The 144179-nt window shown below is 42.9% G+C and overlaps 1 protein-coding gene across 1 annotated transcript; it reads left to right on the top strand.

Annotated features, from left to right (window-relative positions):
• The first annotated feature begins 58525 nt into the window (after positions 1–58525).
• Positions 58526–139349, top strand: cdh7a (cadherin 7a). The gene is made up of 12 exons (XM_010895530.4): positions 58526–58981; positions 70758–71239; positions 86614–86908; positions 89077–89196; positions 95424–95591; positions 96992–97179; positions 98426–98679; positions 99079–99215; positions 109430–109551; positions 119826–119943; positions 120404–120655; positions 135026–139349. The coding sequence occupies exons 2-12, from the start codon at positions 71000–71002 to the stop codon at positions 135559–135561; spliced, it is 2430 nt and encodes an 809-aa protein (XP_010893832.3). The 5' UTR covers positions 58526–58981; positions 70758–70999; the 3' UTR covers positions 135562–139349.
• The last annotated feature ends 4830 nt before the right edge of the window (positions 139350–144179 follow it).

The following is a 144179-nucleotide window of genomic DNA, read 5'->3' as shown; positions in this document are numbered from 1 at the left end:
AAATCGAGACTCATCAGACCAGGCAACATTCTTCCAGTCTTCAACTGTCCAATTTTGGTGAGCTTGTGCAAACTGTAGCCTCTTTTTCCTATTTGTAGTGGAGATGAGTGGTACCTGGTGGGGTCTTCTGCTGTTGTAGCCCATCCGCCTCAAGGTTATGCGTGTTCACAAATGCTTTGCTGCATACCTCGGTTGTAACAAGTGGTTATTTCAGTCAAAGTTGCTCTTCTATCAGCTTGAATCAGTCGGCCCATTCTCCTCTGACCTCTAGCATCAACAAGGCATTTTCGCCCACAGGACTGCCGCATACTGGACCATTCTTTTTAAACCCTAGAAATGGTTGTGCGTGAAAATCCCAGTAACTGGGCAGATTGTGAAATACTCAGACTGGCCAGTCTGGCACCAACAACCATGCCACGCTCAAAATTGCTTAAATCACCTCTCTTTCCCATTCTGACATTCAGTTTGGAGTTCAGGAGATAATTGCATTAATGAGAAGTTGAACAGGTGTTCCTAATAATCCTTTAGGTGAGTGTATATATATACAGTGGATATAAAAAGTCCAAAATGCCATCATCATCAAATGGAGAAAATATGGCACAACAGAGACATTACCAAGAACTGGACGTCGCTCCAAAATTGATGAAAAGACGAGAAGAAAAGTGGTCAGGGAGGCTTCCAACTCCCTATGGGGTAGGGTGGCAAGACGGAAGCCTTTTCTGTCAAAGAAAAACATCCAAGCCCGGCTGAAGTTTGCAAAAACAAACATCAAGTCCCCCAAAAGCATGTGGGAAAATGTGTTATGGTCTGATGAAACCAAGGTTGAAATTTTTGGCCATAATTCCAAAAGGTATGTTAGGCGCAAAAACAACACTGCACAACACCCAAAGAACACCATACCCACAGTCAAGCATGGGGGTGGCAGCATTATGCTTTTGGGCTGTTTTTCTTCAGCTGGAACCGGGGCCTTAGTCAGGCGGGAGGGAATTATGAAAACAGTTCCAAATAACAGGCAATTTTGGCACAAAACTTTCAGCCGTCCGTTAGAAAGCTGAAGATGAAGTTTACCTTTCAGCTCAACAATGACCCAAAGCACACATCCAAATCCACAAAAGCATGAAAAAGATTACATTTTGGAATGGCCCAGCCAGAGCCCAGACCTGAATCCAATTGAACATCTGTGGGGTGATCTGAAGAGGGCTGTGCACAGGAGATGTCCTCGCAATCTGACAGATTTGGAGCGCTTTTGCAAAGAAGAGTGGACAAATATTGTCACGTTAAGATGTGCCAAGCTAACAGACTCCTACCCAAAAAGACTGAGTGCTGTAATGAAACCAAAAGGTGCTTCCACAAAGTATTAGTTTAAGGGTGTGCACACTTATGCAACCAGGTTACTGAGTTTTAATAAAAAAATTAAAAATTCTCAAAAGATTTCAGTTTGTTTTTCAATATAATATTTTTTTTCAAGTTATAGGTCACATTAAAGGTGGACCGGGGTGTGTAGACCTTTTATATCCACTGTATATAAAAAGCAGACACTCCTTTTATATCCACACATCATTTAGCAGACACTCTTACTTAAGGTAATTAATATTATTGAATTAATGCATTTGAGGAGCAGAGTATGTGGAACTTTGAAATTGTGGGTTACCAAAGGAGATAATTCCTTCGATAGGATTGTGATTCGTCATTCTCTGCGTAACTTATTTTTGTTAAAGTTAATTCCACAAAACAAAGATTCGGTCCTCTTCTTTACCCCGTAACCAGTTTACATTTGACTGACAATAACCCTATTCCATCAAAAGCGCCTCAAACGCTTCACTTCCAAACCAGATTTTCTTTTGATAAGTAATTTTTGATTATTATTAGACACCTATAAATGTGTCTCTTGTCACTGCAGATGCTTTTGCAGTCGCTGACACAACCCCCTCCCCACCCCTCTGGCGAGCTGACGAGGTGAGAGTGTGCTGCTCTCTTCCAGTCAGGCGGACGTGTTCCAATACTCAGGAGGACTGGCTGGCTGGCTGGCTGGCTGGCTGACTGAACGGCTGTCAGCACATCTATTCTCAGCCGGTTGGATTAATACAGCGAGAGAAGTCAGCCGAGGCGGAATTCGTACTGTTTTTTCTGGAGCCCGGTGGGTTAGCGCGCAGGCTTTTTATTACCTACGTGACCTAGATGTGCGACCTAAGACCCCGTTCGCTGCTAGAGAATTGATGACGTAGGATAATTTAGCGTTATTCCGAGTTGTTGGGTCGGAGAACGCGGAGAGACGACGCCGTGACACTCCACGTAGAAGCCAGGCTGACAGACCAGGCTCGTCTGTTGGATTCTGGCTTCAGTTCACGTCACCTTGAAGAAGTTCACATTTCCATGTTAAACAATGAAAAACTGTACTTCGGCCCCCACACAGGTAATATGGATTTCTGATGTTTCCTGTGTAGGGGCTCATGGAGGCCGATGTGGAAGTCACGTTACTGCGGATGACATGTACATTTATTCAACGATACATATTAACGAGAAAAACAAAAAACGAGAAAAGGACATCTGGAATTGTATTTAAAAAGATACTTCCTACCTGTGCGACGAGAAAGGCTAGGAGCTGTCTTACGTAATGTTGCATGAGACTGGCATTATTCCAGCGGCAGGTCGATGTTTTTTGCGTAGCTTTTCCTTGGTGGGATTGCATCTTTGATGTGCCGAACCCCTCTGGCACAGGTAGGCTGCCAGGTGGATGCCAGGTGGACCTTTCGATTGCAAAGGTTTCCAGGCTCGGGGGATTAATGTTCCGGTTCTTGCTGCGGTCTTTAAAAATATATGTTCTGACCTCCACAGGCTGTCGGGCCTGTTGGAAGATGTCATTATTCCTTTTCCTTCTTGTGTTCTGGAGGGTGTGGCTATCCCTGCCGAGCAAAACAACCGGTTTCTCCCTCAGTCTTCATTCCATACACTGTCAGAGTTATTTTGCATTATTTATTACCAGAAAACGAACCAAATACATTTCTGGTCAACATACAAAACATTTTTAAGAATCTACAATAATTGTAGAATTATTTGACGCTATATCACTTAAGTGATATAGCGTCAAATAATTCTACAATTATGTAATTTTATATATATATAAAATTACATAAATATGCATTAATTACCACTAGAAAAAGTAAATTGTTAGCTGACTTGATGGTCCCAAATGCACACAAGGCACTTGTTGTCCTTACAAAAGGAAAAGCCCCTGGTGATGACGACAGCGCTTAAATTGAGCTTTCAGGTCTGCTGAGAGATTTGACTGTGTTACTTTTGTGTGCCGGATGGTTTGGCTGTGGAAGATTCTCCATGTCATCTCCAGGCCGGGAATGATACGGCATCTTAGCCCCATTTGCACACTTTGAGAGGCAGACCTGTATTCTACTGAAAGCCCCAGGTGAAGACTGTACTTCCCTCACAGCTCTGTCAAGGGGGATTACCTGTGTTCACCTGTCTTCAGGTTATGCAGTGTCTCCCAGTTCCAACCAACAGTCTTAAGTTCACTGATGTCACGGTTTGCTGTTGTGCCGCCGATGGAACAAATATTGAGAGGATTTGACGGCACATTCCCTAACTCAAAGATCAAGAATTGGAATTGCTCCACCTGCATTTTTAAACATACCCTCAATGCCAGACGATCACCCAGCGTTGCAAACGACAAGTTCTCTGCGTGGGCTTTCGCCTCTGATTCCGGCAGGCATGTATCTGAGCAGGACCATATGCCTTCAGGAGGACAAAACAATCACATCTGATGGAGGGAAGGCACCTCTGAGCCTGTGCTACCAGGCCAATGGTTTGGCTCTCTGGAAATGGCGTCATCTCCATTGAGTTCTGCGTAATCTCTGGTTTTACCTGACAGGCTCCTCCGCAAAATTCACATGAAACAAGTACATATTACGACTCCATGTCACTTTCCGATCTCCTGCGCTGAGTCTCAGTTACTGCTAACGCTTGAACTCCAAATTATTATTTTTTTAATTAGACTTGTTTTAAAGATGTTATATTCTTAATCATTGGAAGAGCGTTCAGCCTTTAAAGTCATCTGAGGGATTTGTAACTTTTGCACACATAAAGTGGTAAAATAAAACTTTTGTCTGGTAACTTTGGGCGCACTAGATACAGTGGGGAGAACAAGTATTTGATACACTGACGATTTTGCAGGTTTTCCCACATACAAAGCATGTAGAAGTCTGTCATTTTTATCATAGGTACTCTTCAACTGTGAGTGATGGAAAATCACAAAAATCCAGAAAATCACATTGTTAGTAATTAATTTGCATTTTATTACATGACATAAGTATTTGATACATCAGAAAAGCAGAACTTAATATTTGGTACAGAAACATTTGTTTGCAATTACAGAGATCATACATTTCCTGTAGTTCTTGACCAGGTTTGCACACACTGCAGCAGGGATTTTGGTCCACACTTCCATGCAGACCTTCTCCAGATCCTTCAGGTTTCAGGGCTGTCACTGGGCAATACAGACTTTCAGCTCCCTCCAAAGATTTTCTATTGGGTTCAGGTCTGGAGACTGGCTAGGCCAATCCAGGACCTTGAGATGCTTCTTATGGAGCCACTCCTTAGTTGCCCTGGATTTGTGTTTCGGGTCCTTGTCATGCTGGAAGACCCAGCCACGACCCATCTTCAATGCTTTTACTGAGGGAAGGAGGTTGTTGGCCAAGATCTCGCGATACATGGCCCCATCCATCCTCCCCTCAATACGGTGCAGTCGTCCTGTCCCCTTTGCAGAAAAGCATCCCCAAAGAATGATGTTTCCACCTCCATGCTTCACAGTTGAGATGTTGTTCTTGGGGTTGTACTCATCCTTCTTCTTCCTCCAAACACGGCAAGTGGAGTTTAGACCAAAAAGCTCTATTTTTGTCTAATCAGACCACAAGACCTTCTCCCATTCCTCCTCTGGATCATCCAGAACTTTTCAATTTTCTAATAATTGCGACAACAGTTGTTTCCTTCTCACCAAGCTACTTGCCTATTATCCTGTAGCCCATCCCAGCCTTGTGCAGGTCTACAATTTTATCCCTGATGTCCTTACACAGCTCTCTGGTCTTGGCCATTGTGGAGAGGTTGGAGTCTGTTTGATTGAGTGGACAGGTGTCTTTTATACAGGTAACGAGTTCAAACAGCTGCAGTTAATACAGGTAATGAGTGGAGAACAGGAGGGCTTCTTAAAGAAAAACTAACAGGTCCGTGAGAGCCAGAATTCTTACTGGTTGGTAGGTGATCAAATACTTATGTCATGCAATAAAATGCAAATTAATTATTTAAAAATCATACAATGTGATTTTCTGTTTTTTTTTATTCTGTCTCTCACAGTTGAAGTGTACCTATGATAAAAATTACAGACCTCTACATACTTTGTAAGTAGAAAAACCGGCAAAATCGGCAGTGTATCAAATGTTTTTATATATTGTAGTGGAACAAAGATTGTTGTAATTACACATAATTGTTCAGCTCCAAATGCCCAAGCTAAATTGACTGACAAGAATTCACGCCCAGACATAACGTTGTACGTTTTGGTCTCTTCAGCTTTGTTTTTCAGATACGTGGGCCTTGGGATAGGCGGTCTCTCTCATTACCAAGTTGCTTTTATTAAGAAATATCAACCCAATTTGCCAACCAATGGCAAATTAACTGGATCATCTTCAGATTACTGTTAACGTGAACAGGCGTGCCATGTTTTTTGCTAAACAAAATGTGCCCCTTGGCAACAGACATTTTGAAAAATTCTCCCCAAACTTGGAAACCAAGAGAATAAAAAGATACAGATCAAAAGTGCAAGGCCCCCCCAACCAAATTCCACCCGGGGCCCCAAACAGCTACGGTCGACCATGATTCAGGCTTTGTTGTGAACCCTGCTTTGTCACCTGATACTGTTATATAAGCGGGCCTTGGTTTAAGCACTGCCTTTGCCCAATCCCGATACCACCAGATAAACAGGGACGAAAACAGAAAGGCACAGAACTAACGTTGCTTATCCTCTCATACATTCCACTCACTCTGGGTAGATTCCCCACAGGAGAAGACTACACCCAATTTGTTACTTAAGAGAATAAACAAAAAAATTTCTTAAAATTGATGCAATCAACATTATATCTGCCCCTTTTTAATTGAGTTTTTAATTGAGTTAGGACTCAAAGGCATAGAGTTCTACTGACAGTGGACCCACAAGTGGTCTTTCCTCCCTACAGATGGATTAAGAGCTCAGACCAGGGTGCGGAGTATTTGTTGAAAAGTTTATTTATATTCACTGCTAAGTTATTTCCCATTTTTAGTTTAACAATTGGTCTACAATGGGGGAGTTACTGTGTGCTAAATGAACACCACTTACAGTGTGAGATCTCAAACTGCACATCAGTTAAAAACATGCTTTTTATTAATGACTTAAACAGGCAATGATTTAAACACTTACATACTTTTGCATGCATTTAATTATATACAGGGATTCAAGCTGACCAAATATTCTCCTTTTGCAGCTGAGCTCTGCATTAAGGCAATAACGAAAAAGACCTACAAAATATGTGCATGAAACACACATTAAGAAAAGCATTAAATGTGTACGGATAACTCTGGACATTTACACAATCTTATCGTCACCAGGGCTTTTAAAGTGTTCACTCTGTAAGACCTTCCATTAGAATGGGGATTGGTTGAAAGCAGCTTTATATTTTATTATAAGTCTGAATAAATCCACTGTATCCACAGGACTAGTCAGTCTCCTGACACATCAACCAATGTGTGGCCCCTCTGGTACTACCAGTTAAAGCCATGCTAGAATATGCCTATCTACCTGATCTGTGGATTTAAAATAGGAAGGTGGAAGCTAGGTGCTGGAAATATCTTTATTCGATTCTTAGTAGTCACTCGAACATATAATGCACGTAATAAAATACATCTCACTGGCTCAGTTGGGCAAACTGTTTTTCAACTACCTAGCTATAGTGTGTTTTGCAAAAATGCATGAAATATGGCCAGTTTCACACAAACCGCGTTTCCCTTAAACGCATTGAAATCACCCAAAATACGGAGTGGGCCTATCACATATGGAATCAAGACCCAGGTCCAAGGCTTAAGGCATTGGCATCCTGTTGTCACTCTCTATTAATTTAGTCCAATGCATGAACTCGACCTGAAGTGTTTCTGGCCGTCCTTGGTGTTGGCGACGATTCATGTGCTATTAGAAGCAGACAAAGAGGTTTTTGGCTTGAATCAGTAAACACCATCCAACACCCACAAGGCTTTACATCTTGACATCATACGTATCTTTACATGTTCATGCACTGTTCACTTTACACGGGAAACTATCGGTGTGATCCACAGACGCTCAGCAGAGGCAGCGATACATAATGACGCAGCACGCAGCAAGGCGCCAACAAGCCCACCCGCATCCCCTCAACAGAAACCTGGTTCAACGCACTCTGGCCACTGCCGGCGCCATCATCACAGCTGAGGGGCTCACAAGCCGAGAGGGGGATTACACTCCCCCTTTCTTCTAGATGCATCTCGTCCTCCCGGCGGGGAATTGCCGGTCCTCTAACGGCACTGGGGACTCCTTCGACTCCCGTTGGGGCGTTCCATGTTATGTTCTCCGAACCTCAAATCCGTCCGGGGCTACGTGAAGTGATTTTGAAACCTGTGTGTCAGTGGTGTCCAAGTCATTTTGCTCGGTGGCCGTGTACAGTGTTTACCAAGGACTAGAAGATTCATGAAACCGGGTAATATTTCCTTGCTGGTAAACTTTTTTTATTTTTATTTAGGCCCGAAGTTTGGCTTTTAGGACAAATGTGTATCATAGATTTTTTTTTTTTTACTCTGCTCTTATCCCACTCATCACACTGCTCGCCCAACCAGCACATATTTGCCAGCACCCAGTAGTAAGAAGAGAACAAGTTACCCAGATGACCAGGGGAACCCTGGTCTGGCCTGCCCCCTGGGAACATATGCTCGACTGGAAATGGACGTTGTGTTTAACCACACTTAGCTAAACCCTTTTAACATAATTCCACTAGAGAAAAAAAGATTAAGAGACTTGAACCTTGGCTTGTGTGGGTGAAATGGGATAACACATGGTTTTGTTCAGAGCTCTGCTAGATTCAGGTGCGATTCACAACACCAGCCTGAGGATCAGATTCGGCAGGTAAGACGAGTGCTGCAAGCTGTTGTGCTCATCATCTTCTGTGGTTGCAGCTGTTTGATCTGTCTGATCAAGCCTGTCGCTCAGATTCAACCGCTACACGGGCTGTAAGGCAGTTCTGGCCTTGGTTTATGTCTCCGTAAGGCACACACAAAATTGATTTCTCATGTCTGTTAGCACTACAGCATGAGTCCGAAGTTTTTACACAAGATGTCGAAAGTTTTTTTTGCAATATCTTTAGGTTTGTTTCCGAGAGAAGATATTTCCGCGCCGGTTTAATTAGCGGCGTTCATGTATAGACCAGCCAAAGCTTTTCCAGGGAAAATAGCTGCAACTCCACGTTGGACACAGTGTAGCAGTCAAGACTCAAGCATAAAACTGATTTAATATGTTAACCCAACAAGCAGCAATACATAAAGTGTCTGACTGCATACAGCAGATGTCTAAAAGGCACGAACATCATAAGATCTGTATGAGAGCGTGTGCTTACTGGTTAAATGTAAATGTACTTTTGTACTTTTCAAAGTCTTTGCTCAGGTAACGCCCTCGATATGAAGAAACTCTGAGATCTGAGGCACTGCGGCAGAGTGGGAATACCATGTAGTCTCCTCTGTGGATCATCCAGAAACTCTCCCCACGCTCTTGTCATTCACTAGGTATTGTTTTCATTGGGCACTGTTTCCTTTGCTCACAATAAACATGCATCATTAACTCGAGAGATCCATTTCAGTTGCACATGTTGCCGCTCGTTACTCATTTTTACTTAAGGGAGCACCAACATACACCACACATAGGGTACGGAGGTACAGTGGGGAGAACAAGTATTCGATACACTGCCGATTTTGCAGGTGTTCCTACTTACAAAGGATGTAGAGTCAAAACTCCACTCGCCGTGTTTGGAGGAAGAAGAAGGATGAGTACAACCCCAAGAACAACATCTCAACCGTGAAGCATGGAGGTGGAAACATCATTTTTTGGGGATGCTTTTCTGCAAAGGGGACAGGACGACTGCACCGTATTGAGGGGAGGGTGGATGGGGCCATGTATCGCGAGATCTTGGCCAACAACCTTCTTACCTCAGTAAGAGCATTGAAGATGGGTCGTGGCTGGGTCTTCCAGCATGACAACGACCCGAAACACACAGCCAGGGCAACAAAGGAGTGGCTCCGTAAGAAGCATCTCAAGGTCCTGGAGTGGCCTAGCCAGTCTCCAGACCTGAACCCAATAGAAAATATTTGGAAGGAGCTGAAAGTCTGTATTGCCAAGCGATAGCCCTGAAACCTGAAGGATCTGTAGAAGGTCTGTATGGAGGAGTGGGCCAAAATCCCTGCTGCAGTGTGTGCAAACCTGGTGAAGAACTACAGGAAACGTATGATCTCTGTAATTGCAAACAAAGGTTTCTGTACCAAATAATAAGTTCTGCTTTTCTGATGTATCAAATACTTATGTCATGCAATAAAATGCAAATTAATTACTTACAAATCAGTGATTTTCTGGATTTTTGTTTTAGATTCCGTCACTCACAGTTGAAGAGCACCTATGATAAAGATTACAGACCTCTACATGCTTTGTAAGTGGGAAAACCTACAAAATCGGCAGTGTATCAAATACTTGTTCTCCCCACTCTATCTAGTGCGCCCAAAGTTACTAGACAAAGGTTTTCTTTTAGGTTTTCCAGAATGGTAGTCTTGGGTGGCTGGATGTTTTTCTTGACAGAACAATGGAACGTTATATAGAACCAGGTGCCTTCACCTGCTTTTGTTGTGAACACAGGGAGTTTAATGTAATATTTATTTCACTAATCGGGAGTCAAATGTTTATACAAAGAAAACCACATGGCCTTGAATCACTAAAATACTGGCACTCACCAGGTACATCATACATTTATACAAAATGGATTCTCGTGCAGCCAGTTTATTACGCACACTTATTTGAATAAATTATTGTTGTAAGAGAAAACAGTTCAAAAGAATCAAAGCAAGTCAAAACCATTGGGGTAACAGAAAAAATCTAGTAGAAAAAGTTATCTTCTAATTGGATATTGACATCTTTGAAAATACAATGACGTGGCTGTGTATTGACTTCTGTATGTATGTGCCGGATGTGACCAAAGAAAAGTGGCTTTTTGTTGATTTTCTTTTCTTTTATTTAATCCAAGTAACTTTGTTCCTGTATTTGTGTTTTCCTTTTAATATATAAAATCAATACATTTTGTATTGCTGTGATACAGGGCTCAACTGTACAATATATACTGGTCTCATTTTAAATTGTGAATTGCCCTGGCATCTCTGAGAGACTTTATATTGCTTTTCCAGTGACATTTAAAGTACTATTTAAAACATATAATGTTCTGTGTGTTAACAAATCAGTTTTGTATGAAACAAAATAAAAGGTATAGTATAAAGAGTAGCAGATTGTGACAGATTTCATAAGCATATTGATCGGCAGAAGCACTTACCACTGAATCAAAGGAGCAGGCATTTAATAAACAATGTTTTCTTCCCCTCAGTGAACGTTGAGTTCAGTGAAAGCAATGAACTAAAATGACATTGAGTAAGTGATGCAAGCTTGTGTAAAGCTCCCTCCTTTAGAAAATCATCTTAGTGAACTGAGGAAGTGTCTCTCGCTCCTGGAGTTGAAAAGTCGTCATCTGCAGTAGAGCTTTGGGTTGTTTGGGGATTACACTTTACAAAAAATGTCCCAAGTGAAGAAAAAAAAGCTTAGACAACTTGATACCTCATTAAGTTACAAAGAAGATAATTTCAAATGTGTCTGGACTGACACGGAAAACCTCACAAACCTATTTCACACGACGCTCTCTGGGTCTTTGCAACGGGTTCAATAACGTGAGAACCTCAAACAAACTCTCAAAGGGGATTCATCAAACATGCATGCACTTCAATCAGTTGTCTTAAAAATGTCTTAAAACGTTTGACGTATCTCAAATATTTTTCAAATTCCTAAACATACCAATTCCAAGGACTTCTAAAAAGAGTAAGAAGTGTCTTTATGTCAGATTACTTTCAGAGTTCTACAGGTATGTGCTGAGGTGCTAATGCAAGCTGAGCTTCACACTGGCCTGGTTCAGCAGTACTTCCACAAACCTACGGCACGTAAACGCCATTTGACATATGCATTTCCCCAAAGCAACCTAAGGTCTACAAACCTTCAACCAAAGATCTGTTGATCAACTGCTTGCTATTGTAAGGATTAGGTTTAAAATGATGAAGGCATAAGATTAGGGTTAGTAGGTAGTCATTTAAAATGTTACTGATGGTCAGTAGATAATTTGTAAACCATCTGCAGAAACACTTTTACATTTTTTATAATTGTTGAAGACATATAAAACTCTGTTTCCCAAAAAAGTTGTGACGCTCCGTAAAATGAAAATAAAAACAAAATGCAAATGATTTATTCCTATATTTAAATTAAAATTGTACAAAGATAACATCAAATATTGAAACAGAGAAATGTTACTGCTTTTGGGAAAATACATTTTGCATTTGATGCCAGCAACACATTTCAAAAACGTTGGGACAGGGGCATGTTTTGCATCACCTCCTCTTTTAACAAGACACTGTAAGCATTTGGTAACTGAGGAGACCTATTGCTGTAGTTTTGAAAGTAAAATGTACTCCCGTTCTTGCTTGACATAGGATTTCAGCTGCTCCACTGTTCGGGGTCTCCTGTGTCGTATTTTTCATTTCATAAGGCGCCAAATATTTTCAATGGGTGACAGGTCTGGATTGCATGCAGGCCAATTTAGCACCTTTTACTATAGAGCCATGCTATTCTAATACGTGCAGAATGTGGTTTGGCATTGCAAATAAGCGAGGCCTTCCATGACAAATACATTGAATGGATGGCAGCATAAGTTGCCCCAAAACATGTATGTATTGTTCAGCATATACCATTGCCTTGTGCAGTAATGCAGCCCCAAGCGCTGTTAAGTTTGGAGGATGCGGTGTCCATGATTCCTGAAAATAATTTCACATTTTGATTTGTCAGACCGCAGGACAGTTTTCCAAATTGCCTTGGTCCATCTTAAATAAGCTTGGCGGCGGTGGTTTTGGATCTTGTTTATACAGTGGGGAGAACAAGTATTTGATACACTGCCGATTTTGCAGGTTTTCCTACTTACAAAGCATGTAGAGGTCTGTAATTTCTATTGTATGATTTTGAAATAATTAATTTGCATTTTATTGCATGACATATGTATTTGATCACCTACCAACCAGTAAGAATTCCGGCTCTCACAGACCTGTTAGTTTTTCTTTAAGAAGCCCTCCTGTTCTCCACTCATTACCTGTATTAACTGCACCTGTTTGAACTTGTTACCTGTATAAAAGACACCTGTCCACACACTCAATCAAAAAGACTCCAACCTCTCCACAATGGCCACTTCTACATGCTTTGTAAGTGGGAAAATCAGCAAAATCGTCAGTGTATCAAATACAGGTGCTGGTCATAACATTTTTATATCATCAAATAGTTGATTTATTTCAGTAATTCCATTCAAAAAGTGAAACTTGTATAATGTATACATTCATTCCACACAGACTGATATATTTCAAGTGTTTATTTCTTTTAAATTTGATGATTATAACTGACAACTAATGAAAATCCCTAATTCAGTATCTCAGAAAGTTAGACTATTACTTAAGGCCAATACAATTTTTTTTTTTTAGAAATGTTGGCCAACTGAAAAGTATGAACATGAAGAGTATGAGCATGTACAGCACTCAATACTTAGTTGGGGCTCCTTTTGCCTGAATTACTGCAGCAATGCGGCGTGGCATGGCACTGCTCTGGTGTTATGAGAGCCCAGGGTGCTCTGATAGTGGCCTTCAGCTCTTCTGCATTGTTGGGTTTGGCGTATCGCATCTTCCTCTTCACAATACCCCATAGATTTTCTACAGGGATAAGGTCAGGCGAGTTTGCTGGCCAATTAGGAACAGGGATACCATGGTCCTTAAACCAGGTACTGGTAGCTTTGGCACTGTGTATATATACACACACATATATATATATATATATATATATATATATATATATATTATATATATATATATATATATATATATATATATATATATATATATATATATATATATATATATCAGTCTGTGTGGAATGTATGTATACATTATACAAGTTTCACTTTTTGAATGGAATTACTGAAATAAATAAACTTTTTGATGATATTCTAATTTTATGACCAGCACCTCTATATGGTTTCTTCTTTGCATGGTTGAGATTTAACTTGCATTTGTGGATGCAGTGACTTACTGTTTTCACAAACAATGGTTTTCGGATGTGTTCCTGAGCCCATGCCGTGATTTCTACTACAGAATCATGTCTGTTTTTAATGCAGTGCCGCCTGAGGGCCTGATAATCACATCCGTCCAATATTGGTTTTCAGCCTATTCCCTTGCATACAGAGATTTCCCCGGATTATCTGAATCTTTTAATGATATTATGTACCATAGATGATGAGGTCACTAAACTCTTTGCAGTTTTACGTTGAGAAACGTTATTCTTATATTATTGCGCTACTTGACCATGCAGTCTTCCACAGATTGATGAACGCCTCCCCATCCTCACTTCTGACAGGCCCATCCTCTCTGGAATTATCTTTTAATATCCAATAATTTTACAGACCTGTTGCCAATGGACCTAATTAGTTGTGTGATAGGCTGTCTTGGTACTATTTTCTGTTGAACATTTAAGTGATTTGCACATCATTGCATTCTGTTTTTATTTGCATTTTACGCAGCATCCCAACATTTCTGGAAACAGGGTTGTAATAAATAATGGAGTTATCATGAAAATAATAGTTATTTATTGCGTAAAATGACGGTGACCATCTTATCAGTTTGCATCAGTGTCTGAGTCATTAAGCAGATGCTCTCATCCAGAGCGACTTACTGTAAGTGCATCCATCTTAAGATCGCCAAGTGGGACAGCCAAACAAACCCAGTAATGGTGAGAGCATTTTGCTCAGTGGAGCCGTGAACAGCAAAGTCAATGCTAGAAGCAAGAAACAGCTAAATGTCAATCTTCAATTCTCAGGATTCCTTTGGTGGCTGATCAGACCAGTGCTGGAGTTAGATTTGTGTCTTCGCACGGGGCATGCCAAGGCTTGGTTAGAGGGGACAGGTATAGCTCTGCATCTCACCTTGTTGCATTCTTTTTTTCAACCAGAATGATCAGCATTTGTCCCCCGTGAACCCAACATCGGTTGCTTCGTGGGAGCATCGGGGGGACGTTTCCCTTAAAGCCATGCTCACTATATGAGGTGATGCATGCGAGAAGGTGAATTAGCAGGTACAATGACTGAACGTAACGAGGGCCAAAGAACGTTTTTACTTTCGGAATGACCAGTGTGAGGTATCTCCTAGAATGCATCTTTCTATCAAGAAGGAATATTTTGAAGAGCAAACTAAGTTAAATGCGGATTTGCCTAGGGCTGACTTAAAAATAAACTGGTACCAGGGAGTTTATGTCTCATTTATTGAGGTAACTTTTTGGGTCAACTATATCAATTGTTTTGCCAAAGTCCAAGTCTGTTAAAAAGAACATTATTACAAGCGTATATCTTGCAGCATTGGTGAAATAAGTTGTACTGCGAAATTGGAAACCGATTTTAAATTAGATTTTTGACAGAAGGTGGTTAATGTTGATGTGGACAGAGTTACTTATCAAGTAGGTTGAGATGTTCTACATTGGATCCATACTGTAGAAGGTCATACAGTTTGTGAGGGAGGCGCGCCGTGGTAACTTCCATTTGAAAAGCGTGCATTTTGTTTTACAAATATGAAGGAGTAGTTTGAGCTCAAGGAAGGCACGTCGCATGTCATTAAAGGTATGTTGAAGTGTTGTCAGCACAGAGTTTTGTTGAGATGCCAGGTGTGCGGCTGACAGAGTAGTCTGCTTAAAGGTGGATACGAGTCAACGGCAGCAAGCGCAACCTAACTTCTGTAAGTGGAGGACCGGGTCGGCCCCCTGAGGAACTCCCATTGAAACAGGCAGTGGGTTAGATAGCAAGCACTCAGATTTTAATCACTGCACCCTGTCATTTCTTTCTGACTAGGCTAGGCAGCTCACTGAGAAGCTGTGGCTGCCAAGTCTGTTCAATTGGGATGAGATGACTGATGGAGTCAAAAGCTTTGGGGCAGGTCAGTATGAACAGCAGCACTGTACTTCTAGCTGTCCACAGCAGATGTGATGCCATTGAGGAGCTACAGTCCTGACTGCGACAGCTCCATGCTGAGCTGCAACGTAACAATGTGGTGAATCACACGCCTTTTGAATACTTTAAATTCACTAAACAATTAACATTCTCAATGGATTGGTACTTTCCAGAAGGCTCTGTGGTCGCAGATGACCATTTCTCTGTAGCTTTTCCCTGCAACGAGAGAGCCCATAGCCACTGGCAAGGATCAGTACCCAGCTAGCCTCTTACATAGGCCTGTGGGCCTGTGTCCGTTGCCGTGACACCAAAACATCTTCACTGCAAGTGCTGATAGATAAGGCAGGCATTTGTGACACAAGGGGCTTGTCTTTCAGAACATTTTTAAGAACATCTGCTCCTTGCAGTGGTCAAATGAGTAGCCCGATTCCAAATGGAGCCCCTGTCTCTCTACATCCAGTTTGTAATTAATCGTCCTCCCAAAGCCCAGGAGGCATTGTAAGCTTATAAACTACCGTTCGCTCCGGCTGGCACACTTTATTTGGAAAATCAAAATGATCATCTATAGATGTTCAACAGATATTCATACTATTAACAAATGAAAACAAAACAAAAATATAGAGTAAATGCTTGCTAATGCTGAGAGTAAGGTTTGGTTCAGAATACCTTTCTGTATATGAATTAGGAAATAGATTAATATGAGATTTAAGAGTAAGGTTAATGTTACTAGAGAAATGTTGTATATTCTCTGTAGTACGTAATCCGTAAAGCATCCACATATTGACTATTGACTAAAAACATATAGTTGTTATCATTATCAGTGAACTAATTCACATTTACAAACTGAAGTAAAAATCTTAGTTGTTCCCTAGATATGAAACAGTGAATAATTTTTTTTTTGTAATATCAACTAGATTCTCTAATTTCCATCAATCAGGAATTGGACATCAGAGGGGGTTGTAGAGTATGATGTCAGCTCTGTTAATGCTGTGTGGTTTATACATTTATTAGTATTTTTAAGCTATCTACTCTCTTCAGTATCTCTGCTAACGCAGCTGTGCCATTGTAATGGAGTGCTGCAATACTCTTCTCAGCTAAAAATGGTCACTGAATGTAGTACCAAAAGCTCAGCAAAACTTTTTTTCATTAACAGGATCATCTAAAATAGCTGAATTGCAGATTGTGTAGTCTACATCCTAAGAAACGGGCACACAAAGAAGTCGAAGCAATGCATTTTCAGGGCTCAACATCAACATCAGTTTTACTGAGTTTACTAATTGGAGAATTGAGGCACTGACATTATGCCTTAGGTCTAAAAACTCTGCTAATAGATAATCGATTTCTTTCCACAGTGACCCGAGACTGAGTACATTTTGGCAACATTGATATGGGTGGGCTATATGTATTTCTTCATTGTTTATTTCTCAAGTGGCAAGTCAGCAGAATGTTGAGAGAACAGGATTCAAGGTGCCACAGATAAACAACCATTAAACTGCATTTAGGTCACACATTTAGGTCACACACAAAACCAGTAAACTGTGATTGGTCAGTTTTCTTACACAAACAAGATGTAAAAGCTTAAAGTCTAGAAGACAAAGGTACTTTCAGGTGGGAGGTCTGTTAAGTTAAATGAAAATCAAGCAAAGAAAGCAGAAATCATGTGACTGACGCGACTGGCCAAGTGATCAAAGTGTTAATCAGGATGTGCATGTTGCAACCTGGTCTCAGGACACTACGTAGACTATTTTACGTAAATCCATGGCACCCGATCTCGTATGATATGTGACGTTACGTTAGGTTACATTACAATGCGCCACCAAAACGTATGATATATAACGAAATTATTAAAACGTAACATATCTTACAAACGGTATTACAACGTATCAAATGTTACGAGCGCTATTAAAACGTAAAATAACATACGAATGCCAGACAAACGTTTGATATTTACGAACGCTATGAAAACGTATAAATAATAAAAAAAATGTAGGTTAGATATCACAGCACTTGTTTTAAGGTTAGGGTTAAGGTTTGGGCTACGGTTTGAAAACAAAAAAGGTTAGGTTAAGGTTTGGTTAGGGTTTGGTCTCACAGCTCTGGGGTTCAGGTAAGGGTTTGGGTTAAGGTTAGGCATCACAGCACTGGGGTTAAGGTTAGGGTTATGGTTTGGGTTAGGGTTACAAAGAAAATCACTTCAAACATATTTATGTTGTGACACCACCACTCGCATTTCAAGTTACAGGTTCCTCGCTGGAGCAGTGGATAGTGTACCTATCTGGGATGCGTAAGGTCGCTGGTTCGAAATGCAGCTTTCAGTTTTTTTTCCTCCATTCCAGCTTTTACTGAACGTAATATATCTTATGAAATCCCCTGGCTAAAATGTACGTAAAATAGTCTGCATAATCCTTCTGAGACCAGGTTGGTATATTCATAAGTTGACTTGACCGTAGACACAGAATACACAAAGTCAACACTACGGATATATACAGCTATGTGTACTCGTACGGTGAGAGTACATAACACTCATGGATTTACAGGGGAAGCACACATTTACCTAATCAGCGTTTAATCTATCTAAAAGCAGGGAAACCAATGGAGGTCTACTGAAGAGGAATCTGGAACCCACACTGATATGCTTCCTCGGATCCCAGTCTTGTAAGTGCAGCACAGTATTTCAGATGGCAGCAGAAACCAGATGCACTGCCTCACATAACTGCCGTTATTCAGCCATGAACTGCCATTCTGTTGAGTAGAGGAGGATAGTTGTATTAAGTTAGACCTACTAGATGGTCTGAGATGTCTTGTCAGTGGAGATCTTCACTGTTTTTAAAACTGGCATGAAAACCGTTAGCCTTCATATGCTCACATTTCATGACGAACCACATAGAAAATAAACTGCTTAAGTGTTAGCAAGAAATTAATAAGTTGCTGCTGAAATTGACTTATTTCCGCACAGCTGTCACAATAAGGGCTTCCGGAAAAAAAACAGAGCAGTCCTCTTTGCACTGATAGTAAATTAGATTTGACGGAAAACATTTCAGTTCGTCACGCTTATGAAAAAAATAAGATATGTTCATAAGATCCATATTGGATCGTAAGGTCCATAAACATATCTGCTCCCATTAAAAATGGACCAAGTGTGTACCGTACACATACTCGATCCAGTCAGGCATTTCATGTTTAAACTTACAAATCCCCTGGAAGTTATATAGATGTTTCAGTTAAAATGTCTTAACTTATCGCTGTATTTCTTACCAAAAACCAGTAATGTACTTCACCAACATGGTTCAAACCACTTGCCGATATCGTCCACCGTCAAGTTTCTTATGGTCCTGTTCATTAATGTGGGAGGGGGGTCAGCCCAGAGTCATGCCCATGGGGGGTGAATCACCGCAGAATCAGTACCCCTGATACACAAATGAACTCGGAGGACTTATTTTTAGGGAGCAAGTTTTCTTCGGCACTAATTGACACCTGGTAAATGCAACAGCTTGCCATGAATGTGACAGCAGGCACCACACCGGAAGAAAGCAACCATCAGGAGCAATTTAAAAGAAAATGTCATTGGAAAACTGTATTGCACTTCATCAGAGTTTGCACGCAAATGAAGTACATTTATCAGGAGCGCGTGCTGGGCTACTGCGTGGATAACTTTCAAGGTCAGTGTAGACCTTATTATTGAACAGAGTAACCTATATTTTATTATCCAGCAGATGGCCACATTAAATACAGATTTGGGCTGCTTACATAGTTTAGAATTAAAATAAATATTGAGAAAATTCAAAGACTGACATGCACAGAAGAACCTATTATCAATGCAGTGAAAATGGATATGGAAAATATACACCGATCAGCCATAACATTATGACCCCTGACAGGTGAAGTGAATAACACTGATACACCCATCAGCCATAACATTATGACCACTGACAGATGAAGTGAATAACACTGATACAACCATCAGCCATAACATTATGACCACTGACAGATGAAGTGAATAACACTGATACACCCATCAGCCATAACATTATGACCACTGACAGATGAAGTGAATAACACTGATACACCCATCAGCCATAACATTATGACCACTGACAGGTGAAGTGAATAACACTCATAATCTCATTATCTTGGCACCTGTCAGTGGTTGGGATAAATTAGGTAGGTGGTCATAATGTTATGGCTGATCGGTATATATATATATATTTAAATATATATGTATATGCGACACGTGGTAATACCAAATGTACTTTGTAGCTTACCAACTTAGCTTTGCCCTTAGAAACATGCAACAAGGATACTTCGTGAATCTCTTGCTTTTGAAATCCTTTGAAAAATTCAGAAATATACAAGGCATATTAGCATTTTTTTTAAAAATATTTTCACACATTCAAATTATGTCACATATGAAATCATATTTTTAGATAGGACTTTCACATGACTGTCTTAACCATTCTTTGGTTGTTGCTTCCTGCTTTTAAAACAAGAAGTGAAATCAGAGATGCTGGCTCAGTGTCTCAAATGAAACCTTAATCACCATGTATTGCACTCCTTTCTACCAGGGCTCTCATTTGGGACATGCTATCCTACATTTGTTTGCCGGGTTTTGCTGAACTGATTTCCGGCCAGGTTATCGGATGCTGAAGGAGAGAAACACTCTTACTCTGTAATATACAGTACGGACGCAACAATGCATTTCAAAACATTCAGTGAGCAAAGGGCTCCAACGAAACTGGACATTGAGAAAAGCCAAATTGTTATTTTGTTATAGCTGTGGGGAAATCTCACACAGAGGGTAAATGATCAAGACTGCCAGCAAGGCCCTCACTCACAGTTCTGCTGTCTGGTTATACAGATAGATGCACATCTCTTCCCCCAATACAACACTCAGCACTCACACAAGCACGCACACCAGTTATCTCTTGATTTGTGATATGAAGCTCCCGTCGAAATCATCCATGGGTGAAGTTCCGGACACGTCAAACTTGTTACAAAATTCCCTCTGCCGTTAGTTTTATTTTCTTTTTTTGAAGCTCAGGGAAGAGCCATTAGACACGGATTTAATTAATCTTTTGAGCTCCAGTCATGAAGCAAAACATAAAATGAATTGGTTCACGCAGCAACCTAATGTTAATGACTGGAATTCCATTGCTGCAGATGTTGTGGGTTTCCCCCACGCAGCTTTTGATTGGCACACCAGCCACTCTCGGATGGAGAAAGTTGACATTTTAATTATTTTGTCCACTGTATTTAGTAATTTCTTTGATAACTAAAGCCTAATCCCAGCCTTCCAAAGCCCTGCGCTTCTCCTACAGGATGAGTCAGCCACGGCTAAATTACCTTTAACTTGGCTGACACCGCATTGTTACTTCAGTAGAGAAAAAAAGAAATGAGTTTTGGCACTCTGTTTAGTGTGACACACTGAGGGAGGCGTGTGTCAATAATGAACCGTCTAGCTACCTCATTATAATGCTTGTTTTTCTGTGCCGAAGTACTGTATGTCCAAGATACCAGAGTTATGAATACGGATGTTTTTATATTGGCCCCCCCTCAGCAAAAAAACTCTGGATTGCGTCCAGCCTCATCCAGGACGAGCACTTTGGGCGGGCCTTAGGGGGACGAGCAACGCCACGGCCCTCTTTCTCAGTGTGTGTCACTGATGTATGCGATGATGTCCGGCCCAGAACGTCACGCCATACTCTTCTTTTGGCCAGACGGCGTCGGATGAGTGAGTTACAAATGCTCACACGGTTGAGAGAGCATATGCCACCGGCTAATTGAAGAACGGCTTGGATTTGTCTTTAAACTGAAGTGCAAAGGTACAATCCTTTTTTTGGGGTAATTAATTTGACAGTCAGATGTATGGTAGCGCTCACTTATCACATTAAAAGGCTAGGGTCTAGGGTGGTCTTGCCATCTAAGCTGCTGCCTCTGGTGCACGTGAACCACTGCAGCATGGGTTCAAATACTACCCGCTGCACACAAAAAAACTCAGAAAATACTCTTATGGTATGAAACAGGTCTGCAGTTCTTCACCAATGACACCCATGAGCAAATGTAATGTACGTGCAAATGCGTCCACAAATAGCAGGTCCTGTGACGGAAAACCAGCTCCTCTGTGGAAATCGAGGGCCTGTCTCACTGATTGGTTCCGGCGTCGGCCCTGGCCTCATTCGCTCGGTTTGCCATTTTTTACGTTGACCTTTTTTTTTCTCTTTTCGCATTGGCATTAGCACATTAGATGTGATCCCAATCCCAGCTCCGAGACGGTCGGATGTACGAACAAGTAGGTTGTGCTGATTTATTGGCACACTGCGCCTCGTCAAGTGAGAAAACTCTGCGGCTGGTTGCTGGAGCGATGACGTCACCCTCAAGATTTCTTCATCTTTATGCACCTTTGCCAGTGGCTCCAACGGCCTAGTGAGTGCACAGTATTTCCAGGAGATATTACGAAGAATGAATCATTTAACATGCAGGCTTGGACAATGTGGCATCGCCTCTGGGTCTTATTACTCCGAATGGACTGCAGAGAAAAAAGACAAGAGGACGGAGAGTAAACCCGGTTGATAGTCTGGCATTTCTGTCTCCCTTTCCGGCTCTAACCGCCATGTGTTGAAGCCTTATTGTAGGAAGGCAGCTGAAAATGGCTTTTGCCATATTGGCATTTGCCAGGACAGCTGGCTGGTGGTTTATTTAATTGGGCAACTTAGCGGAAATCTTTCTGTGACTGATGTTTTCCCCAGAGAGCCTGTCTGGATTACAGCAGCATTCAACCAAACCTGCGATGCAGTCCGGAGAAACACATCAAACATGTTCCCTGACTGCAAACGTATATATTTTAAATCGAAAAAAAAGTTGAGTTCCCGATCAATATTCAAGTATACAAAGTTAGTTTGTGTTGATCTGTTCTGGTTAAAGCATCATTGATTGTTTTTGGCCACAAGCAACAAAGCGTTTGAAGACTACACATATAAGCTTTTAAACTTGTGTTTGTAGATTTTACAGCTGTTTGTCCTAGAGCGGGGAAAATAAATAGAGAATTGTCAACACCCACTGATGTGACTCAGTCTGGATGCGCCCCTTCCCCCGCAACGTAAGAAAAGACAGAAACAACGGAGGGAAAGGTGGAGGGGGGAGGCAGGGAGGTGCTGTCTCATTCCAACCTGTGCAACTGAAACGGTCCGGACATCGTTTTAACAATGTCCTCATTGCCTCACATTTTACCCACCTCTTTCACATCATTCCAAAAACCAGTCCCTCCTGGACATGGTTGGAGTTGCCAGCTAAGGGATACTAGGGGATACTATCTCGCTACCTATACAGGAAAGATGCTTTTACCATGAAGCTGTAGCACCACATTTGCTTATTCTCAAGCTAATTAAACATAAACTAATGTATTCCAGATCCCACCTCCATTTCTTTCCCATTTTTGAGCAGTCTTGCAGACGTCTTCTGTCATCGATTCACACGGTAATTCTGACACAGGAACCATCGTAAATCCATGGCACAAGATTTTATATACGTTACGTTACAATGCACTACCAAAACGTATAATACATTATTATAAAAAACGTAACATATCTTACAAACGCTATTACAACATATAATATGATATGTATGTTAGGTATCACAGCACTGGGGTTAAGGTTAGGGTTAGATATCACAGCACTGGGGTTAAGGTTAGGGTAAGGTTTGGGGTAAGATAAGAAAACGAAAAAGGTAAGCTTATGGATTATTGATTATTTCTGGAATATTACACTAACGTTACTTTACCTAACGTAATATTTCTCATGAATGTGGCTGTCAAAGATTTACGTAAAAGAGTCTGCATAGTCCCCTGAGACCAGGTTGCCTAGTCAGGTGTACGTCCTTGTCCAAAGTTATATGGTGTAGTTTGGGATTTTCCACAAATTCCTTGCACATGTTTTTTTTCAGCTCCCTACATTGTGGGGAAATCGACAGGGAATCAATGCCCCCCCCCCACTAAGGAGAGGAGAAGGGAGAGAAATCAACAGCCACGAGCCCGTGGGAGGAACCTCAGGAGGCATGATTGATGGATTCCGTGTTCCCCGCCTCCGTTAATTTATGTCCCATTGCTTCATGGATCCGTAATTATCTTGTATTGAATGGCTGCAGTTTCCCTGGGACTCGCTGGCCTCTCACAAGTCCTCTGTGAGGTCACCCAAGTCTGACGGTTTCCCAAGACACCAGGGCGGAGCCAGTCGGTGAAGGGGACTGGGGGGGGATAAGAACAGCAAAGCAGCTCTGAAACCACTGTGTGCCTACGTGGTGTGTTGTGGTGTAGGGCATGCAGCGTTTCTCACTGCCGGCCACTCTGTGTGAATACAGGAATATTCACAGGAGTATTTACAGTATTTACAGTAGTATTTACAGCAGTAGTTACAGTTATTTACAGTAAATCAAAAGTTTGGACACACTTGGTACTGGCTGTAACACGTTTGCATGGCACTGGGATTTTCCCCTAAATCGAGAGTCCCTCTCCACTCCCTCCCCCCACCCCCCCACACCCCCGTGCCTCTATCATCTTCCTCCTTTGCCCCGAGGAAGAGGCACCTTAATTATAAGCTATCGCAGATAATGGTTTGGGTGGGGGAGGACTGGAGACTTGGGTGCAGTGGCCCCAGTCCCACAGAGCGTGTTCTCTGGTCTCCACTGCTCCCCCCACACTAAACTCCCCGCTAAATCCATCGCTCATTAAAAAATAATTTGCCTCATTTGCATTTTTATCTTGTTATCTTTCGCGCCACTCGATAAGGTAGAGTGTGTGTGAGGACAATCTCTTTTTTTTTATTTTGTTTTGTGCGATGGGGCACAAAATGAAGTTTGGAGAGTGAAAGTCGTGACGAAATGAAATAAAACTGACTTTTTGTTATGGTTATGCTTTTCTAAAGTTTTATGGTATCATAGGTATATATCTTATCTTAGGCTTATGAACCCCTCTTGTCTACCCCCACACTCCCACACCTTGGAAAACGTTATCTTCATTGCATTGTTCTTATTATTTGCAGTAATACATATCCTTTTTTAATCATCTTTCAATGACATGGTTGTTCATACTTCATTTTCCGTTACCCTGGGCGCCTGGTTTGATGTTGATGTCTCCATGCTCTAATAGAGAGCACTCAAAAGTGCTCTTAAAAATGACTCCATAGACATGCAAGTAACAGTAACTCTCAGTAAGGTCAATTAATGTGAAAACTACATAGGTATTATTATACACAACACTATATATTAAAGACTAAAACATTTTTAGAAACGCCTATCCGCTTCTACTGTTCATGATGTGATTATTCAGGATTATGGCCTTTCTTAATGCAACCCCTCCACAGCATATCAGGGAGAACCGAAGACCGAGACTTGTTCTCCATTCCACACCTGGCCAAGCTATCACATCACAAAACAAGCTCAGCCAGGAAGTATTTGCAATAGGATTTTCAACCCGGTCCAACATCCACCCCATCCAGACTGTGCTACCAAGCCCATTTGCACCACTCTCTACAGAACCGGGATCCAAACCTCCGGCCGCTATGGCGCAGCTGTTTTGAGAGGCAGTGTCTTAGACCATCTCAGGGGCGCGGGCGAAGGACGAAAGTTTAAAATGAAGAAAAAAATTAAAATCACTCGCTCAGAATCAACAAATAAACCAAGGCTTACACCTGAAAAAGCTATGTCTCTTCCACTCCGGATAGATAAAGCCCTTCACATTATCATGACAATGCCTCAGAACCTAAATCAACCAACAATAAAATATTTATGAACCAACGCCTGTCAGGCGCGTTTCGCAATTTGAGGAAGATTCTAAACAACAGCTGTGAGAGGGTGGGAAAAAACAAGCTTCAAAGCTCATCCAAACCTCACTGACAGAGGCACATTACCCGTTCTATTGATGTGTTGCAGTAATCCAAATAACAAATTAAACATGTCAAGGATATGGCTTTGTTAAGGCATTATCCCGTCTTGACGAGCCTGTCGAACTGTGCTTCGCAGTCGGAAACGGAGTCTTGTAAGTACGCTGGCTGTAATCAAAACAATTCCTCTCACTGGGGTAGCTGGTGATTTTGAAGGGCCATAGGAATGACGTTGAGTTATTCTATTTGAACGCGGTGAAGATTACTGCGTAACTGCGTTGCCTTTCACATCTGGATCACATCCTTAACAGAGAAGTCTGAAACCTGTCTGTATAAACGATGACACATTCAGCTCGAATACATTAATTAAATTGTAGAAAGGCCAAACGTGATATTCTAATCCGAGCACAACTGGTTGTTTAGTCAGCCGTGCATGACACTTCAGATTAGAAAAAAATAAGTTATTTTAAATTCCCAGCGCCATAATTTTGTATTTAATTTGTGGATTCTTTACTCTCTCTCCCTTTATTTACATGTACAATTTGTCCTTTCCCCTTTTTACAGCAGTGCCACACTGCCTTTGAAATAGCATTTTTCACCAAATGATATCTGGAGAAAAACGTAACGCTTGGCAGAGTGGTCACGCTACATTTCCCCCTCAGGGAACCCCACTCGCCAACACCACCTCAAAGCAGGCGCTCCTGTTGCGTACAGTCGGAAGGGTGTGTTTGTTTTAACGTCTGACAAACATGTCAGACCACCCCCAATGATGTCTGATAGCCTTTATTAACCTTCTTCGTATTAATCCAGCGTGGTTGTGTTTCTGAGCTCCGCCGGTGCCCAGGGGGGATTTAACCAGCGCTGCATCCGAACGTCCGCTCGCGATATGAGTTGGTTTTAAGCCTCATTGATATTCTGAGCGGCAGCGAGGCGGGGAGGGGAAGACGGGAGTGATGGGGAGGATGCCATTTGTTACGCGTGTCATTTTCCCCCGGCCCGGACCTGATGTGCATTATAACCTTGTCCCGTGGGATACCATCCAGCTCCAAGCAGACACACACACACACACACACACACACACACAGTACTCTCCCCTTCACATGCAACCTCGCTAGCCTTGGGGCGGCGCGCCCCTTCAGTGAAATGAGATTGGGAAAGGGACGGGGCAAGACAATTGAATGATGTCGTTTCCTACACTAAGGGATTACGCCTGTAATCCCCCGGAATTGTAACTGTATAACAGGTGAGGGGGTTCAACACATCACATTAGGTTTGAATTAAGGTATACTGGGAGACGGTCATTATTCATTTCCACAAGACCGGGATTTCCGACCGGAGAGTGTTAAAGAACATGATGTGACCTTTGGGGCGCTCCCCAACTGATTCATGCTATCCTTCTAATCAATGAGGATTACAACAGCTCAGGGAGTTATGCAGAACGGGGAGACGATATCACTAAGGGGTTGCGGGGTTGAATCCAGGGTGTTAGGGAATGATTGGTGCATGAGTCTGTTGAAGTAAGCCCATAAGACATTCACGACCTGTACAATATTCTTGGAAAAATCAATGGGTAATTTAAAAATGATTGAAGAGTACCTTTTTAATATTAAGTCCGTACTTATCCCCTTTAATTACTACAGTAAACAGCTGCGCATAAAACCTGGCTGATGTGTGCCAAAAGCTGTTATCTGTACGCCGTGAGGCAGCTTGACGTGGAAGTTCAACCATGATGCTAGTCTATCTCTGGGCCTCAGACACAATCTGTGGCCTGTGGTGAGCGTATCCTCCCTGAGATTGTACATTCTGAAGTTCGATCACCGGCTGAGTTGTAACAAAAGTCAAAGAAAATGGGAGCCGGCGCGTCTCCGCTTGGCAGCTGATAAGAAGACCGGGGGGGGGGGGGGTGACCGACCAGGCTAGCCGTTCCAGTCGCCAGCGTGTACTGGGAGATCTTGGCCGAAACGAGGTCAAATGCCTGGTGCCGTCTGGCTCATTCACACCCGACTCCGAAGACGCTTCTGTTTTTCGCGTTCACACCAGGACCGGATATCTGCCCCCCCCCCCCCCCGGATCCACTGGTGGAACAGGGCGCAACAAGGGGTTGTCGGCGCGTGACTTTGCTGTTGATTGTAATGCCAGGTGTGGGTGTTAATGGAGACGCGTGGCTCGTTGGAACAGAGCACACGCCGCCAGGGGTAGATGGGAGCCGCACACCTCTAATGATTACGCCGAACCCATACCCACCACCTCGGGACGCACCGAGCGGAACCGGATGCCTGTTGGGAAGGCGGTGTGATTACTGGAAAGCAGTAAGTGATTAAAGTAAGTGATTAAAAGTTTTCGAGTTCAGTCTCGCTCAGTAACAACGGGTGTTTGCTTTTTTTTTTTTTTATGCACAATCAACTAATCCTCTGTTTGTTTTTCAGCCTATCAGTTTAGTTACCACCAGCTTTCAGTGCAACTTGGTTCAGCATGAAGCGGACAGACGGAGCGGCGGAACAACTCTAAATATTCTACTCTTACCTTGTGTACTGGTCATATGATAACAGTGTTTTTTCTCTACTCCCCTAGTTCCTTTCCTCAGCCAAATTCTGAAGCTTTAGTGAGTCTTGGTGAGACCTGTTCCCGTCGTCTCTCGGGGGATGAAACCAGGTGCCGTGTCAGGTCAATGCGGTCGGCGTCACTAGCCTGGCCATGTTCAACCTGCAGATGGATTCCTTTTAGAGGGCTCCGAGTGATTGGTTACAAATAAAATAAACATTTGGCGTGAAGCCAGCTTTCGGGGCAGCGTTCGCCAGAACAGCCGTGAGAGGATGAGGACATGAGAGCCAGTGGAGCCGCCTGAAGATCTTTTTCGCTGGCAACGTCCTCAAACAACGCTTTAATGTAGTGACGCTCTCCAGGACGGGAAATGTAGGGACACAGGTATTTGGCCGGGGAAAGAAAACCCAGCTTTACCAGAGTCCCAACTGTTGATGTGATTGATTGTTTGATGGTTATTGTCTGTGTGAAGAAAAACAAGAATCTGTTCCAAAAGAGGTTTGGTTCATCAAGTGAAAAAATGGGAATCCTCCTGTAGTCCAACGAGAACAGTACAAACAGAACGACTAGAGCGGACACATCCTCTGGGACAGTAGTCTCTTGTGCTGCTCATGTTTGCTGTAAAGACATTTGTCTGGTTTACTTACTGGTAAGCCAGATAAATGGAGATTTCCTGGGGGAGGGGCACATCCCAGGGCCAAGGCTCAATAAGAAAGAGCCTTTGGCTGAGTTTACACTGAAGTACCCCAGTCAAGGTCTCTGTGTTCACTTAATCTGTATTTTGACCAATCAGATTATCCGTAGACTAGTCTCGCGAGACCACACCTCCAATCTTGTCTGACCTCCATGGTGGTCTGGAAACTTGCCTGTTAAAAAAAAGTTGACGTTGATACTCAGCGGGCAACATTTCTATTGGATGTAGGTTTCAAATAAAACCTCCATTCATAGGCTTCTTGAAGGTGGGCTTAGCGTGGTTTCACTATTTCTTTGAACTGGATAGAACACATTTCCTGAAAGTTTTTGTTCCTACCTAGGTTGCAGCATATCAGAAAAGAAGCAAACATTTTGGAAAAACTTCTGTTTTGAAAGAACTGTGCTATATTCATCAATAAAGCCATTACAACTTCTCTGCTAGATTGCTGTTCTGAAAAAAATTGATGTTTTAGCGTCCTTTCCTTCAGGCTATGGTAAAAGTTTAATTTATCAAGCATGGCTGACTGTCTGCGATTTACTGAAACAGAAAATGGACAGGTCAGTGATACTAGTGGTTACTCCTCTGATTTCTATAATCAGGGATCAAGTTTGTGTTCGGAATGCAAAAGGAATCGCCGCAGCATAAGCAGGTCAAAACGAGACGTAAGACGAGAATATTTGCTAGGCGTAAATCTTTAGGCACATCTGGGGTCGAGACTTTTTGTTCTATTTAGAATTAGCCCTTTCCCCTCACAAGAATGGTAATTATTTCTACCTCATCCACACTTCTTTTGTGTTATAGGAGAAGATTGCGACCGGAGCCACATACCGCTTTAGAAAACCCATCATTCAATGTTACCGGTCCTATTATATCTTCTAACGCGAGTATGGAGTCCGGTCGCAATAACGACAATTAACCTAGGAAAAAGGTACGTTTATTTCTCAAAGACTGATATGGTTCACCACAGGTTGCGACTGGGTTTTATTTGGCGATTTATTTTGCGATTTCACTTAGCTAGCTACTGTTGCACTGAAGGCGTTATTCTCGTGAGCACCTGTATAAGCAGTGTTGCCAGCATAAGCAAAAAGCATGACTGTTCAAAACCAGCCCAAAATGCCTGAAAACTAGCCCAACTTTTGTTGGTCCTGATATGAGCCAATTTGGAATTGGTCCTGAAATGAGCTGCCTGAGTAGAAAAAGCCTGATATTCTTGAAAAGAAAGACAAGTAAGGCAGACCTGAAGGCATGAAGAAATCATGGTGGCCACAGCACGGACCGATGCTGTGGTGAACAGGGTGGCCATGAATCACTATTAGAGTGATAATGTCCTTGGCCTTTGCTTGAAGTCATTCCCAGGACACAACAATGCAAACATATGAGGCTGCGCATCCGGTGACACGCTATTCCCATCACAGAGCACTACTTTCAACCGGGCCCCTATGGGCTCTAGGGCACTAGCAAGGTAACAGTGTGCCATTTGGAACGTGGTCCGACCGAGGACTTCCCCTGCGTGCGATAAGAGAGCGGGTAGTGTGATTACCGAGAGCAGTCTGTTTCTCCACTATCTACTGGGACCACTGGGGTTTTACATTTAAGAGTTCAATGTTTGAACAGCGTCAATGAGGGGTGCTCTCGAAATGACGCCGCATTGAGGTTGTCGCAGTGCAGCTGTGTCATCGCGACCAGGGGGTTCAAATCCCGGAATGCTGGCTTACAGACTATTCACGGGAGACCCCGCATGGAGTGGTCAAGGCAGAGGTTCCCAAACTAGGGGTCGCGACCCCATGTGGGGTCACCTGATATGAAAATGGGGTAGGGGGAGAATGTTTTACTATTGACTATCATAGCCTCAAATAAAAAAAAGTACGATTATACATTTCTTCTTCACATGGTTGGGGATCGCGCGGATATTTGGATATTGAAATGGGGTCTTCAGCCAAAAAGGTTTGGGATCCCCTGGGTTAAGGGCTTGTTTACATTGTGAGAGAACATAGCGACAGATAGACTTGCATATCTTGGCTTGCATTATCATTTCCAGAGCTTTTACATTCACACCGACATATTGGTGACGTGTCAAGCAGGATTTTGTCCGTCAGTCGTGGGAAAACTGAACGATGTGCGTGAGCACTGCACAGATACTTTATACTCTTCTGACCTCATTGCCTACATACTTGCAAAACTCCAGATCAAAAATGTGCTACACATGCTACTTCAGAAGGTGAGGTATTGTGCTTTTGATATCTGCAATTTTACACAACAAAATCATCTTGAGTCTTCTCTCGATTTGTCTCTGAAAATGTAACGTAATGTTAACATGCCCTCCCAGGGGCTTGGTAGGCAACTCCTCACAGGTTATTGCAACTTCGCCCATTACCAAGCATCAGCCAATCAAATAAAATAAAAAATAGAATGTGCAAGTCCGGTCCAGGAAGACGATCCCTAACCCTAGAATAGACAGCAAATAAGCAGCTAGCTATGCAGTCAGCTAATTTGATTGAATGGATAGAAAGTAACTTTAAAAGCTATTAGCCAACTACTCCAGAAACCAAGTCTGAATGGAGCTTAATAACGGTCTCTCTTTTTGTTTATTTTCCTGTAAGGTTAGCTAAAATGTCCGTCTCTCTCTCACTCACCATCCTCCCTCCCTTGATCCCTCCCATTGTGGGGTGTCTTGGGGCTAAGGTCTTTTTAGGCATGCCCCCCCCCCCATGTCTAGAGAATTAATGCTTTGTTATTTAAGTAATGTAATTTAAGAATAGGCCTTGTATAATGTTATAATCACTTTTACAATGTTAATTAAATATTTAATTGACGGACAACTGTCGTCAATTAATTGATGAATATGGTTGCATATCTGCAGTTCCTTATTTAATCCCTGGAGTCAGGTTACTTTTTAATGGACTTAGTTCATTAATTTACATAGTCTAACACAGATCACATACTGTAGTTTTACATTTAAATGAAGAACTACTGCACTGCAGCAGTTGAATTTAAAACTACCAATGCAATCAGAAATACTAAAATCAAGTAAACAGGATGGAACAAGACCAGTGTTTGGACTGGACGTTCAAAGTTAAACATGTAGTATGGGGAAAATAATAATAATTGAATGTGTAATAGGTTGTCTGAATGCATGTACACCATCTTAATTATCCCACTATAGCAAGCAAAAGGAAACCTTTTGTGTGCAACGACCCATCCTTTTTCCAAGTCACTAAAGGCGTTTTCTAAACCAGCTCTGGCTCTGTAACAATGACGGGATATAAGAATTAAAATACTCCCATTGTGTCATGTTTCAACTCACCATGTGATTTACACACTCTGGTGATAATCACACACACATGCACATTCCCTTCATAACCTTATCTCTATGGCAGCAGATTACTGTGAAAGTAGACCAAAAAAAGAGCATGTAAACATATTTGCCATTTATCGAACCCACTGTCCTGGCACTTGTGTTGTCCTTGGGATTCCAAATAGCCCCTGTTATATACAAAGCCATGTGTCTAAAACAAAATGTTCATTGCTCTCACAACCTTTTCTCATCGCAGCAACACCAAACAAGCTCAGGAGAGTTGAGGGTCATGGCATGGCATATCTTACACAACCTGCCAGACATTCTGCATCATACTACTGTCACTCACTTTGCTTGCTAAACCAGGAAGTAAGTTTAGCCAACATGTCGAAGGAGGAACTCGCCTGAGGATGTCATGTATATTCTCAAGTGCAATGAGTTAATTAAAGCCCTAGGGACATTGGCCTCCCAACCCGAGGCAATGCTGTCTACCATCCATTTCCCCATAAAACTCTCAGTCACAACCTAGCAAATGGCAAAGTCTTGAACCCCAAATGTGGTGCCCTTGCTAAACATGCTGTCCTTTAAGCAAGGCTCATAGTCCAGAGACACAGAGACACAACACTGCTGTCCCATTGTGGCATTCCCACGCAACTCTCAACCAACTATCTGTGGGCGGACACAGTCGGAATGGGTTCTGGTGTTCCCTGAAACCAGGGATGTTGGACAGGGTTGTTGCTCCTGCAAGCTCAGGTGTAGTTGTTAGCCAGAGAATGTGCTTTCTTCTTAATACGTAGTGTAATGGGTGGGGGGGGTAATGTGTTTACGGACCTGATGGTTGTTTCACTAAAGAAAAGGATACTGGAAGGGAAGGAGTCAAGGGAGTAACCAAAAACCGAAAAACGAATTGCTGTGACCCCGGGAATCATCAACGCCCCAATGGCTGCCCCCCCCCTCCCCCACTGCCCTCCGTTAACGACGCTTCCTCTCCCGCTGCTCCGCGTGATGCGGCGGGCAGGAGCGTGTTCGTACTGCAGCAGGTACTGGCAAGTACTCCATGGACGTGCAAGCAGTGTGAAAAAAACAGGAAGGCTTGGGTAAGATGTGCATCAGAGAACGTATCTGGATTCAGATGTGCATCAGAGAACGTATCTGGATTCAGGTGTGCATCAGAGAACGTATCTGGATTTAGATGTGCATCAGAGAACGTATCTGGATTCAGATGTGCATCAGAGAACGTATCTGGATTTAGATGTGCATCAGAGAACGTATCTGGATTTAGATGTGCATCAGAGATCGTATCTGGATTCAGATGTGCATCAGAGAACGTATCTGGATTTAGATGTGCATCAGAGAACGTATCTGGATTCAGATGTGCATCAGAGACCGTATCTGGATTCAGATGTGCATCAGAGAACGTATCTGGATTCAGATGTGCATCAGAGATCGTATCTGGATTCAGATGTGCATCAGAGAACGTATCTGGATTTAGATGTGCATCAGAGAACGTATCTGGATTTACAACTTTGGATCGTGAATTTAACATCACGAAAGTGGGAGGGGAGTTAGCTTTTCTCGTATTGATTTTCAGGCAATGTATTTGATGCACAGCATGGGGGCTTGCATCCTGCTGGTCGTTAGCCTCTGAAGCTAGGTCTGGTGGGGCCCAGTGGTCCCTGGATGGGAGACCAGATGGTGCTGGGGGCCCATAAAAATCCCAAAGCCCCAGGAAACCGAAGGGGGACATTGCCGTGCGTTTGGTGCTGTCTGTCTGGGCGGGACTGAACCGATAGTGACAGTAGGTAACTCTTTGCCATGGTCACATTTCCAATCTGGCCGGCAAACTAACATGGCGACCTTATTAACTTCCTGTTGAGTCATTCAATAGGTCATTCTTAGCATCACCAGTTTCTCATTACTGTAAAAAAAAGAATGTGTTCTCAGTCAACCTACATTGAAAAGGAGATTGAGAAACATTTAAAAAATCCCAATAAGAAACTAATATGAGTTGTGTTTTTTACTGAATCAGTAGGAGTCCCTAAATGTGGCAGTATTTTCTCTCTCTCTTTGTTTGGTAATAAACATCACCCTATTGACCTTACAGACCATAACTTGTGTAAGTCTGAGTAAGGCTTACATGTATAATGGGTTAATCAAGGCATTACTTCAATTAAAGACATTACTGATCACAGACAGACATTATTACGCTTACATGGTAAATAACCTTATTGTTTTTCCTCTGGAACATTTTAACCTATGTTCCTCTGTTGTCCTATGTGGGACATGAATTGTATACATATATCCATGTCTCCCCATGTTCCTCAGCACCAACAACAGACATTGTGCTGTGATGATTCAAATTTAAATCAGGGAACATTGGATTCATTTTGTGAGGAGTGAAACAGTAAACATTTCCTTTTCACATATAAATTATTGTATCCTCATCAGTGGTAATATTTCCCTGAGTTTTCAAACCAAATACAAATGTCTTAACTTTTCCTCACACTTTTCTTTCACGCCAGGCAGCCGATTGTGGTTTGAACGAGATTAGTATTCTGAACATTATCCTTCAATAAACGCTGTTGTGGCACCTCTGTGTTTTCACAATATGCCACAATAAGTCAAGGCATGTTCAATAAGAAACACTTTATTGTTTAATTTTGTGAGAATTTGTCTTCCGCTCCTCTCAACTCCCAAAATACTCACACATATTACTGTGACACGTTTTTACTGTGCTCCAGCACGGGAGCCGACGTATGTGCGCGCGCGGCTGGGTTACGGCTGTGAGCAGTGGTGTCTCGCACGAGGTAGATTTTATGACCCTGTCAGAGCGAAGGGTGTCAAGGGCATTGTTTTCTGTCACCTTGAGCCGTGTTCTCTGTCCATCTCCCTCGGTCCCACGGGAACATTAAATGTCAGTCTAATGACTTGTGCCACGCATTGCGTCGTAGTCATTAACACATAAACACATACGGAGATGGAGGCGATTTTTTTCTAAAGCTTTTCAAACACTCTGCCTTTTACACACCATTCATAGGAAGAGAAAATCCAGGGGGAAATGTTGGCTCCCCGGGTGTTTGAATTAACGGTGATGCTTCAATGTGCCTGTTCAAAGGGCTATGCTTTGCAGTTGCATTTTATTATTTTATTTTAAATTATTATACCGATGAATATTTTATGATCCGTTCAGTTTACTTTGCCACTCTTTGTAAGATTGTGAAGTCTGAGTTTCAACAATGTAATATTGTCAAGGAGCGTCCTTCAGCATTTTACCTGTAAACAACATGACTTGTAAGGGAACAACGTCAACAAACCAACATATCCAACAAAAAAAGATAGCTCAAATACCTGTGAACTACCTCCACCCACGCAATACCACACACAATGAACAAGGTTGCCTTTTCGTGACAGTGGAAAAAGCCAGGTGTCGTTCAGAGTTACTCAGCACTTGTACGCGTTCTTTCATGTTCCTCGTGACCATAATCTCTCAGCGCGAGAACCTATAATATAATACATATGATAGAAATTGTTGTGCAGTGAATTTTTTACAACATGCTGCATGATAATTCTCATCTCTGTGCCTTCCATTTCGGTGGACAAAATAATGGAAACACCGTATGGAAAAGGACTGCAGATGTGATGAAACTAAACCACATTTAAAAATGCAGCTGCACTGGTCACATTAGGTTGATTGCCTATTAGCAGTAAATACGTGTCAACTATAAAAGAGGTCTGACAATTAGCACATTGATATTTTAAGTTTTCAAAGCAGCATGAGGTAACGCAGAGCTCCAAAGAGAGCAAGTAGTTTGTGGCCAAATTGCAGGTGCGTGACGCAAAGTTATTCAACGTTTCAAGGGGAACTGTCTAAATATTCATGACAGAATTTGCCCAACATGGAAAATTGGCTTCGGCAAAGAGGAACAGTGAGTCTGCATATCCACGCGAAACCCCGCCTGTGAAGCTCCAGCGCAGCACGGCAATATGCAATGACAGAACTTCGTTGCCTGACGCCCAGCCGTCCGCGATTGATGCAGGGTTTGTCAGTCAAAAGCTCACGAAACGAGTGGCAAGGAACCTCTTACGTTTCTCCGGTGAGTCTGACAGCCCCCGAGGCGCTCCTAATTCCATCCCGCCGAGTTGGAACCACTTCGTGATTCAGTTCAATCACACGTCGTTAGATCAAGTTCACTCCCACCATGCCTTGTTGTCACAAGCCTGGACATGAACCCCATTGATCATCTGTGGGGAGGCGTGGAGATCACAGTTTGCAAACGCTCCCTGTACCATCTTACAGAGCTTGAGATCATCTGCAAGAAAGAAGTTTGAGAAACTCTAAAGGATCTGGAGACATATTGAATGAAAAGTCTTCAACAAACATAATAATAGACTAGATAGATGGAATAATAATAGACTAGAAGTGATAGTAACTCTAGATAGAATAATAATAGGCTTGGTGAGATAGATGGAATAATACTAGACTCAGTGCCGTTATCGTGGTGAGGGAAGGATGCATAAAGCATTATTTGCATGGGTGCTAATAACTAAAGCATGTCATTTGGGGCAAAATTACTTTTCAATAAAAATTCTGAAAGTTATTTGAACAATTTATTGAATTTAAGGTCAGAAGTTATTTTCGGTAACTGACTCACTACTCAATGAAAATCAAATGTGTGCGCTTTTGCCTTTTTTGCTCATCTTTTCACTCATTATAGGTATATATTGTCAAGCTGTCCTTCATTCAAGTATCATGTGGCTTGAATACTACAGCTTGGTGCCAAAACCAGTGCCAAAAAAAGCAAGCCGTCAAGCGTACCGCGTGTGCCTCAATGAAATGCACAGCTTACCGTGGCTGTTCACCGTGGCTGTTCACCGTGGCTGTTCACCGTGGCTGTTCACCGTGGCTGTTCACCGTGGCTGTTCACCGTGGCTGTTCACCGTGGCTGTTCACCGTGGCTGTTCACCGTGGCTGTTCACCGTGGCTGTTTACCGTGGCTGTCGGAGGTGTCCAACTCCATTCCCGTGTGAAGGGGGGCCTCTTCCGTTTCCAGCACACGCACGCAGCGCTTCAACACCTTACGGCAGTGACCACACTGTCAGACAAATACCCTGAGCGATGGGTCGACCTTAAGGCTACAGTGGATATTGACGATGACCAGCGGTGGTGTCACGGCGCGTGTTCCCACTCAACCGGCCAGAGTTGCGCCAGCACCGCAAACAAACAGCTCACCGGATCCACACCTCTGAAGCACATACAATAGATAATTAAGTGTCTTGAGGTTAAAGGAGTCAAACGGGAGGATCGACGGAAGGGACTCTGTACGGCGGTTGAGAGCTACTGTAAAGGGGGAGGGGGGGGGGCGGCAGAGCTGGGGGGACGGCAGTAGAGGGGGGAGGGAGTGTTGCTATGACATGCAGTCAAGGTGTATTGAAAGGAGGCTGCTTTGATCTGGAAGGTCATTGTAGCGCCACTCATTAATTTGGCTTTTTATTTGCCTCGGAGGCCCAAACCTCTGCAACGACATTAGCATGTTCATGTGTGTGTGTGTGTGTGTGTGTGTGTGTGTTAGAGTGTGTGTGTGTGTGTGTCTGGGCGTGCATGGCTTATACAGGGGTACATTTTCTTAGATGAAATCACCAGTGAAGACATGACATTTTGTAAGATTGCGCTGTTACCTAGCATTCAAATTTCGATTTTATCATCAATCATACTCTGGTGCTGGAGTATGAATCAAACTTCGTGCTGCGATGTGTGCCTTTATAAATACAGTATTTCTATAGACCTGTGAGCCAAAGCAATGTGCCTATTTTAGGGTGCCCTAGAAATACTTCACAAACATTGAGGTCTAATTTTTCACTGAACATTGGGAGCTGGAAAAATAGTGTTTATGACACAAACACAAACAAGTTTCCTCTCATGTTGTTTCTTATATTATAGTGGCTGTGGGGGATCCTAAATGAATCGGTCCTTTTGACGACTGTTGGAACATCTGATGCTTTTCTCTATAAATAAATGGCCATTAAAAACCAACTACTCTCTCTGTTTGTTTCAACTTCCTGGAGGTGCTATACTCCTTAGTCGGTGCTCCTCGGAAAGATGAGCACTCACTAAGCGTTATGTCTAAGCAAAGTGGAGGTGTACTGTTTGTTCTTCTCAAATAAATTATAATGGCTTTGTTTAAAATAAACATTACCTCTTTCAATTATTAATGAAAGAGTTTATGTCATGCCTGTAACTAATCTAATAAAGCCCAATGAAATATACATTTCTTGTTCTTGTTTTGCTTTTGAGTTGTCCCTTTGGGCCCTTTATTTTTATAAAAAATAAGATTAATATTAATATTTGTCATTTTCTTTTCCCTTAATTTTCTCAGTTGAAGAGAGATACCTCAAGTATACATTTTATAAAGAACAACAACTAAACTGTGTACACATACAAAAAAAGACTGGAACAGTGTATTTTTGACACGTCCGCAAAACATTGAGGACAAGTGTGATGGGAATTAGTGATGTCATCTGCCTTCCATTTGCTTTAAGAGTTATTGTGCAGAGCTGTCGTGCTCAGGTACTCCTGTGGGTTTTCTGACGGGACACAGATTTTAGGCTCTCGGCAGGTTTTACCGTGTTGGCTGGATCTCGAGGGGGGGGGGGATCTTAAGAGGAACACATGGGGACACGGATCCAGGATGGCGGAAGCGTGAGAAGCAGCTGCTTATAGGCATGGGTGACATGAATGGATGCTTAGGGCCTCCAACCGCTAGGAAGACCCTGGTCGCTGGGGGAGAGGGGGCCCCAAATAAAATGTTGCTTATGGCAAATTCCAGGATAGAGAGAATGCGATATACCACAAACTCAAACGGAACTCGCAGGGCAGAAGTAAGGTTGGCAACCGAAATAAAACACTGAGAGGGATCAGCCCGGAGTGAATTCAACCTAAAGCCATGAAAATGAACACTTGAATGTGAAGGGGGGGCGAGAGGGGGGGGGTTGAGTGGGGGTGGATGTAGCTGAGAGGAGCTGAGCCAAATCCAGACCAAGGCCGGAAAAACATGTTTACAATCCAAGAAAATAACCCTTATTATATCAATTTGAACCATAATAGGAGCTTAAAATGTCCAGCCATAGACTTGCAGGCACATCTGGGTTAAGTGCCTTTCTCAAGGTCACAGGTATTTGAACCAGCAACCTTCAGGTTATCCACCTTAACACTCTGTCTGCGTCCTCCTTCCGTTTGTGCCGCAAGATCAGTTGTGACGTTCTGTGAGAGACATTTCACTGCTGCCATAACCAGACCACACACCGGAGACACGAGTCTTGCATCTCCTCGTGAAAGTCCGCCTGCGCAGCCCCCAGCGCAGCACGGTAACATGCAACCACTGAACGTTGTCGCTTGACGCCCAGCCGTCTGCTATTGATGCGAGGCTTGTACGTCAAAAAGGACACGAAACGAGCGGCAAGGAGCCTCGTACGTTTCGCCGGTGAGTCTGACAGCCCCCGAGGCGCTCCTCTCCCCTCGCACTCATTCTGTCCCGCCGAGTGGCCCTAACCCCACTCCGTGATTCATTTGTGTCCCGTTCAATCACACGTCGTTAGGTCACGATCACTCCCGTCGCACCTCGTTACCGCGAGAGACAAGTGCTGCCGAACAAATGCTGCCCTGTCCCCTTCTCAGTACACTACTTTTGAAGTGTCCCTGTGGATGGGTAGAGGAACGGATGCTCCTGTTATGTTGCAGTGTCATCTGGGAGAATTTGCTAGTGAGCGGGATCAAATGATTGCAGGACTCTTTCCAGGTCAGTGGATTGGAAGGACTGGGTTCAAATGGTATGAGGGTTTCATGACATGATGAATGACAGGTAGGACACACACTCTACAGTATTGGATATTCATTACAGCATTACATTGGAAATGTTTCATTAAAAAACAAAACGGGAAGGTTTTCTCTCTTAGTGTGTGTTCCAATAATTTTCAGTTTATTTAGGCCTTTAAAATCACCTCAATGCAACCCCTGAAAGAAGTGTATAAAATAATATGCCTTTCAGTGCCGAAAGACCAGGAATAAATCGACAATACCCATCCATACCATGCTGTAATGCTGCCTGTCAATATAGTCTATTATGCCTGGATAAAAATTGATTGGCAAATGAATGTCACACACTAAGAAAGTTTATAAAAGCGATATAAGTAGGAAAGGGAACATTTTGATTATTTTCTTTCCCAACTAAATTCATTTTATTGATATTGATTTTACACACACATTGATGTTTTTTTCGAGAAAGCACTTGTAGGTATCCCACCGCTGCCACAAACGTCTTAAATGTCATCAAAATACATGTGAAACACAGAATTACAATTCCAACATTTTATATCTGAAAGGTAAGATGTTCCCCTGCCATCGACAGAACCCGCTGTTGTAATGTGCCTCGTTGGCTATAGAAACAGTTACTACTGAACAGCCACTTCTGCAACATCTTCCCCAAAGCTTCCAAAGAGATGAGGTGGCCCCACCTTCACCTCATCCCGACTGGTCTGTGTTTATCCACAGAGGTTGGACCAAGAGGAGAGCATTGGTCAAGGCTTGTTGTTTCTGTAGATCCCGTGTTCTTTTGCCGTCGTCACACGTTTTTCCTTCTGTGTGTCGTCTCAGCACGGCCTGTTGCACACACTCTCTCCTTCACACTCCTTTGTCAATGGGGAAGGCCTTGCCTTTGACCTGCCTTAATCAGGCACGTCTCAGTAACCTCTGTAGGACCCTTCAGTACCATGCTGAGGTCACTTCAGAGCACCGCATCGTCTCACACATTAGGGTCCCCCCCCCCGTCTCTAGTTTTTTTTGTCTCCCCCCACCTTACAAGAGGCACACACACACACACAGACACACACACACAGACACACACACACACAGACACACACACAAGGGCACGTTTCTAATCCCGTGGCGCTTTGTGTTGGCGGAGGCCGTGGAGTACGAAAACCTCCCCCTTCTGTTCCCCGTCTCCCTGGAGATGAAGGCCGCAGAGTCACGTGTCGCCTTTCCTTCTTTAATCCCTGATCGTCAGTTAATCTCTGTCGGGGCGCGGCCCCCCCGCCGCGCAGACATCCAAGGTAGGGGCAGACAAGGAGCCCAGGAAGGAAGGTGAGGGAGACGGGATGAAAAGAGGTGGGAGGTTCCCGGGGAAAGGGTTTGTTCATAGCTGGGCGAACATGATGACCATACCGGTGGACACCCACCTCCTCCTCCACCTCCTCATACACCTCCTCTAACCACCGTGTGAACAGGCGGTGGCAGTATTGGGGGGGGGGGGGGGCTTCGCCGTCATTCAGTGGGTTCGCTGAGGCGTGTGAGCAAACATACCCACAGGCGATGAAACTGCTGTGATTTAAAAGCGACCCGTTCTTCTTCCTCCAAACGCGCCCGTTCATCCCTCTGACTCGTCCTCTCTTTTCTTTCTCTCTCTCCCTCTTCACTCTCTCTCTTGTCCTGTCTTCCCTCGCGGAGAGATCAATAGGTAGCACAGCTATGAGGGCCTAATGCAAGAGGGGACAGGGGTGATGGGATGTGGTGTGAGCCACAGGGGGGGAGGAGGAGGAGGACTCAAAGTCCACAAGCTTGACGGACTCAGTTTCATCAACATCTGCCGCCTATCAACTGGGATGTTGATTGATTGAGGCCCGCAGTCACTCCTCCACAGAAGAGAGATGGAAAAAGAGACACCAAAAGGAGAGGCGAGAGAGCATGGCCTAAAGGAGAGTGAAAAAAGAGGAGTTAGAGCCCTCCGTCAGGCGACAATATGGGTGTTATTTTGCAGACTCCTCTGAGGCAATAGTCTGGGTTCATGGTTTGGCTTGTGTTGTGCCACGGTTGTCAATCAAAACTCCTCTCAGAGGCTTGTGAAAACTGCATCATCCCACACACACATGCAGGCACACACACAAACACACACACACACACACACACAACCCTCCCAGCCTGAGCAAATGAAGGAGAAAGAAATCATCTAATTATGAAGCTTAATAAACTCACTCCGAGGGGGAATGCTTATTTTTTGTGTCCTTTGGGCAAACATTCTTTCCACATGACAGGCTCACAAAGAATCACATCTTTTAAATATTTTCACACTTACTACTTTGTGTCACCTTGGGTGTTTGGTTGCTTTGTGAAGCGCCGCTTGGGTTTTTTTTATTCTTTTCCAGTAAGTTCTTTGCTATGTCTCATTTTGCCTCTAATTATGTTACACGTTTTCTCGCATATTTCACGTTTCCATAAAGGTGAGACTAAACTGAGGAACGCAGCCAAATGAAAATATTAGACGTTTATATTTTGATTTGTGTCAGCAGTGGTTCAGGTTTGAGTGTTTGCTGAACAGATTAGGACAGAATGCTAATACTAACCGGTTAGGAACTCACCATGTTACATGTACACAGTATGGGTTGTCACTAGAATCCACTGTTCATCTACATTTTTTGTATTCTTTGAGCAGACCCTCTTTTCCAGAGCGACTTACAGGACAAAAATATCTAATTGTCTTGCTCAAGGGCACAACAACAGATGTTTCATTTTGTTGGCTGTGGGATTTCCCAGCCAACACTCTAACCACTGGGCTATCTGCAATCCCACAAATACTACACACAGTTCTCTGAAAAAAAAAAAAAACTAAATGAAAGGAGGTTTCTCTTTCTTATTAAGCCTTTCATGAATGGGGACTGTTTTAAACCTCCCCGTTGGCTTGAAGAAGAAATTCACACCTGGAGGTGATGCAAGAGCAGAAGAGGAGCGTCGTCTCCCTTCAGCAATCTGCTGCCGCCCAATCCCAGGGAGACATGTGTGTGTGTGTGTCTGTGAGTGTGTGTGTGTCTGTGTGTGTGTGTGTGTCTGTGTGTCTGTGTGTGTCTGTGTGTGTCTGTGTGTGTGTCTTTGTGTGTGTGTGTGTGTCTGTGTGTGTCTGTGTGTGTGTGTGTCTGTGTCTGTGTGTGTGTGTGTGTCTGTGTGTGTGTGCGTGTGTGTGTGTCTGTGTGTGTGTGTGTGTGTGTGGATCAATGCGTCTATCTGTCACCTCTGCTGGCTGATGGGTAACTTGCACCGGGTGTTCACATCCTACAGTCACAATCCAAAATGGCACCCAACCACATGTTCTGTATCACTTTATTTGGATAGTCAATACATAGCCGCTTTACAGACTATTCCCAGAATATTAATAACTATCTACTAACCTTAACCTCAGAACTCATCCTACTGTATCTCTAACCTTGATCCTTTACAAAACCCTCATGCTACCACATATTCTGAACCTTACCCTGATCTTACCCTCATGAATTATTTACTTTGTTGTTGTCAGTTTGCAAACAGATTGAACATCCGAAAGTGTGGTTAACAGATGGCAATTCTGACTCCCCAAAACAAATTGTCACCACGTATTTTGGTGCACTTTCGGGAAAACTGCGTTGGCGCTCACATTTTGGGGGCACAAAGCCTTCAGTGTCCTGGGGGGTCACACGTTTCCGGAGTGATACGCTGTCGTTCGGCGTGCCGGTCCCAGGGCAACGTGTCCACACTCTACAACCGGGGCCAGCGGGTGACAAGTGACCATTGGGGTATTATTTCGGATGAGACCGGCGCCCGTGGAGGCAGCCGTCAGACTGCATGGGGCTTGCTTAAGAGGCTTCGGGGGGGGGGGGGGGGGGGTCCAACCTCTGAGGTACTCCTCACGCCAGCCTAGGCGGCAGCTTTTAGCTTCCTGTTCGCCGTTCAAAACGACGGCTGCGCTTTAAATTCACGTCGGGCCCATTATTGATTTCCGGAAGCACACTGCCAGAGACATTTTGGATTGCTCAACTGTTATTAACATGACGATTGGCATTTGTTTTCCAGGCTGCTTGCTATTTAAATTTTTTAACTTTTTCTCTGCTGCTGATGTTTTCATGAATGTTTACATCAAGAAAACAGATAAAATCTTTATTGGTGTTAATCTCTGTCCACCTGTCCGTCTTTATGTCTGTGGTCTGTGCCTATAAATACAACCCAGCAGGCTTTCTGCTTTCCTCTTGGCCATCCAACCCCGCAAAATACATGATTAATTGTATATATTAAAGTGTGACATGTGCTGAATGTAAATGTGGCCCTTGCAAGGTTCATTGATTTGATAGCTTCCAAGGAAAATACCAAGGGGATAAGGTGACTGAATTCTCTTTGCGTCTAATGACCATCTTCTTCTTGTGGAGAATTAGGATGCCAAAGGCAGTGATTCACCTGAATTTGTGCCACGGTCACTAACAGTCATCACATTCATTTGTTTGACCATTCATTTATATACTTATCAGCTCATCATCCTTCCTCTCATTCAGAAATGTTTCCATATACCTGTTAGATCACCTATTCATCCGGTTGTGAGCATCATTCGTGCCTGAGCAAGGTCCTCTGTACTTGAATGTCCACTGTACCTGAATGTCCTCTGTATCTGAATGTCCTCTGTACCTGAATGTCCTCTGTATCTGAATGTCCTCTGTACCTGAATGTCCTCTGTATCTGAATGTCCTCTGTACCTGAATGTCCTCTGTACCTGAATGTCCTCTGTTTCTGAATGTCCTCTGTACCTGAATGTCCTCTGTACCTGAATGTCCTCTGTATCTGAATGTCCTCAGTTTCTGAATGTCCTCTGTATCTGAATGTCCTCTGTACCTGAATGTCCTCTGTACCTGAATGTCCTCTGTATCTGAATGTCCTCAGTTTCTGAATGTCCTCTGTATCTGAATGTCCTTGGTACCTGAATGTCCTCTGTATCTGAATGTTCTCTGTACCTGAATGTCCTCTGTACCTGTATGTCCTCTGTACCTGAATGTCCTCTCTACCTGAATGTCCTCTGTACCTGTATGTCCTCTGTTTCTGAATGTCCTCTGTATCTGAATGTCCTCTGTTTCTGAATGTCCTCTGTATCTGAATGTCCTCTGTACCTGAATGTCCTCTGTATCTGAATGTTCTCTGTACCTGAATGTCCTCTGTACCTGAATGTCCTCTGTATCTGAATGTCCTCTGTTTCTGAATGTCCTCTGTATCTGAATGTCCTCTGTACCTGAATGTCCTCTGTATCTGAATGTTCTCTGTATCTGAATGTCCTCTGATTGTCAGTCTGCCCACTCTGGGGTAACACAGGGTGATACCTGATTGTCGGTCTGCCCCCTCTGGGGTAACACAGGGTGATACCTGATTGTCAGTCTGCCCCCTCTGGGGTAACACAGGGTGATTGAGCAGCGAGTGACATGGCAGATCAGGGATGTTTACCCATTCTGTAAAAGTTCACCCCAGATCCTTCCTACAGTATAAATAGGAGTGCATTTTTGTTTATATCCAGTCTCCTCGCCTCGTCGTCTCCATTCTTTCTTTACAATTGAACATTTATCTAACGAGAACACAACAGCCCACTGACAGACGCAGTCTCTATAGTTCTCCTGGCCGAGAAGACAGCAGCAGCCTGTGCGATGTTATTACATACACAATAGTCGACACTTCACGCGCTGAAGTTCTTCAGAAGTAGGCCAGCAAGAACAGAGGACAGAGGAGGTGGGGAGGGGTGGCCACGGAGGCAGAAAGTGCAGAGTGAGCAGGTGAGGAGGTGAAGAGGGAGGTGGTGAGGAGGTGAAGAGGGAGGTGGTGAGGTGGAGGAAATGATGAGAAAAAGACAGCCGGGCCAAGAGGTGAGGAGGGAGGAGCTGTGGAAATGTGTTCCTGTTGAACGCCAAGATGGCGTTCGTTTGATTTTGGCGGATGGTTGGATGAGATGGGATTGAAGTGAAGACTACCCTGCTATTAATTGTTTGTTCTTCGTGTGTGTGTTTAAAGGGCCATATTATCAGTGCTCACCCCGTTCAGCTTTCAGTTCACGTGTGGCTTCTCACAATGTGATTTGTGCTTATTGCTGTGAGTCAGCATAACCTAGACTTGGGCTACTCAACGCCAGTTCCGGACGGCTGAAACACTTCTGGTTGTTGTTCTTACCTGGTGGTTGATTTCGGAGATCTGGTGTCTTTCGGGCCAGAGAAGCAGGAGAGTAGAAAATCAACATGATTGGAGATTAATTGTTCAGACCTAACCTGACTGCTGTGGCTGTTATATTTTCCATAACTATACATTGAAACATGCACGCCTCACCATATAACTTAAAGGGATAGCTTTGTTTTTACAATTCAATTTGTTCTCACAATGCGCTGATGTACTTCCTGTGTTTATCGGTCAGTTTTGATTACAAACGGTATCAATCCCCAAGAGTTTGCCATCTTGTATTCTCAGGTGGATAAAACAACACTTAAATTCTAACAGCACAAAGGCATCTGGTTACATGTTTCAATTAACGAAGAACAGCCTTATCACCTCAAACTCTACAATTCTAAACTCCACTGCTGAAAAAAGCCTACTGACCGCCATGTCTGGCTCTGTGTAGCTGTTAGTTTTATTATGACATCACTGAGCAGGGGATTCTGTGGACAGGGGAAATGGTGCTGGGGTTAGATCGTGGTGCCTCTTTGCCATCATTATGTTGGTGATTCCATTTCCTGTGTTTCCAAGGTGTTCTACCAGTTGTAATACTTGACTCTGCCCTGCGGTCTGGAAGCGTTAAGCATCTGTACACGACATTCTGTAGCTGTATGTATGTGACAACGTTCTGTGGAAAATCTGATTGAACACTTAAAACTGCAGTGTTTCATTTGATTAATTTCCCTCATTGTAATTGAGTGAGGTTGAAAATAATATATTGTTGGGGTACTTCATTGTATGATCAATACTGTAATGGGTCAAATCATTTCTGAAAACCTGCTTGTTGTGCCGTCCATCTCAGTTACATTTACAATATACCAAAACGATTCCTTCCCTTGGAAACAAGGAAAGTTTGACAATGGCAAGTTTTTTCAATAACTCTTAAGAGAAAATGACTCCGTCAAAAACAGACTACAGCCAAGCTTTTAAAATAATATGGATGTTTTTTTGTATGCTTTATGTTTTTTTATATAATCTTTTAAACCAAGGATATCACATCTCTTTTTTGAGAAAAACATCACACAAGGAAAGACGGACACTCAGACAAGCAGACAAACAGGCCGACTGGCAGACACAAGAAATATGTGCTTTATACAGTAGAAATGTTTGAGGCAATGTGCTAACATGAGCATGTAGCAAAAGACAACTCCAAAAACATTACATTTGTTTATGTGCTACTGTCTGGCTAAACAGAAAAATTAGGCAAGTTGTGGGACATTTTCTAGGAGACAGTGTGTTCCTGTGGGATCAGTGTCTCTGAGAGGGGACTAGGGATCAGTGTCTCATAGAGGGGACTAGGGATCAGTGTCTCAGAGAGGTGACTAGGGATCAGTGTCTCTGAGATGGGACTAGGGATCAGTGTCTCTGAGTGGGGACTAGGGATCAGTGTCTCAGAGAGGTGACTAGGGATCAGTGTCTCTGAGAGGGGACTAGGGATCAGTGTCTCAGAGATGGGACTAGGGATCAGTGTCTCTGAGAGGGGACTAGGGATCAGTGTCTCTGAGATGGGACTAGGGATCAGTGTCTCTGAGGGGGGACTAGGGATCAGTGTCTCTGAGATGGGACTAGGGATCAGTGTCTCAGAGAGGGGACTAGGGATCAGTGTCTCAGAGAGGTGACTAGGGATCAGTGTCTTTGAGAGGGGACTAGGGATCAGTGTCTCAGAGAGGTGACTAGGGATCAGTGTCTCTGAGAGGGGACTAGGGATCAGTGTCTCTGAGAGGGGACTAGGGATCAGTGTCTCTGAGAGGGGACTAGGGATCAGTGTCTCTGAGGGGGGACTAGGGATCAGTGTCTCTGAGATGGGACTAGGGATCAGTGTCTCTGAGATGGGACTAGGGATCAGTGTCTCTGAGAGGGGACTAGGGATCAGTGTCTCAGAGAGGTGACTAGGGATCAGTGTCTCTGAGATGGGACTAGGGATCAGTGTCTCTGAGTGGGGACTAGGGATCAGTGTCTCAGAGAGGTGACTAGGGATCAGTGTCTCTGAGAGGGGACTAGGGATCAGTGTCTCAGAGATGGGACTAGGGATCAGTGTCTCTGAGAGGGGACTAGGGATCAGTGTCTCTGAGATGGGACTAGGGATCAGTGTCTCTGAGGGGGGACTAGGGATCAGTGTCTCTGAGATGGGACTAGGGATCAGTGTCTCAGAGAGGGGACTAGGGATCAGTGTCTCAGAGAGGTGACTAGGGATCAGTGTCTTTGAGAGGGGACTAGGGATCAGTGTCTCAGAGAGGTGACTAGGGATCAGTGTCTCTGAGAGGGGACTAGGGATCAGTGTCTCTGAGAGGGGACTAGGGATCAGTGTCTCTGAGAGGGGACTAGGGATCAGTGTCTCTGAGGGAGGACTAGGGATCAGTGTCTCTGAGATGGGACTAGGGATCAGTGTCTCAGAGAGGGGACTAGGGATCAGTGTCTCTGAGAGGTGACTAGGGATTAGTGTCTCAGAGAGGTGACTGGGGATCAGTGTCTCTGAGAGGGGACTAGGGATCAGTGTCTCTGAGAGTGGACTAGGGATCAGTGTCTCTGAGAGGGGACTAGGGATCAGTGTCTCAGAGAGGGGACTAGGGATCAGTGTCTCTGAGATGGGACTAGGGATCAGTGTCTCAGAGAGGGGACTAGGGATCAGTGTCTCAGAGAGGGGACTAGGGATCAGTGTCTCTGAGAGGTGACTAGGGATCAGTGTCTCTGAGAGGGGACTAGGGATCAGTGTCCATAGGTCCTTGAGGAACATGTGGCATCTCCGACAAAGCTGGCCTGATTTTGTGCCCAGTGGCAAACAACAGTCAGTAGAAAGCATCTCAAAACTATGTCTTTACCCTGATAATTTACAACAACATGTTGAAGTTATACAACTGTCATGTCACGGACAGCGGCATCATGTAGATGGTGGCAAATACCAGATACTAACCAATACAAAGTTATTGGTGTGCCTGGGGAGGAAAACCCATAACCAATACAAAGTTATTGGTGTGCCTGGGGAGGAAAACCCATAACCAATACAAAGTTATTGGTGTGCCTGGGGAGGAAAACCCATAACCAATACAAAGTTATTGATGTGCCTGGGGAGGAAAACCCATAACTAATACAAAGTTATTGGTGTGCCTGGGGAGGAAAACCCATAACTAATACAAAGTTATTGGTGTGCCTGGGGAGGAAAACCCGTAACCAATACAAAGTTATTGGTGTGCCTGGGGAGGAAAACCCATAACCAATACAAAGTTATTGGTGTGCCTGGGGAGGAAAACCCATAACCAATACAAAGTTATTGGTGTGCCTGGGGAGGAAAACCCATAACCAATACAAAGTTATTGGTGTGCCTGGGGAGGAAAACCCATAACCAATACAAAGTTATTGGTGTGCCTGGGGAGGAAAACCCATAACCAATACAAAGTTATTGATGTGCCTGGGGAGGAAAACCCATAACCAATACAAAGTTATTGGTGTGCCTGGGGAGGAAAACCCATAACCAATACAAAGTTATTGATGTGCCTGGGGAGGAAAACCCATAACTAATACAAAGTTATTGGTGTGCCTGGGGAGGAAAACCCGTAACCAATACAAAGTTATTGGTGGGCCTGGGGAGGAAAACCCATAACCAATACAAAGTTATTGATGTGCCTGGGGAGGAAAACCCGTAACCAATACAAAGTTATTGATGTGCCTGGGGAGGAAAACCCATAACTAATACAAAGTTATTGGTGTGCCTGGGGAGGAAAACCCGTAACCAATACAAAGTTATTGGTGTGCCTGGGGAGGAAAACCCATGTCCATATACTGGAAAATGAGCCTAATAAATTCTCTGGTAGGCTCAGCATTCTGGGTATTGTTCAGTCTGGAGTGTGTAGACTCTGCTACAAAGAAGCATGGTTATCCCTGCTGGTCATGACCATGAGGGGACGTTTTCTGGAGTCAATATCCAGGTGTGATTTGACCTGACAACTATTGTTGGTGGATCTGGGGGAGCACGGTCAGGCGATGGGAAATGTGGTGGTGCTCTTGGGGAGGAAAATAACATTTTGAGGGCAGCATCATCAGAGATGATACAGATAGCAAGGTTCAAGACCCTTGTGAGATTCCACACTTTAACGCAGTAATGTATTGTAACAGGAAACAATAACGTGATAACAAAACTGTGAAAGATGAGCAGACCTGTAGACAGTGTTGGTTGGAGTTCAAAGTGATTTTGTTACCTAAAGACACAGCACCAGTGGATGATGGATGGCTGGAAATGGTGTCTTCTCTTTTTTTCTGGCAGGTGGTTAAATGGAAAACCATTGCAGGGAGATGAAAGGGGGAAGGGAGGGGTTTGATACGGCTGGTTGATTTCTTGGAGAAAAGATAAATAAATTGCCAAGCGGCCATTCTAATGATCTCTTCTGCTAGTTGGCTTTCCACAAAAGTTTCACCGCTTCTGCTAGCATGTACTTTTGTGCCAGATGACTCTGCCAAAATTACTTTTTGGACAAGACAGGGTCTTTTTGTGACCATGTTTATTTGTAATTGACCTCATGTCTTACAGTGGTTGTACAAGAAAAACAATGTCCAGATAAATACAGTAGCTTTAAACAAGCTTTACACAATTTTCTTTGGACATTTACACAGGACTGTATATGACATTCCTGAAATAAACATTACCTTTCTTTTGCAAGTTTTAACTTGTGTTTTAGCATCTTGTTTTGTCCGCGCACTGTGTTTTTTCTGTTTGTTTTTAAATCATTGAACCTGAACTCTACATGTAAACCTGTATATGAAGATCCCAGATATACAGGTACAGATATATAAGAGACCTTGGTTTCATATTGTCTTCCTTGTTAAAATAAAGGTTTAATTAATTAATTAAAAAAACTAAGGCCATGTTGCTTTTGCTGGACAGACAGCTTTTCAAACTAGCTAGCAGGGAAGGCCTTGCCAGGACAGCCAAACTAAAAGAATGAACAGAATCCGTTTGTCCTCACACTCAATTCTGGATGATGACCAGGCATGTCAGAATAGCCTCAAGGCTATAACTCATCTTCTTACAGTACTTGACAAAAATTACATCATACACTAGCGTCAGGCTATTGCCAAAGTTTCAATTACCAACCACGATCAACAGAGTCTGTGATGAATTGCAAAAGATAGACAAAACAATGATAATAGTTGTTTCTCCTCTGATTTCAATAATCAAGGATCAGGTTTGTTTACAAACTCAAGAGGAACTACCACTGCATAAGCAAGTTGAAATGACACAGATGCCAATAACATTTAAAAAGTGAATGACTATGTCGAGAGAGAGTGAATTTAATCTGGTTGCAGCTCTGTGGGACTGGTGCATGTCAAATGTAGCTTGGTATATTTCTCAGGATTTGCAATCCCTTTTCGGAAGCTGCCCTCAAGCAAGGCACTTGATTGGACTGACGTGTTGCGAGGCCTCGCTGATCGAGTGACGAGATGTGCCCGGTAGGATGTGTCCTGATCTTTCACACTGCCGCACCTGACGTGGAATGGCAACAAGGCAGACGAAGAGGAAGCTCCTGAGGCGACCAGGCGGCCGTCTGATGTAGCACTGGGAAATGAGCTGCGCTTAAGCACAGCCTTGCCAAAGCCTCAGCAGGTACTGGGACTTAAAAAAATGTCTGCTATCTATTTGTACGAGGGAACACTTTCTTGCTGAAGCTCAGCACGTGCATCACGCTAAACACTAGCCTTGGATACGGTATTTTATGAATGATATACAAATAAACTTAATTACAACAGTTAAAAAATAAAATAACAATAGTCTATTGTTTGTGAATATTTCGGCTAAAGGGTGATTTTGGGTGATTTTTTTGGCATCTAGAAAAGATTGCATTAATGTCTCTCTGTAGAGCAAGGCTTTTGCTTCAGCCCAATTTTAATGAATCCTTGTCATTTTGAGCATCCCTGGTGCCCTTTAAGAAGGACCACCATTTGATCTACTATTGTACATGTTCATGCTAACTAGTCAAAATATTTTAAGAATAATTTAATCCTGGCTGACAAATCTCTATCATGCTTGGTAAGACTGCAAGTAGTAAACTGGCATTTGTAACACCATATCTAAAAAGAGTAGCTATGTTTTACATTATGATTGCTACCTACAGATTTCAAAGGTTACTGTAGCTTTTAAACCTGAAGTAACCAAATGAGCAGTACACCAATTCCCACAGCCACTGTTTATTTGTCAAGAACCAAATAACCAAAATAATGTATTTACTTATTTGCCATCTCGGTACTGATAATATATATCTTGGTACTGATACTGTCCAAACGTGATTTGTAAATACGTACTTCATTCTATATTTGAACATGTTTCAACAGGACATTGTCAGTTGAATGCTCTCGTACAAAGACGTACAGTATGGTTCAATGTCACCATGCAAGATCATTTCCAACAACGTAATGACATGATGACGTTAGGCCATTGTGCTGTGAATAGTAAAGTTAGCTAGCTAGGCTGCTAGCAGGACTACTCCACTGGGAGGAATAGGCCAATGCAGAGTGTGTCTTCCCCACAGTGTTCTAGCCTTTAAGAAAGAGGAAGCATTTTGACACCATCTACTGTTATCAACATCTGCTGACAGGAGCATCGCTGAAAGATATCGAATGGCTTTATCAATCAACTGCAGCTACACACACATTGTCTTGTAAAATGACCAGCATAACATGGAGGCTTTGCAAACTGAAACCAAACATGTCTACAATATATTTGTTTTGATCCCGCTTTCCCTTCAGTCCACACAGTGACATATTTGTGCTGGGTTGTTTGTCGCGCAAAAAAACACTCCTTCTGGCCAATTTTGTGTGAAACAAATCTCACTGCCCTAGAAATCTCTCAGACAAGATGTACACCACCAAAGTCCCCCCAGGGTGAAGTTTCCCTTTAATGTTGAGGGATCTAATGAAACAACCATGTTCAGTCACTAGTTGGATGAAGAAAATATTTGGTTCAGGATTATCCTAGTCAATTCACACAGACGCAAAGGTCATCTTTGACTGCGAGAAGTTTCTTACTTGTTTCTGTTTGTGTTTTAATTGATCTTGGTTTTGCTTTTCTCAAGACGCCCGTCATTGTTTATCGCATATCAAAGGAATCAAGATGACAGACACAAGCTTCTCTTTCTCTGGAGAGCCATGTTTCTCACATTACAGTTCCCGATTTATTAATTTTCCACGATGGGACTTACTGAGTAACAAACCTGAATTCTAATACTAATTGAAAACATTTTCAGTAGGGTTGATAAACTGATAACAAGTTCATAAAACTGCAAACCCAGCTAAACTCCAGGCAGACTCAAGAAAACGTGTAATGTATCGTTAATATATCAAATACAATCTGAACCAAATCTAAATCTATGGTACATGATAGTGGTTTTACTTTCAGTCCACGCGCATATAAACAATATACTCAAGCAATATACAAAATGCTAGATTTCAAAACAACAGTTTGTCATTCACATCTTCAAGTGGGGCTCATATTCCATGTGATGGATGTGGATTATGGCTGAGTGGGCTATCACTTCACCTATTCTTTTAAAATGTGTCCGTCTTTGTCAAATTCTATTAATTACATTGACTGGCATGTAACGCCAGAATAATTACTGTAATTAAAAGGTCCCTTTACGTTTTCGCTTCTTGTAAAGTACAGCATGTATCTAATCAAGTTTGTAGTTGTGTGTTTTTTAGTGTCTGTATGAGTGTCTGTCTGTGTTTATATGTGTGTGTTTGTTAGTGTCTGTCTGGGTGTCTGTCTGCGTGTTTGTGTGTGTTTGTTAGTGTCAGTGTGGTTATGTGTATGTGTGTACTGTATATGTGTGTGTGTGTGTGTTTGTTAGTGTCCATGTGGTTGCCTGTGGGTTTGTTAGTGTCTGTGTGAGCGTATGTTGTGTGCTTGTGTGTTTGTTAGTGTCTGTGTGAGTGTCTGTTGCGTGCTTGTGTGTTTGTTAGTGTCTGTGTGTCTGTCTGGGTGTTCAGGTCTGTGTGTTTGTTAGTGTACGCGTGTGTGTCTGTGTGTTTCTGTATGTGTGTTTGTTCAAATGTGACTTGTGTCTGTCCCTCCATCCTCACGTCTGTGGGTAACTGAATGATAGGCATTTTTTGCCACACCTGAACATATGAATATTTAACCATTGATTTGGATAACTAAAGTTATGCTCTACTTTATCATTAGATTGCTTCAAAAATAATAGTGTATTTATTGCAGTAATATTTCACTGTAGCACTGCAGTCAATTTGAAATTACTGTGTCCAAAATATGACGATTGACAGCAGGTACTTTTGCTATAATTAAATGCAATTATCATAACATAATGACACTTTTTTTTTTGAATGTCACTAAAGAACAAAAGCAGTTTGTGATGACTGTAAAATTTATTTGAAAAAAAAGAAAAAAAAAGTGACTGGATTTTGGATTTTGAAAATATGACTGATCATGCAAATCATATAAAGCCATTTATGATCACATAGTTGTTTGGCTCCTTTTTAAATCATAATGAGAACAGCAATCACCCAAATGGCCCTGATCAAAAGTTTATAAACCCTTGAATGTTTGGCCTTGTTAAAGACACACAAGGTGACACACACAGGTGAAAATGGCAATTAAAGGTGAATTTTCCACACCTGTGGATTTTAAAATGTAGTGTCTGTGTATAAATAGTCAATGAGTTTGTAAGCTCTCACATGAATGCACTGAGCAGGCTAGATACAGAGCCATAGGGAGCCAAAAAGAACTGTCAAAAGACCTGCGTAACAAGGTAATGGAACTTTATAAAGATGGAAAATAATATAAAAAGATATCCAAAGCCTTGCAAATGCCAGTACTGTTCAATCACTTATTAAGAAGTGGAAAATTTGGGGATCTCTTAATACCAAGCCACGGTCAGGTAAACCAAGAAAGATTTCAGCCAAAACTGTCAGAAGATTTGTTTGGGATACAAAGAATAACCCACAAGTATCCTCAGGAGAAATACAGTCTGTTCTAGAAAAAGACGGTGTGGTTGTTTCAAAGATCACAAAACGACGATACTTGAACAGAAATAAGGGGCATGGTCGAGTTGCCAGAAAGAAGTCTTTACTGCGCCAATCCCACCAAAAAGCCTGGTTACAATATGCATGACAACACCTTGACACGCCTCACAGCTTCTGGCACACTGTAATTTGGAGTGACGAGACCAAAATAGAGCTTTATGGTCACAACCATAAGCGCAATGCTTGGAGAGGGGTCAACAAGGCCTATAGTGAACAGAATATCATCCCCACTGTGAAGCATGGTGGTGGCTCACTGATGTGTTGGGGGTGTGAGCTCTAAAAAGACACAGGAATCTTGTGAAAATGTATGGCAAGATGAATGTTGCATGTTATCAGAAAATATTGGCAGACAATTTCCATTCTTCTGCAAGAAAGATGCGCATGGGATGCTCTTGGACTTTCCTGCACGACAATGACCCCAAGCACAAGGCCAAGTTGACCCTCCAGTGGTTACAGTAGAACAAGGTCACAGTCTCCTAACCTTAATATCATCGAGCCACTCTTGGGAGATCTCAAACGTGTGGTTCATGCAAGACGACCAAAGACTTTGCATGCCCTAAAGGCATTTTGACAAGACTAATGGGCAGCTACACCACCTGCAAGAATTTCGGGCCTCATAGACAACTATTACAAAAGACTGCACGCTGTCATTAATGCACAACACAATATTAAGAATTAAGGGTATGCAGACATTTGAACAGTGGTCAGTTCATGTTTTTATTTGTTGCCATTTGATTGTGCCAGTCTGTTATGACCTACAGTTGAATGTGAATCCCATTACAAAATAAAATACATGTGTTTTGCCTGCTCACTCATGCTTTCTTTACAAATGGTACATACACTCACCTAAAGGATTATTAGGAAAACATGTTCAATTTCTCATTAATGCAATTATCTAATCAACCAATCACATGGCAGTTGCTTCAGTGCATTTAGGGGTGTGGTCCTGGTCAAGACAATCTCCTGAACTCCAAACTGAATGTCAGAAAGCAATTTTGAGCATGGCGTGGTTGTTGGTGCCAGACGGGCCGGTCTGAGTATTTCACAATCTGCTCAGTTACTGGGATTTTCACGCACAACCATTTCTAGGGTTTACAAAGAACCGGGTACCACTCATCTCCACTACAAATAGGAAAAAGAGGCCACAATTTGCACGAGCTCAGCAAAATTGGACAGTTGAAGACAGGAAGAATGTTGCCTGGTCTGATGAGTCTCGATTTCTGTTGAGACATTCAGATGGTAGAGTCAGAATTTGGCGTGAACAGAATGAGAACATGGATCCATCATGCCTTGTTACCACTGTACAGGCTGGTGGTGGTGGTGTAATGGTGTGGGGGATGTTTTCTTGGCACACTTTAGGCCCCTTAGTGCCAATTGGGCATCGTTTAAATCCCACTGCCTACGTGAGCATTGTTTCTGACCATGTCCATCCCTTTATGACCACCATGTACCCATCCTCTGATGGCTACTACCAGCAGGATAATGCACCATGTCACAAAGCTTGAATCATTTCAAATTGGTTTCTTGAACATGACAATGAGTTCACTGTACTGAAATGGCCCCCACAGTCACCAGATCTCAACCCAATAGAGCATCTTTGGGATGTGGTGGAACGGGAGCTTCGTGCCCTGAATGTGCATCCTACAAATCTCCATCAACTGCAAAATGCTATCCTATCAATATAACATTTCTAAAGAATGCTTTCAGCACCTTGTTGAATCAATGCCACGTAGAATTAAGGCAGTTCTGAAGGCGAAAGAGGGTCAAACACAGTATTAGTATGGTGTTCCTAATAATCCTTTAGGTGAGTGTATATTAGCAATTCTCCAAGGGTATGCAACCTTTTGAGCACAACTGTATACTCACATAGGCTGAGTACATGTTGATTGCTAACTCTGGGGTTCGACACATTCCAAACCATCGCAGTTGTGTTGAGGTCTGGTGATTGTGGAGGCCAAGCCATCTGATGCAGCACTCCTTCACTGTCCTTCTCAGTTAAAAAGGTGTGTTTTCTATCATTTCTATCATTCTATCGTTTTTTGAAAAACCAATGATAGTCCCACTTAGCGCAAACCAGATGGGGTGGCCCATTGCTGCAGAATGCTGTGATGGCCATGCTGGTTGAGTTGGCCTAGAATTCTAATGAAATCCCTGAAAGTGTCAACAGCAAAGCACCCCAAAACCATCACCCCTCCTCCTTCATGGTGGGAACCATATTTTGCATCACACAAAGACATGGCAGTTCAAAAATCTCAGATTTGGATTCATCATACCAAAAGGACAGATTTTCACCAGCCTAATGTCCATGTCTAGTGTGTCTTAGCCCAAGCAAGTGTCTTTTCATTGGTGTTCAGTAGTGGTTTCTTTGCAGTTGATGTTCCTCTGAACTGTTGATGTTGTTGGAACTCTGAAGCATTTATTTGAGCTGCAATCTGAGGTACAGGTTATTGCTGATTGCTGGGGCTGTTAGTTCTAATGAATTTACCCTCTTCAGCAGAAGTAATCCCAGGTCTTCTTTTCCTGTGTCAGTCCTCATGAGAGCCATTTTCACCATAGCGCTTGATGGTTTTTGGAAATGCACTTGAAGAAACTCTCAAGGTTCTTGAACTTTTCTGGATTGACTGACCTTCATGTGACAACGAACTGTTGTTTTTCTTTGCATATTTGATCTGTTCTCACCGTAATATGTTCTACTACAGCACAGACATGATGATGCTCATCTGTACACCAACCCTACCATGTCACAACACAATTGATCGGCTCAAAACTCATTATGAAGGAAAGAAATTCCACAAATTAACCTTTAACAAGGCACATATTTTTACTGAAATGCATTCCATGTGACTACCTCAAGAAGCTGGTTGAGAGAATTCAGAGAGTGAGCAAGACAAAGGGTCTGTCATCAAGGCAAAGGATGGCTACTATGAAGAATCTACAATATTATGTTTTTTAAAAAGTTATTGGTTACCACATTATTCCATATGTGTTATTTCATAGATTGGAAGTATTCACTATTATTCTAGCATGTGGAAAATGGTCAAACTAAATAAATACCCTTGAATGAGCAGGTGTGTCCAAACTTTGGAATGGTACTGTGTGTATATATTTATATGTAATTTCCCATCAAGCCAATCCAACTTGTGGGAGGTGCTTCAGGAAGCATGAGGTGCAATCATTTCAGATTACCTCAACAAATTGACAACTAGAATTCTAATGGTCTGCAAGGCTGTAATTGCTTCAAATGGGGGATTATTTGATGAAAGAAACGTTTGAAATCATTATTTCTAACTTTGTCAGCAAATATATTTCATATTCATTTTGCTGTGTTTCCTACTCAAACTAATTTCAAGCCTGTTTTCATGGAAAACAAGTGACCCCAAACTTTTTTGATTTATAGCTTAATAGATGTGATCATAGATTTATAGATAGGTACATGCTAATTCAAGATCATACGTTACAAAAATGAATTGCTGTGAGAACATTATGACTGCAGTGGCCTACAGCTAAACTCGAAAGAGTGCTGCATTGGTCGAGTGTGTTGTAAACAAAATAACACCGTGTTTATACTGCAGCAACTTAGCAGTGTGGAAATCACTGCGTTCGAAAAATCTCAGTGGAACGGCACTTTTTCCTGCAGTTTCAAAACTGCTGTCTTTTTGTAGGGGTAAGAAGAATTACCATATCAACGCTAGCCAGCAGTATTGTGTGGGCATGGAAAAAGTATAGCCTAGCCGTGCTTCCTCTCATCGTCGAATAAGGTGCTACTGAACGGTCAGACCATGTTACCGGACGGGAGTTAGATTTGTCTCTCCAACACTTCCCACAGGCTATATTATATAGTCGTTCACCGTCTGCGTCTCGCTGCAGCTGTGACTTCTCAATGGTGTTCATTGTAGCGACAACACGTAGTTGGAGCTAGGGTGCCGCGCGGTTATTGCGATCACGTTGAGCGCGCCGCTGTCTGGCAGTGGCATCGTCCCGACCGTGTGCGAGAGAGGAAGACATCAAACGACCATAATGATATAAGATGTTACAGCAGCGCAGCTTTCTCAAGACTTCGACTGTGGCAGTTGCGTTTACTATGTCTTGGATTCCCTTTTGGACATTTGGATGTGATTGCGTATTCTGTTTGGGTGCGTTCTGGAGCGCGAGGAAAAGGTATGAACCCGCAATTCATTTTATATTTGAACTGTCCAGGGGGTTTGTCACTAAGGGGACAGCTGGATGTTTTACTGGATGTTTTGCCAGTTCTAGTGAATTTTCTTCACACAGATGTTCTGTATCCACTCGAAACGTTTTTATTTTTTTTAACTCAGACTGGATGTGGTGTTGTGTTTTCTCCCAAAATATTGACCCCTCAAGAATTCTGGAAAAATAAAACAAACTGAAATATATTTTATTCCGTAAAGGTCTTCTTTTTTCATGTTCTGAAGGCGCGTGGCTTATGCCAAGGATGTTTCTTGCATGGTATTTATAATTTCGTCTTTTATTGAAGCCTCTAATGATTATCAAATAAAATTGCATGGTTTACTTATTAATTAGTATTCCGTAAAGGCAATATTGTGGATTAATACTATAATTATGAATAGCACAATACAGCCTTACTGCAGCTCATGGAAATCATTAATACGTTTAAACTTTGATGTACATCAATGTATACACCTATCTACACTTACTGGTCGTACTGGATGGTAACTATCGTCTGTGGGCTTAAAGTTAGGCTATTTTATAACTTGCATGTCGTCTTAACAGTTTCAGTTAATCAGTAACCTATACTTTACTTTTGAATATACCAAATCAAGACAATCAAGACAGAAATTCAAAAGTGTTTTTGTGATAGGGCACGACTGCAGGTACCCAAACTGGTATATTATATATATATGAGTGAGAGAGAGAGAGAGAAGCAATAACATCAAATGGCAAATAATGGGTCAATAAACTCTTGTCGATATGAAATGGCCCAGTGTCTTGACTTTCCGTGTGGAACATCTCTACATCATTCGCTACCAGCCTACTAAATGAGAGTGCGGTCTAAATAACGGCCCTCACGTTCCAGCGTGTAGGGTATTTTTCAACCACTGGGGGGCGTGGATGATAGTTGCCCATAGCAATGACGTGCCCTAAGGCCTTGGTTATAATTATTTGGTTATAGCAACATTTGAGCTGTAGGCCTAACTATTGCGACATTCTGCAATTTGGGAACTTAGTTCCTATAGTATCACAAAAGTGTGTGTTTATATTTATATATAGTAAGACATAATTTGAGACATAATTTGTATATATATATATATATATATATATATATATATATATATATATATATATATATATATATATATATCTTACTGTAAAATGTTAGAGGAATCAATCATTTAGAATTCCTTTGGGTCTGTTCTTATGATCATGTATGGGAAATAAGAATCTTATTGTATTTTTCCAAATCAAGACAGAAATTCAAAAGTGTTTTTGTGGTAGGACGACTGCAGGTACCCAAACGGTTTATTTTTTAGCCTATTAAGTTATGTTGCTTATTGCACTACTTGTTATTCGGGCTGAGGTCGAACCCGGAGACATGACTGAGTATTATGTAGCCCACGTTTTGCCCTTATGCCAGTAGGTCATGATAAGCGATCACGACACCGGCTCTGCTTCACATGTTGATTGTGTCCCTATAGTGTTTAGGCTGTAATCCCTGTGCCATCTGTCTTGCAGAAAAGATACAGGCACATGATAAACAATTAATCAACAAGGAGAATCACGTTGCTCCTGGAAACAAAGTGGAAGAAGAACAATGTTTTTTAAACAAGATATACCCGTTTAAAATAGCTAATTGGCGACATGTTATTTTCAAAAGCCGAGCAATAGCTTTGTGCTGGCATGTAGCCTATGATTTTTTTAAGGGTGTGTTTTGAATAGTCAATCTGTTAATTAAGTAGCACATCCAGTAGCTTGAGGCTTATCCACTGGGTGAAATTACTAGGTTATATTTTATGGTGTTAATGCCCTCGGGAAATACGGTTGAAGATAATGATGGGATTTTTATTTATTTTGTCATTACTCTGAGAAGTGGCTAAATTTGTTTTAATTAATGATTTTGTTAGAGTAAATCCAAAATGTTTTAATTATTTCGTAAGGGTATGTTTCAGGCCTGGTAATAATTTGCCAATCAAATTATGTCTCCAAAGTGTTTCTCAAACATGTTAACTTCTGCCTCAGTCTCAAGCTACCACAATAAAGATCCGGAAATTTAGTATGCTCTATATAGAAACGAGGCCATATGTTGCTAGTCTCTTGTGGCTTTGTGCTTTATGTCCAGATGCCAGGAGCGGTTGCGCTCTCTGCGTTCAAGCGTTCTGTCTCCAGAGGAGGCTGCAGCCGTTCCCACTGCGGAGACTTGAGCTTTAGATGTCCGTCTTAGCACTTAGCTTCGAGGGAGCTCTCTGTCTGTAGCAAATGGTTTGAGGAGAAGAGAGGGGAAATACACTGGTGTAAGTCAGAAAGGGCTGAGAGAGTAGATATTCGAGGTGATAGTGGTGAAGGCTCTTGATCTGCGCACGGCTTGAATGCGCTTTCCACTGGCTCAGTTGATACTAGTATCGGCGGGAAGCACTCGCATGCCGCCTTCTGCTACGTGCCTCAGATGGCACGAGAATCTGATAGGACTTCATCATCCTGTCTGTGTCCATTTGGGCGAGCTGCAGAACACTGCGTCCGTGATGTACTGCCAAGACCAACAGAGGGCATATTTCAGGACTGGGATGAAAAATAAATAGGGGAGAGAAAGTGGAGAAGATCGGAGGAGGGAAAAGATAAAACAAGGACAGCTGTACTCGATCAGTGCATTACACTGACCACAGTTGCATACAGTGCCTCATGTAGCAGCCGGGATAACCTTTATCTTCCACACTGGGAGCCATGCGGTGCACACACACACACGCACGCACAAGATCAATCGTGTGCGCACACACGAACACACATACATACACTAGCACACGCCCACACACACCAAACACTCTCTCACTCTCATGTTTTTTTCTATCCTTGTGGGGACCAGAAAGCCATATTCTGAACCCCCTAACTCTATATTAACTATCATCTTAAATCAACCTAGCCCTAATGCTAATCCCAGAATGTCCAACTGTAGAAGTAACTCCAACATTTTCACCTTGATCGTAACCCATTTACCGGAAAGAGACTTTTCCATGTGGGGATCCAATTGACAGGGTTTAATATATGTGCGGGGAGGTCTAAGACCACAGACACACAGATACACAGACCACAGACACACAGAATAAGAGAAATAAAAGTCTCACAAGATCCCACATGAAAACCTCACACCAGACCCCCACACCAGACCATCACACCAGACCCCCACACCAGACCCCCACACCAGACCCTCACACCAGACCCCCACACCAGACCATCACACCAGACCCGCAGAACCAGACCCCCACACCAGACCCCCAAACCAGACCCTCACACCAGACCCTCACACCAGACCCCCACACCAGACCCTCAAACCAGACCCCGTAACCAGACCCTCACACCAGACCCTCACACCAGACCCCCACACCAGACCCTCAAACCAGACCCCGTAACCAGACCCCCAAACCAGACCCTCACACCAGACCCTCACACCAGACCCCCACACCAGACCCTCACACCAGACCCCCACACCAGACCCCCACACCAGACCCTCACACCAGACCCCCACACCAGACCCTCACACCAGACCCTCACAACAGACCCCGTAACCAGACCCCCACACCAGACCCCCACACCAGACCATCACACCAGACCCTCACACCAAACCCCCACACCAGACCCCCAGACCAGACCCTCACACCAGACCCCCACACCAGACCCTCACACCAGACTCCGTAACCAGACCCCCACACCAGACCCTCACAACAGACCCCGTAACCAGACCCCCACACCAGACCCCCACACCAGACCCTCACACCAGACTCCGTAACCAGACCCCCACACCAGACCCTCACAACAGACCCCGTAACCAGACCCCCACACCAGACCCACACACCAGACCCTCACACCAGACCCCCACACCAGACCCTCACACCAAACCCCGCAACCAGACCCCCACACCAGACCCTCACACCAGACCCCCACACCAGACCCTCACACCAGACCCCGTAACCAGACCCCCACACCAGACCCCCACACCAGACTCCGTAACCAGACCCCCACACCAGACCCTCACAACAGACCCCATAACCAGACCCCCACACCAGACCCACACACCAGACCCTCACACCAGACCCCCACACCAGACCCTCACACCAAACCCCGCAACCAGACCCCCACACCAGACCCTCACACCAGACCCCCACACCAGACCCTCACACCAGACCCTGTAACCAGACGCCCACACCAGGCCCCCACACCAGACCCCGTAACCAGACCCCCACACCAGACCCCCACACCAGACCCCCACACCAGACCCTCACACCAGACCCTCACACCAGACCCCCACATCAGACCATCACACCAGACCCCGTAACCAGACCCCCACACCAGACCCCATGACCAGACCCCCACACCAGACCCCCACACCAAACCCCTACACCAACCCTAATATGTGGAGTCTGATATGTAACATATTATGCGTTTGATGTGATTAAGATCTCAAAGTGTATCATTCACTTCTAAACTGTCCCTACCAATTTTTGTTTCTTGAGTCTTTTCCAAACCTTCATTCTATTTATAACCATGTTGGTTTCTCACTAAGTTTGACTGACAGCTGAGATACGCCACCACATGGCTTACACAAAACTTGTGGCGTAATCACAGATGCTCCACTTCATGGCTCAATTAAAATGGCAAGCCGTGCCTTAATTCTACAGCTTTGGCAACGGATAGACACTTTATTAGGAGATTAGGTTGCAGCCAGCAACCAGGGCTCATATGGCCCATTGGCTACAGAGTCAACAGAGATATGTGGAATAACCCAACTTGCCAGTTCTGGCGCAGAGCAACAACATTAACTCTCAGGGTTAACGGTAGTGGCATTAGGTAAGGATGTGAACATATCACATCACCAAATTACATTTCAGAAGATGCTTGTGGGTATCTTTAACAACCTGGACAGGCTCCACTCACAGGAAGACATTTCGCAATAAATCGTATGTGTGTAACCTATGACTCATCAGCTTGATGTCTTTACCTTCACCATCAAATAGCTAGCTTTCAGAAGGTGCGGCCTGCTAAGACATTGTCGCGAGTAGCTGCTACGGTTAATGCCTCTGCCAAAGACAATGTTGATTGAAATAAGTAAACAAATATGCAATTTGTGGATACCACAACATAGTTCAGATTGTGTACATAATATCCTAAATGATAATCAACAAAAACAAAAACAAAATGTCTCTCTTCCGCTGGCATTGCAAGGAATCCTATGGTTAGACAATCTAAAATTCTCGGCTGACATTTCCTGAACCTCTGTGTTTATCTTCTTCCAGAACTCTCTACTCCTTCAATTCAACAGACTGTATGTACGCTGTATAAAGAGAATATATCTAATCAGTTACTAAGCGCTTGTAATTCCCTGCAAAGTGAGGCTTATGAAAGAGATTAGAGGGTTTAGATAAGACATTTCCCCTTCACGCAAGCGTCACCTCAGCAGCGCCACAGCGTGTGGGATGAGAGTAAAAAAGAGAGAGAGAGGGGGAGGAAGAGAGGCAGAGAGAGAGGGAGGGATGAAGAGAGGCAGAGAGAGAGGGAGGAAGAGAGGCAGAGAGGGAGGGAGGAAGAGAGGCAGAGAGGGAGGGTGGAAGAGAGGCAGAGAGGGAGGGAGGGAGGAAGAGAGGCAGAGAGGGAGGGTGGAAGAGAGGCAGAGAGGGAGGGAGGGAGGAAGAGAGGCAGAGAGGGAGGGTGGAAGAGAGGCAGAGAGAGAGGGAGGAAGAGAGGCAGAGAGAGAGGGAGGAAGAGAGGCAGAGAGGGAGGGTGGAAGAGAGGCAGAAAGAGGGAGAGACAAAGACAGGAGGGATTGATGGAGAGTTGGCTGGATAGAGCATGATCCAAGCGAAGGCAGTGAGTTCATCACGCACCTACGAACCGATGGTCCAGTGAGTAGGTGTATGTTAAAATAACCTCTGGAGGTACCAATCTCCCCCATTTCAAGCACCTCCGAAACCCAAGTCAAACGAAATATGACATATGACAAAGTTTCCTGTTGACTGTCACACAAAACGGCAGAGCACCAGAGCTCGAGATTCCCGACAGACTCTGAAGGTTAAGTTTAGGGATTCATTTTGAGTGGTTTATTAACTTTATTATGTGTCCCTAACTACTGTCTAACTAATGCAGTAATAACTGTATTAAAAGAATAAAGTTCAACAAGTATTAGTTACAAACACATAGTTATCATAACAAGAGACTAGTTACATAGGTATTACTATATTACTAACATAGTAATAATTATAGCCACCATCCCAGGTTTTATCGCATCTCACTCCTCCTCCACTCTACTGGCTTCCAGCAGAAACTTGCATAAACTACATGTTGAAATAATTAAATAAGCCAAGATTTGAACTCCCGGTAAGATAGATTTTTTACGATCTAATTACAGGCGGTGGACAAAATAATATAAACACCACACGGAAAAAGACTGTTACTTTAGTAACTAAACCACGTTTAATGCAGCTGCACTGGTCACATTAGGTTTGATTGCCTATTAGCAGTAAATACGTATAAGCTATAAAAGAGGTCTGACAATTAGCACATTGATATTTCAGTTTTCAAAGCCACGTGAGGCAACTAACAGAGTTCCAAAGAGACCAAGTAGTTTGTGGCCAAATTGCAGGTGCGTGACTCCAAGTTATTCAATGTTTCAAAAGGAAACAGTCTAAAATACATGACAGTAATTTGCCCAACATGGACAAATGGCAGTGGCAAAGAGGGACAGTGGTCACATGTCAAGGCTGACCAACAGGGATGTTTGACGGGATTCTTGCTCAAAGCCCCGGAAGCACGGCCTCGTACATTACCATAGAATTGAATCAGCAACTCTGTACCCAGTTTCAAACTAAAACTGTACCTAGTGACCTTCACCAACCTGGAATTCATTCAAGCGTTGTTATTCGGAAAGCGCTTGTATCCAAGGCCGACACACAAAGAAGAAGAAGTCGTTGTAAGGAGAACAATGCTTGGACCCCTGAGCAATGGGAAAAAAGTTACATGGTCTGAGTCATCTTTCATTTCTTTTCCTACGTCCGGACGGGTTTATGTTTGGAAAAAGCCAAAGGATGCGGTCAGCCCACAAGGTCTGCTGCCAACTGTTAAGCGTGCTGGGGGATCTGTAATGTGGTAGGCGGTCCTGTCATGGGGGGTCACCGGGTTGGATGATTGCCCTGCGTGGTCGTCTAACGGCAGAGAAATCTGAAACCATTGGACGGGACCAGGTGAGCCCTGTGGTGCGAATACCGCTCCCTCATGACGGTCCAGTATTCCAGGATGATAGTGACCCCACACACACTGCTAAATAGATTCAAGTGTTGTTTTATGAACATCCGGATGACGTCCAACTCTTTCCATGGCCTCCCCCTTTTACCAGATCTGAACATCATTGAACCTTTATGGGAAATTCTGGAGCACAGAGTTTAAAGTAGATTTTTACCTCCTTCGCCTGACAGAACTGGAGGCATTTCTTCCTTTATAATGGTGGAATATCCATATACATACGTTTCAGGACTTTCAGCGTTCTCAAGAAGGATTAGAGCTGTTCTGAAGACAAAGGGTGGCCCTACTCCTGATTAGGTCCTTGGTATTAATATTTTATAAGGCGTTTCTGTAATTTTGTCCACCCCCCTGTACTGTACATGTTGATATTGACTTTAATTTTACTGGAATATACGGTCTGCCTAGAGAGAGCTGTGTGTTGTGGGTTTTATATACAAATATTTCAATAACAATTTGATAATGTTGCTTGCCAATTGATTACAACTAGGGAATGCAGAAAACAAACAGAAAACATTGTTGTTTTATATTAGTGTTATTTAACATTCAGAGAAATGGGCAATTCAACTTTGATTATCCCTTCGATTTGGTTGAGATCAAATGCACTCCGGATCTCTTGATCCGGCAGACTACCAACACCAAATTAGTGTAACCGTAGCCCAGGCAAAGATGCCATTGACTATTGTTTTGTTTCACAGCAGGGGTATCCCGAATTTAGTGAAATTATCAGAAATATAAAAACATGACACTGAATAACCAAGTTCTTGATTGAAATCATTCAATCAAGATGCTTTTTGCACGTTTTAACGGTAGTGACCCCATGTAGTTAAATTAAATAACATCACGTTTTGGTAGGAGTTTTTAACTTGGTAGATAACGCGTGACTATCTTTGTGGACACCACTAAATGGGTTTTCACGTGTTTAATGCTTCCTGAATTAAGACAGTTAACACCAGCAGGCCCTGGATCCCAAGATCAGACACACTATGAAGACCTTACATTGTGTCTTGCTTTCTAACCGCTTAATAGAAAGTATTATTCTGGATTTGTTAATCCCATAGGGTGCACATGCATCTGATTCTGATCTAATTTCTTCTTCACTAAGTGGTCTGTTAACCAAGAAAATCATCTCTCAGGAAACGATCTGATTTGAAAATATCTTATGTGATTGGTGTAGAGGGAAAACGTTAGATTTTCTCTGCCTGTCTGAAATTACTTTCTCACATGTCCTGTTCCAGTTCAAGTAAGGAGAAACGAGTCAGGCTTGCTTATTCCATTAATTTTCTTTGTTTGTTGTTGTGATGCATAATGCGCCTACAAGGTATTTCTCTATGGGGAGTGTGCAGAAATGTTGCTGCCATTTCTGCAGGTGGACCTCAGAGTAATATGGTAGAATATAATTTTAAAAAATGCACAACAAAATACAAACACTCCTGGTGCACCCCACAAACCCGAGCAAAACCATCTTCCTGCTGACATAAAGCGCCAGATTTTGATGAAGTCTCCCTCTCTTTCATTCTACTCTCTGCCCCAAACACTTATTATGTGCCTTTCCTCTGTCAAATGACCAAGGACAAGAAGGTTTTTGTTGGGCAAGCCTCGCAGCAGTTCACCTGATCCACTCTCATCGAAAAATAAATCACAAATGAATATAGGCCTGGACCTTGAGGATGTCCTTTAGTGAAGCCACTTTTTTAGAATATCTGCCAAATCTGGTCACTGGAAATTGTGTACAGTGGTGTGAAATCAGGAGAGCAAGGATTAAATCGCGGCAGTTACATGAGGGTCACATTCATTTCTGCACACCATGAAGTACTAATATTGGTCAAGTTATTGTAGTCCCATCTGTAGATTTGGGGAAATTGTCTTCTTTTGACTGGGAAGTCTGTTAAACTTTAGATTTTTTGTTTGAATGTCAGTGGTGGTATTCAGCGTGTGTATGTGTCTAAGGTGAGGCATCTCCTTGTGTTTTTCCCTGTGTAACATTTCCTACAATATCAAATAAGGTTAGGAATCTTGGAACCTCTCCCATGCAAATATAGCCTTTGAACAATTACACACAGTAATTAATAGATATATAGGATGTAGTTTCACAGACAGTAATTATTAGATAGATAGGATGTATTTTCACACACATTAATTAATAGATATATAGGATGTAGGTTCACACACAGTAATTATTAGATATATAGGATGTAGTTTCACAGACAGTAATTATTAGATAGATAGGATGTAGTTTCACAGACAGTAATTATTAGATAGATAGGATGTAGTTTCACACACAGTAATTAATAGATATATAGGATGTAGTTTCACAGACAGTAATTATTAGATATATAGGATGTAGTTTCACAGACAGTAATTATTAGATAGATAGGATGTAGTTTCACAGACAGTAATTATTAGATAGATAGGATGTTGTTTCACACACAGTAATTAATAGATATATAGGATGTAGTTTCACAGACAGTAATTATTAGATAGATAGGATGTAGTTTCACACACAGTAATTAATAGATATATAGGATGTAGTTTCACAGACAGTAATAATTAGATAGATAGGATGTAGTTTCACAGACAGTAATTATTAGATGAATAGGATGTAGTTTCATAGACAGTAATTATTAGATAGATAGGATGTAGTTTCACACACAGTAATTAATATATATATAGGATGTAGTTTCACAGACAGTAATAATTAGATAGATAGGATGTAGTTTCACACACAGTAATTAATAGAAACATGGGATTTTATTTTCACACACCTTTATTATTAGATGAATAGGATGTAGTTTCACACACAGTAATTAACTGGAATATTCTGTAATGCACCTCCACCCACCTAAATCCCAACATAACAACCCATCCTTAACACCACCCACCTCCATGCTTAGGGCCTGGAGATGAAGGGAACAGTGATAGTAATCATTTATATACAATAAATGTGCCATTACTTTAATTAAAAAGGAAAATCTGAGAAAGAAAATATAGGAAATTATAGATCTCTTTTTTATTGTATTAATTAATTAATGTAAAATAGGCTGTTATAGTATATTCAGTGGTGCACATGTCATAGAATAGGCTGTTATAGTATATTCAGTGGTGCACATGTCATAAAATAGGCTGTTATAGTATATTCAGTGGTGCACATGTCATAAAATAGGCTGTTATAGTATATTCAGTGGTGCACATGTCATAAAATAGGCTGTTATAGTATATTCAGTGGTGCACATGTCATAAAATAGGCTGTTATAGTATATTCAGTGGTGCACATGTCATAAAATAGGCTGTTATAGTATATTCAGTGGTGCACATGTCATAAAATAGGCTGTTATAGTATATTCAGTGGTGCACATGTCATACACATACAAAAAACATGTTTAAATGGCCACATAATTTAACTGTCATTGTAATCAAGGGGTGCGCTCAACCCTTTCTACCTCAGGTCACTGGGCAAAGCCCCTTGCCACTGGCCCCAAGGAACCTACTCCACATTCTACTGATGAACAGGGTGTGGTAGATGAAGCAAGAAGGAATAGTGCCTCCAACTCCCCAGGAGTCCATTATAAAAAACCTCCGGGAATGGGAATCAGTTTAACCAGCCAAGCTCAAGTTGGGTCCACCCAGACCGGTCCCGTATGACTTACTCTTTTCTCGCAGTAAATTGCCTTATAAATCCTCTGGGAAATCAATTCAGACTTCAGACCAACACTCCTTTTACTTTTACTTCTCACGAGATCTCTGGGAGAATCTCTTAACTTCTCTCTGACCGTGTCTGTGCAGAGGCAGCATGCCTGTGTCAGTCATCGATCATCTAAATGCACGTGGGCCAAGGGCCATTGTTATGCAGCGGGGTGTTTCCTTCGTCTCTAGCTGACCACCAGGCACAGTGCTCGCACAAGTCTCACGGGAAATGCAAACAAAGACTTTTCGGGGAAACAGATCCGACCGATGTCACGTGAGCTTGGCCACATAGAGACAATGAGGGCCAATTTTGATATGAGCAAACAAATGTCTCCTAGGAAATCTGTGCTGTGGGTCAACAGGCTCTGTGTTACATGACTTTCCTTGCTCCGCGCTGTGCGTCTCAAAAGGAAGTGATCTCTTGAAAGCTGCATTTTTTCTTGTCAGTTGCGGTGAATGGCTTAGTCACTTTGAAGAACCGTTTGGTTCGTCATCCGACATTAACCTTATTTCACCAACCATAGGTACCGTAATAGTTACCAGAACACAAACATATTTGTCTTAATGAAAGCTGTCGTGGTTTCAATCATTTCCTTTATTACAGCATTTATTATCATTTCCTTTATTACAGCATTTATGGCATGATAATGTTCATCCTAACCATTATCCTTTGTCTCCACTCCCCCTTTTTCCTTACCCTCTCTCTCTCTCTTTCTCTCTCTCTCGTTCTTCTCTCTCTCTCTCTCTTTCCCACCTTCTGCTTTCCTTTTTGTAGGCTTCCATTATCAGCCGCAGGTCTAAAGGACACCATTCCACGGTCGTAGCCGTATTCTGGCGCTTTGGCAAGAAACCAAGTGGCCAAGAAACCACACCCGCCTACGCTTGTCTGCCATAGGAAACACTCAATAGTTTAACAGACAGTCACTTCGGTTAAAACCCTCAAGTTACCCTGTGGAGGGTTTATTTTCACACAAACATTATTTAGTATATTTTGATTTTTTTCTTTTTTTCTCAAAGATGAGACTGAACCGTCCCACCATGTGGAGTGCGGTTAGCGTGTTCACTGCACTGTTTATACCCATTTGGGAGATGGGCTGCTCCGCCCTGACCCTTAATTCAGTGCCCCTGCCTGGAGTCGGGACATACCAAAGGAGCAGCGAAGGGGGGGGACACCAAAGACAGAGGCGCAGCTGGGTGTGGAACCAGTTCTTCGTGCTGGAGGAGTACACGGGCGATGAGCCACTTTACGTGGGCAAGGTAAGATTTTTGTCAGCTGGGTTGTTTTTCTACAGTTTACAGGATGTTGCTTGACCATCCTTGAGATTGTTGGGCACGCAGGGCTGGGAGTTCAACGACTGGAGTATTGCTACTTCTGTTTTCTTCTGTGCCAATATTTCTGTCTGTTTATGAAAAAAAAACAAGTTGGAGACGTGAGTTCACGGGAAGGACATAACCTATACCCTTTGTTTGTTTTTCGTGAACATTTTCAGAAGGTTGATGCGAATAGTGCTGACTCGATTCTGCATTTCACATGACAAACAAATTCAACCTGTACTACGGAATAGCTTTCTTTTTTATACATTCTTTATCCTCTTGAAGAGCAAGTTAGTGTACGCCACCTGCTCCAAATCCAACAACAAATCAGGGAAGTACACATCCAAGATGGAGTCGTGAAATACTTGTAATACATTGTGGCAGCTGAACCGAATGGTTATTTTGGGTTTATGTATTCACAAAGCAAAGGAAGTGTTTTTGCACACAATACAAAGGGAACATTTCATTCAGATTCCCAACCAACAATATGTGTTTTATCATTATGTTGTTTATATTGGAACAACCCTCGTTGATCGGTACCTTCTTAGACTTGTGGTCTGGGACGCTTTGGGCCTGGCAACTTAGTTTATAACAAAACTTCCAGCGATTATAATATTCTAATATTCAAATCGTGAATTCGATTGCTATTGTTGAATGGCAGTGAGACGGCAAGTCAGTGGCATTGCAAAGCTACGCTCAGCAACAGGGAGGTCCAATCAGTTGGCGGGTGTGACACAGGCTTTACAACAATTGACACGATTATTCTTATCTCCTAATCGTCGCCGCCATAGGATACAGAATGAAGATATAGCAAAGGCACTTAAATGGTGACATTTTCTTAGGGCTCACAATTCCTCTCGTTTACGATCTGAAAGGAAAGCATAAGAGCAACTGTATCAAAGAAGCCCCTCGAATGTGAGCGTGTACATATTCTCACTTGATACTCCAACCCAGTCATATCATCGCTGACAAGTTCATCGCGATCAAAGTCGTCCTTTATCTTTCAAGTGTGCTTTCAGTATTCACACAGATCTCATATGTAGATGACAGCGGCATACAGATGAACAGTTCTCTTTCATTTGAGAATACCAGGGTTATTTTTAACACTTTTTTTTTTAATCACGTTTCAAGTCATTTGAATATGCTCTGCCTCGTACGTTAATTGATCTTGAGCTTCCGGACAAAGAGGAGGTCACTACTTCAAAGCCACATACATAACCATTTGTGAGTCCTTAAGTGTTTTCCACGGAAATGAGTGAGAAGGGGATTTGAATTTGTTCAGTCAGCGTAGTGTGAACCTTTTGGATTTCAAGTGCGCTTCCACGTATGCAAGTGTATTTTTATACATTTTATTTGTTTGTTTTTTATTACTCTCTGTTTGTTTTTACTGCTTTAATACAGGGTGCCACTGTGAAGGAGACCTGGGTCTCAGTTTAATTTCCCTGTGTATTTGAAGGTAAATAAACATTATTTAGCATACTATCACTGAGCACAAATAACCACTGCCAGCTGCCATGCTGCAGATGTTTACGAATCTAATGTAACACAGCTTAGAGATAGATGTGGACCACAGAGCATTCTCTGTCCTCTCTGGATTCTGGGAGTTTACCAAAGCAGAACTTGTATTTGTTTTAATTTTTTTGCCAAACACAATTTCTGCATAATACTGTAAAATCCACATACACTTAACCCATTACCACAGTAGAAATAGTCATTGCACATTTGTAAAATGTGGTCCAGTCAACCCATGAGCCTACACAATTTGACCTGTTAGCAGTGCATTTTAGTAGCGAATTTAAAATGAATTGGCTCTTGCCCTATGAAAAAACAAACATGTGGAGGGACTGAATTCTTCAGCTAAGAAACCAGCTGAGGAGTCATCCTGCAATCTTTGTCGACAAAAATAGTTTTTTTCTCGATCAAAGTGCATACTTTGGTGCAAATTGACATTGCCTCATGCTTAGCAAGCATTTCTCTGGACTTCCGTCAGTCCCTCCCAGAAGTGGCCTTGAAGTACTGTTCCTCAGGTGCACCAAGCTCAGTTCTTCCACTGTATTTCCTGTCGTCAGCTTGACCAGTTTCTTTACATTTCTTAATGACGTTGCTTGTGACCAGCTCACAAGATATAAATTAGCTTTGGACAACACAAGGAATTGTTTGATTTGCATTTATTTTACAAGCAAGTAAACACTTACTGCACAGACTTTTGCACAGTACTGTATAAATAAATATATACAGCTCCAGAAAAAATTAAGAATCCTATCCAAAAAAGTTGGAAAGGAAAGTTTTGAATGAGGAACAGAAGGGTTAAAATTAAGAGACCACTGCAAATTGAACAATCCCAGGGTATTATTTTGATGTCATACTGTGGCCTTATAAATAAATAAAAAGAAACATTTGAAAATCCCACAATGGACTGCCCCAACAAAGACATACAGTGGGGAGAACAAGTATTTGATACACTGCTGATTTTGCAGGTTTTCCTACTTACTAAGCATGTGGAAGTCTGTAATTTCTATCATAGGTACTCTTTAACTGTGAGTGACGGAATCTAAAACAAAAATCCAGAATATCACATTGTATGATTTTTAAATAATGAAATACATAAGTATTTGATCACCTACCAACCAGTAAGAATTCCGGCTCTCACAGACCTGTTAGTTTTTCTTTAAGAAGCCATCCTGTTCTCCACACATTACCTGTATTAACTGCACCTGTTTGAACTCGTTACCTGTATAAAAGACACCTGTCCACACACTCAATCAAACAGACAGACACCAACCTCTCCACAATGGCCAAGACCAGAGAGCTGTGTAAGGACATCAGGGATAAAATTATAGACCTGCACAAGGCTGGGATGGTCTACAGGACAATAGGCAAGCAGCTTGGTGGGAAGGCAACAACTGTTGGCGCAATTATTAGAAAATGGAAGAAGTTCAAGATGATGGTCAATCTCCCTCCGTCTGGGGCTCCATGCAAGATCTCACCTCGTGGGGCATCAATGATCATGAGGAAGGTGAGGGATCAGCCCAGAACTACACGGCAGGACCTGGTCAATGACCTGAAGAGAGCTTGGACCACAGTCTCAAAGAAAAACATTAGAAACAGATTACGCCATCATGGATAAAAATCCAGCAGCGCACGTCCAGGCCCGTCTGAAGTTTGCCAATGACTTTCTGGATGATCCAGAGGAGGAATGGGAGAAGATTATGTGGTCTGATGAGACAAATATTTGCTTTTTGGTCTAAACTCCACTCACCGTGTTTGGAGGAAGAAGAAGGATGAGTACAACCCCAAGAACACCATCCCAACCGTGAAGCATGGAGGTGGAAACATCATTCTTTGGGGATGCTTTTCTGCAAAGGGAATAGGATGACTGCACCGTATTGAGGAGGGACCATGGGGCCATGTGTCGCGAGATCATGGCCAACAACCTCCTTCCCTCAATAAGAGCATTGAAGATGGATCGTGGCTGGGTCTTCCAGCATGACACACAGCCAGGGCAACTAAGGAGTGGCTCCGTAAGAAGCATCTCAAGGTCCTGGAGTGGCTTAGCCCGTCTCCAAACCTGAACCCAATAGAAGGAGCTGAAAGTCTGTATTGCCCAGCGACACCTCCGAAACCTGAAGGATCTGGAGAAGGTCTGTATGGAGGAGTGGGCCAATATCCCTGCTGCAGTGTGTGCAAACCTGTCAAGAACTACAGGAAACGTATGATCTCTGTAATGGCAAACAAAGGTTTCTGTACCAAATATTAAGTTCTGCTTTTCGGATGTATCAAATACTTATGTCATACAATAAAATGCTAATTAATTACTTAAAAATCATACAATGTGATTTTCTGAATTTTTGCTTTAGATTCCGTCTCTCACAGTTGAAGAGTACCTACGATAAAAAATTACAGACTTCTACATGCTTTGTAAGTGGGAAAACCTGCAAAATTGGCAGTGTATCAAATACATGTTCTCCCCACTGTATCTGACTCGGTAGGACTTCCTGAATGAATAAAGGTTTAGAAATAATAATAGTAATTGTAATCATACCGTGAGCCTTTCAGAAGGAATAGAAAAATGTTCAAAGAGTCTTTCGTAGGCATACAGCCTGTCACCCTGGCTTATCAAATGCACATCTCTACAGATCACACATACTCTTATTTCAATTCCACTGAAAGGTCTGAAGAAAAGGACATTGAAGAGTACATTGCAAATAACGTCACACGGTTCTGAGGAAGATATCTTTTGCAGATATTTTTTCTTTCTTTGTTAGCAAGTGTAAAAATGATAATCGACTATTGAAAAATGAGTCTCTGGTATTAGGTAATTTAATGTCTCGGCATGCTTATTGTCCAAGAGTCTTATGAGACCTCTTCACACTGCAAGATAAGACATTCGTTTTCATCTGTGGAATTTTTTAATTCCACAAATGAGACCGGCGAGAAATCCCGTCATGTCGTTTTTTGTTGGACCTTTTGCACTCAGTACTTATAACGGACGATGGTAGATGAAAGTGGACCTTTGAATTTATGTAATGTCTTGTCAGTTTCTATTTGGGGAAATATATAGAGTATTTCTTTTCAGGCACTTTTTATTAACGGTGGGACATGAAACCTAGAACAGAGTGGTACATCGTTCCTGAGCCTTTTGTCCAATGTATGTAAATTGTTATGTCTTCATACCTTAAACTGTTTGGGGGCTAAAGGTCCGAAGCTTCTGTCCTGCGCATGTGTGGAATTCAAGACAGCAACATATTACACTCTAATTGAATATTCCAGTATGATGATCTAGTGGTAAGAGAGTTTGTTGTATCCCTATGCTTACCAGCAAAACAATTATAATCTGACAATGTGCCCTTGAGCAAGGCACCAACACCCAGTTGCTCATTTTGGATGAGAGTGTTGCTACATTACTAAAATGTGAACTGATTAGGTTGAAATGGCATGTAGACAACATTTAGACAATTCACCAGTAAAGAGGTAAAAAGTAGATATAGTGCTGATAAAAGGAGGTAGAGAAAAGCCAGTGTGCCAACATGATGGAGATCTTTTCCGGGATGGGGCAAGGTTGGCTAGACTGCAATAGGGTGTTTATCTACTCTACGTATCCACTTCCTCTGCCTTTATTATATTAATATGTCAGTAGGGTACAGTGCTGGGACTACAATTCCCTATGCCGGTTTTTTACGGTACCACATTCTTCGCACTGAATTTCAGACTTAGTCTTCCCTACTTGTAATGTCATTCATCTTACTGGAGCATATGCCTCAGTGAATCATCTGAATCCTTCCTGATGCTGTGGGCCAACAGCAAAATGCAGCCACGGAGACCAAAGGGGTCTCTGAACCTACATCTCTGATTACGGCTGCCGTAATCAGTATCCGCAGTGACTTTTCGTCAGAGGTTGCCAGACACTGGATGTACACAGTGATGTATCAGCCTTAATAAGCAGCCAAAGCATGGTTTGATATCTCGCTTGGATGAATAAATGATGCGCCCTCCGTTTCTCAGGGGGGCGCTAAGTAATATCGGCAGTTATTGCAGATAAGCATGGCTGCCTGAAGGAGAGGTAAAAGTCACAGAGAGGGTTGTAGACTTTCCAGTCCCTTGCTAACTAAACTGTGTCCGCTTCAGTATGGAACAACTTGGTAACACTAAGCAAGAGACCGTAGCGGTTAATTGGTGCGCTGGCCCTTTAAGGACATTTCCTGCTGGGACCTTAAAGCAAAGTGTGAGTCAATGTGGTCCGGAAACTTATAAACCCAGAGTGAAACTTCTGTGCTGTTTGACGTGTTAATGATTCCACAGTCACTGCATGGTCACTGCATGGTCACTGCATGCCCCACTACTTCAGCCGTTCACTAAAACAAAAGTATTTTCTCGAAAATCCATGAAGTATCCCTTCCACTCCTTGACAATCCCTACAGCGCAGTGGGAGCACCGCAGCCTAAGCCGATTGCGCCCCCCCACATCCACCCCGTTGTTTGTCGGGTCGCTCCTGAGAAAAAGCCCTTTGAATTTGGGTTTAATTGGAGTGGATCCTTTGAAGGCGCAGTGAAGAGCATTCGCTGGGAATGCACTGGGCCACTTCTGAAGTCCATCAGCATTTTCTGTGCACTGACCACACTGCCAGACCCATATCCCCCCCCCCCCCCCCCCCCCCCCCCCCCGCCGCCCCCCCATGACTGCACCTCTTTGATGGGTTTGTAATGAGGACCAGGCAGGATAACATCTCCTTTGTCATTCCCTTCCTGGCATCTACACCATGCAAGCCCCAGCCGACATCGTTTCCCGACCCCAGAGTCTTACAATTTCCAACTGTACAGCAGGGTCTCCATACTACCACTGGGAAGCGGTAAATAGTACATCTGTATAATGAAAACGAGACCTCATATTGGCGTTCCCTGCTCCCCAGTCTGTTCCCGCTTTCACTCTCACCACATTAGTGCCTTTGCAAAAATATGTCAAATCAAACAAACCCGAGATGGTGGGTTGTAAAAAACCAACGGTGCCCCGTTACTTCGTTTCATGTTCCAGATCAACAAGAGGCTCCCCACCCCAACCAGCCCAAATCCTCTTTGGAGTGATTCCGAACATGTGTTTGTTAATGAAATGCAACGCCGTGTCTTTTAATCTAGCCCCCCAGTCCCTGGGCCGCTCTGCCACAGACGTTTATCAGCGGAGCAGATGAAAGTCATCAGGTTGGCAATGACCAGCACTTTCCCCTGGAACGCCTTCCAGCAACACTGCAACAGCCCCTCCCTCCCTCTTTCCCTCCCTCCTTCCATCTCTCTCCCTCCCTCTCTCCACCCTCCCTCCCTCCCTCCCACTCTCCCTCTCTCTATCTGTCTCTCTCTCCCTCTCTCTCACCCTCTCTCTATCTGTCTCTCACTCCCTCTCTCTCTCTGTCTCTCTATCTGTCTCTCACTCCCTCTCTATCTGTCTCTCTCTTCCTCTCTCTCTCCCTCTCTCTATCTGTCTCTCTCTTCCTCACTCTCTCCCTCTCTCTATCTGTCTCTCTCTTCCTCACTCTCTCTGTCTCTCTTTCTCTCACAAAGACACCACGACACACGTGCACCCGGGCAAACGCACACGCTCAATCTAATAATGGAGAAAATGAATAGTCTGTTTTTCATATAATTAGGTGGATGGGCTGGCCTGGTGGCTGTGGAATGAACAAGCTCTTTTTATTCGGGCCAGCACAGTCCTTCATGTGCAGAAAATGATATGAGCACACATCTCTGATTCTAATGACGATGATAAAAAAGGGAAAAGCTCTGGATTTCCCCTGAATAGAGTGGTGCCATAAAGCATTACAATTTGCATTTATATAGCTAGCACTCTTGAGGCTTTCATACATTCTCCTTGTAAAATATAACCCAAAAAGGGGAAGGAGTTCCCAGTAATTAGAGTGCAAGCACACAAAAGTCCAGCCAATAAATAATATAATAATCCACCCCCTGTCCCTCCCAGAACCAGAATCACGGCCGGCATATGTGTTAGAAAGATTTCAAATAGTATTTGAACCCCGGTCTGTTAAGAACCTAGTGGTGTGTCAGGATAAATCCTGCAGATCTTTCACACATTTTTCCCCCAGTTTTCTTAATTGCCAGAGGCATTGTGTTCTGTCTATTTAGGGATGAGGGGGGCTCTTCCAATACACAGGAAAGGAAATGATGAAATTTGAAGGTGCTTCTTCTCCACCTGAGCTCAGAGGGAGGCAGCGGGAGCCAATTCCCGCCCTGGATCTGTCTTTTATTGTTAGATGTTATGAACAAAGACCGAGAAGTGAGATGAGGAGAGAGGGGGCCCTGAAATTTAAAGTGCTCTCTCTCTCTCTCTCTCTCTCTCTCCTCTTCTCTCTCTGGTTCTCTTTCTCTCTCTGGGTCCACATCCTCAACCCCACCCCTTCTCCCCGTCTCTCTCCTCCAAACAACACAATAAGCTGAAGAGGGCTCCAGGGCATTTTCAAGTCAGAGGGGAGATATATACAAGGAAAGGAAGAATACATAAATAACAGTATCTGTGTTTTTAAATAAACGCTAGTGTTGATGGAAAATACAGACTCTGCAATATGATACAATTTATGTCAAACAACCAATGAGCTCAAAAGAAACTTGTGTAGAACTTAACTGTAAGTAATACAGTGAAAATTGCTGCCAGCCTATGAGAGCAAAACAAACGGAGGCACACTCCTCTACTGCACTGATAAATAAATATTTACCATGGAAGGGCCTCCTGGGTGCCACGGCTCCTTTCTGGACCACAGTGTCTCCTCACTATCAACAGAAGGCTGTGATCCACAAACCCAATTCGGTCTTTCAACAGATTCTCCGATCCAGAGCGGGAACACAGTGGTGAGTGAGTGCATATACTGTAACGTTTTGTTCAGTCCTGGCCCCACGTGGGAGTGGAAACCACAGCCCTGGCATTGCAGACGCCACAGGGAAGACACCACCCCGCCAGCTGGCTGGCCCGGCGGCCTCAGATTCGGAGACCTGCGTCCAGAAACCATCATCCCCCGTTATTTTCAAACGTTGCAGTTGATCCGTAGCGGTTGTTGTGCCCAGCTTAGAGAAGGAGCAAACACACTGCTGTAGTGTGTCAACCCTGCCGCTGTAGCTCTCTGGGAGTAGATTTCCAAAACGCCTCTCGATTGTCTCGTGTGGACTGAGGGATTGTAACTCAGGTAGAACGAGGCACTGTGGAAAGCCTAATTAAATGTGAACTTCCTTTTCCCATTGGGGATAAACCTACTAATGTGGTTGGTTTTTGTCGTTTAGTAATTCAGCATTGTTACTGGTCATTATCAACTTAGTTCCATTCAGACAAGCGTTAATCGCTGTATTCCACCCCTTTCTTCTGGGCAACGCTTTCCTTCAGCTAGTGTGGTAACCACTATCCACCACATGGTTGTCCATTTATGGCCGCAAATCTGTGGTTTCATAAAATGTTAGTAAGGATCACATAGTGCTAGTATTGGGCGGTTTTTTGTCGGTATATCGAGCCTTACTCTCCCACATGTTCCACGCAACGTCCTTTAAATAAAGGGGAATGATTGAGTCTAACTATTCAATTAGGGCCGCCATCTGTAGGGCATCCGTCAGCTCTCGGTCTCGGACGCCGTAATTGAATTTGCCAAAGCGAAATTCCACAGACCGTCTGGGAGGGCGGCCGGCCAAACCCGCCCGGCGACAAGCCCATCATTCAAGATCCGACGTGCATTTCGACGCCCCTGATTTGATAGGAGGGTTTATGTGCCGGAGAGCGGGTGAGCCCGTGGGGCAGGGGGGGTGTTGAGGATAGGGGGTGTGTGGGGGGGGGGGTGCAGTCAATAGTCAGGGTAGTTGATGTGAGCTGGCAGGCAAGGCAGTGTCACGACGGCGCGTTCCTGACTTGGCCGACGTTTGCCGCGCGGATGGTCGGCACGCGGGGCTAGCTGTGATATAGTGAGGGAGACAGACGAACACAAAATTAGGCAAATGAGCAGGCTTTGTAATCTCCCTCGCGTAATTGGTGTTTACTGGTGGAAACGCAAGACAGCTTGTAATAGCCGGGTTCATATGTCTTCCTTTATTACTGTTACAATATGCTAACTTTGATAGACACACACACACAAACAAACACACGTGCACACACACACACACACACCCAACCATTGATAGAGTGTCTGTCTGTCTGCATCTTCATGCCCTGGAGTAAATGGGTCTTCATCATAATAATTTGATGGGGTCATTGTGTTTGGGTGATTTGAGGGCTTTAGATGCTCACAGCGGGTTCCGGGGTCAATATCCATTTCCATTCTGTCAATTTGGGTAAATTAATTGAAATTTGCACATCAAATCAAAAAGCCACTTCATTACAATGTCATTATGTTAATTTTGGTCTGTTAATAAGAGATAAGATAAGAAAATGACATTGTTGTCCCTGCGGGACACTTTGGCTGCAGCTCGGCGCATGATAACATATAATCTGGCACAGACAGGAAATCTACAGACAATAGAATACAAGTTTACAGTATGAAAAGTGCAGTTAATGAGCACTATAATGTGGAAGCATTAGTTGACAAAAAAAATATGAAAACAAAATCCCCAGATTTGTTTTTCTCCTTGCAGAGTGGCAGGTTTGTGCCCGGAGATTGACATCTGTGCTACTGTTCTATTTTCTGAAATCTGTTGTTTGCTGTGTACAGACTCTGCAGCAGATAAAGCCTACCGACCTCCTCTGTCCAAACACTTTTGTTTGTCCACATTCAACACTAACTGTTTTCTTTAAGCCAAGCTTGCATTCGCTACATGTTTCTATTAATCCTTTCTGGTGGGCCTTTTTCCAAGCAGATGCTGGAGATATTGTGCTCAGATGTGACATTGCGATAGCTGCCGCGTGTCTGTCGACGGTCGACGATGACTATAGGAGATAGCAAAGACTTGGTGCCGGCCCAAAACTCCCAGCGTCGCGTCACGGGGGTCTTCCTCTGTATGGACATTCCTCTGACTCTGGTTAAAGCACAGTTTTCCTTGGGTATCCTGAAGGTATAGATCCTGAAGGAGATGTTTGTTACTTGCACGTCTCTGACAGTTGTCTCCATGGTTACCAGGTGAGAATGTACAGGTATGTTAAGAAGCGCATCTTTCTTGAGGGAGAAAAGAGAGGGAAGATGGAAACAACCAGAACATGACATCCTCTGTATTTTCCTACCAGGACTGTGGCATTAGTAACTAAAACAATAACTCATTTGAATTTAACAGGCAAAACAAATAGCTGTTTTCATAAAAACCAGCAACATGTGGTTGAGAGAGTGTTTATATTTCTCAAATACATATACTACCATTCTAAAGTTTGGGGTCACATAGATGTTTTGAAAGAAAATCTATTCATTCGTCCATTAAAATAAAATAATGATCAGAAATACAGTGCAGTCTTGTTAATGTTGTACATGACTACTGTATCTGGAAAAAGCTATTTTTAATGGACGTGGCCCATAGATGTAGCCCATTATCAGCAACCATCACTCCTGTGTTCCAAAGGCACATTGTGTTTGCTAATCCAGGTTTATCATTTTAAAAGGCTATGTGATCATTAGAAAACCCTTTTGCAATTATGTTAGCACTGCTGAAAACTGTCTCTAACCAGAGTAGAAAGAGGAGTGGGAGGCCCCGGTGCACAACTGAGCAAGAGGACAAATACGTTGGAGTGTCCAGTTTGAGAAACAGATGCCTCACAGGGGGCAGCTTCATTAAATACTACGCGTAAAACACCAGTCTCAACGTTAACAATGGAGAGACAACTCCTTGGTGATGGTCTTTTTGTTCCAGTCTTCCTGTGTCCAGTGTCTGTGTTTCTTTTGCCCATCTTAATCTGTTCTGTTTATTGGCCAGTCTGAGATATGTCTTCTGCTTCGCGTCTTCACTGTGTTTCTGATGAATTTGACGTTATTTCAGTGGTCATCAATCAACGGACGTTTTCTTTCAAAAACAAGGACACTTCTAAGTGACTGTGCGCGTTCCCCGGAAAAGTAATTTAAAACATTTGATTAGGGTGGTTTGGCAATGTTTTCTTAAATCATGAAAATGATGGGTCATACTAATACATTTATTAAGATTAAGATACACCCCTCAAATCTCAGAAGTGTTCATTGTCTGGTCTTGTTGCCTTAACTATTACATTGCACTGGCAAACATATATTTCTGGATAACAAGGCATTTGCTTGATATGGGTAGCTAGCTAACTGGGCAGTCTCCGAAGCTTTCCACAGTTTTGCGTTACATGGATGTCACAAGCTACTCAGCTGCAGTGTGGATCAGACAGGATCAATTCCTTCATGTATCTGGAACTTTCAGAAACAGGTCAGAGCAGACGCAGGTCTGCTTCTAAATGACGTGGCAATGTGGCACAAAGGCCTGGCACTAGAGTGCCTGGGAAGATATCCCATGCTGCACCAGGAGAGTGCAACTTAAGCAGCAGCGGGCAGTCACTTAGAAACGACTGTCGAGCTCAGCTGCAGAGATTTCTTGTTACTTGGGGCTTTGAGCCGCTGCGCATGGGGGAGAAAGGTGTATGAGGAATGAAAATCAGTGTATTTTTTTTTTTTTTAGCTTGGTTCAAATAATTGTACACACAGACGACTGAGCCCAGTACCAAGGGCATAGAAGTGAGTTTGATATTGGGGGGGGTTTGGGGCACATTAAAAGTGTTTGTAAAGTGTACTTTATATTGTGGGGGGGCACAATATATCTGCTTCTAACCCCACCCCCGCACCTATGTCCTTGCCCAACACAACACTGTACCTGGAATACACACCCACACACTTTTTTACGGGTCTTCATTGGTATCATGTATTTTTTGTTTGTTTATCTCTGTCCTGATCCAATGACAGTGCTGATATGTGGTGTTAAGGTCACTGAACACCCTTAATTGCAGTTGCAATTTATCGTACTATATTTGTCTGCTTGTCAGTTGATTTCAAGTGCATTCACAAGACAAGGCCTTTGTGCCACATCGCACACTGAAATGCTCCCTCTTTCTGTTCGGTCTGAAGAGGGTTAGATTGAGGACCTGAAAAATAAGATGGTTTCAATGTAAGTGGAGAAAAAGTGAAAGGCCTGGTTTTGTGGCCCAGACACCTCAAGAGACTTCCATTAAATAAAGATTTTCAGCCAGAGGAAAAGAGGTGGGGTGTAAATGGGCTGGGTAGGGAGAACAGCACCAGGGATTTCCCGTTTGAAAAGATATAGTGAGCATTCTCCAGACAGAGATTATAATGATGAAAGGATTGTATTTACAATAATTTTCCATTGAGAAATGCAAACAGACCCAAAGACACCCACAGGCCTATTATAAGTTTTTTTTCATCAACATAAAACACTTTTATTAATAGCATGGAGGTATTATAAATCTCAGTAATTCCCGGTATGATGTGAAAAACAGTGTGGTGCTTTCGAACAACTCCCTCACGTAGCATGTCGGATGTAAAATAGACTTGTTGGCCAGTATTTGCATTTTAACGCAAGATGCAGCGACTCCGTGGTGAATAAAATCCCTGGTAATGAAGAGTGAAGTTTGAGTGCGGGCTAACATATCGAGGTATGCAAATCAGTCTTGGTAAAACACGTCCAATAAATAAGAAACAGATATCGGAAAACTAGGGCACCTGGAGCAGTACCTGAGAAATGTGAGCTGTGTTGTAAACACTCATGTATTGTGCTTATTAACATGATATACTAGACCAGGGATGGCAATTGGTATTCATATATTCGAGAAATGAACTGATTTTGGAAAGACAGAGGTGTGTGTTAAGGAAAGGAACCGAACAATTCGACATTGTTAACGCACTAATTCCCAGCAGTCTAGGTTTATGTCTTTTAAAAACAAGATCAAAACATTTCAAATGAATTATAGGACTGTTCAATATTAGTAAAATGGCATAAATTAATTAAAACAATTTAGAATTTTCTCATATTCCCTAAAACAAGAAGAGGAACCAGGCAAGCCTAATTCTGCCCGCCCACAATTAGAAGGGGTGAATGTTGTTGCCCTGGCTAGATTCGATCCGTGGTTTACAATGTGACAGTCTGCGTCTTTAACCACTACGCTATTTAAACAGCAGGTGTGGGTGCACGTGATACGTGTGTAGAGATGTGCTATTTGTTTACTTCAATCAATCAAATGTATTTATAAAGCCCTTTTTACATCAGCAGTTGTCACAAAGTGCTTTTACAAAACACCTGGCCTTCAACCCCAAGGAGCAAACAACAGTAGTGTTGAATTTCAGTGGCTAGGAAAAACTCCCTAAGAAGGCCGAAATTTAGGAAGAAACCTAGAGAGGACCCGGGCTCACAGGGGTGACCAGTCCTCTTCTGGCTGTGCCGGGTGAACATACTAAGAGTACAAATTGTAATAATTAATAAATGCATGTGGGCTTGTGAGAAAGCATGACCAGATGGACAAGGACAGGGACAACACGGGGAAGGGGGGAGGTGTCAGCACAGTGACAGCAGGATCGCTACACTACATTCAACACGTTAAATTAGAAAGAGAATACTGTAGATGGCTAGCTAAAAGCTATACAGTACCTATAATGAAAACAATGACTCCAATCACTCCAAAGCTGGTTTGTTTCTTTAGAAAACAATGACAGTTGAATAGCCAACCACTATGCTATGTGAACTGCACTATGTAAATTCAGAGCAGTTTCCTTGTCGGTGCAGTTCGTCCATGGCAAAATAACCATTGACAGTTTTACTTTAGGCTTACTATAATGTAGCTATTGATGCTTGAAGACAGCGAAGTTCTAGTTTATCCTGAACAAAACCTAATGCCATTCCATATAATATCCTCCTCTTTCGTAGCCTGCTGGTTCTGTTTTTTGGTGGATAATTTCTGTCATCGGTGAGTAAGGAACCAGGCGCAGGCGGAATGCAGTTGGTCTTGGCTTTTAATTCAACAAATACCACGCACGACCAAACAACAAAGAAAAGGGCTGACTTAAGCAGCAAAACAACTGTACATAACGGTTCTAAAGAAATGTAAATTTAAGGGCAACACACGACAACATCAAACACAACAATGATCCACCAATGCGGAGAGCAGAGGGCAAACATTTAAACACTTACCAATGATGTGATGGGGACCTGGTGTGCATGGTTAAAGACATGTGACACAAAACAAGTCCGGGATGTGTTCATGAGTGATGGGAACTGAGGGTGCACGGAATGGTGGCGCTGCTGCTCACCGTACCGTGACAGATCCATGGTGAGGATCAAACCCCGGTCGCCTACATATCAATCTGTGTCCATAACCGTTAGGCTGTTTAACAATGGCTAGACAGTCAGTCAGGCACTCACTCAGTAAGAGACGCTTCACTTACGCGGTCCGGTAAAAACGGATATTTAGAAAGGTGGACTTTGGATTGAGTAGTTAGGGAGAGGGTGGGAGGTTAGGGAATTTGAAAGACATCACGTTTTTAGCAAAAAACTATTATTTTGTGCAGCTTTCTTACTGCATGTACTAAATCTTCCAAAATACTACTCCAGACTGTTTGCAAATTTTACCATTCTGTTTTGGGAACTCATCATACTGCACTGTACTGCATTTGAAATGTCATATAAGTCATATTTCTATCGTCAATTACGACCATATTGCTTAATGTATGTTTCATTTCCATTTGGTGAAATGTTTTCATTGTTGTAATACATGGCTCAGCTTTAACAGAAACCCTGTAAAAATAGGAGAACATACAGCACCAGTCAATAGTCTGGAGACACACCTTAAATATATTGCACTGTGTTGTGCTGTAATCATAACCTGCACTCTCCCCCCTCCTGTAGCTGCACTCCGACGTGGACAAGGGTGAAGGACGGGTGAAGTACGTACTCAACGGCGAGGGGGCCACCTCCATCTTCACCATCGACGAGAACACGGGTGACATCCACGCCACCAAGCGCCTGGACCGGGAGGAGCAGCCCTACTACACCCTCAGGGCCCAGGCCCGAAGCCGCGAGACCGACCTGCCAGTGGAGCCGGAGTCCGAGTTCGTCATCAAGGTCCAGGACATTAACGACAACGAGCCCAAGTTCCTGGACGGGCCGTACTCCGCCCGGGTCCCAGAGATGTCCCCAGTGGGTGAGTGCGGTCGCGTGACTTCAACGCCTGGATGGTCCTGTGGTGCTATGGGCTTACAGGGGGGGCTGATGTCTGTGTTGCCGGGTGACGAGTACTAGCCAATCACTGTGCAGCACGGAGGACGTTTTGTTTGACTTTCCTACAACATTTCTTTCCGGCTAGTAATAACTGGATCAAATGTTTAGTCCTAAAAAACATCGTCCTACAGGCACACAGCTTGCTTATTGGATACAATGTATGTAAACCCAGTGAGAAATGGGTCTTCCTCAAGATTTTATACACAATGGAAGGAGGCAACCCAAATCACACCGTGTCTCTCCAACATTGCACACTGATTCTGAGTAAAGCCCATACTGTAGGTTGAATTAGTCCAAAAGCTAGGAGATTAAGGTCAATGTAAAATTATTTGTAACAGAACGAAGAAGAATAGACCTGGTTAAGTGTAACTGATTGATCTGAATTTGGTAAGTGCCAGCAAAAGCATGTTGGCAGAGAAAGCTAAGCTTTTTGACCAAAGACAAATGTCTCCTAAGCCATCTCTATAGCCTCTCTGCTGGGACTAAGATGAAGGAAAAAGAAGCTTGAAATCTGCCTGCTGTAGTATTATAATCAAGCATGAAAGGACGAGGGGTTGTGGTATATGGCCAAAAGCTTTTCTTAGTGCCCGGATACAGCACGCTGCCATGTTTTTTGGCAAAATACCAGAAACCACAGTTGATCTAAGTTCATGAGGCATTTAGACATTTTATTCCTCAAGACTCAATGGCTACATATCCTGAATTCATATGTGAAAAAAATGTGATGTAGCTACTACAGATTGCCGATTGAAGGAATATACATAGCCATTGCGTCTGGCTTTTGCATTTTGGTTGCGCCACCATTACAGTCACTGGGATTGTAATCAGAATCATTGTCCACGACGCGGAAGCATAGTGTCTCGTCCACATGCCCAGATCTGCACTATGTCACCAAATGGGATGTTCCATGCAAAAATGTGGAGTCATAAGTTTGGTTAAAATTGGTAACAGGCGGGTCGTATTTTGAAATGTTTGCATAAAAGTGAAATATATTCACCATAATATGAGAGCTGGGGCTTTATTTCTCTCTCAAAGTACCACAGTGGGGACATCTGTAAAGCCCTTATGAAAGAAATAGGTCCATAACCACAATTGGCCACCGAAGGGCAAACACATAAAAAATGAAAAAAGTGACACAAAAAAATACCAGAAAGGTTCAAAAGTAGATTTTTGTCTTCACCGACGGCCATTGAATTGGACCTTGATCAAAACATGGTGTGAGAGAAGTTGGCTTCAAACCTATTGAACAACAGGGAAGGGGAAGGCGGTCATTTCAATCATAGGGAGAAATGGACCAGAGAGGGAACTTATTTTACTGAAACCAAGGGTAAAGATACCTTTCTTTACCGAGGCATTAAGGCAGCCTCCACGGCCAGCTAAAAGGGGTCCTATAGTGTCTGAATCAATTGTGGTGAAGAATTGCGAGCCCAGAATTGCGCGGTGGTGTGATATTACTGCAAATGTTGAACAACACATGGATGCAATAGAAACTCACAGCTGTGCGTGTTGATGATATTCTTTCACCTCGGTCGGTCTTCGTTTCCCCCCTGATTTAGGGCAGGATGGTAATGATCATGCAAAAAAGATGACTGATCATAAGCAGGCTCTTTTCCAAGAGTGCTATTGGAAAAATTAAACGGTTAGCAACAACAAAGGTGGGGTTTTAAAAGCCGCCAGGCCGGGGTTCCTGAAACAGGGTGAATGTGAACTCCGAAACACCGTAGTCTACCCTATGCAACACAGAATTACCACAAACTCACCGTACACCATTGGCCCACATTGGTAGACAGCAGGCCCAGAGTGGCCTTTGGTCCGGCCGTGAATACAAGCATCATTTTGACAACACACCCTGGTGTCAAAGCCACTAGAAGTTTGCTGTTTCGTCGTCCACCTTCACTGTCATTTTGAACACATTTACCCTCACTGACAGAGACATTAGTGAATTCTTAGAGGAGTGGATTTCCCGCTGACAGAGCAGTGGGCCGGATTAGAAACCGTTCTGCAGCTGGCCCACCCAGGACCATCAAAATTTCTCACGACAAAATGGCATTCCGTTTGTTTTTTCGTGACTAAGCGATTTTGTCGTTGCAGGCACATCTGTGGTGACGGTCGTGGCGACAGATGCGGACGACCCCACGTATGGGAACAGTGCCCGGGTGGTGTACAGTATCCTCGAGGGACAGCCCTACTTCTCCGTAGAACCAAGGACTGGTGAGCACCAACCCATTTCACACACAGGCGTGCAGCCTGCCATCTCGAAGCGGCATCCCCAGATATTTACATGATAGGGGAGGGACAAGACAATGTGATACAGCACTGGGCCGTTGCAATTTTTGTTCCTCCTATGCCAGCATTTCCGTTCTGGTCTCCCATCCAAAGACTAAACTGCTCAGCTTCAGAGACAATCAAGCACTTGGCTGCAGGGTTTTACGCTGTGAGGCAACTACACCATTTATCTACTTCCCCTGAGTCAGACGAACGACTGGATACCATTTTTATGTATATGCATCCAGGAGTTGCTAACAGGAATTAGCGCAATATCTGAAAGTGTATGGTATATGCTCGCGCTGGCTTTCAAAACAACCTCTAAATACTTCACACTAGACACTGAGACATAAAAGTGCTCTATATGAGTTCATCTGACCCTGGGGAAGTGGATAAACCTCTGCATTGCCAGAAATCCAGACGAATCATTTTACTCTAACAAAGGGGAAGTGTAATTGCTTCAGCCAATGCATACATCCCTAATAAATATGACATTAAAATAAAATGGATGGCACATGGACCGTAAAAGAAGTACCACCGTTAATGAACATGAAAAATTATTTGTTATCCGCCATCGCTTATGTGCATATTTGTACACAAGTTATTAAACGTCAGAGGGATGTTTGTTGGTTTGCAAATCGGGGAAACAGAGATGCATGTCGTTATCGTGTACAGCAAATGTCAATAAACGCACAAACTGTGATTACATTGAAGGGCGATTCAATCTTTTTCTGAGCGTTTGGTGTTTTGTAAGTCTTTAGTTTGGGGATGAATGCCAAGATGATTTGTATTGCTCGTTCAGTTTAATCAAGTAGCTGGATCAGGTCCATGTGCCTAATGAGTTTTGATCAAGTTTTCCCTCAACAGCACTTAAACTTGCAACGCATCACAGTCTGATTGGGGCGACCGGAAACCTTAAACGCAATCAACGCGTTTTCATTTCTGTGTTTGTCAAATCACTGCCTCCTTCTCAGTTAAAACAACAAGTATCCTGATTAAACGGGTTTGATTCGGGAATGCCACTCGTATTGATGAAGTATTTCAAGACATTGCCACAGTCTTGTGGGAGTGAAGAGGAAGAGAAGAAAACAGCACCCTGCCTTTGATTTCAACTCAATGACTTTGAAACGCTCTATACCACCTGTGTACCAATATTTTCACATGACATTTTCACATGACATTTTTTGTTTTCGTTGAAAGAAGGAAAGTGAATGGGAGAAACCAAAGCCATCAAAAGTTGGTGAAGTCCTTGATGCTGAGTGTAAAAAGTAATTTAATAGAGAGTTTGAAACTTTTATGACAACAAGGGTTTTATGAAATAAACTTAATTGATTGAGTTCATTAATATGCTGTTTCGTGGCACATTACACGGTCTGGGAACAGTGCAACAGCACATTTATACGTCCATTTATGTGGTCTTCAGTGTGGAACGTTAAAGCTGCTATATCCAGTCCTCAATGCAACTCGTCACTGGATTAACACCTGGTAGACGACAGCAATGTTGACATGTAGGGCCCCTGATCTGTACTCTACAGAAAGGCATAGTTATGGATGCGGTACACAATGTATTCATTGTGATTTATATTGAACAAGCACCCATGCGTATTAGTTTCAGTTAGTCATTTAACAGAGACTCTAATTCAGTGCGATTTACAGTTCATGTGCGCATTGTAGGCATCTAGGTGTTGTTACTAGCTGAATGTAACAATGCCAGTGGTAAGGAGTGAACCAACTGTGTGTTTTTCTCCAATCCCATTACATCAAATTAAATTGTACAGTACAGGTTTGTTAGACATTTTGATAGAGTTACTTACTTCTGTGAATGTTCATTATTCACTCTCTTTATTAAGGAACGGAAATTAGAAAATATTTTTTCAAGTATTTTTTTTTAAAGGATGATAAGACAGACAAGTATTTCTGCAAAAACTAAATCTAAATGTTTATATTAGCAAAGTGTGTTAACCCTAACATTATTGTATTTTGATTATTTGAACGTGGGTGAACATGGGTATTATTACACAGAAATGGCTTGCAGCTTTTCGGGCACATTCTGCAATTTTGTTTTTAAACTTTTTGACACAACCACTCTCTACTTCACTCCATGTCTCACAACTGTCATCATCTCTCTCAATCTGTCAGATAAACACTGACAATCTCTTAAAAAACGCACACAAATTATCTATTCATAGCAACTCAATCTGTTGGTTCTCTGGGTGTTAGTGTAAGGAAGTGGGAACAGCAGTAGTCTGGTCCCTCAGATTAAAAGCCTGCTCTCTGCCATCAAGGACAGGGTTTTTACGACCTGACACCCTGCCTCTTATTTCATCACTGTGAATGGAGTACCAAATACGTGACAGAGAGTTCTGACCATGGGCACCAGGGTCAAACTGTAATTATGTTCCATCACTGAGAAAAAAAACAACTCAAAAATACGATGATTGTGTAATGAAACAGAGTAGTGCAAGTTGAGATCTGGTGTTTTTGGATGTTGTTAGTCGGTAAAACCCAATTGAAGTGTTATGATGGATATTACATTTAAAATAGAAAAGAGTTGCTCTGAAGCACTCAACATGGTTATTCACTCGAATATTGATGTTTTCATCTTTCCTCATAATCCGTCCGGTAAACTCTGAAAATCCTTATAGAAATATATCAAAGTTACCAATGATTCCGTGTATTTCTCCTTTAATGCGAGGGCACTTGCTGTAGACAGCAGCGTCGCAACACTCGAAAGGACACCCCTCTTGTCTATCAAACAAACGTTTACAGCCAATTATCTTAATTAATGACCAGGGCCTACGGAGAATACCGTTTGGGGGACTTCCAACCGTTCTATTTAGACAGATTAGGAACAGGAAGAAACAAGCTGCCACCAGTTTCATCACTCTTCCAGTGGATTACGGCACACATTTAACAGAGCATTGACCATGGGCACCGGGGTCAGTCTGTAATCATGTTCCTGAGTTATGGCTTCCTGGCTCCGATCGGTGATGGGGTATTATCCAAGGATTATTACAGAATACAGCCACATGGACGGGGGGAAACATCCCGGCAAGCAATGGCATTACCACTGTGTCTTTTATGATGTTGTGGTCAGGTTTGTTATAGGATGTTTGTGTTTTTGTCCTCTTCCGGCTGTGCCGGGTGAACATATGAAGAGTACAAATTGTTATAATTAATAAATGCATGTGGGCTTGTGAGAAAGCATGACCAGATGGACAAGGACAGGGACAACACGGGGGAGGGGGAATGTGTCAGCACAGTGGCAGCTGAAATCGTCAGGTATCGTCTTGATCTGCAACACAACCAGGAGGACTTTGGACAGGGACAGCAACGGGTCTTTCAAGCCAGGTACTCCTCATGTGTGGGCCAAGACCTCATGTCCTCCTAAGTTTAAAACGGCAGGAGACAGGGAAAATGAAGAAAATGCATTCCTTAGATCTACAGGGTTTTACAGCGGGGAAGGAGAACTGACCCTACTCCCCCAGCACAGTAATATAGCAGCGTAAGACCTTGGGGCTGAGACAGGGGGGTCCGGTGACACTGTGGCCCTATCTGGGGGAGGCCCCGGCCAGGGCCCAACAGTCAGGAAATGAATCCACCCACATTGCCAAGCATCAACCAAAGGGACACCCACCAACCACAACCACCCTGAATGAGGGCTGAGTATTGCCATCAAAGTACAGCCCAATTGCACAAGTGTGCAACAGAGAGACAACAACAAGCTAGTGACTCCACCCCCGAATGGTATTGAAGAGAGGGCATCCCAGTGGCGATGAGAGCCCACCTGGCAAGACAGCAAGGGTGGACAGTAACAAGCCTTTTCTGGTCACCTTCACGCCCCTGGGCCAGACTACACTTAATCATAGACCATGCTGTAGAGATGAGTCTTTAGTAGACACTTGAAAGTTTGCACTGAGTTTGCATTTCTAACCTCAATTGGCAAATCATTCCACAGTAGTGAAGCTCTATGAGAGAAGGCCCTGCCTCCGGCTGTTTGTTTAGAAATTCTAGGTACAATTAAAAGGCCTGCATCTTGCGATCTAAGGTTACGTCTCAGTACTATGATGGGGTCTGAAACCGGACTGGAGCATTTCATAAATGTTATTTGTCTTCAGGAAGGCATTCATTTGTTGGGAAACACATTTTTCTAAGATTTTTGAGAGGAACGGGAGGTTCGATATCGGCCTATAATTGTTCAATATGTCAGGATCCAGATTATATTTTTTTAGAATAGGCTTAATTTCCACTATTTTTAGTGAGTTTGTTACACATCCGGAGGAAAGTGTACCAAATGCTGTACCAATGTTCAGCATCAGCTGACCTAGCACAGGAAATAGCTCCTTTAGTAATTTTGTTGGAATCGGGTCTAGCTGACAGTTTGTTCGGTTTAGAACTCATTACAAATTTAGTGAATGTGTCGAGCAATACGGGATCAGAAAATTCAAGGGTCCCCATTGACACCTGTAAGGGAGGTTCCGGAAATTCTCAGGAGAAATTAGATTTTGGGGACCATAACTATTTAAGGAGGAGTCAGTTATTTGTTTTGTAATGGTGATGATCTTTTCATCAAAGTAGTTCATGTATTAATTACGACTAAAGTGAAGACCCACCTCACCTGTTGAGCATTGCTTTTTTGTTGACTTTGCAACTGTATCAAAGATACATTTATGATTGTTTTTGTTCACCTCAATCAGGTTGGAGAAATAAGCTGATCGAGCAGACGTGAGTGATTTTCGGTATTGTAGTGTACTGTCTATCCAGGCTAGTCTAAATACTTCCAACTTGGTGGAGCGCCACTTTCGCTCCAATTTTCTGGAGGCTTGCTTGAGTGCTCTAGCATTGTCTGTGTACCAGGGAGCAAGTTTCTTGTTGCGTATTTCTTTTGTTTTTAGTGGTGCAACCGTATCTAAAGTATTTCCCATGGGTGCTTGTTCATGTTGAGTTTAGATCTTCGATTTGATCATTTGCGGATTTATTTACTTTGTTGTTGATGAGCGAGCTTGTAAGAATATCTAGAAATCTATTTGTAGTCTGAGGATTTATAGTACAGCTTTTGAAACTGTTTGCGGAGCAAGTGGATTTCTTGTTTTAACGGTAAATGTAATAAGACAGTGATCTGATATTCCAGGATTTTGGGGTGAAATTATTAGATCTACAATATCTATTTCTTGTGACAGGACTAAATCTAAGGAATGATTGTGGGAGTGTGTTGGACCTGAGACATGTTGGATAAAACCTATTGAGTCAATTATGGCTTCAAAGGCTTTTTGAAGAGGGTCATTGGACTTTTCCATATGAATATTGAAATCGCCAATAATTAGAATACTATCGGCCATGACTACAAGGTTAGACAAGAATTCTGGAAACTAATTGAGGAACATTGTGTATGGCCCGGGGGGCCTGTAAATAGTAGCTATGTAAAACGATTTATCAGAATGGTAAAATGAGTAAAACTTCAATGCTAGCAGGCTGGCTAACAGCCTGCGGCCTGACCTGCACCCTATCTCATGTTAAAGCTATAGGAGTGAGACTCCTGTCAATGTTCCTAGATAAAAGAAGAGCACCACTCCAGCTGGGATGGAATCTGTCACTCTTCAGCAGATCAGGCCTGGCCCTATTTCTGGGAGTGTCCCAAAAAGAAAGCCAGTTATCTACAAACTCTACCTGCTGTGATGGGCAGACCCTAAACAACACTGTCATTTCTTCCTGGAGGCACAGATGCAGTTTTTTTCATTTCTACACTAACACAATCCTTGCCTGACATTTGCGTCTGAAGCTGAGACTCTAACTCTGCTATCTTTACCTGAAGATGATAGTTCTCCTCTGTATTGTAGCTACAACAATTACAGTGATACGGCATAGTAATGGCACTTAGCTTTGGGTGTTCAGGGGTGAGTAGTTCCGTTAATTATGTCCTAATAGAGTCCCGGTGTAGAAAAGTTGGGTAAAAAGTCAACAGATAAAAATATTGCATTGGTAAACTCTTAAAGTAGATTTTAACCAATTAATTTATATTGAGTAAATTCTAATAAGTTTGGCAGGTAGCCAGGTAGGTAACAAGCAAGCAGCGTAGAGCACGTCAACCATCCCACAACGCACAGCAAAGCTGTCAAGATGTGTTAAGTTATCATGTTATGCCTTAGGTGGTGTTAACTAGTCTCCCATTGCAGGCGTGGTCAAGACAGCTCTGCCCAACATGGACCGCGAGGCACGTGATCAGTACCTGTTGGTGATACAGGCCAAGGACATGGTCGGTCAGATGGGAGGCCTCTCTGGAACCACCTCTGTCACGGTGACACTTTCTGATGTCAACGACAACCCACCCGAGTTCTCTCGCAGTAAGATCCTAGTTTATGTTTAATTTTCAGTCCTGACACATTTTCTTGTTGAGAAACAATACTTCAACTTATGTACAAACACCTGTGGTAACAGATTATTGTACCATGCGTGGACTACCCATCGAGATGTAGTCCAAGACTTTACTTTGTAAAGTTTTGTAAACTTTATTTTTTATTCTATAAAATAGCAGCTAGTTTATGCTGCTAATTTAAGGATTACAGCTATATTGCTAATGTAGTTGGCTCTGCGACATATTTGCTGATGTCGGGGTCTTGCGCACCCCAGCTTCCACCCACCACCCAGCCTCCACCCATCACCCCAGCCTCCACCCACCAACCAGCCTCCTCCCCAGCCTCCACCCACCACCCAGCCTCCACCTATCACCCCAGCCTCTGCCCACCACCCAGCCTCCACCCCAGCATCCACCCACCACCCAGCCTCCACCCATCACCTCAGCATCCACCCAGCACCCAGCCTCCACCCACCACCCAACATCCACCCATCACCCTAGACTCCACCCACCACCTAGCATCCACCCCAGCATCCACCCACCACCCAGCTTCCACACATCACCCCAGCCTCCACCCACCACCCAGCCTCCACCCATCATCCCAGCATCTACCCAGCATCCACCCTCCATTCACCACCCAGTCTCCACTCACCACCCATCCTCCACCAACCACCCAGCCTCCACCCACCACCCAGCCTCCACCCCAGCCTCAACTCACCACCTAGCCTCCACCCCAGTATTGCTATTAATAATCTTACACTGTTCATGTTGTTACTAGTAGTACTGTATTTACCGTCATGGGTTGGAGGTGAGTTACCCCCAAAGGGCCAGAGCCTAACGCCAAGACATCGTATGGGCATTGTTTCTCAAATAAATGGTTAAACTCCAGACGTGGCGTTTCCTGTCTGAAATAGGACTCATTCAGACCTTGGCTGGTAGGAATGATAATGAAGCAGAGGTACGAAACACGTCAGACTCCCACCAGGGATGGTAGACCTCCGTCTGTCCAGGGTAGAAGAACCCAACAGAAAAATTACAACCAAACAGGTAGCCTGCATTTAGCAGCTGGCCGATAAGCGAGGGCACAGAGCGAAGGGTGAAAATGGTCTCATTAATAACTTGTGTGTCGGGGCTGTTTTGGTCTCCCCCTTTCCATTATCTTCCCCCGTGTCTGACTCTCTTGCTCTCTGTTTCTCGCTCCCTCTATCTCTCTCCTATCTCTCTTTTTTTGTCCGTCTCTCCCTTCCTTTCTCTCTTTCCATCTATTTTTCACTCCCACTCCTTCTACCTCCCTCTCCGTACCATTCTTTCTCCCCACTCGCCCTCCCTCCTTTGTGCTCCCTCCTCCCTCTCTCCCTCTCTCCCCTCGCTCCTCTCTCTCGCCTGTAGAAAATTATCAGTTCAGCGTGCCAGAGTCCCTGCCGGTGGCCACGTTGGTGGCCAAGATAAGGGCGTTGGACTTGGACATTGGGCCCAACGCCGAGATGGAGTACCGGGTTCTGGACGGAGACGGTCTGGGGATGTTCCGAATCACCACTGACAGCGACACGCAGGAGGGCCTCATCACCCTGCAGAAGGTAAAACGCAGAGCGGTCCTGCGCAGCCGTCGCCGGAGCACTCCCACGGTGTCACACTGGCCCGACGGGCGGAGCTTACGGTCCGTGGCCGAGCGCGGTTTTTCATGGCACTGCATTGAGCCGTGTCCACACGAGGACCCCAGATTCAGTACACCGTCATATTTCATTATACACCATAACACTTCAGTAACACCCATAGTGCACCAAGGTGGGATCTGGATGCTCTAGCTATAATGACCGACCAATCTCAGGGTTGAAAAAGGTCTGTCAAGCCACCGGGAACATGTCTAGTCTACTGCTTTACTGACACAAGGCTGTGTACTAAGCAGACAACATACTAGGCTCATTCATAATGCAACCGCATCAAAATGTGCAGCATTGTCATTTCCCACCATTCATACGTTTGTATAAAGTAGTTCCTCAGTTTCTTTTCCTCAAAAGCAAGCAGGGAATTCTGGCAGATGAAAAGCCGAAATGAGTATGACGTCGTGGCATTTATAGCATAACAGTTTCATTTTTTTTTACTATTAAATGTAATATTTTTGGCACACCCAATCAGCCCACTATTTACAATGCAATTATGAGTATTCTTACACAGCCATGGTATGTAAGACGTTTTCTGGAATTTTAAAAACGTTGTTTTTAAATGCCTGAGGCGTTTTTCACAGAATTTAATCATGAGGCTATTGACTCTTGACAAAATATAATTACCACTAAAAACCACTCAACTTTCAAATGGAGATGAAGTTTCGCTCTTTCCCCCCACATTTTAAATTATTTAAAGACAATGAGTGTACGTTCAATCCCGTGCATTTGATATCTTGAAAAGCAATAATTTCATGACTCTGACTGGTGAGATGAACGAGTGGCTGTGCAAAGCATTTTTAAAGTCTTGTGTCTTGCTTTTGAAGTCGACGTTTTGCCTTGGCACTGTGCTGCAGTCTAAGTCCATGTTCAGAAGGTGCTGAGGGACGGGCAGGGACATATTGTACTCTATGTGACTTCTGAACAAAGTTTTCCCAATGGCACCTAATGATATTTAAGGCTGTGAGTGCAACCCGGTGCCTGTATCTATTGTCAGGTGATTTCTTTGTCTTTTTTCCATTGTTTTTCAAAATATCTGCCCATGTCCAAAATCTATCATTCTAACGGAAACTACCAAACTAGCAGAAACTACCATCCACCTTCCCTCAGTCCTTGCATCCTCCATCCAATCATCTCTCCTACTCTCTCCGTCTTATCGTAGGGCCTGGACTTTGAAACCAAATCGAGCTACACCCTGCGTGTCAAAGCGTCCAACAGGAACATCGACCGGCGGTTCCACTCCGTGGATTCTTTCAGCGACACGGCGACCGTGCACCTGAACGTGGAGAACGTGGATGAGCCGCCGGTCTTCATCTCACCGCTCACCAAGATCGTGGTCTCTGAGGCGGCCAAGGTGGGCACCAGTATTGGGACTGTCTCCGCTCACGATCCAGACTCCACCAACAGTCCCATCAGGTACGGTTGTGGACAGGGTCCATCAGCACACCTTTACTGTCTCTGTCAAGGTTCACAATCTCTGTCTATTTAGCTCTGCTACTTGTTTCCGGTTTGTCAGGTGGTTGGGGGTTATGATAAAAGCATAAAAGTGATCGTTATTCATTTGGTACGCATCACTTAGCCTTATTCGCCTTAAGTGAAAAATTTACATTGCGAAAAATAGTAGGATGTTTCAAGTATATTTTATGGAAGCACCAACCTTCTCATTAAAACAGCCTGAGTGAATGTACTTCATGCATGCCTGATGAATGTACTATGAGTGTCCATAGTAAGTGTTACAACGGCAGACGCAGTTGAATCTGGCCCTCCAAAGGAAGCATTTCCAATACACTCCCTTATCTGCCAATCTAACTCCAGGTACTCCATTGACCGAAACACCGACTTGGAGCGCTTCTTCAACATAGATGCTGCCTCTGGTATCATCACTAACGCCAAGTCGCTCGACAGGGAAGTCAACGCTGTACATAACATCACCATCTTTGCCACGGAGAGCTGTAAGTCGACTGTTCTTGCTCTGCTATGACTTCACAGCTGATGCCATAGGTCTAAATGTAGGACTTGGTTTTGGATGGCCGTTGGTAATTCGCAAAAGCACCAGCTGCTCCTCCTAAGGTGCACGCAAAACATTCCACAATGCATAACAACAACAACAACCTTCTCTACAAAGACAGAAGAACCTGTATTTAAAATGAGAGTACAAAACATAAAGAAAACAGATAGTAGAACTGTCCATGACATTCAAGTCTAGCATTTGACTCAACCATAAAAAATAAAATAAAACATTTAATTGCAAGTTACAACCGGGAGACACCCACTGCACAGGGCCTAGAAAAAAATCTCCCTGGCCCTCCCTGAGCAGGCCTGTATATCCTAATGTCAAACACTCTGTAAACTAATAACAAAATGCATTTCACAAGATAGTGAATCACACAATCTCTCAGAATACAATAATAACAACCTTGCAATCCATTGCTCTACTGTGACATTTAAGGGCTTAGTGCTCTTGGCAGTAGAGGTATTCATGAAATGAACAAGGTCCCCTTTAACCTTGACCTTATTGCTATATACTGTCTCTGATTGTATTGTGCTAGCCAGTGGGTCTGTTTGTGAAATAAACAACATCCTTTTGAACCTTGAACTCTGAACCTTGTAGCACTGTTGATGGGATCTCTGACGTGTTTTTGGAATCGTTTGTGTAATTAACAGGGTTCCTTTCTACTCCGAGTCTTTTTCATTTCAGGGTTCAGGGTTTTATGGGTTTCAGGACTCAGAGCTTTTAGGGTTTTAGGGGTTTCATTTTTTGGGGGGGGGATTTAAGTCATGATGTGTATATTGTCCAGCCATCTGCATGCAGACTGTAGACACACAGTCATTGCTCAACGCTAGTGGCAAATCATTAGTACATTTAGAATAAACGGGAGGTGGCCTTGTTGACTCCCTGGTGGGATTTCACATCAGAGAAACTACCATTAGAGAACCCGCCTTTGTGTTCCGTTAGATAAATAGCTTTCACTTCATATGGCAAAGAGTGTGGGGACAGTTTCTCCAATAATAGATTATAGTCAATAATATTAAAGGCTGCTCTAGACAGGCCCCACTGTCTAGCGGGGGGGGATCGATTTCTTTGAGCCAATCATCAATCATTTGAAGGAGTGCAGTACCTATTGAGTCCCTTCTCTGTGCACATGTAGAAAATATTATGTACTTCAGTCTTTAATGGAAAAACAACCTTGTATCTGAAGAACTGACATTTTTTTTTTCTCCATCAGTTTGCTAAGAGGCGGCAGTAGGCCGATTGGTTGGCTGTTAGTGACAGGAAAGTTTGCATTTCCTCGGTGGCAGAATGACCTTCTCTTTCTTCCTTGATTTGGGGGCTTTCGTCTTAGCTCAGATTACAGAGGGGGCTGATAAGGGTGTCAGCATTGTTTGCTAACGTATTTTTCCATCTCTGTTGTCAATACTACGTGTTTTCTCATTCTGGACGTGCAATAGACTTTCAGCTTTAATTCAAAAGGTCGAACAAAAATATTGTGTGAAACGTTTAGGAATTGCAACCATTTTCATACACAGTCCCCTTATTGAATTGGCTCAAATGTAATTGGATAAATTAACACAATCATAAATAAAATGTTAATTTTTTGTACTTTTTCGAGAATCCTTGGCACGCAATGACTGCTTGAAGTCTGGAACACATGGACATCACCAATCGCTGGGTTTCCTCCTTTACAGAATATTCCAGTTCTTAGCCTCAAAAAAAAAACTCTTGGGTTGCTTTCGCAGTATGTTTTTGGTCATTGTCCATCTGTAAAGTGGTCCAATCAACTTTGCAGAATCTGAGCAGACAATATATCCCTGTACACTTCAGAATTCATCCTGCTGTTTTTGTCTTCTGTCACATCATCAATAAACACTAGTGACCCAGTGCCATTTGAAGCCACACATGTCCATGTCATCACACTGTCTCCACCGTGTTTTACAGATGATGTGGAATGCTTCAGATCATGAGGCGTTCCAAGCCTTTATTCATACTTTTTTCTTCCCATCTTTCTGGTACATGTTGATCTTAGTTTCATCTGTCCTAAGAATACTGTTCCAGAATTGGCTGGCTTTTTTAGATGTTTTTTGGCTAGTCTAATCTGGCCTTTATGAATGGTTTGCACTTTGTGGTGAACACTCCATTTGCTCTCGTGAAGTCTTCTCTTTGTAGTAGACTTGGATAATGACATGCCTACCTCCTGGAGAGTGTTCTTTACTTGGTTGGATGTTGTGAAGGGGTTTTTCTTTACCATGGAAAGGATCCTACAACCATCCACCACAGTTGTCTTCCATGGACATCCAGGCCTTTTATTGTTGCAGAGCTCAACTCCTAATGATCCTGCTATCTCTCTGATGGATCTTTTTTGTTGTTTTTGCAGCCTAAGGATGGCCTGTTTTGCTTGCATTGAGAGCTCCTTTGACCACATGTTTTGAGTTCACAGCAACAGCTTCCAAATGCGAAGGCCACACCTGGAATCAACTCCAGACCTTTTACCTGCCTAATTGATGAAGAAATAATGAAGTAATGGCCCACAACTGTCCATGAAACAGCTTTTGAGTCAATTTTCCAATTACTTTTGGTACCTTGAAAAAGAGGGGGCTACATATTAAAGAGCTGTAATTCCTAAACCCTTCATCCAATTTGGATGTAGATACCCTCAAATTAAAGCTGAGAGACTGCACCTTAAGCCCATATTCATTATTTAACTTGAATATATTTTGGTAAATCGCAAATTTGTGTTGTGACCAATTATTTCCGAACCTAACTGAAGAGTTTCTTATTCACAGAAGTCCCGGACTGCTTTTTTTTAAATGTTCAAGATTACATTTATTTTACTCTGTTTGTTGTTCTTGTAGTTGGGAAAATAAAATCAGTAGTCTTAAATATGTACTTTTAGTAATATAGTAGACATTTGTTAATTGTAATTTTTTATGTTAAATTACATAATTTATTTTAAAACTCTGCATTGAGGTGTCGGCAATAAAATGAACGTGGCAAAGCAAATGTAAACAATCTTAAATATTTCACAGTGGAGGAGTTTTAAGATGGACATTGACAGAAAAACATGAAATATTTGGCTCAGTTTCAGTGGCCCCAATGTTCAAACTTCCCCTTCACTTGCAAGCCTGATAGACAGGCTTGGATGTGAGACAGACGATGGACGTCATTCAAGGGCTCGCCTGATCGGGTTCAAGTTAATTACCGATTTGCCACTACCCCCTCAGCTTGTCGTTGTCATGGTAGTGTGTTGGCATGGCAAGTAAAGGGGATCCCAGAGCAGCCTGGGTAATATCAGCTCGGTGAATGGACTCACGGCGAGGGACTTGAAAGAGCCGCTTGTCCGGCCACGTTGTGACTACTTCACAAGAGAGTCGCTATTTATTGTCACAGCCCTCATTTTGAAAGCACATATACAGTATGACTGAAGACTATATTTCACACTCGACAAATCCCCGAATTCTATTAAAATGTAGTAAATCCTGTATCACCAAAGATAAAGACTTAAGCTGCCTATACTATTTCCCAATGAATATCATTAGTGGATTGCTCAGTGGGATTTCACAGAAGGCGTGGAAAGCAGCAGGTGGAACACAGGCAGATCCTTTGTCTCTTCGACTCTAGAGGAGAATGTTAGCAGATGCTGCAGTAGAGGTCAAACGCTGTTGATCGCCGGCTCCAGAACTCGTGGCGTTTGATCGAGCCTTGCCTTGATTCTACATGGTTGGGCCAAAGCTCCAAGCATGCACACGCACACACACACACACACACACACAAACCGAGAAACACACTCCCTTCCCTATGCTTGGACCCTCCCGGTGCTGACTTTGTCCATGTCCTTTGGTAAAAGATTCAGTCCTCATCAATTTCGAATCTCAGTGGCACTTTTGCCACTCTGTGGAATTTACCATATCTTCTTTCATTCAGCATTTAGCCCTAATACACTGTATGCAAAGTGGAGGGTTGACAAGAACTACCATCACATGACCATAAGCTTTACTCTTCGATGTGATCTGTTCATCAGCACATTTTGACCACCGTTCATCCATTAACAAAATCCTCAAAAAAATCCAACCATTTCCAAAGAAACAATTTTTCTGTCAACATTGATAACGTGTCATCGGCACCTGTTTCTATCACCCCTGTCATTACTTTACTCATATAAAAACTGTGGATGGAAGAGTGCTTGATGTTTGCGGGTTTTGGTTCAATATCAAAGTACCCTTTGGGGACAGTTCTTAGATGCCACTTCCTTCAAAGTGAACATATTATGGATAGAGGCATTAAATGTGTCTGGGCGGAGGAGATTGAGATGTCGTCTCCTATTTGTCTGGTTGGAAGACATGCTTTATCCTTGAAGAAACAGTATACATGTTAGCCAGACTTAACAGCTGGCAAAACTAAATGAAGGTATTCATGAAACCAAGGGTCTGTTTCAACAACAAAGATTCAGTCCTGGACTAACAAACATGATCAGTGAAGTGTCCATTGAAATAACTTCTTACTGAAGAACTAGGCTTAATCTGTGGAACAACTTACCTTAGTCAGATATAATGTGCTAGCTCAACTAGAACAATTATAGGTCTATCATGCTTCAGAATTGTTCCTGTTTATTTCAAAATATTAGTAGAAAATATATATTCTGTTGGTTAGGATATTATATATTTTTGCATGAAAATATATTTTTTATTCTAATATTTTGTTTTTATGTATATATATATATATATACACACCATATATTTCTCCACTTGTCGCACTTTGTAATCTCAACTAGTGTATTACAGCCAATACAAAGCTAAAACCTTCACTATCTTGTCAGGCAGTGCTGAGGCTACAGTTAGTGGCTGCAGGAATAAGCAACTTTGTGAACTCTGAACCCTTTTATTGGATGTTTACAGTGCCAAGCACACAGAGATGGAAAAAGACAAAAATATATTCCACAGATTATTATATTTATATACAAACAATATTCTACAGATTAAGCACTGAAGAAAACTAGCTAATCACTTGCTGAATCAGAGAATGACAGGTAATGGGTTGTACACATTCAAATTGGAGCATTAAGTAAAGATATTAAAAAAACATATAATTGGATGTGTTAAAACAATACGTCTGTCAAAGAGGCTCGACAGACACAGAGATCACATTGGTTTTTCATACTTTGGTGATACTTATTACACCTCTTCATTAAATTCAGTAAAAGTGCAGATTTTACTGTGCATAACCTTTTACAGTAAAAATAACAAAACAGTAAGGGTGTATCATACTGTAACTTTGTCAAAAAGGCTTTTTTTGTTTATCAGTCTCTATGTAAAATACCTTTTCCCAGTCTGTGCTTGGTCTTACGCCTTTGAATAAAGGAGTGAGCTACATCCTTATGACAACATTCTTAATTTTTCATTGTCAGAGTCGGTAGAGCAGAGCCAAAAGATAACCTTTTTATTTACTCTAGGCAGCATCATACTCTATCCGGAGAGGTAGCGCAATTTCAGAATCTGCTCTTTCCTGAGGCTGGCTGCTTTATTGAGAGGTGTGTGTGTGTGCGTGTGACTTACTGTAATTAAGTGCTCCCCCCCACATCACCTCAGTAAATCAACAGCAGGTGTGCATGATTCACTGACAGATGCGCACAATCTATTTCAGAATCGAGCTGCAATCAGCAACTGCGGAGACATGTAGCTTAATGCTACAGTAGTGAAATAACTTCACTTTCTCATTTATGGAAATATGTGTTTTGATCTCATTTGCATGCAAGAGATAAATATTGGATGTAAGCAGTAGGATTTATGCTCCCAGGAACTGGTACTGTAATATTGGCCGGGCTCCAGACCAACTGCAAAGCAGTCAAGCTGCAAATTTTAATAACGGATTTGGGCATTAGCTTGCAATGTCATACTGTTGTTAAATGCAATGTAGGAATCCTGGAACGCAGCCAGTGTGTTATCCAATAGATCACACGCTGTACATGTCCACTCATACTTACTACAGAATCCTGAATTACAATTGGTTAAATTACTATTGGCTGAATTGAAGCGGAGCATTACATCAGGGGCGTGTCTTCGTAGTCAGACCGACGGTTACTTTTTACCTTTCACTCAGGTTTCATATCCTTTTCCTCTGTTATGCGCCGACTGAGTTGTGAGCAGAGGGATACCTGACGCTGCTACCACTGCACAAACTCTGTCCGCGATAAACAGTTCATTTATTATTAAGCAAGGGGTCAGGCAGAGTGTGTCGAATTGAGTTGAAGTAACAGTGAATTGCAATAAAATAAAATAAAAAGCTTGACCAAATGGACATTTCGCAGTGCTCATAGGCTGTAGGTCGCACTGAGGCCAAAGTTATGTATATAACATCCTGTCAATTGTGAGCCCCACCCCCCCCCACACATTTTCTTTACTTTAAGTTGTCCGTGTTAAACTGTGAGAATGTCTATACATATTCATGAGGCCAGCACAGCACCTCACTCTCAGTTGACATCAACACTCATCAAATATGGAAAAGTGTATTTAAACAACAAGATATATCCACACCAGTCCGACCGATTTTGTGGCGATGGAATGTGAGTTTGTGTCATCTAATGTAAACCCTTTCAGCACCACAGGTCCTGTTGGATTGGTGGCGACATAAAGATGTTATCGTCATTCCCGATGTCTCGGGCAATGTGCTAATTACGACATCCATGCCTTAATTAGGCCTTACTGGCCGACAATGTGCAGCCAGGCAGACATTCGCTGTCTGAGGACAGATTTAAACACACGGAGTAAGCAAGTTTAGTTTTTGAGTAGACAGAGGATAAGGCACGTTTCGGGGGGTGGGGGGTATCTCCCCTAGTTTCTTCCTCTGCTAGCTCCATGGATGTAGCCCTGTTTCTTTAATCTGATGGGGAAACCTTTGATCTACCCCAGAGCTGCGGCCCAGATACATTTAAATAATTCATTTGGCTTAATTTTTGTAACATTTCTACATCCTCCTCATCGTGCAGCCAAAACATGCAGAACTTATCTGAGCAGATCCTTAGCGAGGACAGCAAGAGGGGGAGGTAGTTCGAGTGGCACTGTGTCATGCGCCTTAGTGTGGGGTATGGAATTGCCAAGCAATGGCATGCGTGTGTGCACACACATGAGGACACACACGCAAGCACACACACACACATAAACAGAACCAGACAAACACACACACACGTAAACAGAACCAGACAAACACACACACACGCACGCACACACACACATACACACACTGCCAGATGTTGTTTCTGGTTGAGCTGGTGCAATTTGCCCTCCCCAGTTGTTCAGTGTTTGCTATTGGAAGCGGTGAATTGATCCCTAAGAAATGACAGGGGATGGATATCGTCCAAAACAAACAGAGACCTCCCTGTTGTCTGCACCTGTGACTCCCACCACGCGCAGCGGGTGTACAGCATCGGCAGCATCGGTCGTCGTGCCCAGACGTCACCGACACACAACGAGTTACCACGGATCACCACGCCGACAGGAGAAAATATGCTTATAATATTCACTAATTAACACAACATATGGTGTCGTAATAGTGTGTTTGTGTGTGTGGGTGTGTTTTTGCGTGTGCATGTCTACAGATCTCTATAAGGATAACGACAGCTTTGATTAACATCCATTTTCCTATACTATACCTCTTTGTTGACGATACCCGGTTAGATTTGGCAGTTTTCTTACTAGGGAAAGTAATTGCCTATTAACCCATAGCTAGCCGACAGGTCCGTTATATGGACGGTTGAGATGCAATTCAATTTATGAATTCAAATAAGCTACTGGATATCTTTTCTTCGTGTCCAGTATGAAGGAAGTCAGAGGGAGTTTTGGCCTGCATAAGTGAGCAGCTCAGCGAGTGCGAGGTGGAGTTACTGTACAGCCGAGAAATGTTTTGTCGCTTGACCGTTTGAAGGCAGTTTGTGCAATTGCTAACTTATCACAATGGCTGCAAGTCTGTGGGAACAGACAGCGTGCAACCACACTTCTAGTCATTTTGATAACACTTGTTAGCGACGATGAGTGAGGGCAATTTATTAACCTAGACTCATGTGTCTGGGTCATCTACCCTTTTCCCCTTTACGTCAATCTCTAAACACATAAATGACCCCCCGTCTTTGAGAAACAAACACATTTGGGCTCAGGTGTATTGTACTCCTCAGCTCATTGAGTCACTCATTCATGGTTGACTGAAATATCAAGAAGTTTGCTGAAAACCAAGTGAAATGGGTGTACTTTCAAGTACAATCAATGACTTAGACAGCATGACTAAATACTCAAGAATAACTTCAAATAGTTCTGAAAGATGAGCTTGGTCTAATTGACAAGCAAAAACATATATCCAAGTCTAGCTTTCTTAAATAATCAATAGTAATATCTGGTTGTTTATCAGAGTTAGCTGGCTAACTCATTGATGTAGCTTCATACACTACCCTGCAATGTTTATCTGATGGATGCTAGTAGCCTAAATATGAGTCATGGCATACAGTAAACTCAGTTAATATTGGCACCCTTCAGGATATTGAGCAAACATATATGCAGAAAATAAACAACATTGATTCTTATTTTGGGTTCAAACGTAAAGGGGAGCTGAATACTTGCATTGTAATACTAACAATTCTCAAACACAAAACATTTTGTGGAGTATTTTGTGGTAGCAAAACCACCAGTAGCATAACAGGCCCAAAGCGTCAACGATCCTACACCATTTTCATTTTAATTTGGATAACGATATATTTCCCTCCCTGTTTCCCCTTTTCTCACAAAACCTGCCCACAGTGTGCCTGGCCAAAGGTATCATATTGTCTCATCTGACTACAACAACATGATTCCAATTGTTGTTCCAAAGCCGTTGGTGGGTTGGGCTCGTTTTTGCGAACCATTCCAAAGAGCCTGTTAACATGGAGGTGGCATCTAACATTGGATTTTTTTAGATTTGATAACTCCAAGTTTCCACTAGGCTGTGCAGTTCTGAAACTGTGATCCCTGGATTCCTCCCTCCCTCACTCTCTTCCTCGCCATGATTACTGCCCCGACTGTGTTTTGTGGTATTTTCAACTGACCATGTGTTTTCTACATCCTTCACCTGATCCGTGTAGGTCAACAGCTATCTGTCTCCATTCAGCTGAAAGTTCTTTGGTTTTTCTCATGGTGATGGATGACAATGGGATTTTACATGTGTGCTACATCATACGTATACCCCAGGGAGAACAACTAAAAAGCATAGAATTTCATAACAGACATTTGTAATGGGTTTTAATATAATTTAGGGTACCTATATTTCTGAGATGTTTTGCTGAAAATGTTTTATTACTTGAGAAATCATCATGCATAAATGAATGTACACGGCTCCCCCTTACGTTCGAGCCAATAATATCAGTCATTGTTTTTGTTGCTTTTTTGTGCATTCACGTTTGCTTAATAACTTGAAGGGTGCCAATACTTCTTGAGTTTACTGTAACATCATCATCTTTCAAGTTACGTTTTTAGGACAGTAGTTCCAAAAAATATCCACAATTCTCATGCATCTGATTTTGAATACCTGTTGAGTAATATTTATGAGCGTTTTGCCCTTCAGACAATTATCCAGAGAAAAACTTAGTTCACAGAGAAATCTTTACATGTCTCTTTTCTGTTAAAGTTGAATTAAAATAAAAAGTTTCCGACGAATACAGGGTAAACAAAACAAAATGAGCTTCTTAAAAACAAACATGCTGAGTCACTCGATAAAACCACTGATTTGTCGCTAAGGTCCGACTCTTTATGAGGACATTTCCAGACTTCCTGCAGTGTTCTTTTGAAAGGATGTAAGAAGCATGTTTCCTTAAAGGAAAAGTAAAGACTGAACTCCAGTAGAATACTTACATTATCATGATTTATCATGTTTTATTTTTATTTTATGTATATATATATTTTACCGGAGTGCTGTCCTACTATCTTTACTTTTCATATTACACACAAGGATTCAGCACCTGATTCATTTTGTTTTCAAATTATTTAATAGTGGCGAGTTGAGGACTTTATATACATGTTTTTTTTTTATTAAAGGGACAATTCCCCCAAAATAATGTTATTATAACATATCTGCCAGTTTCTATAATCCTTCAGACAGGGCCGTGTTATTGTGTTGATTCCTAACTGCTTGTTTGTCTCTTGACCATTCCTACAGTGGACCCATTACAAGTCGGCAAGGGTGTGGTTCTGATCAAAGTAACTGACATCAACGACAACGCGCCGGTCTTCGCCATCGAGTACGAGACCTACCTTTGTGAGAGCGCCAGGCCAGGACAGGTAGGTTCGCAAATCTCAGCATGGGCCAACGCAGTTCACCGCCGCAGTGACGAGCTTGGAGCACTTATGCTGTGCCACCGCATGGGGTGAAAAATGGACATTGGGTGACATCATGGCAGTTAAAACCACTGATGAATTCCTGGGCCGTATCGGCACCGGTAGTTGGGCAAAGTGTGATGGCAGAAAACTAGATTCTCCACCTTAATTGTCCCCTATGACCTCCACAGCAGGACCCTGTAAGTGAGGCGTTCACAGCACGGTTTTATCCGATGTTGCTAAGCGGTGTGCACCACAACAACCAACCGGCCCGGGCTGAGTCTGTTCGTTTAGCGCTGCTCTCCGCGGGGTCGGGAAGCTTCAGCGCGTGACGTGTCCCGTGTATCCGCGTGTTTGACATTGCCCGCGGGTGCGTGTCTCTGGGTTGGTTTGACGTTGCTCTGAGATGTGAATGATATTCAAATTAAGACGCTCCGCATTTCTGCATCCCTGCACGTCCCTGAACAGCGGCAAGGGAGAACATATTTACATACCCCATACCCAGTAATGTTTCGTATTACACCAATTGAACAAAAGTTAAAGGGTCTCTTTAAGCAGCCGTTGAATTACAATACCATCACACCCCACTGCCTGCTGTAATTACAATGGGAGATGATGGCCATATTAGATGCGGTGTCTGTCTTAAAGGGCCAGTGCCTTCAAAAACATGATTTCCCCATTTTCCCACTCTGACAGGCGAATCGTAACGGTCCTCTTATTGTGTAAGATCTGTATGAAGAATGTGCCTGGAATTTCTGCTTGTTCAGGTGGAATGGACCTTTTGGCCTACCTTGTAATGTCACAAAGTTGATCTGACTGTGTTTATCTGTATCAGGCTGGGCTCCTCTCAGCCAATCAAAGGTGTGTAAGCAAACATATTTTACTGTGTTTCCTAATGCCCACATAGTCAGACTAAGCAAAAGGCGCCTCAACTACATTAAGGATTGTAAATAAGTGTGAATTATTAGACAGCTGTTATTCAAAAATACAAAGAAATTGGGTCTTTTAAGGCAACAGTTAGGTCCACTCGGATTAACAAGGATACATGGCCTGATGAATTTCAGTGTGCCTTGGTGACCTTTGACTTATATAAGATTGTTGTTTTATGTAATGGCCAAGTTCAAGGCCCTCATGCGTTTCCAATGAGGCGATTATGCACATGAAAGGACTCTCCTCTCTTCTTCACGCCTCACTGCCAGTAGAGACACAAAAGGCGAGGCCGAGGAGATAGTATCTCCTACACCAAGGGCATTAAGCTCGTACCCTGCGAGCAGGGGCGAGATGATTTTCGGTTCCACCTGAAAATGAATGTCACCCACCTCGTTTACCAGGTCAAAATCAGATCCTGATTAGAGGAGGAAAATAATAAACGCAGTGGAACCGGTATCAAGGTCCAGAGCTGAGTTGGGTGTATAATAACTGTGCGATAAATATGTATGTTCCATTTTTGTCATTATGCAGACCTAGGTCCAGTGTTCACAAAAGTAAGGCTTAATTGATTAAACAAGACCCGTTGGCAATAATAAGCAGGATGTGTAAATTTTTCTTCTTTTTTTGTCTTTCTTTTCTATTGTCTGCTGTGAGTCACAAGGCGATGGCTGTGGTATGTGTTATGTACCGCAAACCCCGGAGGAGCCTTTGCTATTATGAAATGACCACCAAGGCAATTAGTACAGACAATGGAAACATAAACCATCTTATTGATGACAGCTTTCACGCGAGTCACAAAATGTTGTATGTGTGTTCATCTACAGGGATATAAAAAGTCTACACACCCCTGTGAAAATGCCAGGTTCTCGTGATGTAAAAGAATGAGACAAAGATAGGTCAGAACTTTTTCCACTTGTAATGTGACCGATAATTCAATTGAAAAACAATTTCCCTCTTTGAGGTGGAAACATTTTAAATAAAAAACTCACAATAACCTGGTTGCATAAGTGTGCACACCCTTAAACTAATACTTTGTTGAAGCACCTTTTGATTTTATTACAGCACTCAGTCTTTTTGGGTAGGAGTCTATTAGCATGGCACATCTTGATGTGGCAATATTTGCCCACTCTACTTTGCAAAAGCACTCCAAATCTGTCAGATTACAAGGACATCTCCTGTGCACAGCCCTCTTCAGATCACCCCACAGATGTTTAATTGGATTCAGGTCTGGGCTCTGGCTGGGCCATTCCAAAACATTAATCTTCTTCTGGTGAAGCCATGCTTTTGTGAATTTGGATGTGTTCTTTGGGTCGTTGTCATGGTGAAAGGTGAACTTTCTCTTCACCTTCAGCTTTCTAACGGATGGCTGAAGGTCCTGTGCCAAAATTGCCTGGTATTTGGAATGGTTCATAATGACCTCCACCTTGACTAAGGCCCTGGTTTGGAAGCTCTCTGCGGACCATGGCTTTTGCTACTAGAGCAGCTGAACTTTATTTGTGATTAATCAGTCACTTTAAATGATGGCAGGTGTGTAATGACTTCTATTTAACATGAGTTTGAATGTGATTGGTTAATTCTGAACACAGCCACATCCCCGGTTATAAGAGGGTGTGCACACTTATGCAACCAGGTTATTGTAAGGTTTCATTTTTCCCCCTTGAAGATTTCAGTTTGTTTTTCTATTGAATTGTTCACATTATAGGTCACATTAAAGTGTAAAATGCTCTGACATGATTTATCTTTGTCTCATTCTTATACATCACAAAAACCTGGCATTTTCACAGGGGTGTGTAGACTTTTTATACCCACTGTATGTAATGAATACAACATTACACATTATACAATAACTACATTGTATACTGAATTACTTTGTCATTTAAGGGGGGTAACATAAGAGAGCATTAGGAACCGTCAGTGTGTATTATATGATTTAAACTCTTTCAACAGCAGTTCATTGTGAAAATCATTGTAATCCCCACACTCTTCCACATAAACATGCATAAGGAGCTCCCGCTTCCGACACAGAAATACTGAGCAATGCAGTGGAAAATATGCTAGCTTAGATATATGCACAAATTAGTTTCTACCAAATGAATGTTTCTTTCTGTCAAGTTGGATAGGCCTAACGAGTTTAAAAACAAACTGGTGATTTTGATGAAGTCTCAAAAGACCAGTGTCATGATTTATGAGCAAAGAATATCCAAACTGTAGCTGATGCATATTAGATAAATTGCAAGTAAACATTTTGTGTTGCTCAGACAAACTGTTTAAAAAATAGCGATTTTTACAAATGGGTAAACATTTATTTTTCTATATTTGGCTTCTTTTTCTATATTTTTTTACCTTCTTTTTAGCAGACTGTTGTACTCTTTTCCTATTGAATCACTCTCCATTTATTAGCTTTGCTAATTCACTTTCATTGTGTACTGTTGTGGACGTACAGGCAAATTAGCATTTAATTTTAGTACCTACACCCTGTGCCTCATGATGAATGATACGAGTAAACTTTGTTTTAGAAGTGTGCCATATGATTGACCAGTCACTGGTGATTGCCCCAGTTCTGCAAAGCCCAAGCATGCCTTGTTTCAACCTCTCCTTCTTATTGAAGACTCAATTAGAACAGGGACACCAGGTGAATGCAATAAACTACCAGGTAGGTGAGGAAAAAATCAGAAGTGTTTTGGCCCTCCGGAACCCAAATTGCTTAACCCTGGTCATTCCATTATCCATCAGACATATTCATCCGCATTTAAAATGTTTTCTACTTTTCATACAAGGCTAGTGGCAAATGTGTCTTAGATTGTTGTGTGTTCAGAATTCACTGCCTACACATGATTGTAATTGGAGAACAAGGCCAATCCTGTAAAAACAAGAAACCTGATTGCCTCCCTGATTGACTAAGCCACCTTGAAGCTGCCTCAAAGAGGGCTTAAATACAATTTATTTCCTCCATTAGAGGCTTAAATTCAGACTGCAGCAAGAGACAAGAGAGAAAGATGAAGGGAAGAGAGAGAGAGAGGATGGAGACTGAGTAAGAGAAGGCAGGAGAGAAAGAGAGGGGAAGGAAAAAGACATATGAGTAGGAAAAAAAAACACCATACCCTGTGGAAACAGAATTGTTTGCAGTGGAGCAATTAGGCCCAGTTCCAGTACCTGGAAGCCTGTCTGAATCATATTTGTTGTTCTCATATTAGGGCAGCCTCTATCTCAGCATGAGCTGCTTCCATCTCAACCACCGCTGAGACTGAGGCCATCCTAATGTGGACACTGTATCCCCGGAGTGACGAGGTGCCGGTGGTTTACATCTCATCTTACCAACCGCTACATCTCCCCGAAAATCTTTGCATGAATCCCCATGTGGGAGTAACGCTGCATGCTTTTTGGCCCGCTGAGCTCCTGTAGGCAGTATTTTTCAAAGGGCGACTTTAATATTTTCATGCCAAATTACTTTCACTCATCTCATAATACCCATTGGGCTGAGGTGACTGGTTCTTTTCCAGGGGTATGACAATTAGTGTGTGCTACTTATTGAATTTCCTGTTGCTGTGGGACATTTTTTGCGTGGAGACAGTGTGACGTACCATTTAGACAGCGGGAGAACGTTCGCGCGTGAAAATCCAATCAAAACCCCTGATGATGTTAGGACTGTTCAAGTGGTCACAATCAGAAACACAATAATTCATGAATCAAAATCTCTGACACCATAAGGTCGCTGAAGTGGCCACAATCAGAAACACAATAGTTTATAGATTTTTTAGAAGCGCGGTTCGGAGAGGACTGGGTCTGATTGGACGACCTTGTTTTTGTAGCCCGGACGTTCGGCTGGGGTTTGATGAAGGGGTACGTGGTGTCAATGGAGACCTGTGCTGCAGGGTTCACAGTTCAGTGTTATAGCCTGGAAAGTTTATGGGAATCAAGCATGCTTTCTGGTTGTAAATGGTATTGACAGGGATCACTGGTCAGCGCTAAGGGACAACAACAACTAGTTGTCGCACCTTTTACTTACATTTCATATAAAAAATGTGTGATTATTGTGACCAAGAACAGCGGCAAATCTGCATGCTGGTGTAATGCTCTTGAGTGCTTGGTTTTATTATGTACATAGCCCAATTGTTGAGATTTTTTCCTAATGAAACGCATAAGTGTGGAAACTATTTTGGTTCCACGTTGCTATTTCCTCTGATGCAGAACCTGAGGGGAATTGTTTTGTGTGACATATTTCAATACCTTAATCTAACCAGGCAATATTGCTGATCTATTTCGCAGTTATTAAAGAGACACAAACCAGTGGTCAGAACATTAACAAACCGGGAGTTGGTTCCAATCATCCCAGCGATGTGTCATTTTGCCCATGAGAAAGACAATCAATCCAAATTGCTGCTGTGATTTTCTTTGAATAAGAACATTGTCTGAATAACTACACTGGAAATGTAATCCCCACCACTACACCTTGCTGTTCACACTGTCCCTCAATTAAAAAATACACAGGAAAGAACAAATGAATGAAATAGCAAAACAAACATCTGTTTTTCTTTTCAAATCAAAATTGCCGTGGCATTTCACAAAAGAACACTTACTCCTCACAAAAGAGCACTCTAAGTTTTTGTCACATGTCCTATGCCCACTATTATGACTTAATTACCATTAAATAAATATAGTTACCATGGTTATTTTTTATAAAAAATTGTAGTGTGAAAGGAATCGTGACTTCAAAGTAAATCTGCTAAAGACACGTTTTCAATTACTGTCAACCTCATCAAGGTGACAGCACCGAACAGACACAAAAAGCTTGGTATTTTTTCTCTGACAATGGCAGATTCTCATTTCAGAGATAGAAATTACCTTGAGCGTGGTATTCATTCAAACCTGTAATGCTTCTGCAATGTCTTTATTATGGTTTTATACAGTACCAAGACCAGTCTGGTATTATAGTAGTTGTAGGTTTTCTACAGTACCAAGACCAGTCTGGTAGTAGTTGGAGGTTTTATACAGTAAGACCATTCTGGTAGTAGTTGTAGGTTTTATACAGTACCAAGACCAGTCTGGTAGTAGTTGGAGGTTTTATACAGTACCAAGACCAGTCTGGTAGTAGTTGTAGGTTTTATACAGTATCAAGACCAGTCTGGTAGTAGTTGGAGGTTTTATACAGTACCAAGACCAGTCTGCTGGTGGTTGTAGGTTTTATACAGTATCAAGACCAGTCTGGTAGTAGTTGTAGGGTTTTATACAGTACCAAGACCAGTCTGGTAGTAGTGTGGATTTTATACAGAACCTATAGCTAATTTGTGGCCAGCAGCATTTTAGGTTCCCAGACATTTGTGAATTATACCTGATTCATTTCTTTTATATGTAATTGTTTTCGAGTGTTAGCCAACACGTTTAACCAATAAAATTAAGTAGTGTGCAATGCTCTTGTAACGGGACAGATTTTATTAGAGAGCAAACGTTTCCCATTGCATCTTCACCGCTAAATCACAAATGTTTTAATAGAGAAATATGAGGCTACACAGTAATTAATAAAGGCTGTTTGAACATTTCAAATCAGCCCGACAACAAAGGATACACAAAACACATCTAATGGTGTAGGCCAAAGTAATTAGTTTCACCCAGAACTGGGCATTTTGCCCAGTTGCAAATCAACCCCACGCTCTCCTCAAAAGCAGGGACGGCCTTCCAGTTATCGAGGTGTTTTTTTGGTTTCGCAAAACTTGAAATTAACGCAGCTAGTGTTTACGAAAAGGGACAGAACGTGTTTTCGATTCGTGCATGTTCGTCACGTCTGCGGAGCGTGCGACCGTCCGCTGCGAATTCCGGCCTGCTCGGAGCGACCCGCTGCTGATGTGAAATCCAAACTGTCCATCTCCTGGGAGCAGATAGAGATTGCCCTGTTTACTGGGTCGTCCAGAAGATGGAACCCTGAGGCCGGTTTTGGATGGATTCCCCTCTCCTTGGGCACACAGTCAATCAGGATGATTGAGGCAATCTTTGACAGCTTTGCCCAGTTAGGGTATATTTCATTGAAGTCCCTTATGAGGTTCCTTTGCAGGAAATTCAGGCGCTTTGGAAACTTCACAGTTGTACAGAGGTGATGGAGATGTGTGGGTTTAAGGAAGTGTATGTAGAAAGATGAGGGAGGTGTGGTGGTCTGAGTAGGTGTATCTAGAGAGGTGTGTGTTGGGAGGTGAGGGGAGCGGTATGTGGGGAGCTGTTAGGAGGTGACGGGAGCGGTATTTGGGGAGCTGTTAGGAGGTGTATGTAGACAGCTGAGGGAGGTGTGGGAAGGTATATTTTGGCAAGTGTGCCACTGTCCAACGAGGTGAATTCTTCAAATAAATGAAATCAGTCCTCTCATCTCCCCACATATCAACCCACGTAATTAAAAAAAACGATGCATTCATAAAGAATGGCCAACGATCTAGGCACCTTTCCAGAAATCCAACAGCACATTGTCATGTTCTCTTAGTGCTCATCAGTGTATGAATGCGTTTGGACGAGGAGCTGATCTAAGGGGTTGCCATACAGTTCTTTGTTAACCGTTTATTGCACAACCCGCCCTCCTCCCCGTAGTTGCACGCACAAAAGCATTAATGAACATGACATGCGTGTATTGTTTTCGGAGCCCCCCAGCCCCCACCCTCCCCCCGCCCAAATAAAGGTTGCATCTTCAGCCGTTGTGGTGTAAAACAGATGGCGGCGTTGGAGGTGTCAGTCCCTGAATCCCATCGGCGGCACACCTGTAGTGGGTTTGTCGATGTAGCTTTTATCAGCCTTCTCCCTTCCATCTCTGGCTGTCTGCTCCATTGTCTGGGTGCCCTTGATTCGGCCATTTTGGATGCTTTTCCCCAGCCAACTGTCGTCCCATTATTGGTTATGATATGTTGCCCAGAGCTGGGCTTGTCTGCCCGTGTCTTTGCACAAAGGCCTCTGCCATTTGTGGCGGACAGCGAAAAATAATGATAGTATTAAATTCCATACAGAGCGCCGGTTTTCTACTGCAGTCTGGCACTTACTGTTTGAGCGTACGTATGTTTCTTCTACATGCCTGCTGTCTTCCTAAATTGCTGTTGTCTGCGTTTTATGGCCCTGGACTGGCTAACGAGGGTTCCACCGTCCAAATGTATACACATACGGAACATTTCTAGCGCAGTGGGGGTTCTCTATAGGGGGGTTCTCTCTGTGCACTTAGGATAGACAAGACAGTGTTTGAGTTCACCTGTTATACCTTGTACCGGCTGAATCCAGGGGGGAAGTGCTGAAAATTATACATATGTCTCTTTCATTACTGCTTTGCTTTTTTGCAATTCAAATTTTCAAAGAGGAGTCTGTAAAGGTCTGTTACCTCAGGAAAAGAATGTAGATATATACCCATAACATGATTTAATGGGCCTCGTTATGATAAAGATAGCTTTATGTTGAAAGTGTATCTTGGGGATACAGTTTAGTGTATCTTATGGGGATAGCAAGTGTATCTTATGGGGATAGCATAGGAGCGATGTATGACACAGCCGTGCTCGTCCCATAGCTAGCTGTCTGTCCAGGCTGCTTTAAACATGGCATCTAATTTCTCTCTAAATTGTTCGGACAAAAAGCATAACATTTGTCCATTTCACCTAAATGATGCAAACAGAAAGTAAACCAAACACAAAATAACACAAAATAAAACGGTCTATATTTATACTGGATTTGTGTGATCATCCTAAAAGCTCATTAAATCTCTCCAAGAACAATCCTGCCAAATATTCACTCACTGCTATGTGTGAAAGGCCCACAGATTTACTAAATAAAAAAACATTAAATCCATTCAGATAATCATGTGGGTTTGAACTTTAACCCTTGTATGGACACGTAAACGGACACAGTAGTATTTTCGGATGTATTTAAATTTACTGTATTGGGAAAATATAGTGTTTATGTGCTACTCGCTCAATGATGTAAATGTATCCCCGATCAGAAAGCTCGGAACTAGAAGGTTCCATCCTCAGAAATATGATTCTGAATTAATTTCCTTTATCTTTTTCAAACCCTCATCGTTTTGAATGGATTCATTTTAACATCTGAACTTCTGAGGGTAGCATATGCCATAGTGAGAGAACATTAAACTGAACAGGGCAATGTCAATAACAACATTTTGTTTTTTACAGTTGCACATAGATTCGTCCATTCCCAAAATCTGGAATTGACAGCCTTTTCCCACTGGGCTTTTCTCCAACAGAATCCACTATATGAGAAATAGGGTGCAATTTGAAACTCTATCTGCAAAGTGTTTCATTTCCAGTTTCCAGATTTTCTGGCAGATTAAGTTTGCGCTGACTCTGGCGAGGGCAGTGCTCGGCGCCGCCGGTATTTAACCCCGCCAAAGCTATAGGGATTAGGGCACCAGAGCGTCGGTCCAGGGGGAAGCTTCTTATAGCACCACCTCATGGGCTTCCACTGATAATCATCTTTTAAACACAGCACTTTTAAATGGTGAGCTTTTTTTTTGGTGTGTCTAATAAACCGTAAGCAAGCCGGGGAATGGCTTTTCCATTTTAATGCTCGGTAAACTGTCCGAGCCAAGCTGTTGAGTGTGTGGCTGTCTGTGTGTGGGTGTGTGGTATTGGTTCATCGGCTTAAATCCACGCTGCCACATGTCCATTCGGTTTGGAACCGATATTGGGTCTCTCTGTGATCATAACCGTCTTGCCTGTTAGGCAGAGTAAGGCTGAGGTTCAGTGTGTCAGATTGGCTTGGGAGAGGCCTTTTCTGAGCTAAACAAGCAAAAGACGAACAGCACAACTTCCTACATTATTATGGCCTAAATAAAATAAAAACTCTCCCGGCCAGTGCCCAACACTGATGGTGACTATTAAAGTAAATGGTGACATTCATCCCATCAAGTGTTCATTGGGGATGATGTAAGTGGTGGAGCTGTTTCGAAATGTGTTGCTCGGTCATTTAAAAAAAAAAACACTTACTGCCAAGTATGATGTCTCTCAAGTCCTAACTCTGACCTCTGTAGAGACAGGACTGCTTCTCTTTCAATTGATGAGCAATATAACCTTCTGTGTTATCATGTGGGATTATTTAGCTAGGGATTTATATCTCTGTGTGACCACGCGTTGTTGCTTAATTCTCTTTTCCACCGCTTTTACTTGGTGTTTCGATACGGTGGCCGTATTAGCGCCGCTTTAATCTCAGTAGGACATTTGAAAAGTGCTGCTGAGGTTCATGTTGCCCGTAAACAGACACCATATCTCAGAATGCAAGACAACGTCCCGCAAAAGTAAACTGATCTGAATTCAACTCTCTTGGTCCTGTATCCCGTGAAGGTCATAGAGACCATCAGTGCTGTGGACAGAGACGAGCCTCAGAGCGGCCATCGCTTCTTCTTTTCCCTCACCGCCGAGGCAGCTGGGAACCTGAACTTCACCCTCAGAGACAACAAAGGTAAAGTCACAGCTGTCATCACTGATAATAATTATGCTTTTGTCTAGTTGATGCCAAAAGTGTAAATTCTTTAGCTTTTTATAATCTAAATCTTAGCCTAACACTTTTTAAACCATAGCTTAATAACTCTTATTACCTGCTAGTTTGCGTAGATTATTCTTCCAACGAATAACCCTGATCCTCGGTTTGGCAGCCATGTAACTATAAGGACCATAGACATAATTGGATATGATGAATATTTTTGATAATGTATATTCTGTCAAATCCAACCTGAATAATTAAGACACCCTTCCTAACTACAGTCCAGGCCGAAGCCACCTCACATGCCCGCAGTCGTTTTTCTGCCCTGAAAAGGCAGAAATTATACAAGGCGCGCATCGAAGCAGAGCGTCATCAGGGTTTATCACGAGACGCCCTAGCCCTGCCGTGCTAACCCAAACGATCGGTGCTCTCTCCGCAGACAACACCGCCTCTGTGCTGACCAAGCGAGGGGGTTTCCAGCGTCGCGACCAGACCGTCTACCGCCTGCCTGTCCTCATCATGGACAGCGGGAGCCCGGCCCTGAGCAGCACCAACACTCTGTCCATCCGGGTGTGCAACTGCGAAGCGGACGGGAGCCCGCGGGCGTGCGGGACCGAGGCCGCCATGCTCTCCGCGGGCCTGAGCACTGGCGCCCTCATCGCCATCCTTGCCTGCATCCTCACACTTCTAGGTAAGAGGCAATTTTAATGTTTTTTACGAAAAAACTGTCCTTTCACAGACTGTGGTTGTTAACGGGGGCTTGCCTGCACCATTGGATCAGAACTTCGGATCAGAACGTTGGATCTGAGCGTTGGATCTGAGCGTCTGATCAGAACGTTGGATTAGAAAGTTGGATCAGAAAGTTGGATCAGAGGTTTGGATCAGAACTTTGGATCAGAGTGTTAGATCAGAACGGGGGCTCAGAGTTTCTCACCAATAAAATTTTCGTTCAGTTAATATCCTCTGAAAAGCGATCCAAGAGATCAAAGTGAGATGCTTCTGCGTGAACATGTTCACTGTGAAGAAGCAATTGCCCCCCTGGAGAAATTAAGGATCAATTTACATATTTTGACTCAGAAGCTGTCAGATAGTCTTTATTTAACTTTTCACCTAACACAATTTTGCGCAATCTATACAATGCATACGTTTAGATTTCCCAAAGTTCCTTCTTGATTTAGATTACCAGTGGGGCTTTCCGTCCAATTCCACAATATAAAAGGATGATTTAGGTGATTATCCTAGGTGGTGATGGTCAGAGAGATCGGCCAATTACAGCTGCTGCTTCCATTCAAGTTCCATTGTGAGTCGCTTTGAAAACAGACGGTTGAACATAGGAGAGACAGCTGGTGAACCAGATTGATTAATTATTAACATGGGCTTTGGGGGAAGGAGGACAGCAACATGTTGTCATGGCAATTGCATTGACATCACGGGGCCATAACGTAACATCTCTGACTTTTAGATTTTCCCAAAGTAACTTTCCTTGCTTTTGAATTTTACTCCATTTACTTTACATTATTACTCCTCTGACAGCAGAACCCTATTTACCGCACGCAACCAAATCGCCATCCTGTGGTGTTGCGAGCATTACAAACTGGCTTCACAAAAGCTTATTAATAACAATTCCAGGTTACAGTATGATTGGAGTCTGCTTGGGCACTGGGCTCATGGTTCCCTGCGGCACATTTGCACTGAGATCAGGTCAGAGCGGCCAGGCTAGCATGTGTCCCTCCTGGACTGCCACTGTGACCATTGATATTGATTGCAGTATTTGTCTGAGTTGTTATTTGATTATTTGATGGATGTAAGTAATCCTTGCATGTCCTTATTCAGTCCTCTCTGATTAAGAAACCAGTCAGTAGATTTCTTTTTTTAGGCTGAACAGGGTTTTAGTGAGTGTTTTGGCAAGAGAGTGTTGGGTTTGGGAGTGTTGTTACTTGTTTTGCTGCGTCTGTTTGTTTCCATGTCTTTGTTCTGTGCCTGTCTTTTTGTTTTCTTTTTTCCTTAAGAATTGAAGCACCTATTCTGTCTACATTTGTAATTGTTTCTCCGTTTCGTTGTTTCTCTATTATCACTGACCTGCAACTAGATAGGCTGGAAGTGTCTTTCAGTTTTCTATTTTCTCCATTGACAGTTGTTTTGTGGAACACTATGTCAGGGGATGCTGTGGTCCAATCACACGCTTCACTGAGAACCTCACATTCAGAGTACCTTGTCTCCTTAGTGGGGTGTACTTCCTTCTTCCTTCTACAAGAATTCTGGGCATGTGCTTCCAAACCTGTCAAACCTCCGACCGTGTTTACATTTAAGGAAGGTCTTAACCAGATACGTTAGCTCTTTTCAGTCCTCCACTCTTTACTTTTGGATTTATTTCTCATTCCCTTTCTAAAGCTGTCTCTCATTCTTTCTTCATCTGCTCATGGGAGCCTTGCACCTAAGGTGTGTCTCACAAGCTAGCAATCAATCAACAGATTGCTTTGTGATAGTTATTTTAGGGTAGTAGAGAAAGAAGGAGACGGCACAAGAGATAGAAGGAGAGACAGAGAGAGCGGTTACCTCCGGCTCCCGTTAAAATCCACCTTTAATTGTCCTTGACGGAGTACGGCGTGAAAAGGTCTCTTTCTAAAAGCTGCGGCTGTGTAAAGAGAACGCCGACCCTCCTGTGTACATGGCGGCTGGCCGCCATTTTTGCCTTCTTCCTGAACGGGCTCCCTGTTGTTGCGCTGGATGCATTGTGTGACAGTACACGCCTTTGATCCCTGATTTTCTAAAGACCCCTCCCACGTCTTCTCCCGGCACCCAAAGCTTCTTTCTGACTGTCTGTGGGAATGGGACCCGCGTCACAAATGCCGCCCTATTCCCTACCCTGTGCACTACGTCTCGACCGGCCCCTGCATGCTGTTGCCCGTAGGGCTCCTGAAACACAGATGCAAGGCGCCATGCGGGGAATAGGTGCCGTTCGGGGACGAGGAGCCGGATTAGCCCACTGCTGCACAGGCTCAGCCGAGGAGATATTTCGGGCCGACTAAGCCGTCTCCTTTTGGGGGTCCGGTCCAGCCCGTTCTGTCGTGGTTGAGGGCGAGGGGCGGACGGATGCGCTGGGAGCCAGGAGAAAGGATGTGGGAGAGGTTGAGAAATACCCGGCGCATTTTTCTTTTTCTAAACCACCGATGCGCCCGTCACGTTTGCTGGTTGGTTGCCCCGCGAAGGTGGCGACTGAGTCACCCTGGGTGAGCAGCACAAAGCCGAGCTGTCCCCAAGGCATGTGAGGAGGTTGGGGTTGTTGTCGTTAGCATTCAACTCAACAGCATTCATGCAGTTCATGCATTTTGTTGGCACCCAATAGGAATCAGAATCACATGTTTTTGTTGCGGAAAACAGCAATATGTATTTCTTTATGAGTTCAGGTTCGACTCGATTTTTTCAAGCCCTTTTTCTTAGTCACATGAATGTTATGCCTGACATGTACCTCTCCATATTCATTTGAGCCTCTCTTTTTTATTTTATTTACCTTCACCTTATTAGGACGAAAGGGAAATATTAATGCAGCCAATTAAACAGTTAGAGTGCAAGCACCTAGGTTGTGTGTATCAACCCCTGTTTCTTTGTAGCTCTGGTGCTGGGTCGGGATGCTTTTCATGCTTAGATAGTGGACTTGGTTCCCAGGACCAGAATTACATACAAATGAATGTACGCACCACGGTGAGTTCCTGTGGATGAAGGGGTCTGGGTAAATGCCATGGCACTATTTCTGCTCTTTTCTGTGCTCTCAAAGCAATCTAAAGAATTTTGGGTGTGCATTTGAAGTGATGACAGGAGCTGTTTCAAAGCTCTGGGGGCTCTGTGTGTCATTATACAGGACTGTTGTTCCTCTGTCTCTTGAGATTGGAATCATCAATGGATATGCAATATGCACCTTCAATAGATGTACCATCAATAGATAAGCCATCAATAGATATGCCATCCAGAGAGATGCCATCAATATATATTCCATCAATAGAGTCATAGTATGTACTATCAATATACCATCAACATGCATTGAATAGATACAAAGTATGTGAAGTTATGTGCAAAAGTCATAGGACACGTAAATAATTATGCAAAGCTATTTATTTGGGCAGTTAGCGTATATTTGCTTTCAAACACCTTTTTATATTTAGTAAACCAAAAACAAATAAGAATGCATACAATAAAAAGTAGAGAGGATTCCATATGTTGTTCGAAAGATAATTGATGTCTTATAAGGTATCTAGCCATCTCGCAAGATACCAGTTACCTGCCAAGAAAGTTTAGTCAATTTCTCCTGAGGAATTTCTCTGCCTTGTTTTGACAGGAAAGAGTGGTAAGATAGAGGGGAGAGGTTATGCTGAAAGAGCAGTGGACCAGATTCAAACTCCGACTGCAGTGCTTGTGTGTTGCAGAAACTGGCCCAGACCACTCCACCAAACAAGGCTACAATTGTTCTTTTTATTGTATTTATTTTTATTTTAATTATTCTAATAAGCAATGAGCAAATAACCACTTAGTGCCCAGATAAATAGTTTTAAACAATATCGTTATGTGGTTTAATGCTTTTGCACAATACTGTACAATGATAGATAAATCATCAAAAGATACACAGTATGTACAACGATATATATAAACCATCAATAGATACACAGTATGTACAACGATAGATAAACCATCAGTAGATACACAGTATGTACAACAATAGATAAACCATCAATAGATACACAGTATGTACAACGATAGATAAACCATCAATAGATACACAGTATGTACAACGATAGATAAACCATCCATAGATACACAGTATGTACAACGATAGATAAACCATCCATAGATACACAGTATGTACAACGATAGATAAACCATCAGTAGATACACAGTATGTACAACGATAGATAAACCATCCATAGATACACAGTATGTACAACGATAGATAAACCATCCATAGATACACAATATGTACTACGATAGATAAACCATCCATAGATACACAGTATGTACAACGATAGATAAACCATCCATAGATACACAATATGTACAACGATAGATAAACCATCCATAGATACACAGTATGTACAACGATAGATAAACCATCCATAGATACACAGTATGTACCACGATAGATAAACCATCAATAAATACACAGTATGTACAACGATAGATAAACCATCAGTAGATACACAGTATGTACAACGATAGATAAACCATCCATAGATACACAATATGTACAATGATAGATAAACCATCCATAGATACACAGTATATACAACGATAGATAAACCATCCATAGATACACAGTATGTACCACGATAGATAAACCATCAATAGATATAGAGTAATGTGAGCATTTAGGAGAAAGGACCGCCACACACACACACACATGTACACTTTGCAGGAGGGACTGGTGGAAAAACTATAATCTGAAGGCCCCCACCCCACCCCCCCAACTTTGGGTTTCCTCACCGGCTGTGAAGTGGCCCCTGTTTGACAGGGTACAGGGCGATAAACAATAACTTTCCCATGTGCCCATGGTTGGGCGGGGCCGCGGCTGTGTCTTAAGCCGCGGCAATGCCACAGTGTTTACCATGAACAGGTTTATTTCCCCTTCCTTCACCATCCCACCTTGAAATGAAATATCTAGATGGGTATCGAGGTAACAAACACAGGAAGGACTGCTACCCACCAGCCCATTGAGGGTAACTGATGAATGAAATTTCAGCGGATAACATTTCTGTTATCTTTCTTTTTAAGTGACACAGTCGCTGTCTGCCTGCACTGGGGGTTGGCCAGACCCTCCCCCACACACACACACACACAGGCCTGTCACAGCAAATACATAACAATGTCTCAATCTCTCCCCTTTATGGCAGCTGACGGACACTGTAATTGTGGTGATTGGTTAGCGGCTGACGGGCACCCCCTCGGCCCGCTCGGCCCGGGGGTGCATCGGAGGTCTCTTGACTTATGTCAAACACTCTATTCTTCCTCGCGAGTACCCAGAGTCCACTGGATGTGACAGAGGTGGTTTCGTTCTCTCCTCATGTCATTTGTTCCCATTTCCGAAGTGTCGAGACCTGGTTTGTGAGTGGCGGGTGGTGTGGGGGGGGGGGGGGGGGGTGGGGGTGGACAATATAACAACGGTTCAAACCTCATAGCCCGAAAAGACACGGACCAAAGCTAGTGTGCTCATTCTATTCATTTAATTAAATATTAATATTATATTTTCTCTGGTAATTGATGCTGCAGGTCTTAAACACACAGAAGGAGCATCTATTGTACCTTGTCATTGTGAATTATTTTATGTAAAGGTTCGATGGATTCCAGAAATTCATCAAAACCGGTCAAAAGGCCCAGTTTAGAATGGGTTATTATGATGCAATACATTAACATCCAACTGTGCATCAATTTATAAATTACTAGCATAGCAATACAGCATGGTCAGGCACTCTGAAATTGATTTGCGGTGTACTTAATTAGTTAAGCCTCAAGCGTTTATGTAAAGACTGCAGGAGGAGGAAGAGGGTGGTGAGAAGGTGGGATATAAATATATATGTGAGAGACAGCGAGAGAAGAAGAGTGTGTGTTAAAGAAATGTTGGAGAGTGAGAGTACGGAGAGGTGAGAGAGATAAAAGAAGGGAAGGGTTTAGGTGGGGTGGGGGAGATGTATAGAGGAAGAGTGCAAGGTGAAGTGGAGAATAGGAAAGAAGTACTGAGAGTATTCAAAACTCGTCACTTTTCCCACTTATGTTACAGACTTCTTTTAGAATGTATTACATTCATTCGTTTTGTCCATCAACCTACACACAATACCCCATAATAATGAAGCCAAAACACTGTTTTGTGCAACTTGTTTTTAAAATAGAGAGCACTGCACCCTTTTCTTTCCTTTCCAAAAAAGTTGAAAAGGAAAGTTTTGAGTGAGGAACAGAAGCGTTCAATTTGCAGTGGTGTCTTAATTCGACTTTTTTGGAAAGGAAAGAAAAAGATGCAGTGGTCTCTTCATTTTTTCCGGAGCTGTATCTATATATATATATATATATATATACATATAATGTATATGTATATGTATATGTTTGTTTTTGTGTCATGTACATAAGTATTCAGACTCTTTATTCAGTACTTTGAAGAAGCACCTTTGGCAGCAATCACAGCTTTGAGTCGTCTTGGGTATGCCTCTACCAGCTTTGCACACCTGGAGTTTGCCAGTTTCTCCCTTTCTTGCTTGTAGATCCTCTCAAGCTCTGTGAGAGTGACTGTGAACTGTGATCTTCAGGTCTCCCCACAGATGTTCATTGTGGTCCAAATCCAGGCTTTGGCTAAGCCACTCAAGGACATTCACAAACACTCAAGTTTTGTCTTGGCTGTGGGCTTCATGTTTTTGATTTGTGTGTATGTGGTATTGTTTGTAGATTGATGGCAAAAAATAAATGCATGAAATAAATCAGTAATAAATTCAGTCAATAACACAGAACAATGTAAAGATGGTGAAGGTGTCTGAATGCATCCCAAAACCACTGTATTCACAGAAAATAATATATAATAAAAAGAAAGGTATCTGGGGAGGAGAAGGAGGAGAACAGAGTTGTAAAAGAGTTATAAAGGGAGATTTAGAGGACAGGGGATTTGGATGAGAGGTGTGGAAGGGAGAAGAGAGGAAGAGAGGATGAAGGTGGGGAGAGAGAGGAGAGACTGGATGAAGGTGGGGGGAGAGAGGAGTGACTGGATGAAGGTGGGGGGAGAGAGGAGTGACTGGATGAAGATGGGGGAGAGAGGAGAGACTGGATGAAGGTGGGGGGAGAGAGGAGTGACTGGATGAAGATGGGGGAGAGAAGCTGGACGCTTCCTCAGAGAGTGCCACAAAATAAGGGATAACCTGTGACCTGCTGTGAACTGTTAAATTGTATTCATTATTTATGTATTCTCACTTCATTGTTACTGGTCACCTCAACGTTTTAGCTGTTGCTAGGTCTTTCGGATGATGACGGTCATCTCTGCTCTTAGTGTTTATATGACTGTTATTTGTTTATTTGTACCTGTTGTTCACTCTGAGCATTTTGTTATTGCTGAATATTTCTGACAATGCTGGTTATTGTTGTTCTTGATGTGACCTTTAATGGGGCTGCTACCGTGTAGACTCCTTCTTACTGTACTTCTAACTTTGGCAATATGGTTGTAATAACTGTCATGCTAATAAAGTTGAATTGAATTGAATTGAGAGAGGAGTGACTGGATGAAGATTATAGAGAGAGAGGAGAGACTGGATGAAGGTGAGGGGAGAAAGGAGTGACTGGATGAAGGTGGGGGGAGAGAGAGGAGAGTGGCTGGGTGAAGATTGTAGAGAGAGACTGGATGAAGGTGGGGGAGAGGAGAGACTGGATGAAGATTGTGAAGAGAGGAGAGACTGGTTGAAAACGGGGGACAGAATGGATGAATGTGGGGAGAGAGGCAAGAACTGAAGAAGCTGAGAGGGGGGAGAATGAAGATGGAGGCAGCTGGGAGAGAATGAATAAAGATGGGGAGATACAGATAGAGGAGAAGAGAAAATAAGTTAGGAAGTATACAGGAGAAGATAGAGTATGTGGTTTAACGGGCCAGGTTCATTATAAAATAAGTCAAGGAGGACAGATCCAACGTTAAATATTCCACATGTTGTCCCATTGATTTTGCAGGATGGATTACTTTTGGAATTGAATTAAAGAAAATTGGGCGTTATGTTCAATTGATCTACATCCACATCTTAGCTATTCATCTTTCGACAAAACTGCCATGTTGCTACATCGAGGCCTTAAGTGAGTCCTGCTATGTGCAATTTGTGAAATACAGTTGAATGAACATTTACAATCAACGACAAATAATCTGCCATCTGGCAATTTTAGCTGTTTTTAAGTAATATCAGGGACTGCAAGCAGTGGTTCACATTGATATTCCAATGGTACTTTCACACAAAAGAAAACATTTTGGTGTGCATACAGTATCGTGCAAAGGTTTTAGACCACATGACAACATTGTTTAAAACCATTTATCTGGGCACTAAGTGGTTATTTGCTCATTGCTTATTAGAATAATTACAAATAAACATCAATACAATAAAAAGTAAAAATAATTGTAGCCTTGTTTGGTGGAGTGGTCTGGGCCAGTTTCTGCAACACACGAGCACTGCAGTCGGAGTTTGAATCTGGTCCACTGCTCTTTCAGCATAACCTCTCCCCTCTATCTTACCACTCTTTCCTGTCAAAACAAGGCAGAGAAATGTATAAAACGTTCTTGATATGTAGTTGATATCTTGTGAGATGGCTAGATTCGTTATAAGACATCAATTATTTCATTGTATTCATTCTTATCTGTATTTGTTATAAAAGTTATTTGAAAGCGAATAAACGCTAACTGCCCAAAGAAATAGCTTTGCACCATTTTCCTCAGTGGCCTAAGACTTTTGCATGGTACTGTAGGTGTATTCAATCACAATGTCACAATATGTGACTTGGTTTCCTGCGCCCTTCACTGCAGTGTTTCCTACAGGAGTCTATGTTAGCAGCAAGGGGACTTGATTGTCTGAGGAGGGGGCTGGTGGCTGCTGTTTTTCTTGTTTTTGTGGAACAGCTGTCAGGCATCTTGTGACTTTTTTGAGACAGGCACAATAATTCAACATTTTCCAACCTTACTGTGAAATCAAATTAAGAAAATTATTGAGGGTTGTAATTTTTTTGTATCTGTGTGATGATTTAAGTGATTTCTGGCTCATCTACCTGGTCCGAATGTTTATAGAGAAATGTAGGCAAGAAATACTTCATTACAATGAAGTTTCTGTAGAAATAAAATACTTGGTTTCTTTCTATTTCCCCAGACATACAAAATCTATCAGCCACTTGTTTTTTTGTTAACAGCCAATTACCCCATAAAACCCAAATAACAATAATATGTTTATTTTTAATTTGGTCTCTTCGTAAGGAGACAAGTCGTGCGGTTGTTTCCTGTAAATGTTAGAGGCAGGATTCTACACAGTGTGTCTTTAAAGAATAAAGTAGTATGTTTTACCAAGTGGCATGTCATTATTGTTCAATTTCCCAAGAAGTATCTCAGATGACACGCAGACCGTCATTAGCTTGAATATTACTGTACTTCAGTAATCTTATGTCTTTCCCAGACGGTGCAGTTTAAAATGAAAATATGTGTGAAAAAACGCAAATAATATCTTATTTCGTAGAATTGCTCAACTGTGCGTTCTGCCAGGCTATGCACGTTTCGCTGCGACCAAAAGTTGCATATAGTCATACGCAAGTATTTTTATCTCCCAAAAAAGCAGGACAAAATACAGATCCTGACCACCCTAGAATGTGTTGCTTTTGCTTGAACTCCTCATTAGTGAGGCTCGCACCATTATTAACTACACGGCGATTGAAACAAAAGCACAAATGTCTTTGTCATAACACAGTAGAACAGTTTTGCAGGCCTAGCTAGAACCATTAGCATGGTGCCAAATGGCACCGTGTTGGCACCTCAAACAAAAACACTAAGTTGTTTTGCCGTGGCGGTATAGATTCCATAGAACTGCGGTGCAGGAAACACTGCGACACTCTATTCAATATAATGAAATAACATTTGGCAGATTCCTGGCTCTGGGCGCACATGCACTCCTCATTTATGTCAAATGTCATTGTGCATATATTTTTTTTTTGCTTTCACCCGGCGCCATTCATTCTAGCCTTAGTGCTTACTGTTTTCATGTGTCACTGTGCCAAACATTATTATTTTCAGGTCATCGTTGTCCAGGTCCATTTATTTGTATTTACTGTGTGTATAATGGGTAGTTGGAGAAAGAATGACCTGACAATAGCTCTCAAGGTTTTCTTCAGTAAGTTATATAGTGGGTACTCTCTCCAGATGAGCATCTGGTCACGGTCACATCAGATAAGAGATGCTGCATTCCAAGACGTACACAGTTCTGTCCCCCGCCAATAAATAACAATAAATAAATATAGTGGCAGCGTACATGTGAACGGAACGAAAGGTTGGTGGGCGCAGACCTAACTAACAGGAGAGTGAAATGGTTGATATTAAGTAGGAGGAATATGAGTATCTGAAGAGTATCGTTCGGCCGTGCAATGTGTTTAAATAGTTCCCTGAGTGGCCCCACGACGTCTGGCTGTGGCATTCATAGTTGACCCCCTCTTCATCATCCCCACCCCCCCTACTCGGCATGACCCCTCCGACCTTTCCCCCACCCCACTCTCGCCCCCACCCCAGTCCCCTGTGCTCTGTGCTTGTCTGGCCCGGGGAGATGGCACGGCGCCGGGGAATGAGGTATGGTCCGGGTAGCTTCCATATTTCAGCCCGGCGGTGGCGGCGTTGACGGATGGATCATTAGACGCTTGCCTAAGCTCCCTCGCTCACTCAGTGGCGACAGGTGTTATTTTCAGCCCCGGGAGTTAAGATCTGGTGGGGGGAGAGGTAAGGCGAACCTGCTAGGCATATTCACCCAGCCCCCAGTGCGTCGACTGAGGCCGTGTCTCGCAGTGTGTGTGTGTGTGTGTGTGTGTGTGTGTGCTGCCCAGAGGAGGGATGTATGGCAAATGTATTGAAGCAGCTACGGTTTTGTTGGCACGGCCCACGTCGTCAAATGGTCGCCAATTGAATGTGCAGCGTAGCTCTGTCAGTCATCCCTTCTGCGTGTCAGTCTTCCCCTCGGCATGTCAGTCATCCTCTCTGCGTGTCAGTCTTCCTCTCTGCGTGTCAGTCATCCTCTCTGCATGTCAGTCATCCTCTGCATGTCAGTCATCCTCTCTGCATGTCAGTCATCCTCTGCGTGTCAGTCTTCCCCTCTGCGTGTCAGTCATCTCTGCATGTCAGTCATCCTCTCTGCGTGTCAGTCATCCTCTCTGCGTGTCAGTCATCCTCTGCATGTCAGTCATCCTCTGCATGTCAGTCATCCTCTGTGTGTCAGTCATCCTCTGCATGTCAGTCATCCTCTGCATGTCAGTCATCCTCTCTGCGTGTCAGTCATCCTCTCTGCGTGTCAGTCATCCTCTGCGTGTCAGTCATCCTCTGCATGTCAGTCATCGTCTGCGTGTCAGTCATCCTCTGCATGTCAGTCATCCTCTGCATGTCAGTCATCCTCTCTGCGTGTCAGTCATCCTCTCTGCGTGTCAGTCATCCTCTGCATGTCAGTCATCCTCTGCATGTCAGTCATCCTCTGCGTGTCAGTCATCCTCTGCATGTCAGTCATCCTCTGCGTGTCAGTCATCCTCTGCATGTCAGTCATCCTCTGCGTGTCAGTCATCCTCTGCATGTCAGTCATCCTCTGCATGTCAGTCATCCTCTGCGTGTCAGTCATCCTCTGTGTGTCAGTCATCCTCTCTGCGTGTCAGTCATCGTCTGCGTGTCAGTCTTCCCCTCTGCGTGTCAGTCATCCTCTGTGTGTCAGTCATCCTCTGTGTGTCAGTCATCCTCTCTGCGTGTCAGTCATCGTCTGCGTGTCAGTCTTCCCCTCTGCGTGTCAGTCATCTTCTGCGTGTCAGTCATCGTCTGCGTGTCAGTCTTCCCCTCTGCGTGTGGTTTGCTTTCAGCTCACTTAACTTGGAATTGGTTGGTTCCTCCAACTGCAGCCCCAACTGATTCTGGCACTGCACAAGGAAGTCGGCTTAAATTGTTTCACATTCTTTATTTAGTTTGTGATAAAAACGAAAAATTCCATCCTAGTGAAAATGGGAGGTCCAGCCTTGACACGGTTAAGGGGCCACGTTTGCTTTTAGGGGGCATCTGCTTTATGGCTGGCAAATAATCCCGTGCTGTTGCTCGGATAGGCATATGCTGTTCCCATAAAAAGGATTTAGTACAGGCTGGCCCGGGCTAAGCAGATTGTGGTTGCATCCGACTCCATGAGGAGGCTGACTGTGTTCCAACAGGCTCCCTATTCCCTTTGTAGTCCACTGGCTGCTGTAAGAAGCACACTCTGCAGAGCTCTGGTAAAAGTGCCGTTTGGGACTCGAGCACCGTTAAACCCTGATAGTTACAAAAATAATTGGCTCAAAACCTCGACGCTGCACGTTGGTCCGTGTTCATGTGCATGGGCATGCGTTCCAACAAGAACCTGATATTTTCAACAGTACAATCTGGCAAATCACGTGCAGGCATTTTGTGAAAACCTCAAAGGGAGCCAATTCATGTAGCTGAGGTGATTATTGTGTATGTCAAGATCAATCTGATGTCGACCTAAAATAGCTGTGGCGCCGCCTATAAAAAAATTACATTAAGTTGGTAATGACTGACACGTTTTCCAGATAAGGCCCCTATAAACAGCTGTCTGTCCTCAGCGCCGCAGTACAAGATTAAACTAATGTTTCGGATCACCCACCCCATCTTAATGTAATTTCCCAGACAACACCTGTGCTTCAGTCGCAGAGAACATTTTAACACTCCAGGCTAAATGGGAAGAAAAATATGACAAGTGTTTTTTTTCATACTATGCGCCCTCGCCAAAAATACAATGAATATCGGTGGGCACATGGAGGTAAAATAAATAGAGATAGTATCTCTCTCGATTGGCTCAATCATTCCATTCACCATCCATTCACCCTATTGGCTCTTTATCGCCCTACACATCAAATTGTTTCTCGGAGGTAAGCTTCCTTCAGAGGGTTGGGTTGATATGTTTAAGGGCCTAATTTCAAATGGGGCAGATAGGGCTGTCCTATCATTGTCAGTGTTTTCTTTGACCTACAACCCCTCATTGTGAACGAAAACCTTTCTAATATGACACAAATATTCTGAATTGTGAAAGTCCACAATGGGCCTGGACAGAAATGGTTAAAAGCCATGTGATGCTTCTGTCATTATTTATCCATGGGGGGCTGAGGTGATTGCTGTTAGAATTCAGTCTGCCGTAGTTCACTCAGTTTAATAATGGACAACAGCTAAGTGTGCATCAAATTCTTTAACTGATGGTAGATTTTTCCTCATTGATGAGGACACATACTTCTCTTTTGGTTTATAAAGATGTTTTGTAGAAGTCCTGCAATTCTTTACATTATTAATACCTTTGAGACATGACTTTCCACACCTGGACTCGTGGACAGATAATGTAGAAATTCCCTCGGTCTCGACTAAGTTAGATAAAACCGATAATTTTTTTTTTTACTTCAGACAGAAAACGGCATATATTAGTTCAACCATTTATTGGAGAACTCAGCAATGTACATCCCATGTCTTGGCATTACATTCTGTTCCTCTCACTGCCATCACGTGATCGCGTACCAACAACAAGATCACCATTATATTATATTATTAATAGCAATCCCCAGAGGCAATGAGCAAGGTAGGCAATACCGATCCTCACATTAAAACAACACAAAATCAAACAGGTGGGGGCCGGGCTGATGGGTGGGTAACAGGTGGAGGCAGGGCTGATGGGTGGGTTACAAGTGGAGGCAGGGCTGATGGGTGGGTAACAGGTGGAGGCAGGGCTGATGAGTGGGTAACAGGTCGAGGCAGGGTGATGGGTGGGTAACAGGTGGAGGCAGGGCTGATGGGTGGCTAACAGGTGGAGGCAGGGCTGATAGGTAGGTTACAGGTGGAGGCAGGGGTGATGGGTGGGTTACAGGTGGAGGCAGGGGTGATGGGTGGGTAAAAGGTGGAGGCAGGGCTGATGGGTGGCTAACAGATGGAGGCAGGGTTGATAGGAGGGTTACAAGTGGAGGCAGGGGTGATGGGTGGGTTACAGGTGGAGGCAGGGCTGATGGGTGGGTAACAGGTGGAGGCAGGGCTGATGGGTGGATTCACACCCACATGCTAGTAGACTGAGTAACCTGACGATTATATAGTCAGTATAAAATCTGATGTTGTGATTGGAGCGACGTCAGCTGATGCATCACTGACCAGTTATCACTCTGGTTTCCTGGCTGAACTAAAATACATTTTCAAAAAATGTCCACAGTAACATTAATTTGGCATTCAATAATTGATTTGATTACCTCCTAACTACTGTAACCTTGGTCCTTTGTCGATGGTGAGACTGACTGTCTCTTTGGTCCTTTCTCTCTGTCACCCCCTGTACAGTGATGGTCCTGCTGATTGTCACCATGCGACGGAGAAAGAAGGAGCCCCTGATCCTGGACGAGGAGCGCGACGTGCGCGAGAACATTGTGCGCTACGACGACGAGGGTGGTGGCGAGGAGGACACGGAGGCCTTTGATATGGTCGCCCTGCGCAACCTCAACGTGGTCCGCGAGAGCAGCAACGTGACCCGCCGCGACGTGACACCGGAACTGCCCTCACTTTTCCCACCGTCCCGGCTGCCGCCGTCCTACAAGATGGCACTGGTGCCGCCGGACAACGGCATCTTCCGCGAGTTCATCTGGGACCGGCTGAAGGAGGCCGACGTGGACCCGTCGGCGCCGCCCTACGACTCCCTGCAGACATACGCCTTCGAGGGCAGCGGCTCGGCCGCGGAGTCCCTGAGCTCGCTGGATTCTCTGAGCACGGACTCAGAGCAGAACTACGACTACCTCAGCGACTGGGGGCCACGCTTCAAGAAGCTGGCGGACCTCTACGGCGACGGCCACGGCGGCGGCGGCAACCTCTTTGCATCCTAGCCTCTTCGGTCGATGACGACAGAAACCGCTTTGGCGCGGAAAGCAACCCGAACGAGGAAATGGGAAAGGGAGTTTGAGGTGTCCAATAAAGGATGCTCTGAGAGGACATTTGATTGGTGTGTTCAAACGCATCGACAGGAATGGTGGTTTTTCCAATCAATTTTCCGTGGTGGTGGGGGTGGGGTGGGGGATGGGGGACGACACTTGGGATGCTGGCTGGATTTTTCAAAATAAGGACTCTGGGAGATGTTGTTAACTTTATTTAAATTTATGGAAATTATCTAAAGCTGGGGGAACATCCTTTGGACGGACATCAGCGCAGAAACGTCCAGTCTCTCACCTGTCACATTGTTGTTAGAACGGGAACAAATATCTATGCTTCAGTGTTGTAACAACAGTGACATAACAGTGTTTTCCTTCGCAGGGTTCATCTGTAACATTGTTTTGAATGGATATTTATTGAAAAAATTCTCTGTTTCTTTACAAAACACGGTAACATATCGGTCTTGCTGGAGATGGTTTTCGACACTGTTGTATTTTATCAATTAAGACTTAATCTTAGTGTTTATTCAGCAGGGCTTACCGTAAAGGAAATGGTTTTAAACAGAAAAATTCATATTTCTTATTGGACAAGTGCAGCTGGTCTTTACCCCTTCTCTTCCAATTGGTGCCTAACGAACACGGCCATGATCTCTCAACCATCTGGAGGATCGTAAATACCACATTCATTTAAGCAAAAAGGCCCAAAGGGTTGTGATATAGCCAATAAGTCCCAACTAAGAGCTGTTCTTAGCCATGACCCAACGCTTACATACTAGATACAGCAATTAGTTGTGGTACATTGGCCATTTACCACAAACCCACAAGGTGCCTTACTGCTATTATGAACTGGCTACCTTATATCCGTCATATAAGGTCTCATTTGCCACATCTTTTAGCCAATCAGCATTCACCGCTGTAAACTACCCTGTCCGTAACAATATCGAGACACCTGTGAGGGTTGTTCCCTGTCACACTCAGGTTCTGAATCAGCATGCTTAAAGGTGCATAGTGCTTCGGGAGGATTTAGGCCTGACTGCATGGCGCTAAGCTAACACACCTCTCACATCTGTCCATTTACACACAGCTTGATGCCAGGTATCAACACAGCCCACTTATGATATTTAGTTCAGTGATGGTTTTATTTTGACCAATCACGTCAGATCTTTTCACAGTGGACTTTTTTCTTCAGTGTAGAACACAGGGCTGCCGACGTAAAGACCAACTGAGCGGTGTTATAACGTCCCTGGGTACGAGGGGCTATTGATGTCTGCTAACAATGGTACAGATAAGGTATCGGATGCCGGGGAAGCCTATATGGGACAAAGACACTTCGGTCCAGTAACGATGACCCAAGTGCAAAGAGCAAAACGCAATTGTGGACATCGGTGGTTAAGGCAGTGTATCGGTCGTCTACAGTACACGGTTGGCCAAGCAGTCGTGACGTTTGTTTGACATGTGAGGCTATGGCGTGGTTATGACATGGGTCCACGCCTGTTTGTCAGTTCTTGTACTTTTCTTTCACAGAAAGACGGCAGTAGCAGCAATGGCAACAGGAATATGTTTTGATCAGGGGTACTGATAGTGATTGAACGCATGGTGGAATTGAAAGTCTCGCAAATACACATGGTCATGCAGAGATAGCAGTGTGTTAAAGGAAATTTACAGGAAAGCGATGGCCACCAGTTCAAGGAGAATGATAGACAATACAGTCCACATGCATGTTCCCCAGCTAGTCATATTTTGTCTTATGTTAAATCTCATACAAACCTTGAGTGATAATCACCTATTTTGAGTTGATTGTAAACTTATAATGTTGTTTTATAAAATACACTAACGTTGAAATGTTTGGGGTCACTTAGAAATGTCCTTGTTTACCAAGAAAACATACATGAAATGAGTTTCAATAGGAAATATAGCAAAATGAATAAAAATGTGTGTTTCTCAAACTAGACACTCATGTATTTGTCTACTTGCTTAGTTGTCCACTCCTCTTTCTACACAGAGAGATCTTCAGTTTCTTGGCAATTTATGACTTGGAATAGCCTTAAATTCTCAGAACATGAATAGACTGACAAGTTTCACAAGGAAGGTATTTGTTTCTTGCCTTTTTGAACCTGTAATCGAACTCACAATTGCTGATGCTTCAGATACTCAACCAGTCTAAAGGCCAGTTTTATTGCTTCTTCAATCAGTACAACAGTTTTCAGCTGTGCTAACATAACTGCGATAGGGTTTTCTAATGATCAATTAGTCTTTTAAATATATGAACTTGGATTAGCAAACAAAACTTGCCCTTAGAACACAGGGGTGATGGTTGATGATAATGGGCCTCTGTACGCCTTTGTAGATATTCAATAAAAAATCTGCTCCAATAGTCATTTACAACTTTAACAATGTCTACACTGTATTTCTGATCAATTTGAGGTTATTTTAATGGAGAAAATAATTATATGAAATATCTAAGTGACCCCAAACTTTTGAACAGTAGTGCAAGTAACAATTTATCACAGTGTGGGATTTAAGTGTTACTGCCAGACGTTTGGGTGATATGTGCCTTTACTTTATCCATCCACAGTGTAGTATACCACTAATATACACCTTTAGAGAATTCTTATCTGTTAAAAACCACTTTAAAATATACCTTTTCAAAAAATGCATTTAGGCCAATTGCTACTATAACTGGTTATTAAGTCATTTAACTTCCAAAGCCCTGGTATTAATGACTGAGGTTATTTTTCTTTGAAAGGGCTGTTGTCATTAAGTAAACACAATTATTCCTTAACTGGTTTGCTAAATGGAATTTAAAGGGCAATCAAAATCTCGTTAGGCCTGGCTCAAAGTTCATATAAATATATTTTTAATCACACAAATTGCCCAAGATCTGCTGTAAGCACTTGGATGTGACTTGGGGTGAGAGGCTACGCTTTACCACACAAATGAATGCATACAGAAGGATACACCTACACCCACATATTGAAACCTATATCAATAATATTATGTTTTATAATCACTGGAAGTTTAAAACCATGAAGCTTTTAGCAACCTTCGATTCTTATACTCAGTTGTTAGACGTTTGGTGAAAGTGGAGACTTGACAGGATGTGAATGTCTTCATGTAGATGTAAAGATGGATTAGTAGTTGTGGAGAACATGCTGAGGTACTATTGGCAAATATAGTCACAGGTTTAATTGATCGGATGTGTAGTCATTTTCTGTTAACGGCAGTGCATATTGTAAAGCCGTCCCCTGAAAGTGATCTTTTATCATTATCCCTCGTGGATATTTATGACCCAAAAAGTATACAATATGGTGTGCTTTAGCTTCTTGTTTCATTTTTAATTCTCTTGCATTTTATTTAATGTAACCAAATTTGTGATTATTCGTTGTGTTTTTATTTTAACGAAACACTGTACATGTCAACGCGAGACAAAGCGCTCTGCTTGTTTTCACTCTGACCTAGGGACTATTGACATTTGGCGAATCTCAAAGTGGCCTTTGCTGTTATGGGGGGAGAAAATGGACAGCAGATGTTAAGTGACCGATACAGTCTCCATGTCCACATAGGCCGAAGAAACCCTGAAACCCAGTACGACTCGACACCACTCTGCAGAAAACCTCTGCTGTAGGGTCTCCGGCCCGACCAGTCCTGTTTATTTGTACATAGAAAGAAAGAGGAAAAAAAGTATCCTCTTTTTTTGTAAACGACATGCCAACAATAGCACTTGACTATAAGTCACCTGTGTAACTTTCAATAAAGTGATAATGTAAGTGTTGCTTCCTTTTAGTTTTATTTTCTTAAGGAATTACATGCCCCTGAACATTTCAATTGATTACCATGTCATTTGCAGTCATTTTTTATATTTGGGTAGAAGCTCAATTCATAAAGGGTTAAATGTTTTGTGTCCGCCACTGACTTTATTTGTAATAATTATAATAATAGTAATAACTTGGAAGAAAAATACCTGCAAATCAAAACATACTATACACACACATTTACAAGCAAATCCCAGTGGTTTACAAAGCACGATGGAACTTTTGCATTCTCCAATGGCTAATTGAATAACAGCAGTGGCAGTGGGTTGATTGGTATGACACATTTGTGTTTTGTCCCTGACACGGCCAGAAGTGATAACAATGTCACGCCCTGATTGGTTCCACCTGTCTCACTGTTGTTGTCCCCCCCCCCCACCAGGTGTCTCCTGTGTCCCCGTTACCTCTTGTCTATTTATGCCTGTGTTTTCTGTTCGCCCGCTGCCAGATCGTGTTGTCTTTTCATGCCTTTTCAGCGTTTACTCCCGTGTTACCTGTTTCCCGTTACCCGTTCTCTGCTCAGCCTTCCCAGTTACCGAACCCCTTCTATTCCAGACCCCCATCCTGCCTGCCCCCCTGTGCTTCTGCCTTGTGGACCACCTCGTTCCGACCTTTGCCCGCCCCCCGACCTCGAACCGGACATTGTCTGACCTCTGCCTGCCTGCCGACCGCGAGACTGCCTACTCCTACAATAAACGTCTGTGCACGACACCTCCGCTCTGCCTCTGTGTCCGCGCTTGGTTCCACACAGACAATCATCGTTGCAACATTGGTGACACAGGAGATACACTTCTTGCAAAACCCCACCAGTCATTCTCCATATACGTCCATGGCGTGAACCCATTATTCTATGTTATAGTTAGATTATTGATCTTGCCCGTTCACTTCCCAGACGCTTGCTGAGGAGACCCTGCGAACATTACCCCCGAAGCAAACAAAGACCATAATGGTCTTCATAGCTGAACAGTGAAAGCGAATCTGAGGGGCGTCTCTGCGGTAACAGTCATAGGTTTTCGTGCAGTACACGAGTCCGGCTGGTGGTGGTTAGTTGTGGCCTTCAGCAAGGCACTTGACACTAATTGCTCAAGTCGCTCTGGATAACAGCGTTGGCTAGATAACTAAAATGTAAATGTTAAATGTGATTGGTCAACAGCATTGGGCCAGGAATGAAGCGGTCGCTCATTATTATCCCGAACTGACATTGTAACTTTTGCTGCTGAGCCCTTGAGCACAGAACTAATTGCTCCTGTAGGTGGCTCTCTGTTAGAATGTATGTAAATGTAATTTGACCATTGGAGGAAAGAAAAACTGCTACTGCAAAGCAATGCAATGTGGGTTTGACTGAATTAAGCCGATATAAACTCCAATTTAAAATTGACTGAGGCTGTTCTAGAGGAGGTAACTGCCCTCTTTCCCCAAAGTCCCGCCCCTGAGCAAAGAACCCAATAGCTTTCTGCCTTGGTTTTACCTGCTAAATGTGTTTGTTTTGCTGATTAAAATAAGTCAATTTCAGTAAGGGATATGTTTACTCTCTCCAGTACAGGCCTTTTGAACCCATCAGCTGAAAAAATCCCAAGTTACACTATAACTATAAAGCACTCCTCTTTGTGCTTCTGTGATTACCTCAAGAAAATGACCTTGTACGTAGCTGCATTGGGGAAACGGCAGCACGAGCAGGGCGCTGTCTTTACTTGGGGCGAGGTGCATTTTAACCACAAATAACAACCATTGTGCTGACCCGAGATTAACATGCAAGTGGGCTCGCTGCATGATTTAATGGATGGCGCTTGATTAAGATTCGCCACATTAGCTCGTTTCACCTCTGCAGCCCCCACCTTTTCTGTGTTCTAACTGCAAATTAAATAGAGCTGTTCTCCTTTTTGTGTTTGCAGAAGAATAACATTGCCTACTTGGACGGCTTCTTCTGCACCTGCTTTGATGGCCAATGTTTGCAATTAGTAATCATAACAATAATTATTTGCTATTTACACTGCCAGTCTGTTTCCTGCTCATTTCACATGCTGCCTTAACACTTCATGTAACACTCCATCTGAAAAAATAAACTGATATTATTGCTAAGAGTGCCTGTCTGTGTCACGCTTATGTTTGAATGCTGTGCAACACATCAGTTATTTATGTTTTATAACATGTCATGTTTTGGCAGGCAACTCAAAGGGAGATGTTTCCGTTGTTTAGCTACTGTACCGGGAAGGGAATTTCTGATTATGTACTAATACAGACACTCCAGAGTATTAAGTGTGTTAGGTAAATGTACTGTATGTCTTTTCTACTCTCCTGATTTTATCTCTAAACCAATACACACACGAAAAACATTAAATAAAATCAGAGGATCTATATTGTCTTGCTTTTGATGCGGTTGTGCCTCATAGTATCACAAGTATAGGGGCAAAAGAAGTTAAGAAAAAGTCTTACCTGTCCCAGTAATAATGGAGGACACTAGATAATGAAAGGAGTTTCAACTGTGCAGTGAGACAGACTGACAGACAGACCGTACACTCCCTCCAGACACTAAACTTCAATCAGAATCAACCGACCTCATCACTTCGGCCCTTAATATGAAAATCAAACGTCGTATCACCCCCGCTCCCAGGTCTGGTCTTAATATCTAAATCAGACAGGGTCTAAAAGGTTCCCGTGGGTTTCCCAACCAATCAAGAACTGGGTAGGATTGTGCCAAAAGAATCCCCCAGTACTCCCCAGGGGCACAGGGAGCAATCAGGGACCCACAGAGCTATCAGGGCCTCAATCTGTTTTACTGCAGATTGGTCTTGGCAGGCCTGTGTCTCCCAGCCACGCGAGGACGCTGAGGGCACTCCACACGGTTGGTGTTGTGGCCACAAATCAGGCACAGATTACAATTTAGCCCGATAAAACCTTCGGCAAGTGTAGGGTGACTCTTGGCTTGAACCCCGGTGTAGCGCTTCAATCATCTGAAACCATTTAGAGGTCTTCAGTGAACAGGGTTTTCTGTCTGATCTCAGGGTCCTCTCTTGGATATTGGGTTGTACTGGAGCAGTGTTTCCTCAACTCTGCTCCTGGAGGCACCCCGCCCTGCATGTTTTAGATCTTTTTTCTGCCCAAACATACCTGATGTAGCTCATCAAGGACTTTATAATGAGCTGATCATTTGAAACAGGGGTGAAAAAGCAGGGAAAGATCTAAGACATGCAGGCCAGGAAATCTCCAGGAGCAGGGTTGAGAAACACTGAGAAGTTCACTGAGTAGGATTTTTTTTAAATGTTCCCTAATGTATTAGTAGTCAAATTAAATAACTGATCATGGGATGGTACTAAATAATGCTGTGATGCTCTAAAGCTCTGCAATTTCTTGTCTTAGTGTTATTTTGTAGAAATTGTTATGAAGTACTCACTTCATAACAAAGCCCAGGTAGAGTCAGTTCCTGAAGTCAGAAACTTGGTAATTAATAACATGCATACGAAGACAAAATGTAACATATTTAGGTAGTGCATTAAGTTTGTTTTCCACTTGAACTGAAATTTTGTGAACTTGTAGAATTTCAGCAACAAGGAAATGGTTCATTTGACAACAGAAGCCAGTGAGCCTTCTGTTGCCCTATTGCAATTTTGCGTTTTAGGTCTATTTTTGTATGTACCCAAATTTTGTTATTAGACAGTATAATTCTACTATTTCTGCAGATTTGTTGTTGGTGTTATTTTCTGATGTTGCAATGCAAAAATGCTACATAATGCCTCCTTTCCATTTATCTACCTAGCAATTGCTGTTTCCATTTATTTATGTAATGGGTGCCTGGAATGTTATGTCAGAGCCCTTCATATAAGCCTAGAACAGCTCTTCCAGCCCAGAAAAGTTCTTCCAGATCAATGGCATCTCCCTTTGGTAGTCAAGCTTCTAACAGCTCAATAAATACATTCCAGATATACAATCAGAAAGAATAATGATTATTCTTAACATTATAACATTACAGAACCTTTTCCTTTGTTTATGTTATTGTTGACTCAAGGGTCCAAATCAATTCTGGCAGGGTGCCTCTTCTACGGGTTATGAAAGAATAAGCATCTCAGTTGAAAATAAAACTGAAAAAGCTCATTTTTACATCGATGAAAGCTGAATAAAAAGCTGGCTTCAGCAATTGCACAAGTGGAATGTTTGCCATTGCCTTGGCCCTCATACGTCTCTCACAAAGTCTGTATGCCAGACTCGTGATGGAGTCTCTTCTATTCCCAGCCCTATTCACCGCCTTCCATTGGTAATGGGTGAGTGTTTTACTTCCATTCTTCAGCATCCTTGTCTTTGCTCCCAGTGCGTCTTAGCCGTCTTAGTCCCTGATGTGCTGGAGTGTCTCCACGTCTCACAGACAATGAAAGCTGGTGTGTGTGTGTGTGGTTGTGTGTGTGTGTGTGTGTGTGTGTGTGTTGCTGATGTTATTTTTGGCTCATTCCACGAGGCCTGGTCTCGGCACGATGACATTTTGCTCTGATAATCAGGCATTGTCAACGGCTTGTTCTCGCCAAATGCTGCCATTCTTCCATGGTGTTGTTGTCTCAACCTTTCAGCGGGTGGGTGTGGGCACACGCTTTTATGCCCATTCTGCAGTTTTTTGTTTTTGTCAAAGCCTTGGAAGTGTACATTCAGTCCGAAGCATTGGAATCAGAATCAGGAGACGCGCACAAAATGTCGGTGGCATCCTAAGAACGAATCACATAAAGTCCCAATGGCAAATAAAGTGGCGGAGTAAATCATAATGCGAAATATATTGCTTGGCCT

Source organism: Esox lucius, chromosome 3 (assembly GCF_011004845.1).
Source record: "Esox lucius isolate fEsoLuc1 chromosome 3, fEsoLuc1.pri, whole genome shotgun sequence".
Taxonomy (NCBI): domain Eukaryota; kingdom Metazoa; phylum Chordata; class Actinopteri; order Esociformes; family Esocidae; genus Esox; species Esox lucius.
This window is presented reverse-complemented; position numbering and strand designations above follow the sequence as displayed.

What these genes read in the sequence shown, in the direction of transcription:
- cdh7a (XM_010895530.4), top strand. Translation starts at nt 71,000, where the DNA reads ATGAGACTGAACCGTCCCACCATGTGGAGTGCGGTTAGCGTGTTCACT. An exon ending in AGCCACTTTACGTGGGCAAG is followed by an intron (nt 71,240 to 86,613) that starts GTAAGATTTTTG and finishes CCCCTCCTGTAG; the next exon opens with CTGCACTCCGACGTGGACAA. An exon ending in AGAGCGCCAGGCCAGGACAG is followed by an intron (nt 109,552 to 119,825) that starts GTAGGTTCGCAA and finishes TATCCCGTGAAG; the next exon opens with GTCATAGAGACCATCAGTGC.